Source organism: Carya illinoinensis, chromosome 11 (assembly GCF_018687715.1).
Source record: "Carya illinoinensis cultivar Pawnee chromosome 11, C.illinoinensisPawnee_v1, whole genome shotgun sequence".
Lineage (NCBI taxonomy): Eukaryota > Viridiplantae > Streptophyta > Magnoliopsida > Fagales > Juglandaceae > Carya > Carya illinoinensis.
Genome location: NC_056762.1, coordinates 39658807 through 39792306, shown reverse-complemented (window position 1 = coordinate 39792306; position 133500 = coordinate 39658807). Strand labels below are relative to the sequence as shown.

Genomic DNA, 133500 nt, shown 5'->3' with positions numbered 1-133500 from the left:
AGACAAGAGAATTGTATAATCTCTATTCTCTTAATAGTTAGTTTTCATATCCTTTTTAGTTTGAAAAAATATAGTTGCAAGCACAATGATGCGTTAATTTGTGCACCAACTTGATATGATTGATCAAAAAGTAGATTTTATTGAAAATAATATTAATTTAAATTTTAAGTATAAATGAATCAATATTGATATGCAAATTAATACGCGACTTTATTTGTATATAGTAAAACTTTTTTAATTTTTGCTCGCATGATTCCTAATTTTTATCTATCGAAACAATTGGTTTTATCTAACAGTGAAAACTCTGAAAGCAATATCCAGCAAATTAAAGATCTATTGGAATATCAGCGAAAATTTTTGCCAGGATAGGAATGTCAACCTGACAAGTAAAACAACCGACGGTCCAACTCGTAATGTCTCGTGCAACTGTAATAGCACTGTTTGCAGCATCACAGGAATGTATGACCTTTCTATTTCTTTTTCCCGCATTTTCTTTAATAAATATGCAGCTGCATATGCCAACATCAGATTTATCATGGACTTTTTTTTTTTTTTTAAATAAGCAGCAAGAAAATATTTATATTTAGTATTGAAAACTAGTAGTTGTAGTATACATATGCAGCAACAATATATATATATATATATATATATATATATAATTGTGCAAAAACATGGATGACCTCATGATACTTTTTGTTTTCTAACAAACACTCAAGTCCTATAATCAAAATTTGGTTAAAGTAGTCTAAGGGCTGAGGACGGAGGAGGGGAGAGGTGCGAGGCGAAAAGAGATGAGGGAGGAGGGGAGAGGTGCAGGTTTTTAGATTTGGGGTAGGTGATGGGTAGTAGCAATCATCATCCTCGAATTGATTAGAGGTGTAGAGGTGAGTCATGAGTACTACATGTTGCAAGCCCTTTTTTTTTTTTTTTTTTTTCATAAGAGCCAGTAGCCACCCACAAAGCAGCCCTGTCCCAAGTTTATTAAAAAAAAAACCTCACTTATGGCGGAGGAATACCGTGGTAACAAAAAAAAAACACTTGGGGGTATACAATATAGCATTAAAACAAACCCAAAACCAAGTGTTGAAAAAAAACCAAACCAACCAATAAAACCAAAAAACCTGAAATAAAACCAAAAAACAAACCTGCACAAACCAACACAAAATAGAAACTGGTGCATTTATAAAACACCTGATAAAAACCTATAAGCGAATCGCTGGGATGCCAAGTTTATCAACTTTTAGGATCCCTTTGAGCAAATGAGGCACTTCATGATACGAATTCCACGTACCATTTTTCAGATCCGAAGCCATACGAGCCATAAAATCAGCTCCCGCATTGCCTTCTCGATAAATATGTTTTACCTTAAACTCCAAAGTATCAAGCATCGATTTAATCTTTTCCCAGTAGTCTTCAAGATACCATATACCACACCTCCCTTTTTCTAACCAATGAACCACCAGCAACGAATCTAGTTCTACCTCCACTCTTCGAATGCCTAGGTCCTTACAGTATTGGAGACCATAAAAAAGAGCAATAAGCTCAGCTTCATTATTAGAGCCATGACCCAGATATTTTGCGAAGGCCCAAGTAAGATTCCCCTTCTCATCTCGAATAGTACCCCCTGCACCCATACGTCCTGGATTTCCCAACGAACTCCCATCCACATTTAATTTGAACCAACCCACGGCTGGTTTCACCCATCGCACAAAATGAATTTCCTTTCTCTTCCCAGGTTTCAAAGGAATAGAAAAAAAATTTAACACTTTTTCATCTCCATCATTCATCTTTCTACTTGCACGTAGGCGGACTCCCACCCATGCAACTGCCGCCTTGATGGAACTCCAGAGGGAAATCACAGCAACTCTTTTACCTTCCATACGTGCTTTACATCTCCACACCCAAAGAGACCAAGTCACAATAATAGGAATAAGAGCAATCAAAGTACCTTTTTGATTCGATTGAGTCGCACGCCGAAACCATACTTCCACGGTTGCTCTCCATGATCTCCGAGGGTCATATGGAATCCCCAGCTGTAGGGAGGCATACCTCCATATAGCGCCAGCAATCTTCCCAGTTGCAAGAACATGATCCTGATCTTCCACACACCCCTGTGTACAACATTCACACTTAGAAGCCAAAGGAATGCCCAAAGAGCTAATTCTACTATCAACAGAAAGGCTAGAATTAAAAGCCTTCCAAATAGTAACTGAATATTTTTTTGGAAGCGCTGAGTGCCAAATCCAGGAAGCCCATTCAGATTTCGGTGCACGAACACGAACACAATCCCAAGCCGATTTTGATGAAAAAACTCCATTCAGATTTGGCTTCCAAATCAATAAATCCCCACCCTCTTTTTGTTCCCCTAGGCAATTTAGAATTTCTTCCATTTTGACTTCCCCCACCAAATGATATAACAACTCCACATCCCATCCATGTTGAAGCCTACATTCCCTTACTCTTAGCAGGGGATATTCAATAATCTCACAAGAATTAAAGAGAGCTCCCGATTTTAGCCAAGGATCTCTCCAAAAAGACATATCACCATTCCGAACTCGCCACCAAGAGTTACCCAAAACCTTGGGGACCATACCCAAAATGTTCTTCAAAAATAAGGTTCCTCTCCGTTGGTCTACCAACGTCACATGCTGATTCTTTACATACTTTTGCTTGAAAAAATTAACCCATAATGAGTCACCTGTCAACAAATTCCAGGCAAGCTTCATAAACAAAGAATCTTGAACTTCCTTTAGTTTCCGAAGACCCAAACCCCCTTCTCGAATCGGAGAACAAATCTTTTCCCAAGCCACCCACTTACGCTTCTGCTTTCCATTCCAAGAACCCCAGAAGAAATTACTCATAATACGATTTAAAGTTGTCATGACAGCCTTAGGAGTATGCAAAACAGATAATAAATGAATAGGCATACTAGCAAGAACATGCCGTAATAAAAGAAGGCGGGTTCCCGAGGATAAAAAACGATTCTGCCATCCTTCCAATTTCTGTCTAATGCAACACAAGAAATCATCAAAATACGAAAGTTTCATCCGACCTGCCATTATAGGAACACCCAAATACTTTACCGGGAAAAACCCTTCAGAGAAAGATGTCAACATTAAAGAGCTCCTTTTCCGACCCATAGTCGCATGTTTAGAGAAAAATATACAAGATTTTTCCTTACTCACTATTTGACCAGACCATTCTTCGTATGTCACAAAAGTATCCCTGACTTCTTGAAGAGAAGATCTACCACCATTCACAAATAACACAATATCATCAGCATATAAAAGATGAGAAACAAGAGGTGTACCTCGGGGATGCGAGAACGGAACAATATTCCCATTAGTGAACTTGTGCTTTATAAGTCTGGAAAGTACCTCCTCAACGAGGATAAACAAATAAGGCGAAAGAGGATCACCTTGACGCAGTCCACGCCCACTAGAGAAAAAACCCTTAACCGAACCATTCATAACCACCGAGAACCAAGGAGTTGAAATACAAGTTCTGATCAAACTACAAAACCGCCCAGAAAACCCAAACGACGCCAAAACATGAATTAAGAAGTCCCAATCTATACTGTCGTATGCCTTGGCCATGTCTATTTTAATAACAGTATTACCTCCTCTAACCTTCTTATTAAGCATGTGTATCATTTCTTGAGCCAAAGAAATATTTTCAAAGATACTTCTCCCAAGAAGAAAAGCGCCTTGTTCCGGAGAGATAATTTTATTAAGAATAGGGGATAATCTGCAAACCAGGATTTTGGAAAACACTTTGTACACCACTGAACATAAGCTTATAGGACGGAACTTATCAAAACCAGTAGGCTTCTGCATTTTCGGAATTAGAGCAATATAAGACGCTGAATAGAATCTCGGCATAGAATTGCCCACGAAGAAATCCCGAACCGCTGCCACTACATCATCCTCAACAATATCCCAGCAAGCTCTATAGAAACCAGAACCAAAGCCATCTGGGCCCGGACTACTGTCAACCGGAATGGAAAACATAGCCTCTTTTACTTCTAGGATCGAAGGGAGTTGAAGAAGATTATCATTTTCCTCCTCAAGAATAGACTTTTGTACCAAATATGATAAATCAGGAAGCTCTCTACGAGCCCGAGCCTGTAGAAACAAATTAAAATAATCCACAGCCCCTGAATGAATATCTTCCGGGGAGTACAAACACGTCCCATCAGGACACCTCATTTCCTGCACTATGGGCTTTTTTAAAGAAGCAAAGGTTTTAAAAAACTGAGCTGAAGCCTCACCTTTTTCCATCCACCTAAGCTTCACCTGTTGTGAGAGCCTAGTTTCTTCTCTTTGCATCCACATCTCAAGATCTTCCTTGGTCACTAGAAGATCCCACTCCACATTTTCTGAAAAACCCACTTGAAGTTGATTTTCTAGCTGTTCAATTTTATTTTCCAAAGCCTGGATAGTCGTCTCAGTATGCCCAAAGATATGTCGATTCCAATCCTTCAAAACTATTTTCAACTTCTTCAACTTTTTAGAAAAACCGATAAGCCCCATAGTATCACCCGCTGTGGACCAATTTTCCTTAACCACATTCAAAAAATTGCTATGAGACACCCACATTTGTTGAAATTTAAAGGAGGAAGGCCCATAACAAGTACCCAGATTCTTAAAAACAAGAGACAAAGGTGTATGATCGGAAGTTGAGCGAGCCATATATTTACAGCAAGCATTAGGAAAAACATCCGCAGCCACGACATTCATTAAGCATCTGTCTAATTTCGACCAACTCCGAGCTAAACCCCTCTGGCCATTACACCAAGAGAATTTACTGCCAACAGTTTTCATTTCAATGAAACCATAATTCTCAATAAACTCATTAAACTCATCAATGGCAGTTCTCAGTCTTGGTCTACCACCACAGTGTTCCTCCTCCCCTCGAATAGTATTAAAATCACCTAGGCAGAACCAAGGTTCATCTTGGACCGCGTCTAATTGTAGCACTCTCCAGAGTTCTCTTCTTTCTACATGATTACACTTTGCATACACCACAGAAACAACAAAATTTCGATTTTCCATACACAAAGAGATAGTCACATGCTGGGCACTATAACTAACAACCGATATATGCAACTCTTCTTTCCATAATAACCAGAGTTTACCACCAATGCATAAATTAGAAAAACAGCTATCAAATTTCAAAAAATGTTTCAATGCAACCATTCTTTGATCATCAGCAAAAGGCTCAGCTAACATAAGAAAATTCAAGTTCAACTTTTTTACCAATTTACACAACCTCCTCCGAGACGATTTGAGGCCCCGGATATTCCAGAACATCGGGTTGCAAATCATAAATTCATGCGAATGGGTTTGCTAGGAACCCGTGTTGAACTTCGAAGCAAACGTCCCCCTTTAGCCAAGATCTTCCCATTTTTTTTTTTATCATTATCCGATAGGTAGATTTTTTTTTTGCCAAGGTGCTCCCCATACTCTTTCTCTGGCTCAGACCCACAAACATCTTTACCATTGATATCCAAAGATTCCAACTCCTCATTTACCGAATTCCCAAAATTCTGATTCTCCTGTAACTTCTCTACTAGCCCATTATCCTCTTCCTCCTCTTCATTCCAATCCTCAATCACCACAGCATCAAAGTTTGAATTCCTCACGGGTTGATCACTAAGTTCGTTACTAACCTCCAGCGTAGACCTTTCCAACCCAATCAGATTAGTCTCAACATTTTCAATATCCACAGAATCACCATTCAGATTTTTTCCTGGGATATTCTCACTCTCCACCTGTTCTTGCCTCGACAGTATCATATCTATACTACCAGTCCGCCCCTTTACATTACTCCCAACAGTCCCTAATATCCCAGTACCAGCCCCTACATTCCCGGACACGTGAGTATCCCCTACTGCCTTTTCGAAATCACTAGACTGAGTTTCCGTGTTCCTCTGCTCACTAGGCAACTGCATCGTATCCTGAATCCCTGTAACAATTTCCGTGCTCTGTTTTTCAGCTAAATCCCCTGCTGTTTGCGTCTCACCAGCCGAAAACACTGCTTTGCCACTTTCCTCCAAAATAATACCATGACTCCCCACCGGCAAACCACTTGGCCCAGCCTCCCCCGTATCCTCAATATTTATCAACACAGCATTCATACCCATCTCTACGTGATTCTTTCCTTTCCCTTCTGGTTTCAAAGGCTTCCACACTTTAATCATTTTTTCACCAAACTTACGGTCCAAACTTGACCCATCCTTCCATTTGCATAGCTTCAAGTTGTGTCCCTGCATTTTACATCTATTACAATAAGCAGGCAAAGTCTCATACTCAATGTCAATGTACCAACTACATTTTTGCTGCGGAGTGCCTATCCAGATGCCGTGAATAGGTGGTTTTCCAGCATCAATTTCCAAACATACTCTCGCTCCATCAGTTTTTGTAGCACATCTGGTAGCATTATCTCGGCGTAGGAACCGACCAACTGGGGCAACAATATTTCTCAAACAAGATTCATGATAAAAATTAGGGGGCAAACCAGGTAAAAATACCCAGACCGGAACTGATGCAGGTTCCGAATTCTCTTCAAAATCCGGTTTCCAATGAAATCCACGGTAGGGCACTCCTTCAATATCAGTTGCTTCCCTGGACAAAGCCTTCACAAAATCCCCTTCCTTAGAGAATCGGACGAAAACATTACGGGCCCTTCTCATTGCCGAAACAACTGGTTGAGCATCCAACCCCCATCTATTCCGTATGAAAGCCCGAATCACATCTAGAGAGGGTCTCTGCTTGAGGAATTTAAGAACCATAGAGAACCGGAAAGGGGCAGCCGATCGATCAATCTCCTCCTTTGAAAACATCACACAATATTCCCCATCAATTAATTTCGCCGGACGAAAAGGAATGTCCACCTCCGGCAGAGGTTGGGGGGTCTGAGCCACCAGATCAGCGAGGGTCCTCTGCCGCCCAGGCATCACCGATGACCCCGGTGGAGCCACGGCAGTAGCCATGGGCGAACTAGCACTCCAAAAACCTAACGTCAAAGCCCGAGAGAAAAAAGGGTAAAAGGGTCAAGGTCATAAAGTATACATGTTGCAAGCCCTAGTTTCTAAAGAAACAGAGAATGCAGGAGGCCAGAAGAGTTTCCCTATTCTGGAAATCTATAGAGCTCAGAGCTCAGAGTGATAGAGACTGCATGAGTACTGTGTCCTTTGATCACGGATTCATGAGCTTTATCTCTGAATCGTCGTCGTCGTCATATGTGAATCCGTGAGCTTTCGGAACCAAATGATTTGGAACAATAGTGCTTCCCTCAAGCATGCATGCTTACCACTGATCGAAGACGTGATGGTCAGTAGTTAGTAAAGAATAAGAAAGATTTAGCACTAAAGAACACTAAGGAACTTCCAAAGTATAGCTACAGATAGCAACGAAAAGAGAACTTATAGCACATCATCTAAGATCTTAATGATACAAACTTCAACATCACCGTTAAGGAACACTAAGGTATAACTTTGGAAAATTGTAGGAATTATGTGTTTAGTTTTTGTGATGGTAGGAGAAAACATTTTCCCTTGATTGACATGGATAGTTAACTACTGTGAGCAATGACTTATAGAAATGACTTACTGCATTCATAGGAGAACATTATATTGATCATGATGATCATAACCAACATCTTTCTTCTTGTAGTTTGAGCCTAACCTTGGATCAACCAGATTCCAGGAATTAAGCTAACTAGGAGAAGGTTATAGAATTCTGTACCCTAACTTCATTAAGTATGAGGACATGTGGCCTTTTCAACTTGAGAAATTAACTAAGACACAGTCATAAATAAATGCAAAGATTACATTTTCTCCCACCAATTACCATTCCATCTATGATATAATATATATATAATATCTCAAACAGTCAAAATTGTCTCTAAGCTCCCCAATTTGAAGAATAAGTTTTAATATGCACCCTTTAAGATCTAACCATTTAAATGAGAGGGAAAAAAAAAAGAACTATGCAACATGATCTTAATGGTCGAAGAATCCTAATGGATGAAGCAAATCACAGCTTGTGTTTCAAATTGAGGGTAAGTGACACTGATACTTTTGAGATCATATTGCATATTAAAGGCGTTGTAGTTTGGACTAGGGAGCATAATGATGTTCATGTGGGCCCAACGGCATAAGGCCCCCTAGCTAACAGTAATCAAAACAAAATATAAAAAAAAGAGAAGGAGGAAGTGAGAGTGGCGGGCACCTCTCGTCAGTCAATAAAATCATTTTTGTCCGTACTCATGACTTTTCGTTCGCTGTTTTATTTTTGGATGGAGCCACCGGCGGTGACTCTAGCATCTTCTTTTATTTTTGAAAAATATTACTATCAAATAGAATTCTTATCCAAATTCTCTTCCGAAAATTCTTTTAAAATTTTTTAATTTTTATTTTTATTTAGTGATTAAATAAAAATTTTGAAATGAATATGTGATTTTTTATACTTTTAAAAAATATTTAAATAATTTAAAAAAAAATAAAAAGAAAAATTTAACGAATACGTAGAAGATTTCCACCTGTACATAGTAGGCTCCTTTATTTTTCTATCCTCTCCTTCTTTGTTGAAGGATGTCAGGTTTGCCCTACTAAACTTCTCTAAACTTATTTTAATTTATTTTATTTAATTATTATAATTTTTATAACTTTTAACATAAAAAATAATACATAATTTAATTTTTTTTAATTTTAAAATAATAATAATATTAAAATATAATATGCTAATAATATTTTATTTAACTTTTAATATTCATATCAACTCAACATCTAAACGAATCCCACTATTCTAATAATAAAAAAAAAATGTAATACGTGGAGGTTGGGTAAATAGTAAGAAGTGGTGTATCTTTTTTCAAATCTTAAACCCACATATGGTGGCCGATTACCCTTTTTTTATTTTCTTATTTAATTGTTAAGTAAATAATTTTTAATGAATTTCTTATTTTTATTATTTTTTTGAAATTTTTAATAGATTTTAAAAAATATTTGAAAAAAAATTAAAATAAAAAGAAAAGATAAAAGCTCAATTGCTTATGTGGTGGAAGTTTGAGTAGCAATTATTGTGGTGAGGAAGTGGACAGAGTGGCGGGCGCTTCTCGTCAGGCAATAAAATCATTTTTTAAGTCCGTACTTATGACTTTTCGTGTGTTTTGAATTTTTCTCTAATTTCCTTCCTCGTTAAATGATCTCTGGTTCTACTTATCTTCAAGCCCCTCGTCGACTTCTCTCGCTCTCTGTCTCTCTCTCTGGTCTTTGTTAGTGTGGTTGCTATTCTTGGCCTGTTCTCTCTTATATATTGGAACTTAGCAGTTAGCAGTAGCAATACTTTGAGTTTGTAGGGAGAAGAAAATGGGGTTCTTGAGCTCAGATCATAAGGTTGTCTATGTTCTTGTTCTTGGCATCTTGGTCTTGAATTCCTTCACTACTGAGTTTGGAACGAACGCTCAACCCTTGCCACAAAATGAAGGTACGTACCTTTATTTTCGAAATTTAGACATTTGGGTGGCTGTTTACAATTTCTTGCTACAACTGGTTCTCTCTCTCTATTCGCTTTATTTGTGCGGCAATTTTGTTTCCAGAGCTGCCGAGTTGATTTTTAATTTGTTTATTTTCAATTTTCAAGATATTCATAATTTTTTTTCCTAAGTTTGTTTGTTTTTTTTTTTTTAATTTTAATTTAAGAAACTATGTAAACTCGTATAATTATTATAAATTTTTAATATTTTTATCTAAAATATAATAAATAATTTAATTTTTTTAAATCTTAAAATAAAATTAATATTAACGAATTATATTAACAAGGGATGTTTTGTGAAGCTGGTTCTATACAGTATTTGTGTTCGATTTGTTCCGTGAATGTCTGTTTTTTTTTTTTTCAATCTTTGAAGGAAACTATGGGTTTGTGATTTAATTGTAGCGTCATCCCCATCCCCAATCTGGGGATAAAACATTATAAAAAATTCACAATTGATTTTGACGTAAAATGAAGACGAGAGAGTCATCTTCTTTCCCTAGCCATGGAAGATGATGGAGCTACTGTAGTGTATGGCGGAGGGCCCACTTGGTAGTCTGTACTTTATGAGATTTGAGATATCAACCTTTTACTTATCCTTAGTTACGTGCATGAAATTTTCACGAGGGCCCACCGTCTCTTTCTTTCCTCTGTCCCCTTCATTTTTTTAATGATAAAATGATAATGTTTATCCGACCACCTAATTTTTTTTAGTGATTAAAAAATATTTTTAAGTGATATTATAATTTTTTCTAAAAAAATATTTTTAAAATATTTGACCAGTATTTCTTTTCACATTTTTTTGTTCTAGAAATGTTAGTTATAATCTCATATTACACATTTTATATATTTTAAAATTAATTTTTATTATTTTAATTTTATTTTATTTTTATTAAATCAATTAAATTATTCTACTTATCATCTAAACGTCATATATATATTATATAAAAAATAAAAAAATAAAATAAAATAAAATAAATATAGTTTATAACGCGTGAGATGACAAGGAGAATGAAAAGTTGTTCTGAAAAAGAAAATATGTAGCAGAAACTTTCCAAAGTCATTTCCGCGTTTAGCATATATATATATATATATATATATAGTAACAGGAAATTAAAAACGGGGTAGGTTGGTGAACCGACACGTCATTAAAAAGCATAGATCGAACTCTAGATGGTGGTTTTGAACTTGGTTGGTTTGACTTGGTATTAATTATATATTCATTATTCTCTATTTACTATTATTACTATTGCAATGTAAACTGCTACGGCTGGTTTCATTATATCTGAATTTTGTTGACATTTTATCTCTTTTTACTATTTGGGCTTCATGCCGTTTGATAAATGAGAAATGCTTTAATGATAACTTATTAGCAAAGAAATATGTGATAAATTCAAGATGTACAAAAATTAGCTTATCATACAAATTTATTTGCTTTTGAGGACAAGAGAATTGTATAATCTCTCTTCTCTTAATTGTTGCTTTTCATATCCTTTTCAGCTTTTGCTTGCATGATTCCTAATTTTTATCTATCGTGCATGTATTTGGATAAACAATTGGTTTTATCTAACAGTGAAAGCTCTGGAAGCAATATCCATCAAATTAAAGAACTTCAATTGGCGTAGCAGCGAAGATTTTTGCCAGTTTAGGAATGTCAACCTGACAAGTACAACAACCGACTCTCCAACTCGTAATGTCTCATGCGACTGTAATAGCACTGTGTGCAGCATCACAGGAATGTATGACCTTTCTATTTCTTTTTTCCGCATTTTCTTTGATAAACATGCATCTTCATGTTTGCCAACATCAGATTTATCATGAAATTTTTTATTTTTATTTTTTAATGGGCAGCAAGAAAATATTTATCTTTAGTATTGAAAACTAGTAGTTGCAGTATACATATGCAGCAACAATATATATATATATATAAATGTACATGATACTTTTTGTTTTCTGACAAAAACTCGGAAGTCCTTTAATCAAAATTTGGTTAAAGTAGTCTCTGAGTGTACTAATTCTTGGAACTGGTATAAGATTACTATATATATATATATATATCTCAGTTCTTTTTATGCTTTCATCCATCTTTTGTTCGTGTGACAGTCAACTGAAGAGTCTCAATTTAAGTGGAGTTCTACCGGCTGAATTTGGAGAATTGACTAATCTGCGAATACTGTAAGAGGAAAATACCTGCTTTTCTGGATTAAAGAAGTCAACTCACCTCATTACATCATCAGTTTGCTCAATTTTCTACTCAGATTCTTGGTTACGGAATACTTGTAAAATGTTTTTTTTTTTTTGTTGTGTGTTGTTTTGTTTGGGGGGGGGGGGGGGGGGGGGGGGGGGGGGGGGGGGGGGGGGGGGGTTTGGCGCCCATGCATTCCTTGATAGACCCTTCTGTTTTAAGATTATAGTATTTCAAATAGAATTTGAATTGGTTTTCTTAGAACTTGTAAAGACCACTACCATCATTTATTGTAAAAGAAACAACCAATACGGTAAGGAAAATACTATATATTATATCCTCATCTCACATTTTATCACTGTATTGACATGTCATTGCCCATCAATTTTTGAATCTATTATTTTAGAAAATGAGGACTAATTTGATGGTGGATCAACAATGCCGCATTAACACAATGCGGTAGGAGTGTAGTATAGGATAAGACCAAAACAAGGTTATTAGAAAAATCATAATATATTTCCGAGTTTGGTTGCCAAGCATGTACCATGCAAGCCATGCCAGGTTAACAACAAAGAGTACTTTCTTTTTTGGCATAAAAATTCACTTATTAATACAATCATCAAAGGAACATGTCCCCTTTCTTTGAACCGATTTGGATGGAAAATTGGCACCCATTTGTATAATGACCTTGAAGACTGAGTGAAGTTTCCTTTGTTAAACAGCGATCTCACTCGCAATTATATCAGCGGATCAATTCCCACAAGTTTTGCTCAGCTCCCTCTTGTCAATTTGTAAGTACTATTTTGCATTTGTATCTATGATGGCCTTCATTATTTGCCATGATGGTATTGGCCAAAAGGCCAGCAGGTTGGTTATTCTGTAATGGTTGGTAATCTGCAGGTCCCTTTTGGGAAATCGGATAAGTGAAGTTCCTCCGAAAATTGGTGACATTAGTTCACTCGAGGAGCTGTAAGTCATGAATTAGAGTTGTTTGTTTGCTAATTGAAAAAAAAAGTCATGAATTACAATCTTATTCCTTGGTGAAAGAAGGATGATATACCACCCGGATTACAGTTGAAGTGGCATTTTACAGGGTCTTGGAAGATAATCTGCTTGAAGGACCACTTCCTGAAAGCCTCGGAAATTTGAGCAACTTGAGAAGACTGTAAGACTTAGAACAATCTGTTTTTGTTAATTCAAAAGTACTTGCTCCTTATTTTCTGCGTTGACCAAAATAAAAGCCCATAGTTGCCATTTTCATATGTCAGGCTTGAATTGTTTCTGTCTGCATAGTTATGGTCCATCTACTTTTATGATCATGCTTCTTGGATAATCTGGACTGTTAAAGCATTGATTTAAGTAGTACGTTTGAGAAGTGGATTATTACGATCTTGCATTGTTACTAAGTGACATATGGTTGTGTAATAGATGGAATTAAGCTTACGATTAGTCCTAGCACCCCAGCATCTACTCCAATGTCCTTGACAGGGATTTGATCTCCAGATTACGAACACGTTGGCCTGATGGATGGTAAAGGAGTTGTATGGATACTGGGTCCCATATTCATTGTGTGTTGGCTGGAACTAGACTTTATAAATAAATAAAGGGAGTTTCTATTGTCATTCTTTTGGGACATGCACATCCATGACTAACATGTCATATTCATGTTAAACCAGCACCTCACTTGTATTGCACCACTTCTTGTTGCCGTATTGCTTCGAGGAAAAGTATGACCTAATGTTTCATTATCTTGCAGCCTTCTTTCTGGAAACAATTTTACTGGTGCAATACCGGAAACATTTGGCAATTTAAAGAATTTATCTGATTTGTAAGTTGTGCCATTCTATAAAACTTTATTTGGAGATGCAGCTTTTAGAATTCAGAAATTCTTCAAACTTGAGTGACTGCCTGCAGTAGGATAGATGGGAGCAGAATATCAGGGAAGATACCCGATTTTGTTGGGAATTGGATCAATCTTACAAGACTGTGAGTCTTGTACTTCCATTCCTTTTTATCTGCCATCTTTCAGTTTTTGGAGTCATAAAATTTCAGTATTTTTTCTGTCCTATCTAAGGATTGTTTTTGGCAGTTATATGCAAGGCACGGACATGGAAGGCCCCATTCCTCCTAGCATATCCCAGTTGACAAACTTAGAAGAATTGTGAGCACATGTTTCCTGGACATTAATTGAGTAGAAATGTGAATTAATCTGAAGGATGGTACATTTGATTTGTACTAATATGTCCCGTTTGTCAGGATGATATCTGATTTGAAAGGATCAAGTATTGGATTCCCTGATTTGAAGAATTTGAAAAAATTGAAATATCTGTAAGTTATATATAAATGCTCAATCTTTTAAGCAAACATTAATCGTATAATAATAAGTTGTACCTTTTGTTTTTGTTTTGTTTCTTAAATTTATTGAGCTGTTTCTCTTTTTTCTGTGCTCTCAGGGTGCTTAGGAAGTGCTTAATCAATTATTCATTCCCAGATTATTTCGGAGAGTTGACAAAATTGAAGAGATTGTAAGTTGCTTAAAATGGACTAATTATAAAGATATTTGGATTTTGAAGTTATTTTTCTTTGTCCTGGGTGAATACATCTTTCTTCTGGACTTCTGCGAATATAATGCATCTAATATTTTAAACTCTTAGGGGTTGGCCAAGTGGTAAGGTCTTGGCCTTGGAAATTATCCTCCCCAAGTCAAAGGTTTGAATCATTGGATGCAAACAATTTATATAGTTCACGTTTCATCAGTAAAAAGATGATAATTTATCATTGTTGAAAAGCCAATTATTTACCCAATTCTTGTGTAAAAAAGATGTTGTGTCTACAGTCTTTGGGTTCCATGTCATTACAAAATAAAAAACTAACTTCAAAAAAAGTCATCTGTGATGAACCAAATTTGACAAAATTATACAGAATATTGTTTGTTTTTATTAATTTGATATGAATTGAAATAATTATAAAATTATACCATTAATTTTTTATTGTATGTATTGTTTGGGTGTGTATACAATACCATTCACTGCAACCGCTCTAAGATCAGACGTGTAAGCTGCGATGTTTAATTCCATGAAAAACTTGAAAGTACAATACTTATGCATTGTAAAAAAAATGGATTCTCATTCGGACAATGTACAACATATATATTAGTCCTTCAATCTTTTGAAACTGGTGGTAGTTTTCTCTCTTTCATATATTTTAAATTTATTTTTATTTTTTCTTGTTCATTATCTGATAGGCTTGATATATCAGCCTATAAGATATAAGTCACATGGTGTACTATGGCCTTTTTTTCTCTGAAGCTTTAGGGAGGATTATGCAATATCACTTACTAACTTGAGCTGATGGCTTTATTCATCTAAGAAACTTAGAAATTGCTTTATGTAGGATAGAGTTTTGATTGATCCGTTAGAACAAAATTTTGGAAAATAAATTATGTTAAACAAATTGGCTTCCACTATTAGTATGTAAATCATTGAAACAAATAATTATATATATGTTCATAGGAGTTTTTTTCCCCTCGTAGAGACCTGAGCTTCAACAATATCAGTGGCCAAATTCCAGTGGAAAGCTTGGATCTAGATTTTATGTAAGCTGATAATCATCGGAACTAAATATTAGTTTATTTATGCAAATATTTCATGTTTAATTTGGTTCTCAAATTGTCTCCTCTGCAACAATGACCATTCACTTGGCAAGAAATGAGATGACATGTATTTTATATATGTAGGTTCTTAAACAACAACTCATTAAGTGGGCAAGTACCTAAGTGGGTATTGAACAGCAAAAATAACTTGTAAGTCTACTTTAAGTTGAGTATCTTCATTTCATTTGGCTGTGAAATTTTCTATACACAAGTGATTTTTGTGTTCTGGATTGTGAGACTCATTATTAAATTGTGACATATTATTTGTTTTTCATTCTTTCTTAGGTAAGAAGTGTAACAATGTTATGATGATATCGTAGGTGTTGATATAAAAATAATATGTTGGCATATTTTTATGACAAAGCTTAGGTTGTAAATATGTTGGGTAGAGCCTAGGTTGCAATTGGAACAAAAAGTGTTGGCATGTTAAATTAGTCTTAACTTTTGATCCTGGCATCTTATTGAGGTGATCTTGGTGGCATTGGAAAGCTAACTAAATTCTTTATTGATTCATAGTTTACAAGGATCTTCAAGTTCTAATGTTTACTAGGTCAAAATAGCTCGACCTTGAGCTAACTGAAAAACTATATAGAGAGTTTGCTTGGCAGTTGCCTGACCTTTTCTTCAGAGAACATTGTGGGAAACAACATTCACTTAGATTCAGAGTCTCTAAATGACCTAAAGAAACTCTAACTATACACTGATCATTATGCACGACTTCTAGGGTAGAGAGAGGCCACAACACCTCCTATATTGTCTTCCTCGAGAGAAAACTACATGAAACATATCGAATCATCAAGATTCTCTCTCATTGTTTATTATTTTCATACTAAACCACAAAAAAGCCTACAGCCACTGAAGTTCCAGTTTGAAGCAAAAGAGGTTCTTTCGTCAAAATTATTCATATAGAAAAAGGTTACAGGTTTTAGAGCCACAAAGTTAGGGTGGCAAACGGGTCGTTTGGTGGGGTTGCAAGTTGGGTCTTTTGGAGCTACAAGGGTTTGTACGTAGGAACAGTTTGTAACAAAACTTTTCTATAGTAGATACCTTCGGGTTTGGTTTTAGATTTGGAAAATACTAGTGGAGTCCCTTAATCTAACCGCTCAATCTTACCACTCATGCATTTTAATTTTTTTAATTAATTTTTTTACTTAATGATTAAGGAAGTGATTATTAGTAAAATTGTATATTTTTTAAATTTTTTTAATGATTAAAAATGTTAAAAAATCTTTACAAAATAAAAATAAAAAAAGAAACCTTCATTTGTGCTAGTGGGCCGCGCCTAGCACTGCTAGCGGTACACCCAGCGGCAAGTGCTGGGCGGCCCACTAGCACCATCCTTTAGATTTTGAAGAGGTTTTTCAAATGAGTCTCACTTTGTTACCAAACTCTCAGTGTTGATTGTTTTATTGCTTTCTTAGATTTTGGTTTTGATGTCTAGGGATTTGGTTTCAGATTTTGCTTAGATATTATTTGATAGGACGATTTTGCTTAGATATTTAGATCTGTAGTTATTGAATATTGGTCTGATTTGTCGATTAAATTTCCAATGCACCTGATTTTTCAACAGGGATATATCTTACAACAATTTTTCAGGGTCACCAACCATTTCTTGTTCTGACGAGTCATTTGTGTAAGTTTTTTTAGCATTAATGACTTCTGAATGCAAATATATTCCCGTTGAAGAGATACGAAAATGAATTCAATATTAATCTTCTGTTGTATAAATGGTAATTTGTGTGTACACATGATTGATATATTCATCCCTCTTGCATTTAAATTATCCATATCATCATACAGGAATATGGTTTCCAGTCATTCATCTCCTGGGGACAACTCGTAAGTTCTTTGCTTTTTAAGACACATTTATTTTGCGCATTCAAAACGGATTTATTTGACTGAACCTAAAATTTCAACTTCTAGAAGCAGTTGGTGTTTGAAGAAAGGCCTTCCCTGTCCAAGAAAAGCACAAAGTACGCATAGATACATATAAAGATTGTTCATTTTAAGAACTGCACTTAGAAGTCTATTTATTGGAGACACCTATGGAAGTATTAGATGAAATGGTTATTATGATATCTGCAGATTATGAATTGTTTATTAATTGTGGAGGGGAGAGGATCACATTCGAGGGGAAGGAGTATGAAGAGGATTCCAATAGTGGTGGCTTCTCGCAATTTAGTTCTCATTCTGAAAAATGGGCTTACAGTAATACAGGGGTTTTCACGGGTAAACAAGAGACTAGTTTCCTTGCGAAGAGTACTACTAGCCCAGACTTGTACCGAACAGCCCGACTTTCCCCACTATCACTCAAGTACTACGGTCTTTGTTTGCGAAAGGGAAGCTACAAAGTAAAGCTCTACTTTGCTGAGATAATGTTTTCTGATGATCAGACATTTAGCAGCCTGGGGAGGCGCATATTTGATGTCTCAATTCAAGTAAGTTGATAAAAGTTTTGTAAGATCAGGAGACAGTATGTTATGTGATAACTGTCAATGTTTTGTTTGGGTTTAAAACAGAATGGATGTAATTTTTTGTTGAATTTTATGAGGTTTGACTTTGAATTTTTTTTTTTTTTATCAGGGGAATATAGTTTTGAAGGATTTTAATATTATGGATGAAGCTAAAGTTGCTGGTAACGGCACCATCAAGGAATTTGATGTTTCTGTTGAAAGTAGCACTCTGGAAATTCATTTGTACTGGGCAGGGAAAGGAACTACTGCCATTCCTTACAGAGCTGTCTATGGTCCTCTTATTTCTGCCATTTCAGTGAAAGCAAGTAAGGTTTTTGCCATGACTTAGGATCTCTATCAACTTTGCGTAGAACTTCTCATGTAAACATCCCTCTCTTCTCGTAGACTTTGATGTTTCACGTGGTCTATCTGCCGGAGCTATTGCTGGCATTGTACTTGCGTCGTGTGTGCTCCTTGTACTGGCTTTGGCAGCTCTCCGAACGAAGGGTTATCTGGGGGGGAAAGACCGTGAAGATAATGGTGAGTTAATTCCACAAATACACGCACACATAAAAAGTATTGTCTAGCCACCCACTGATGGATAATTTTAGCTAGAAGCTGAACAATTGTGCCACACCACACCCCACCCCCCCCCCCCCCCCCCGGGCGTTCTCTCTCTGATACACCACACACCTGCAAATGCACAACTATGCATAAACACGAAGTGGATTTAAGATGGTGGTCCTCTCTTTCTCTATCTTCGGCATTTTTATGCCATTATTGGCTAGTAATAGGTCCATACCCTTCAGAAATTCATAATGGCTGGCATTGTCACTGTTAATAAATGCTGAGATTTCTAATTCTCATTTGAACTTATATGTTGTATTTATTGGCTGTTTTATGTGTTTGTTGATGTGATACCTGGAGAAGATACTGAAGTGCAAGACCTAAATGCAGAATGGACTGCATTTTGGTTTAATCAGCCTTTAACATCCCAATTGGAGGACAAAGTGATCTTCATTTTTATGGATGTGTTTATGTCTGTGTCTCATTGTGTATACCGGCAGAGACACATTCCATCACATTCTTTATTCTTTCTTTTCTGTTTCCTTCCATCTCTTATTGTGGAAGTTCTCTGAATTCTTTTCTTCTTACAGAACTACGTGGACTAGATCTACAAACAGGTCATTTTACCTTGAGACAAATTAAAGCTGCCACCAGTAACTTTGACCCAGCAAATAAGATAGGTGAAGGAGGTTTTGGGCCAGTTTACAAGGTAATTATGAATGACCACCTGCAACAATTTTAGCCATAGAAAAAACATATCTGAAAATACTTTTCTGAAATTGCTTTGCTTGGTCTTAGGGTGAACTATCAGATGGTGCTATAATCGCTGTTAAGCAGCTATCCTCCAAATCAAAGCAAGGGAGCCGTGAATTTGTCACTGAGATAGGCATGATATCTGCAGTACTGCACCCAAATCTTGTGAGGCTCTACGGATGCTGTATCGAAGGAAACCAGTTGTTACTAATATATGAATACATGGAAAACAATAGTCTTGCCCGTGCACTTTTTGGTAAATCCTTCAGTGACAACCATTTTTTGCGTATTTCAATAGTTTGACTTATAACTGAAAACTCTCTTGGTTTTCAATTTAGGTCGCGAGGAGCACAAGCTACACTTGGATTGGCCTACAAGGAAGAAAATATGCTTGGGAATAGCCAGGGGGTTAGCTTATCTTCATGAGGAATCGAGATTGAAAATAGTTCACAGAGACATAAAGGCGACAAATGTTCTCCTTGATAAGGATCTAAATGCCAAGATATCTGACTTTGGTTTAGCTAAGCTTGATGAAGAAGAGAACACACATATCAGCACAAGAATTGCTGGAACAATGTGAGTCCCATCTCTCTCTACCTCTTCCTCTTCATTTAGCTTCTCTAAACATGATTTGTTTATTGTATAAAAGATCTTATGCTAGGGTACGGAAAAAAAAAGGAGTAATGATTTTACACATCATTTAGAAAATATGTTAGACGCCCTTGTAATGGGTATTAGAAGCCTCTCTTGGCTGGATTTCATTTTACCTAATGGCATAACTCCTCACTGTCCTAGTGCTTTATGCTTTTCTTCAGAGGTTATATGGCTCCAGAATACGCAATGAGGGGTTACTTGACGGACAAAGCAGATGTTTACAGCTTTGGAGTGGTTGCCTTGGAGATTGTTAGTGGGAAGAGCAACACAAGTTACAGGCCAAAGGACGAGTTCGTTTTTCTTCTGGACTGGGTAATATATCTCTTAGTATATACTTCTTACTGATATATTTAGTTTACCATGATTAAGGTTGCATTGGACAGAAGTAAAATTATCTCAACTTACTATGGTAGCATGTGTATATTGTAAACGTATGAAAAAAGGGTTCTTATTTATATTATTTCTGGAAATGCTAAAGTAATTCTCATGATTGTATATTATTTCTTGAAATGCTAAAGTGATTCTGAACGCTCAAGTAATTCACAAACGTATGGTCTATTTCTGTATTCAGCAAAAAAAAAAAAAAAAATAGAACACGAAATATTTTGCGAACTCAAAGCTCCTCTTTCTGCGCACGTGTGCTTGGTGTTGACATGCGCTCCTCCTTCATGCATGCCATCTAGTTTTTGTTGGCAACTTGCAAGTATGCATGAGATCATGAATAATTCTGTGTTGTTTTTTACATGAAACTGAAGGCCTACGTTCTACAAGAGCAAGGAAACCTTCTTGACCTAGTGGATCCAAGTCTTGGGTCAAGCTACTCCTCTGAAGAGGCAATGAGAATGCTCAACTTGGCTCTCTTATGCACCAACCCCTCTCCAACTCTCAGACCATCAATGTCTTCCGTAATAAGTATGCTTGACGGAAAAATTGCAGTTCAGGCACCAATAATCAAGCGCAGTGAAACAAACCCCGATGCAAGGTTCAGAGCCTTTGAGAAGCGATCTCAAGATAGCCAAACTCATATGTCTTCATCATCTCAAGCCAGTCGCAGTCACATGCAGAGAGGCATATCAATGGAGGATGGACCTTGGATTGATTCCTCCATCTCTCTCCCCAGTAAGGACGACACCCGAGACCATTCTTCATCGAGCAAGCTTCTCAAAGATCTTTACGATGTTAATTTGAGTGATTAATATTGAGGTAGAGGAAAATAAGAAAGATTATCACATTCTTACTTGGTCTTTCTTTAGAATATTCTATTGACTTGTGATGCCAGGACAGCAGTTGAAAGAATGTTGTTAGTTATTTACCAGATTCTAGTGGCTGCCTGTGGCCACTCGGGCGGTATGGATTTCCGGCCACCCCTTGGGATGGTTCTAGTTTTTATTTGTTTTATTTTTAATTTTAAAGATTTTATCGAAAAAAAAATCGTGTAGTTGAGATTTTTATTATATGGTTATATCTAATATTCTTGCATCAGCCTTTTATTATAGGGTGTAGTTTTATATTGCATCCTACTCCCTTTTCCAATCAATTTGAATGGGTATTGTAATCTCAATATACATTTACTTTGTAGGAAAACTATTAGATACTCTTGAAATACAGATGGTGTGATACTTCGATCTTAGCACAATATGTCATGTAATTAAAATAGTTTATGTTAGCACCGACTTTAATTGATGTGGCATACAATAATAATTACTTCATTTTTATATATATATTTTTTAAGTCAAGTTATCTAGAACTAGGCCTACATATATATAATCGATAGAAAATATTACTTACACATGATGTCAAAAAGATTATCTAGATCAAATTCCCGACTTTAAGTTAAATTAACAAGAGATACATGAACACCAAGTGTCATACAAACCACAATTAGTAAAATGACTATCTTTCCCACCTTGACTTATAGCCATGGTTATGTCTCAAGCAAGCTATCCGGCTAGGTTTCATGTACCTCAAGTTGCATTTGTGAACATAATATAATAGTTAAAAATCAAACCAACATACTCACAAAATGTAGAACATTTAGAGAGTATGACCAAGTTAAACAAGATAGTTTACAATTTCTTGAGTCTCAATCACTAAAATGCCTAACTCAGTGACACTAAAGTCTAACACCACGATAGTGTTTTGAGGTGGCTAACAATACATAAGCAAGATCTTAGATCAAAGTAACCCATAGAGCATATAATTTTTCCTAGCATTAAAAACACAATATAATTTGTCCTCGCATTAAAAACTCGTATGTAACTTGAACAGGAACACTTTGTTGTGTCCCAACATCTGTTTGCCCAAATAAATTCCTACACGTTACAAGAACTTCGCCTTCTCTTCCATGCGGCTACAAAGCAAAAACAAATATATAAATATATATCATTATTCTTAACAAACAATTACATAATATGAAACTAAAATATTTAGAACGAAGCATTGAGTTTACCTGTTTATGTTTTCCTTTCTGAGGAGGCTTCTTAATTGTGGGTTTCACTCTCTCAATCATTGATTTTTTTCTGAGAGATAGTGGTCTGCATTTTCCTCTCACTACAAGGGGACTCAATACTTTCTTCAAATTCCCAACTGTCGTTGTATTGGTAGTTGTAACTGCAACCTTCAAATAAGTTTGATGGGGCAGCTTGTTGGTGCGGTAGCCTAAGTTCATTGCATCTAACTTAGCTAGCATATCCTTAGTATGCTCATCACATATTGTTGCATTTGTGGCTACTTCGTAGCATCTCTTGATGATACGTGAATATCTGCTCATTTCAAGTCTCTCATCAACTATGTCATAACTACTTCGTATAAGAGTGTATATCTTTTTTATGTCTTTCATCCATCGATCTAAACACCATCTCCAACTTCGACTCCTCAATGATATCAACCTCCTCAATATGCACAGTATTTTGTGTCGATGATTGATCGTCATCTTTGGATTCAACAATATCATGAGCAGAGGGCATAGACATACATTTTCTAGTAGAGTCAGGTGTGGCATTTTGAATTTCATCTATATGGCTTGAACTTGCGGAGTGTAAACCAATCGAAGGGTTAACTAATGAGTGAAATGAGGGTAGCAGATTTCCCTGCAGTTTACACCCAAAAAATATTTTAAATCAATTACAAACATGGTTACAAATAAGTGCACTACTTAACGAATAAATTTATCACCTGACTAATCCATGTAGATGGGTTGGCATCAAGATACTCCACAAATGGTTGCAACCACACATGTGGCATTGGTGGATGGCAACCATGCATATAGTTTGAGGAATTCAGATAAAATGGTATTGATATCACCTAATATATAAAACAGTAATGATTATAAAACAAAGATATACTAATATAGCCTCAAGTCACTTGATTTAGTTCTTTGCTCCTTTTTTACATGTGAAAGCAGAAGAATTAAATTTAGAAAACTAGCAATACAAAGTATTGACATTATTAGAACAATCAAATGAACTTAATTTAATATTCACTTCACCTAGGTTGCTAGATTGGTTGATGGATTTGCAATAGCAGACGTTGACCCAAGTGGATAGAATGGTCTTGGTATCATCTACGGAACAAAACCAATCATAATAATGAACAAAAACTAAATTTTAACTTTGATCAATGAATACCTGGGTTGATGGATTTGTTGTTGGATCTGCGGTAAGAGGTGTTATAGGAGATGCATGCTCCTTCCATTTCTCCATCTAGAGAATATTTTAGAACATTAAAAATCATCTTATACAAATTTATTCAAAGACCATAAAGTAATTACTTGATTATCAAATTCTTTGGCAAAGCTGGTGACTTGTAAATTGTTTATCAAATTGCATTGAATCCTCCTTACTTGGCTATAATTATGAATAATAATTATTAAAAAAATATATCTTTATTCAGATTGTAATTCCCGGAAGAAAAATGCTAGTATGTTAGTGTATTAGTATAATTTTTTTAATATTTAAATATATTTAAAAATATGAAAAAGAAAAGAATAAAAAAATAAGGAGAAATTTGTGCTAGCAGGCATGCCTATCGGTCAAAGTTGTGCGGCACAATAGTACTACTCTTCTCGAAAGGAAAATGATTTGGGTCTCAAATTCAGGATCCAAAAAGTGTCCCGAATTATTTATTTATTGCATAGTGATTAAGTAAATTTTTTTTAGTGATGTTATGATTTTTGTTTTTAAAAATATAATAAAAATGAATTAAAAAAATACACTAATTCAGTGGGTATTCGGGAGAATTCCTTCGGTAAGCCTAGGAGCACTCTTCTCGAAATATCACATATATAGGAACTCTGTCATGTTCTAGTCAGCTTTTATTAATATCAATATTGGCATGAAAAATTAAAACTAAGAACCCTACTCGGGTTATAGGTTGAGTTAAAATGACATCATTTTAACTCAATGGGAAACACTCAAACACATCATATCAATATTTATTCCTTGTCTCACAAACACTCAATGGGAAACAAATGGATTAGCCTAATTACTTCATCTTGCATCAATACATAAACATACATAATATAGACAATCCATGCTACAATTTTTGGTATAAAGAATAAATAACCAAGTATTAAATAGAGAAATGGCTCTAACTAAAAATATAGTGAGATAAAGTTGAGTAGCTTCTCCTTTTTGGGGTTTTAAGATGCTAAAAACTAGCAATTAACATATTCAAAGCTTTTAGATTTGCAACAAGTGTAAGAACACTTTTCATTTTAATTATTGGTGGATTCTAAAAGACGTCCACTACTGGATTGGAAGCTGCACTAAGATAGATCTGTTTGGTTGTAAACAAAAATGAATAACACTTTGTGAATAGGGTAAAGGAAAACATATCTCATTTATCTTCAAGAGAAAATGGTAAAACCATTTATTTATAGTAAAAAAAGGACAAATAATTAACCTACTAAGAATAAACGAATCTTACTGTAAAGACCAAAATATACATAACACCTCATTCATGTCCCTTTCTAGTAAACTATTTACAATAGAATCAGTGGTGATCAAGTGTGAGCTATGAGGGTAGCTTCTGCAATTCAGGTCTGTTGATGTTGCCATGAGTGGTTTGATCATCATGATTCTGCAGCTTCAATACATTTGGACTTTGTTGTGCATGCTGCTCTAATAGTGTGTATAGCTGGAGAGGTGCGTCGAGCCCTACCTGAAATTTGAAGGCTGAGAACAGAGGAGGGGAGAGGTGCGATGTGAAAGGAGATGAGGGAGGAGGGGAGAGGTACGGATTTTTAGATTTGGGGTAGTAGATGGGTAGTAGCGATCATTACCCTCAAATTGATTAGAGGTGTAGAGGTGAGTCATGAGTATTGCATGTTGCAAGCCCTAGTTTCTAAAGAAACAGAGACTGCGGGAGGCTAGAGGAGTTTCCCTATTCTGAAAATCTACAGAGTTCAGAGTGACAGAGACTGCATGAGTATTGTGTGCTTTGATCACGGATTCACGAGCTTTATCTCTGAATCGTCGTCGTTGTCATCTGTGAATCTGTGAGCTTCCGAAACCAAATGATTTGGAACAATAGCACTTCCCTCAAGCATGCATGCTTACCACCAATTGAAGATGTGATAGTAGGCCTAACTGTTGGAGAAACATTACTGCATGCATAGGAGAGCCACATACGTACATTTTATTGATCATGATGATCATAAACAACATCTTTCTTCTTGTAGTTTGAGCCTAACCTTGGATCAACCAGATTACAGGAATTAAGATAGCTAGGAGAAGGTTATAGAATTCTATACCCTAACTTCATTAAGTATGAGGACATGTGGCTTTTTCAACTTGAGAAATTAATTAAGACATGGTCATAAGTTTCCTAAGCAAGTCAACAACATACTCGATGCTAGGAATTTGTATAATCCAAGAAAGAGGCTCCAAAGAAGAAATAAATAAATGCAAAGATTACATTTTCCCCACCAATTACCATTCCATCTATGATATAATATATATATATATATATATATAATATCCCGAACAGTCAAAATTGTCTCTAAGCCCCCCAATTTGAAGAATAAGTTTTAATATGCACCCTTTAAAATCTGACCATTTAAATAAAAAATAAAAAATATATAAAGAAGGCGTCAAGTTTGAGACTTTGAATATGATCAACATGCCCAAGAAGGACAGAGTGTTAAATTTGGCCAAATTACCTTCTTGGGCATTAAATCTGGCCAAATTAACTGTAAATTTTCAATTTTTTTTTCACGAATTGCAGCTCAAAAATAATATACTCCAAGAATTTAAGAAATTTTGTACTTTCTTTCCTCTCTTACACTTTCTTACCTAGAAACCAAACAAAGAAAAGGTAAAAGAAAAACCTTACGGTTGCCCTTTTTTTTTTCTCTTCTCGCATTCCCAAGCAAGCAAATAGATGAGAAAAAACAACCAAAGTGACTCCAATAATGAACAACTAAAATTCCAAAAATCTTCCTTTCTTTATTAAAAAATCTCAGCAACCAACGAATACTGAAAATGGGCAGGGAGTGAAATTACAGGCATTGCCACAGCCTTTGAGAAGAGTTTCTGTTGAGCTAACTGCCAACGGTACAAAAAAGAGGTTCCTTTATGACAAGAATGATCATTATTTACTACGAAAAAAAATCTATTCTAATAATCTTTATAAATAATTTGTCATATGATTTTTTTTTTTTTTTTTTTTTTTCATTTTGTAATGATGTCTATGCCCATATATATCAACAGCAATGAATCTATCCCACCCACCCAAAAATAGTTTCTGACATTATTTGTTTTATCCAAACATAAGTTAAAAAGGAAATGATAGTTGTGGGAACATTTTCAAATATGAACATTTTGTGCAAAATTAAATATAAGGGATTTCTTTGTCTACATTAAAAAAAATTGATCAAAGATTTAGTGCATGGTAAGTGATGACTTTTATTTATTCAAAGAAGGTCAAGTTCAATTAGGATATTTACTGCTATTCTTATTTTTTATTATACATTGATCATCAGGCTCACAATTGATGATCAGATATTACCCTCATGCCATATTAATGGCATTTTCTGTCTCACTTTCTGTATCTGATATTATATCTATCTCTCTTTCTCTTCTGTCACACAATTAAAATGGAACAAAATGTCATGGGCACGCTAATTATTCACACCCAAAATCCCAGAATTATTCTAAGGGAGAAAGTGTATATATATCCCAGAAACAAAAACAAAAAAAAAAAAAAAATCAGAACCATCGATCATGATCCCCATCTTTTTAATGAATTTCCGATTCGTAACCAATCAAAAGGATTCTGTAGAAAGAAGTTAGAACCAACAAAATAATAATAATAATAATAATAATAATAATAATATCCTTGGAGGCCTATTTTGTATTTAAGCCCAATATAAAAGCTCTCTGTCAACCAGCCTAAACTGAAGAGCCCAAGGCGCAACAGGAATCTACACGCTACCTAACTTGGGAATAAGCGAATTTCATGTATGTACGTAATTGTTTCGGTTACTTAGAGATGATCTAAGTTGATAAACACGGCTCAAGATAAACGTCATGTGATGGTAATCTCATATAGTGCTAATCTAATCCAACATGAAATCTCTATATATACCAGGTAACCCCAAAGACGATTCATCTTTGAATTCTGAATTACTTGAGTGATACATTTAACTGATTTAAGCATTGGAGTGTTCTCAAGTGTATCACGCCGGATTCATCTTAACATTGCAGGTGAACGGTTGCATTTGTGGTGGTGGGAAACATCCTTAAAATTGGCATCGTTTGTAGAATATTGGATTTGGTCTCTTGTTATAAACCAACGTGGTTCTCACATGACGACTATAACCCGTTCCTTAGCAAACCAAGAGATTGATACATTGCCAACAGCTATGGAAGCACGACTAGCAGCAATTGAAAAAAAAAAAAAACTAAAGAAGGTGTTAGAGGCCATGGAAATCCTAGAGAAAAAAAAAAAAAAAACAACGATTTGCAGCAAAAGAATGGTGAATCTAACGACACCACCATACCTAGTCACAACGACGCTGTACTCAGTCACAGTGAGCAAGGTAAGGGGGAGGCGTAGTGCAATGCAGATTAAAGCTTAGGAAGGGTGGAAAAGAAAAAGATGCATGATGAGTTGAAAAACTGGAGGGAAAGTATGAAGAGATGGCAATGAGGATGAGGGGATCTTTCTGGTGGAATGCTTGTTAAACCAAACTTACCTGCCATATAGCGAACAGATTATGGCCATGCCGCTCCCGCCAAAGTTCAAGGTACTCCAGATAAACATGTATAATGGGTCCAAATATATAGTAGAGCATCTGGAGAATTTTAAAGCCCACATCACGCTCCATGGTTTTCCATGAGAGATCGCATGTCGAGCTTTTCCTTTAACCCTAAGGGGAACAGTGAGAGGGTGGTTTAGGACCCTCAAGCCAAGGTCAATAAACAGTTTTGAAGAGTTGGCTAAACAATTTCTAACTCAGTTTATGCCAAGCAAGAGGCATCGGCGCCTACCTGCTAACAGTAAAGCAAAAAGAAGATGAGAACTTGAAGACCTACCTTACCCGCTTCAACAAAGAGAGGTTAACCACAGACGACCAGGATAAAAAGATTATCCTCGCCGTCCTACTAGATGGGATATGGCCACAAAGTCCCTTTATGGTAGAGCTAGCCATAAAGAATCCTTCCACCCTTAGGGAGTTCATGAATAAGGCGGATGACTGTGTTAACGCTAAAGATACATTGTACGCTCTGGTGGATTCTCGGAAAGAGGACACAACAAGGTTGAACAGAGGAGTGGGCAGGTTGACAAAAAAGCTGGTGTAAGTCGGCAAGAAATGAGGAAAGAAAGGCAGCCAGACCACAATTACATATTAATGCATAGTAATTTAAACGTACGAGAAGAAGAAAAGGAGAGCAAGGAACAGCATCAACTTAAGACAGGCAGTTGCTGCTGCAAGTACCACCAGACAGAGTTGCACTAGACTGAGGACTGTACGACCATGAAGATAAGAGTAACTGAACTGGCGGGAATGAGAGAATTGGAATGAATGGTTGCAGAACGCTCAAAACCTAGAAGGCACTAGGAATCCAGGCATGGTATTAGGAGGAGTAGTAGTACTGAGCAACGGCTTCAGCACCAAGCTTATGTTCACCAAATGATAGGGACAGGGTGCCCCCAAAGGGCGATAGGATTAGGGCGCCCATAGGAAAAATTCAGACAATAGCAAGGAGCTTTGCTGGATTAGGCGTGTCCACATCTAGCAGGAAGGCGTATGCACGAAGGGCATGATATGAAAAGATATATGTAACAGATAGAGCCTCTAAGCACCAAAAGCTTAGTAACCAGATGACAATATCTTTCGGGAAAGAGGACCGGGAAGGAGTACTGTATCCACACGATGATGCTTTGGTGGTCACCCTTGTGATAGCAAACTATACGACCAGGCTGGTACAACAACGGAAGCTCTGCAGATATACTATTCTGGGAAGCGTTCGCCAAAATGGGTATCAACGCCAATAAAATAAGGCCATCCCCAACGCCACTAAATGGTTTCTTTGGAGATACAATACAGCCCGTTGGGGCTATCACCCTCCTAGTAACCGCTGGAACTTGTACGAGGACGGCCACCACCATGACCGACTTCTTGGTGGTCAAAGCTCCATCTTCCTTTAACACAATATTGGGAAGACCAACGCTCAACCATCTCAGGGCTGTGACGTCCACATACCACCTCAAGATGAAGTTTCCAACTGATAAAGGGGTGGGAGAGTCACGAGACAAACAAGCTCTAGCACGAGAATGTTATGTGCAAGAATTAAGAAGTGGCCGAAGATAAGTTTGTGTCATAGCAGAGCAAAACAAAGCACTAGCACCGCCCCTTCCACCGCCTTTGGCAGTGACTTTAGAAAAGGGCATGGGAGTCAGGGACGAGCAAAGTCAGCAGCATGTCGAGGCCAACAAACCATTGGAACTTGTGACATTATATCCAGACCATCCCGAAACTACCACAAGTATTGAGACCCAAGTCCACTAGAGGACAGAGAAGCCTTGAAGTAGCTGCTAATAGAGCACACAGATGTGTTTGCATGGAGTCACAAAGAGATGTCTGGCATAGATAACAACATCATTGAACACCGCTTGTGCGTGGATCCCACCCACAAGATAGTGCACCAAAGAAAAAGGTCGTTCAGTGTGGAGAAGTATGCTGCCATTAATAAGGAAGTAAAGAGACTATTCGCTGCTGGGTTCATCAAGGAAGCTCATTACCCAAAGTGGCTATCCAACGTTGTCTTGGTAAAAAAGGCGAATGGAAAGTGGAGAATGTGCGTGGACTTCACAGACCTGAATAAAGCTTGCCCAAAGGATAGTTTTCCTTTATCGTGCATCAATGTTATCATAGATGCAACAACTGGACACCGTATGCTGAGCTTCATGGACGCCTACTCAGGTTACAACCAGATACGAATGCACGTAGCAGATGAGGAGAAAACCTCGTTCATAACGGATCAGGGATTGTATTGCTACCAGGTTATGCCATTTGGATTGAAGAATGCAGGAACAACTTACCAAAGGTTGGTTAATCGCATGTTTAAGGAGTAGATTGGGAAGGCTACGGAGGTGTACATAGACAACTTGTTGGTAAAGAGTAAGGAACTTGCCAAGCACCTTGATGACTTACTGGTGGCGTTTGGGATCTTACGCCTTTATAGAATGAGAATAAACCCTGCAAAATGTGCTTTCGGAGTTGAGTCAGGAAAGTTCTTGGGAACATCGTATCTGAAAAAGGAATTGAGACCTCTCCAGAGAAGATAGAAGCCATACTCAACATGAAACTACTAAGAAATCTGAATGAAACTCAACGGTTGGCGGGCAGGGTAGCCACCTTAAGTAGATTCATAACCAGGTCAACAGACAAATGCCTTCCCTTTTTCCTAGTACTATGCAAGATGCACCCCTGGAACGAAGAGTGTGATGAGGCTTTCAAAAAGTTGAAGCAACACCTGGCCAGCCTGCCACTCCTAAAACAGCCAGAGAAAGGAGATATACTTTGTGCATACCTAGCAGTTTCCCCACATGCAGTGCCCTCTGTCCTAGTAAAAGATGAGGGGGCCACCCAACATTCTGTGTATTACATAAGTCGAGCTCTCAGAGGAGCAGAAGTGAGGTACCCCCGAGTTGAGATGTTAGATTTCACCTCAGTAATGACAGCCAGAAGACTCCGCCCATATTTTCAAACCCACACAATAAGGGTGCTTACGAAGAGCCCGTTAGCAAAAACCTTAAAAAAACCTGACAGCTCAGGAAGATTGGTAGAGTGGTCAATTAAAATAAGTGAGATCGATTTAGAATATATGCCAAGAAAGGCGGTTAAGGGACAAGTGCTGACAGACTTTGTGGCAGAGTTTTTGGGTTTTTCCCAAGAAAACACAATAACTCTAGGGCTGAGCACCGACTTTTTGGAGTCGGTATTGTCATCCTCCGACTCCGACTCCGACTTCTATAGGTTTCAACTCCAACTTCGACTTGTCGAAGCAGAGTCGGAGTTAGGCTTTTTTATTGGACTTTTTTCCTTAATCCATTTGATATTTTAATTTTACAATTTTGGACTCTAATCGGATTTGGGCTTCCATATCATTTTTTTTTTAAATATAATTTCTAATTTCTAATTTATTTAACCAAATTTGTAAAAAGAAATCATTCATACAAGGATCCTTCATCCTTAGATCCTTAGAACTTGATACACACATTAAAATCTTGGACACTGTAAAATAAAACAAAATTCAAACTTGCAACAAGAAATTTTCCAGCTATGATACACACATTAAAAATATATAACCAAAATTACAAATTAAAATCATTTATACAACATTACAAATTAAAAAACTAAAATTACAAACTAATTATCCATCATCATCTATCCTCCCAAATTATCCAACCAACTCATGGCTCATCATCCATCAAGTTCTAATTCCATCAACAAGTTACAACTTACAACAAAAGAACCAATACAAATTGCCACAAATTTCATTCCAACTTGTGCCTGAAGAAAAAAGAACAAAATTAGTATTACATGCTATAAATTATTATAGAATCATAGATTGATTACTATAATCTATACATTACTACCACATGGTATATTAGGTACATTAGTATTACATGTTATTATAGTAAAAGTGTATTATTTTAGGTACATTTGTTCATACTAGTATTTAACTCACTATATAAGTTATAGTTATATAAAATATATATGATTAATGTATAAAGAATATAGATATTTTTATAATAATAATTAACTCATGCTAGTATATATATTAATGAGTTTAACTAACTATATAAGATATAGTTATGTAAAATCTACATAATCAATACTTTAATTATTATACATTAGTATTACATGTTATTATAAATTTATTATTTATATATTAGTGTTTATCCATTGGTGTTACATGTTATTATGCATTTTAGTATTTATACATTATTATTACATGTTATTATATTTATACGATTAATATATAGAAAAATACATATATTTTTATTAAATATGTACAATATCGAAGTGAAGTCGGTGCGGAGTCAGAGTCGGAGTCGGAGCCAGAGCATCGGAGTCGGAGTCGGAGCGGATTGGAGTCAGTTCACTTTCACCTCCACCTCTGACTCCGACTTTCCTTGGGAAAAAAAACTCTGACTCCGACTCCAACTTGTCGGAATCGGAGCGGAGTCGGGTCGGATTTTTAGATTTTTGCTTAACCCTAAGTAACTCCAATAGGAAAGCCATGGGTACTTTTCATAGATGGCTTATTCTGCCAGGTGGGCGGGGGCCTGGTAATGCATTTGCTGAGTCCCGACGGTAAAGAGCAACACTATATGGCAACGTTAACATTCCAGTTAATCAACAATGAAGTCGAATATGAAGCACTCATGGCAGGACTTTCTATAGCCGCCAAGATAGGGGCAACCGAGGTAGAGGCAAAATCTAACTCGCAGGTGGTTGTAAATCAAGTGATGAGCCTATACGCTACAAAATGGGAGAAAATGAAAAAGTATCTAGCACGAGTTTGGGAGGCATGCGACCTCTTCTTGTGTTTCAATATAACTCAGATACCAAAGGCGGATAACGAAGTGGCGGATAAGTTGGCGTGTACAGCATCAGGAATGAAGAAGGTGCCTCTCCCATGGCAAGTTGAAAGGAGAATCATTGAGGTCCTGGCCATTGGGAAAGAAGTGGGCGTCGTAGGCTCCAATATCCCAGAGTGGGCAAATAGTGTGGTCGATACCTAGATGAAGGAAAGTTACCAAAGAAAAAAGAGGAGGCAAGAAGGGTAAGGAGAAAGGCGGCAAGGTTCACGCTCATCGATGGAATCTTTTATAAGAGGGGTTTCTCAACCCTGTTACTGAGGTGTATTTCCCTACAAGAGGCGCGGTATGTCTTAGCAAAAATACATGAAAGAATATGCAGAAACCATTCTGGTGGAAATACCTTAGCCAAGAAGGCAGTAAGGGCAGGGTACTATTGGTCCAAAGCATTAAGGGATGCTCGAAAATTCACTAAGAGGTATGTCAAGTGCCAGACGTATGCATCAGTACCGCACGCCTCTCTAGAGGGGTTAACATCTATGACAGTACCATGGCCTTTTGCCCAATGAGGCGTGAATCTGGTTGGACCTTTCCCACCAAGAAGTGGCGGAGTAAAGTTTATGATTGTCACTGTAGATTACTTCACGAAGTGGATGGAGGCAGAACCACGAGCAAGCGTGACAAGCAAGACCGATACAAGGTTTTGTGGACAAACGTTGTTTGCATATTTGAAATCCCGCAAAGCATAGTGTTAGGCAATGAATGCCAGTTTGACTCCGACCATTATAGAGAATGGTGTGCGGAGTTAAAGATTAAGGTGAAGTACTCCTCACCAGGCCACCCACAAGCGAATGAGCAAGCAGAAGCAATAAACAAGACATTACTCTCAATTCTGAAAAAGAGGCTCGTAGAGAAAAAGGAAGAGTGGGCGGACGAGCTGCCAGGGGTACTTTGGGTGTATAGAACATCAGTAAAAACTCCAACAAGGAAATCATCATTCACATTGGAGTATGGGTGCAAGGCGGTTCCCCCAATCGAAGCAGGGCTCCCAAGTTATCGAACGAGCCACTTTTTAGCTGCCTAAAGTGATAAGAAAATAGAGGAGTACCTTGATTTAGTGAAAAAAGAAAGAGAAATAGCGAAAGCCAGAATGTTGCTAGAAAAATCTGAAGCCGAGCAATACTTCAACAAAAGGGTAATACCTAGGACTTTTAAGGTAGGAGATCTGGTCTTGAAGAAAAGCGGGGTGACTACCCAAGATGAAAGGAAGATGGGGCCCTGGTGGGAAGGGCCTTAATTGGTGGTAGCGAATAACAGACCTAGGTCGTACTGTTTGAAAGACAGCCAAGGTAAGGAACTGCCACACTCGTAGAATGCAAAGCACTAAAGGAAATTTTATCAATAGCATTTATAGTGGTTCCATTTACATTGATTTCATTTTTGCATGTTGACGTTATTACATTTATATATTCATGTTTGCGGTAACATTTACATCTGCTTATCACAACTTAAATCCTATCACACTCTATTTCATTGATTATTTCCTAATAGAAATAAGTACACGCAGGCGGGCCTCTGTGCAAAACCTGGGGGGTGCGGCATGAAAAGGGGCACAGAGGTCACTAGACCATGCCACCCTTAAACACCTATGAAAAGCCTTAACAGCTTGCGGTGCCATGAAAAAGGTGCACAGAGGTCACTAGACCACGCCACCCTTAAACACCTATGACAAGTTTAGCAGCTTGCGGTGCCATGAAAAAGGTGCATGGAGGTCACTAGACAACACCACCCTTAAACACCTATGACAAGTGTTAGCAACTTGCAGTGCCATGAAAATGGGAGCAGAGGTCACTAGACCACACTACCCTTAAAGTGACCTCTGCTCCCCTTAAACACCTATGATAAGTTTTAGCAGCTTGCGGTGCCATGAAAAGGGGTGCGGAGGTCACTAGACCACATCACCATTAAACACCTATGACAAGCCTTAGCAGCTTGCAGTGTCATGAAAAGGGGCACGGAGGTCACTAGATGACGCTACCTTTAAGCATCTTTGACAAACCTTAACAGTTTGCGGTACCATGAAAAAGGGTGCGGAGGTCACTCGACCACGCGACCCCTAAATACCTATCTCGAGCCTCAGTAGGTTGTAAGACATAGGGCCAAAAGCAAGTAATCCAAATAAAATAGAAGGCCAAAAGTGAGCAATCCAAATAAAACAGAAGGACAAGGGCCAAAGACGTGTAGTAGAAAAATCAACAGATATTCATCATCATAAGCTTTAGGGTAAACCAAAGTTTATTATTAACAAAAGTGTCAGTATAAAAAGTACAAAGTACAAAGAGTAAGTATAACATGTACAAAATACGAGAACATTCAAGAAACAAGAAGAAGGGGCAAGGAAGCTAAAGGGCGGCGGCGTCATTCCTAGCGGGTGGCGGTAGTGGTGGTATGCCAATGAAAGCGTTAGGCATCTCTTCCCGCCCAAAGGTATCGACTCGGCAACGAGAGCCGCGAGGTCTATGGCAGGGTCAGTTAAGAGGCAGGACCTAAGCCTCAAGATGGCAGCTCCATAGTTGAAAGCAAAGGCACGATCCCTGGTAGCAAGGGTGAGGGCTAATTGGCCACATAGGCGGGCAATCTCAGCCTGAGCAGCAACTAGCTCATTCTTTTTCTTGGTCAGTTGTTGGTCCTTGGCAAAGAAAGTTAGATTTGACTTCCTAAGCTCCTCGTCCGAGTTCTTGCAGTTGTCCTTATATTGTTGGTAGCATTCCTTAAGTTCTGCCAAGGCCCCCTACTCCTCAAAAAGGTTAAGGGTGGTAAGGCGGGTCTTCTCCACGACGGCTGCTAACTCTTGAGCTAGCCCTTGACTGCATTCCTGCGAACAGGTCAATTCCTCGTGGGTTGAGTCCAACTCCCTGCTACAGGCGAGAAGCTCAAAATTAAGGTGGGCCAAGTCAGACTTGAAGCCTTTCTGTGAGTCAGAAAGTTGGGACTTTGTAGAGTCCCTTTTTGACTAAAGAAGCCTAAGGGAGAAGTCATCCCTAATCTTCGCCTCTTGGGCACGGCGTATAGCATCAATAAAGCTCAAGGACTTCACTTTCGAGAATCTCCATATCGTCGTGCAAGGAGTAGGAGTAGCCCTCTGATTGCTCTAACAGTATCTCCAACTCCTTTTTCTTCTCTGCCAAAATTTTCAGCTCCGACCGGTCCACCCGCCACTTCTCAAAGGCGAGCTTGGCAACATAGCACAACTTTCGTAGCTCTTTGACCTCCTCTTCCAGACGGGCTCAATCCGCCATAATCCACTCCACCAGATCATTAATGCCCTACAAAAAAAAAAAAAAAAAAAAAAAAAAAAAAGAGACTCTCAAGTAAGAAATTACATAAGAGCATATAAAGAAGGAAAGCAAGTCGCTTGCTGATGATACCTCAAAAAGCCAGTCCTTTAGATGGCTGGCCATCGAGGACGTGGCCTTAGCTTGGGCATTGGCAAAAGAAGAGGAGGCACTGCCACTGGCCTCTATGCCAAAGATCTCCTTAGGGCTAGGAACACCCCCTGGCAAGGAAATCTTGTCAAGCCTTGGTGTTGAATCCGCCACTCCTTCTGGGGGATCTCTAAGGCTTGCAGATGGAAGAGAGGTCCTGGTGTAGGCCAAGTCAGCCTCAATTAGGCAGGTGTATTTTCCCAACGAACCACCCAAGCCCTCAAGAAGGAGGGATTCAGTATCTCCACCAAAGGATGGAGTGAGGAGAGGAGGAAGGGAGAGGCACTTGCTATTGCCGGTCTACAAAGGAGTATTGCCTACAATGACCGACACGGTCTCTGGGAAGGGCGAGCTGGCACCCACCTCTTCGTGGACTTCCTCGTGGCCAGGGGACGTGCCCCTAACCGCACCACCCGGGTCTTCAGCATCTCCCAAGTCTTCTGTATGGGCAAAAGCTTTGTTCGCCCCGTCAATTGAAAGGACACTTGTTGTCCCTTTGTGAACATCTCCAATCGAGGAAGGGATGAGACCCCCCGTCACAAGTGGACGAACTTCTTCGCCCACGGCAGGGTCCAAGTTGAGGGCAGCCACAACTTTTGCATCCAGCTTGCCCTCCCCTACCGGATCTTCAAAAATGGAGAATTCAAATATGGGGCTAGATGCCAAGGTGCGTGCTTGTTAGGGGGCTTAAGCTGGAAGGTGGCAACTAGATCTGAGAGGGCCAAGCTAGCCAAGCCCTCAACGTCTTCCAGACCAATAGAATGTAGCTGCATGGGAGAATGGCCAGGCATAGGGAGCGCAGCAGTAACTGATGGGGTAGGCGCCTGGACATGGTCACCCTCTGAGGATGCCAGAATTTTCTTTTGCTTAGGCACAGGGGGAGAGGCGTCCTCAGCACAAGCCCTTTTCTTCTATCTTTTCTCTTCTTTTTCTTTCTCCTTCCTCTCTTTCTTCTCTCTCTTTTCTTTCTTCTCCTCCTTCTCTTTCTTGCTCATTTTCTCCTTTTTCACTTCGCCTTTTTCCTTTTTGGAGTAGCAGTAACTCGTGGGATAGGCGCCTTGTCATGGTCACCCTCTAAGGGCGCCAGAATTTTCTTTTGCTTGGGCGTAGGGGAAGAGGCCTCCTCAGTACGAGCCCTTTTCTTCTACATTTTCTCTTCTTTTTCTTTCTCCTTCCTCTCTTTCTTCTCTCTCTTTTCTTTCTTCTCCTCATTCTCTTTCTTGCTCGTTTTCTCCTTTTTCGCTTCACCTTCTTCCTTTTTGGACTGCCTCTTCTTTTCCTGCACAGCTTGACCATCTTTCTTACCTGTCTCTAAGGGTTTATCAAATTTAAAAGGAGGAATTGTGGCTAAAATCAAGAACGAGCACCTCTGAATATGGGAGCAATTGGGGGACATCAAGAACCGATCGATATGGGCGAGCATCAGCAAGGAATCGGTCCAAAGATGGTTGGGGTGAGCTTGAGCCCAGGAGCATACAGTTTCAATTTGGGCCAACTCTCGAATTGATAAAAGCTTCATGTTCGCCCACAAACTCTTCTCGTCAGGAAGGGTGCCCCAGATCGCCCTAAATGGAAAATCTCTTAAAGGTGCTTCAAGGGCGGGAAACTCTCAACCCTGGCCAGTGATGAAAAAAAACATGCTCGTCCAATTTTTGGCATTTGAGTGCCGAATTTCAAATCAATCCAATGTATGCCCTTTATCTTTCTAGCAAAAGCTAGCAACATTGCCCTTGGTGGCTGGCCTTACAATGTAAAAGGACAGGAACTCCTAAGCAATCAAGTCGGGTTAAATATCCCCTAGGGGCTCCAAGACCATGCAAAAGACTATACAGGCGCAACGATAAGCCCTCAATGCGAAGGGATGGAGTTGAGCAAGCGCCAGACTGAGTAAATCCAAGATGTCACGAAGAGGGCGACAGAAGGGGAGTCTCAGCCCATGAGACAGAAGGGACGTGGTTAAAGTGACCTTGCCTATGAACCCGTCGTCGTCGCAGCATCCAGATGAAGGAACCTCTAGCACTACTTCTTCAGGGATGCGAAATTCATCCCAAATCGCTGGGAAATTTTTCTATCTGAGGGCTGAATGCCACCCATACCCATCAAAGATTGGGGCGTCTGATGCTTGGGAAGGTTGTGCAAAACTACCACCATATTCGGCCATGGAAACTTGAGGTAAAGAATGACAAGAAAACAAAGAAGACGGGATGGGCAAGTGCAAAGAAATAAGAACAGAGAGAAAGCATGGGCAAGAATGGCACAAGGAGGGGAAGTGAGTAAAGGGAAGAATAGAGGAGATTGGCAGAATGGTATTTAAAAGGGCTAATACGAAACGCCAGCAATAGGCATCATGACCTGACACTGGAACAAAAAAATAACCGTCACACGGAACCCTTATCGTCGCTACGTCAATAGTAAATCATGAGGGCTCTTCAATTTTTGAAAATGTGAAATGGCGCAAGAAGAGAAATGTGAAGGGACAGTAGGGTACTTAGCGGTTTGCAGATGGACTAGGGGCTTGAAATGGAAAGGGGGACCATAGCAAGGTTCACGCCTAGAGAGAGAATATATGTATACATAAAATAATGATAAAAATGTGTTTGTCAAATTTATCAACATCAATTCCCCATGCCATGGAGAGAAGGGAATTAGCGGGGTAACTGGAGGGCCTATTTTGTATTTAAGCCCAATATAAAAACTCTCTGTCAACCGGCCTAAACTGAAGAGCCCAAGCCCAACAGGGATCTACACGCTACACGCCGCTTAACTTGGAAATGAGCGAATTTCATGCATGTATATGATTGTTTCAATTACTTAGAGATGATCTAAGTTGATAAACACGACTCAAGATAGACGTCACGTAATGGTAATCTCAAATAGTGTTGATCTAATCTAACAAAAAATCTCTATATATACCAGGTAACCCCAAAGACGATCCATCTTTGGATTCTAAATTACTAGTGATACATTTTACTGACTTAAGCATCGGAGTGTTCTCAGGTGTATCACGTCGGAGTCTTCTTAACATTTGCAGGTGAACGGTTGCATTTGTGGTGGTGGGACACGTCTTTAACAATCCCTATATACGAAAGAATGTGAAGAGAGAGAGAGAGAGAGAGAGAGAGAGAGAGAGAGAGAGAGAGAGAGAGAGAGATAATTTGCTTATGGTGGAGTGGTGGTGGTGGACGGTGGCTGGACCGTTGGGCGGGTGGCGAGTTGTGGAGGAGTTGCTTACCAGCTGGGTGTGTGTGGCTAGAGAGTTGCGTTGATTTCTGGCCGAAATCTCAGGGCCGAGGACGGAGAAGGGGAGAGGTGCAATGCGAAAGGAGATGAGGAAGAAGGGGAAAGGTGCGGGTTTTTAGATTTGGGGTAGTAAATGGGTAGTAGTGATCATTACCCTCGAATTGATTAGAGGTGTAGAGGTGAGTCGTGAGTACTGCATACTGCAAGCCCTAGTTTCTAAAGAAACAGAGACTGCAGGAGGCCAGAGGAGTTTCCCTATTCTAAAAATCTACAGAGCTCAGAGTGTCAGAGACTGCATGTGTATTGCATGCTTTGATCATGGATTCATGAGCTTTATCTCTAAATCATCGTCATCATTATTTATGAATCCATGAACTTCCAGAACCAAATGATTTGGAACAATAGCGCTTCCCTCAAGCATGCATGCTTAACACCGATCGAAGACGTGATGGTAGCCCTAACTGCTAGAGAAACATTATTGAATGCATAGGAGAGCCACCTACGTACATTATATTGATCATGATGATCATAACAAACATTTTTCTTCTTGTAGTTTGAGCCTAACCTTGGATCAACCAAATTACAGAATTAAGCTAGCTAGGAGAAGGTTATAGAATTCTATACCCTAACTTCATTAAGTATAAGGACATGTGGCTTCTTCAACTTGAGAAATTAATTAAGACACAGTCATAAGTTTCCTTAAAGAAGTCAACAACATGCTGCAGGCCAGGAATTTGTAGAACCCAAGAAAGAGGCTCCAAATAAGAAATAAATAAATGCAAAGATTACATTTTCCCCACCAATTACCAATTCCATCTACGATAATATATATATATATATATATATATATATATAATATCCCAAACAGTCAGAATTGTCTATAAGCCCCCCAATTTGAAGAATAAGTTTTAATATGCACCCTTTAAAATATGAATATTTAAATGAAAAAAAAAGTAATTTTATATATAATTATGAAGTATATAAATATTGAATAATTATTTTTTTAAAAAAATAAAGTTTATTTATTTTTATATAAAATTTATATTTTATTTATTTTTTAAAAATAATTACACGACGAGTATATAATTCCGGAATGTAAATAACTTTTCTCGTAATGTAAAGATGTTCACGTGGCCAACGGCTTAAGACCCATAATTGAGTCCTAAGTAGGAGTAATTTCTGTAGTAGGTACGATCATGGGCCGAACGGCCTAGGGGGGCGTCGCTTGCAGCGGATAGATTCGTACTATTTTTTTTTTTTTTTTTGGTGAAATTCATCAACTTAAGAAGCATTAAACTCGAACGTAACCAAAAAAAAAATTCCCAAAGAAGAGTCTGAAGAGAAGCGCCTCTCGTCGGTCAATAAAATCATTTTTTACTAATGACTTTTCGTGTGTTGTTTGAATTTTTCTCTCATTTCCTTCCTCGTTAAATGATCTCTGGTTCCACTCATCTTCAATCCCCTCGTCGACTTTTCTCTCTCTGTGGCCTTTGTTAGTGTGGTTGATATTCTTGTCCTGTTGTCTCTTATGCATTGGACCTTAGCAGTAGCAGTACTTTGAGTTTGTTGGGAGACGAAAATGGGGTTCTTGATCTCAGATCATAAGGTTGTCTATGTTCTTGTTCTTGGCATCTTGGTCTTGAATTCCTTCACTACTGAGTTTGGAACTAACGCTCAACCCTTGCCACAAAACGAAGGTACCTTTATTTTCGAAATTTAGACATTTGGGTGGCTGTTTACAATTTGTTGCTACAACTGCTCTCTCTGTTCGCTTTATTTGTGCGGCAACTTTGTTCCCAGAATTGCCGAGTTGGTTTTTAATTTCCTCATTTCCAACTTTCAAGGCAACGTTAATTTTAATGTTTTTTTTTTAAGCCGGTTCTATACAGTGTTTGTGTTCGATTTGTTCCGTGAATGTCGTGTTTTGTTTGTTCCAATCTTCAAAGGAAACTATAGGTTTGTGATTCAATTGTAGTGCCATCCCCATCCCCAGGATAGAAAACAAAATGGAAAGAACAATATTGGGATAAAACATTATACAAAATTCACAATTGATTTTGACGTAAAATGAAGACGAGAGAGAGAATGTCATCGACTCATCTTATTTCCCTGTCGGCCTGCCCATGAAGATGTAGGAGCCAGAGTAGGGGATGGCGGAGGGCCCACTTGGTAGTCTGTACTTTGTGAGATTCGAGATATCAACTTTTTACTAATTACGTACACGAAATTTTCACGAGGGCCCACCATCTGTTTCTTTCTCCTCATCCCTTCATCCCTTGTTGGTTCTTTCTTCCACGTCCTTCCTCTTGTTGAGTTTTTAGGTGGAATTTGAATAGTAAGTTGAATATTGATATGATATTTAAGTTAAGAGTTAAATAAAAGTGATTTTTTAAAAAATAAATAAATAAATAAATAAAAGTGAAATCATATCATACATTTTATATATTTTTAAATTATTTTTTATTAATTTTAATTTTAATTTATTCTTATTAAATTAATTAAATTGTTCTATTTATTATTTATATACTACATATTTATTATAAAAAAAATAAAAAAAATTTAAATAAAATATATGTGATATGTGGAGAAGATAAGTAGAATTATTTTAAATAAAAAATATTATTAAAATATTATTTTTAATATTATTATTATTTTAAAATTTAAAATAGTTGAATTATTTATTATATTTTATGTAAAAATTTAAAAAATTTAAACGGAACTAAAGATAAAAATATTTTAACATATTTGACACGTAAATAAATTATACAAGAGGAAAGAAAGGGAAATTGTAGCTTCTAATTTGGACTTTGATTTTTTCAAAATTTCACTGTCATTTTCCCTGCAATTAAAATGTGTAGTTCGCGGAGGACATGTGCATGTTATTTTAATATTTCTGTTCTCCTAATTTCATCCTATGCTATTTATGACAATTTATTTATGTGCGATCTGTTTCTTTGGACGTGAAAGATTTTATTTTTTTATTTTTTCCCACCTATGAAAACAGCATTTCTTGTCAAATGACTATTTTATTATTTAATATATCTTAATGCTCTCTTCTATGAGAGATAATGGGTTGAGTATTTTAATTAAATAGAATAGAATATAAAATAAATAGTTAAATATTTAAGATATCTATTAATAATAAATAAATTTTATTATTTAATTTATATTTTAAAATATTATTTGGAGTTGACTTTTTTTCTGGGTGCAAATTAGAAGCGGAAAATGAAAAGTTGTCCTGAAAAAGAAAATATGTAGCAGAAACTTTCCAAAGTCATTTCCGCGTTTAGCATATATATATATATATATATATATATATATATACTAGTAAAGCAGCACGTGCGATGCACGTGTGCTCAGTCGATATTTTTTTTAAGTGTAACAATTTAAAAATTTTTTAATTTAGCTATAAATAGACAGAATTTCATCTATATTTTAACAATTTTCTTCCTCTTCATAATAAACATTATATATATTGTTTGCAAAATATTCATTGTTATAATACAGCACTCTAATAAACATAACTACAACTATACACGAGTACCCTGTACTTATATATTACAATAGTCAAAAGTTTTAAAAGAAAAGTCTAGAAACTCATTCTGCTGTTTCTGGGACGTTATTAACAGATAATACAGTAAGTTTGTTTTGACGTAATCTCCCAGATTCATTCATCTGCGCGCCCAAGACTACGATCCACTCATTATTTTCAATGTTGTTTGCAATGTTTTCAATATAAGGCAGATGTTCTTATAACAATGAAAAAACATATAAAAAGATAATGTATCAAAATTTTTAAACGTATTTAAATGTATAAATTTAAAAATATATAAATTTGTAAACATATAAATATATTGTATAAATTTAAAAATATATAAATTTGTAAACATATAAATATATTGTATAGATTTCAAAAATAACAACGGGTATCAATGTGGTATCATCATACACATCTAAGTAAACTCGACACTTGACAGCAATAAATAAATTATCATTCGTTGATATCAGCAAATAAAATGTTCTAACTACCATATAAAAATTTTTAATTTCAAAATATAAGGAAAATGTTTACCTTGCCCATGCACTTGCTGCATTCTTGCAACTATAACATATGAAGTTTTCACCGAGGTCATAGCCAGTTGCTTTGTTGCAATTCTCGCATGATACGTAGTGGAATGACTGGTGAAAATCAACCATTCTAAATTTGCCTCTAACCAAATATGTGGACCTCTGCATTAAGACAAAATAACTATGTGCACTAATCAACATCTAAATAATACCGTATAGAAAGATTCGAAATTCACCCTTATTACATAAATCAAATCCAACAAACAATCAACATTTCAAATTGAAGCATATGCACAGTTCTGAAGCCACAGCACACAATTCACAAATTCCCATCCTCCATCTCCATTTCATTCCAACCAACCTCCAATCTCTATGTCCCAAAAACTTAGAATAAAATTAAACGATTCCAAAGAGTGAAAAAATGAATTGTATTCTTTAAAATAAGAAATTTGACTTTTAAAAAAAAAGAAAAATATACAGCCATTGCTGGAGCAGATATCAGTTTTTCTGCAATTTCAGATACTTTTATGATTGGATCAGTAGAACTACTTGAAGCTGATCCAAAACTATTTCCAATGATCTCTTCCAGCAATTTATCATTTTGTGCTGCCCTAAAAATTTGAATTAGTAAATAAAGTTAAACATCAATAGAAACAAAGAAAGATTTACAATGAAAAAAATAACATTAAATTTATAGTGTATTTAAATAAGTTATTTACCATGTACGTGATGCAACAGAAAATGAAAGAAGGGATTCAACAATAAAGACACTCGTCGGTTTTGATGACAGCGATAGGCCTATATTATAAACATGAATGAATAAATATACAAGTATAAGATGTACAATTAACAACAATGTTAATATTAACAGGAAGTACCATTATAAGAAGAAACTTTGATCCATGTTCCTAAAATAATCGGCTTTGCCAGAATAAGGTCAGAAATTTCGCGGCATTCATCAACGCTGGAAACGAGCATTGGTTGTGCAAAATATTTGGAGAGCAAGACACGTAAAATAGGTTTCCAGTCTCTCAAATAAAGAACAGAAGAAATAAATACATCTCATTCAGTATTCTGGAGAGACAGACACTGATGCCCCAAGAACATATGGAGCAAATGTGATTCCTGGTATATTTTGAAGACCACTATATTGTTAAGCTTTGTTAAGATTGATTGGATATGCATGATTAATTGCATATTTATATGGATCAATATTTATGTTCATAATAAGGATATGAAACTAACTGGTACAATCTTTCTTTTCAGGAATCGTAATCTTCTCTGAGGTGGAGGCAAATGATTCTAGAGTTTTGAATTCAGCACATATCATCATTGCTAGACAATCAATGCATCCATGTTGTGCTTTGGAAACTAAGGGGAGAAAATACTTACAGCCATTACTTGCATAGAGATAAGAGTAACCAGTAGAAAAACATGGAAAAAAAAAAAAAAAAGAGTAATCAGGCATGAAGTTTCATCCCCATTCAGTGAAGGCCATAGGAGCATGGTTTCTGGCGTCTTCCTAATTTTGAACACAAAAGATTATTACCATAAGGGAAGTGCAAACTGAAAACAAACAAACTTTTATCTTCAGTATATCCTGAGAGCTGCTACATGCTCTAACTCGATGCAAAGAATTGGAAATAGAACCTAACAAATCAAAAGGCAGAGTCAAAAAGTATTTGAACATTTCATTAAGTATACTGAAGTAACTGAGGTTATTCATGTGAATCAACCTGTTTAGAAGGAGAGCAGCAGCACTGTCATGATTGTTGATATCTTGATCCCCTGAAATTTTTCCAAATAACAAGCAAAGATTTTACAAGTGAACTGTAACTAAAAAATTTGTAAAATGAGAAGCTTCAACTGGGATTTAGAGAACATTCAAGGGGGACATGAATGAAATTATTAGATTTGAAATACCATCTGTTAAATACAATTAGTATTTCAGATTCATATTACGATTTTGTAAGAAGTGTGCATTATTAAAGGAGAAATAAAATAGAACACATAGAAGATCTACCAGAAGATAGAAATACAAATATAAATATTTGTAAAGCATTATTTTATTATCTCGAAGCAAAATTACAGAAATTTGAGGCTTTTCGCCTCAATCTTTAAACGCTCTTGCTCTTCAAAAATCTGCATGCCTTTCCTATCTAAAGGAGTAGTCACTCGAAAAGAAGATTTAAGCAAAGATTTTAAATCTCTATTATCTCGCTTTAGTGCTTCTATCTTCATGTTGGACTCCAGAAGAAGCCGCTGAAGAATAGAAATATTCTCGTGGAGTTTGTCAACCCCACCAGTCCTGGATTGTAGTCGCTGAGAATATGCGACAATGGTTGATGAGTATCGGGTGCCGAGACTCACAAGCTCGTAGATAATTTCATCATCTGACTTATTAGTCAGATCATTATTGGATTGCATTATAGCACCTACGGAAGAAGCTGAAACAACTGGTGAACGAGGTGCAGAATACCTCATATATTGGTAATGAGAAGATTGCTGAGCCATTACAAAATGAGAAAGCAGAAAGAGATTCTAGAGTAAGAATGCAGACTGATTTCAGAAAAGTGAAGAAGATGAGATGCGAAAAAAGATGAACTAAATAATTCTTTTATAGAGAAAATTATGACGAATCATCTCTCGTGAAGCATTTCTCTACAAGAGACAGGAGCGATGTAGTATCATAGCTGCGGCGCCTGACAGCTACAGAAGAGCAATGTAGTATCATAGATGTGGCACCTGACAACTACAGAAGAGCAATGTAGTGTCATAGCTATGCGGCGCCTGACAGCTACAGAAGACCTGTAAAAATCCTACGGATCAAAGTTGTCTGGTCTAAAACAGAGGGCCACCGCTTTTGTTAAAAAAAACAGAGAGAGAGAGAGAGAGACAGAGAGAAAGAGAGAGGTTAACGGCTTAATTTTGATGAATTCTCTACTAATTATGGTATTTACAAGAATATTTAAAGTATATCGCTTATGTTTTTCTAAGGCAATCGAGAGTTTGCCACTGAAAATCGAAGATCTTAGACATGGTACGGCTGAAAAAAACCCCAGGAGCTCGAATCTGCACCGTTTTCCACCAGAAAACCCTCCAAAAGAGAACAAAAAAGAGAAACCCAAAGAAGACAACGGCCAAAATCTCTTCGTACATAGCTTTAGGCCAGGAGTTCATGAGAGTAACAAAACTACCAGGACATCAAAACCCTATGAGATAGGGCAAAAAAAAGTAGAGAAAAGAAGTGAGAGGAAAGAGAAGGTGAGGAGCGAAATGGTAGAAGTCGGGGTGGGTCAATGGGGAATACTTTTATGAGTTTTGCTGTATACAAGCACAGTCGCGTACTAATCTGTGTACTAATACTGATTCATTCATACTTAAAATTTAAATTAACACTGTTTTCAATAAAATCTACTTTTTGATCAATCACATCACATTGGTGTACAGATTAGTACATAATTATGCTTGCAACTATATTTTTCCTACTTTTATTTTGTTAGAGGAATGTGGGAGGTTTGTGTACATGACAATACACACAACAGAAAGCCACATGCAATATATTTGTGCTGAGAAGTGGATTCTGTCCCACCAAACGAAAACCAGCCGTCCTTAAAACGGTTTTCGGTTTTTTTTTTTTTTTGTGAATTACGACTTGTTTGGATGCTCGACTAAGTCAGTCTTCGACCCGTTACATTGTTAGATTAACTGCTCTACTCGCAACACCATCAACATGATATAACATCATATTTAATACATTATGCTACCCGTTCATTATATTTTCTGAAATTGTCTATCTTTATTTTTTTAAATTAACAAATAGAATAGTACTTAACTGTATTTTTTTAGTTTTTTAATAGTAGTATATACAAACACTACAAGAAATATGTTATTTAGCCACGATTTTCCTCCCCATGACAACCGCTGGTGGGAAATAGATGGCTTATGCCACAACAAGTCAACAACGAAATGGGTATTTTGTTTAGTTTTTTAATAGTAGTATATTTCCTTCATATATATATATATATAAAAAAAAAAAAAAAAAAAAAAAAAAAAAAAACTCGTGGCCGGAGCAAAACATGTGATCACTTAAATAAGATGGCCTGGGGCATATGAAAAGTCTTATGGCTTTTTGTGGCGTTGGTTCAGTATTTATTTTTTTAGTTATTTACTTTTTTTTAAAATAATAATAATTAAGCCTTAGATTTGATAAATTCAATACGTTTGACACAGACAAAGCCAAAAATACTACTTCAGTATTTTATATTTTAATTCGTTTTTCTATTAGTTAATTAATTAATTTCAGAATCACAAAATGTAAAATTGGAATTCAGTGCAAACAGGCGAGACCCACCGATATTAATAAATAATTATTCTCTGAATTATTGCCTGGTCCCCGGCCCCGGCCTTGGCCCCTTTTTTTTTTTTTCACAGGCTCCAAAAACGTGCGAGAATAGCGTATCATTATTCCAACCCACGCAACATATTCCATGCACAATTGCACACGCATATCCACGTCCCCGTGAAATATTGTGGAGACTTTTGAGTCTTTCTGTTGACTTTATGGTATGGTGAGGCATCTAAGAAAATGTTTGTTCGTGGATAGAGGTGATGTCGATTACCCCCACTTTGCACTGTGTAAGTAACAATAGATAATACTATGAGGGAGCCTTTCTTTTCTAATGACGTCTCTCATATCGCTACCAATAGTATTTCGGTAGGGTCCGGCATGCATGTGCTTTTTTTGTTGTGGAAAAAAAGTTTAAAACCCTACTATTTAAGTTCAACAAGATATTTAGTAAGACAAAATAACAAATTATTTTGTTATATTTTGAGATTATTATATTATAGATATGTGATTATTATAGATTATACATATGAAATTTTTATTTATATATGAGATTTTGTCATCTATATACATATAAAATTATTATATTATAGATTATTAGATTATGAATATGAAAATAAATATGATTATCGCAAATTATCGAACATTAGAAAATAAATATGAAGATCAGCGTCTAATCTATCCATGTAATAATTATATATATGCATTAATAAGTATATATTATATGGCACAAGACATTGCATTGATCATCATAATCTTATATCTATACGTATATATATAATGTGAATCCGCTTAAAACAATATGTCATCTACATCTTTTCTCTCAATTTTGCCCTCAGTTTTATTTGGGAATTGCGATCCTTGTAGTTTTACTTTTATTTGCTGACAGACGTTTTGGTCTTTTTATATTTTAACCGCTTGATTTTTTTTCTCTATTTTATTTCCGATTTTGCTCCTTAGTATATATATGCTGAAAAAAAAAAAAAAACAAAAGTCTTGTGCTATATATGTGATATTGATCATAAGCTGGCTTCCCTAATAATAATAATAAATATAGTAGTATTAATTATATTAATATTAATGCAATTACAATATAAATAATTAGATAAATAACTAGCTTTTGAGTCTTTGACCGATCGATCGAGGGACCGGTGCAACTTTATACCAGCTCAGCATTATGGAAATTCAGGCCTTATATATAATATATAAAATTAAAGAAGTACAGTAGTACCAAATGAATCCACTAACCCATGACTCGATATCATTAAGCTTTGTTGATAATTTTTTTTTTATGCCCAACGTACCCTTAGTGATATTGCTATAACCCACACAATAATTAACAAAAAGAGGATTATTATAGAGTGAATCATCGATCATGTCAAGATCATTTAGTTTTGCACCATGATGACAAGAAATATTATATTAGAATATTATATAGATCAATGGTGTTGGCAGCTGGCTAGATGCCTAACAAACAAAATCAAAAGAAACATGCATATATAAGAGAAATACTATTTTGCCGTCTGAAGTCCACCACTTAAAATTCTTTTAATAATTTTATGAAGGTCTTGTCCTACGGAAATACACAAACATTGATTTTTGCACCAAGTTCAGATGAATTGTTTCTGTATGGGGCTCCACCAATGTTTGGTTAGATGTCAACTTGATCGTGACTCTGCTCTAATCATGGATCGACCTACTCCACTCAACTTGCCCACTTTCCATCCAAACCAAATACTATCATATATATCTTTCTTCATTGGGAAAAAGTTTTAAAGAGTTACTAAAAATTTCATAGAGATGAAGAAATTCACATATATATAAAAGCGATCCGAGGCTATCGTCATGGTGCACTTCTATGACTATAATCATCACTTGTTTCCGTGCATATATTCTGATTAGTAACATATACTTTAGGTACTAAATAGAGAGATCATGTTGAAAGTTTTATATATGCACAAAACTTTATAATTATCTCAATATTCAACCTAAGATAATCATTATAAGCACATGTAAAAGATCGATTCCCTTCCCTTCCTTTGTTTTGCACCAAAGTTGCCTCCACCATGAATAATACCTTGTTCACCAAATCTATATGAGTTTTGATCATATTAACCCAATCACTCTTGAAAAATGAATATGAAAAGAATATAATATATTACTAAAAATTTTATGTGTAGTTATTTTTACGTATTTTTTATATACTATATTAATGTGATTGACTGTATCATTTTTTTAATATAAAATAATTACTTTAATTAATCATATAAGTAAAATATGTAGAGAGTGATTATATGTAACTGAACTTATATATTATTTCGCAAACAAAAAACATTTATAAAAGATATAAAGATAAGGATTAATATAAGATATTATTAGTATGCATGGGACCCACCAAGCCGCATATAGCTCTGTGGGTGTCCACGTAGAACCCTTGGCAACAAGCTTAAATGAATTAGAAAGTCAAACAAATTGATGGATAAATTTAAAATTGCTGAGTTAATTATTATTAAAATAATTGTTTTCAAAGGAGTAGTTAGAATACATTATCGTGATTGATGATGATATGTGAAAGAATTGCCCAAAAATTCTCGTAGAAGCTTTAAAAAAAGCAGAATATAAGCTTTAGATAAAATATTATATAATGTATAATATATTATATATATATGGTTATTATATATATAAATAGATATTGAATCCACCAACTCCAGCGACTCTCACCCACCAACTCCCACTCCTGTCGGGAAAGAATCCAAAATTAATTGCCGTGCACATCCACTACGTTATTATTTTAGATAAAATATTATATAATATATATTATCATCATCTCACCCATTCCGTTATTATTTTAGATAAAATGTTATATAATATATATTATTATCATCTCATCCACTATGTTACTATTTTAGATGAAATATTATATAATATATATTATCATCTCATCCACTCAGTTACTATTTTAGATAAAATGTTATATAATATATATTATTATCATCTTACCCACTAAAAGTTTGATTAAATAGGATCCAGTTGGATAGATCTTATTAAGTAATCATTTTACTATTAATAATAATGGAGTAGGTATTGAGTCTCGATTCTCAATATTCAATTCAACACGGCAATCAGTTTTGGATTCTTTCCCGACAAGTAACCAACAAATTAATAGTTATAAAAAAATTTACGATATTTGAAAATAGGACTTCATCAATTAGCTTATCCGAGAGGCCTAATAGAGTACTTTGGACTATGTTTTTAGAGTGAATGTATTATTATTTCATATATATATGAAATTATTATTTAATTTTTCGTTTCAACTTTTCAAGAGAAACACAAATTTTATAAAATAACAATCGAGTTGGACTACTAAAACAACTAACTCAATAGGATCAAAAAATAAGGAAATATATATTGAAAAAAGGTCACAGTACTCTATATTATATAGATGCCCTTATATATATATATGTATTATTCATGTTTTATATTATTCATATTTTATGATAAAAGTACAAGTATTAAAATAAATAGAGTTTGTGTCAGTATATTTTTATGAGCTTGCGAATTAAGTACCAACTGTTGAATGGAAAAGTCCTCCATGGTGCAACCCAGCTCACTCCCGTATGATATGAGCTGAGACAGACAGAGAGAATGAGTAATTAATTAGAGACCCTTTCAGAGGCGCAAATCAAGGAATTAAGAAGCCAACGCAACATGAAAAAAGAAAGGAAATTAAAAAACAAAAAAAGAAAAAAGAAAAACAAACCAAAGCACTCCCAAGCCCCCATTCACACTCATGACTTCCCTCGTCTGTCATGTCTCTCTCTCATGTCTCGTCTCCTTTAACCTTTCTTCAATTGATCTTGAATTGTATTTTCTGAAAAACAAATGCGAGATCAAAGTTCAGACACTATGATTCCAGCATGTTTCAGCCAACCCTGCACGCTCTCGAGCAATACATCTCATGAAGTGCCTCAGAACCTCATAACCTGCATATTCCAAACTCAACTCTGTGGCTCTCCAACTTATCTCACAAAACAATACTCGCCATGCACAATGAAAAAAAAAAAAAAAAAAAACAGAATCTTGAACTGTGTTTGACAAAAATAAAACTTGTGCTTGAATCTGAAGCCACTGAGCTCGTCTCCAGAGAGCAGTCGCCGGAGGCAAAGCCTGAGACCCAAATTTCTGCTCCTAAAAATCAAACTTGCCCATCGTATCAAAATTACACAATCTTTATCATTCTTCAAGTAACAAAAAACACAAAAATGAAAGAAAATAGAAGAAGACTAAGAAGCAAGCAGTTGATGGAGATTCTGTGAAGATGAAGAAACGAAGAGAGAGAGAGAGAGAGAGAGAGAGAGAGAGAGAGAGAGAGAGAGAGAGAGAGAGAGAGAGGTTTGTGAGAAATGGGTGGGAGCTGAAGAAGAAGTAAAAAATATGATAAGTTTTAACTGTAAAAAGACATTAAAATCAAGTCGGCGAATCAAAACGACACCAAGGATAACAAACTGGACAATAAAATTAAGGGACAAAACTGGAAATAAAACAGGAAAAGCTAAATTAATTGGTGGAAATGGAAAAAGACCAAAATAACTGTCCGCAGAATAAAAGTAAAATACAAATCACTGTAATTGTCAAATAAAACTAAGGGCAAAACTAGAAATAAAAATATTAGACGAAAAGATTGTAGTTTAAGTTATTGGCACTTATTAATATAAAGATATAGTAACAGGAAATTAAAAACGGGGTAGGTTGGTGGACCGACACGTCATCAAAAAGCATAGATCGAGCTCCAGCTGCTGGTTTTGAATTTGGTCGGTTTGACTTGGTATTAATTATATATTCATTATTCTCTATTTACTATTGCTATGTAAACTGCTGCGGCTGGTTTCACTATATCTGAATTTTGTTGACATTATAAATGAGAAATGCTTTAATGATAACTTATTAGCAAAGAAATATGTAATAAATTCAGTATGTACAAAAAGTAGCTCATCATACAAATTTATTTGCTTTGGAGGACAACAGAATTGTATAATCTCTCTTCACTTAATTGTTGGTTTTCATATCCTTTTTAGTTTTTGCTTTGCATGATTCCTAATTTTTATCTATCGTATATGTATTTGGATAAACAATTGGTTTTGTCTAACAGTGAAAGCTCTGAAAGCAATATCCAGAAAATTAAAGAACTTAAATTGGAGTACTATCAGCGAAAATTTTTGCCAGGATAAGAATGTCAACACAACTACAACCGACGGTGGAACTCGTAATGTCACATGCGACTGTAATAGCACTGTTTGCAGCATCACAGGAATGCATGACCTTGCTATTTCTTTTTCTCACATTTTCTTTGATAAACATGCATCTGCATGTATGCCAACATCAGCTTTATCATGAACTTTTTTTGTCTTTTTTTTTTTTTATGGGCAGCAACAAAATATTTATCTTTAGTATTGAAAACTAGTAGTTGCAGTATACATATGCAGCAACAATATATATAAATATATATATATATATATATATATAAATGTACATGATACTTTTTGTTTTCTGACAAACACTCGAAGTCCTTTAATCAAAATTTGGTTAAAGTAGTCTTTGAGTGTACTAATTCTTGGAACTGGTATAAGATTATTATATATATATATCTCAGTTCTGTTTAGGCATTCATCCATCTTTTGTTCGTGTGACAGTCAACTGAAGAGTCTCAAATTAATTGGAGTTCTACCGGCTGAATTAGGAGACTTGACTAATCTGCGAATACTGTAAGAGGAAAATACCTGCTTTTCAAGATTAAAGAAGTCAACTCACCTCATTACATCATCAGTTTGCTCAATTTTCCACTCAGATTCTTGCTTACGGAATACTTGTAAAATGTTTGTTTTTTTTTTTTTTTTGTTTGGGGGGGGGGGGGGGGGGGGGGGGGGGCGATTGGCGTCCATGCATTCCTTGATAGACCTTTCTGTTCCATAGATTATAATATTTCAAATAGAATTTGAATTGGTTTTCTTAGAACTTGTAAAGACCACTAGCATCATTTATTGTAAAAGAAACAACCAATACGGTAAGGAAAATACTATATATTATTTCCTCATCTCACATTTTATCACTGTATTGACATGGCATTGCCCATCAATTTTTGAATCTATTATTTTAAAAAATAAGGACTAATCTGATGGTGGATCTACAATGCCGCATCAACACAATGTGATAAGAGTGTAGTATAGGATAAGACCAAAACTAGGTTAGTAGAAAGATCATAATATTTTTCCTAGTTCGGTTGGGCAAGCATGTACCATTTAAGCCATGCCATGTTAACAACAAAGAGTACTTTCTTTTTTGGCATAAAAATTCACTTATTAATACAAACAATCATCAAAGGAACCTGTCCCCTTTTTTTGAACCGATTTGGATGGAAGATTGGCACCCATTTGTATAATGACCTTGAAGACTAAGGGAAGTTTCCTTTGTTAAACAGCGATCTCACTCGCAATTATATCAATGGCTCGATTCCCACAAGTTTTGCTCAGCTTCCTCTTGTCATTTTGTAAGTACTATTTTGCATTTGTATCTGTGATGGCCTTCATTATTTTCCATGATGGTATTAGCCAAATGGTCAGCAGGTTGGTTAATCTGTAGTGGTTGGTAATCTGCAGGTCCCTTTTGGGAAATCAGATAAGTGAAGTTCCTCCGGAAATTGGTGACATTAGTTCACTCGAGGAGCTGTAAGTCATGAATTAGAGTTGTTTCTTTGCTAATTGAAAAAAAAGGTCATGAATTAGAATCTTATTCCTTGGTGAAAGAAGGATGTTATACCATCCGGATTACAGTTAAAGTGGCATTTTACAGGGTCTTGGAAGATAATCTGCTTGAAGGACCACTTCCTGAAAGCCTCGGAAATTTGAGCAACTTGAGAAGACTGTAAGACTTAGAACACTCTGTTTTTGTTAATTCAAAAGTACTTGCTCCTTATTTTCTGCATCGACTGAAATAAAAGCCCATAGTTGCCATTTTCATATGTCAAGTTTGAATTGTTTCTGTCTGCATAGTTATGGTCCATCTACTTTTATAATCATGCTTCTTGGATAATCTGGACTGCGAAAGCATTGATTTAAGTAGGACGTTTGAGAAGTGGATTATGACAATCTTGCATTGGTATAAGTGCCATATGGTTGTTTAATAGATGGAATTAAGCTTACAATTAGTCCTAGCACCCCAGCATGTACTCCAATGTCCTTGACAGGGATTTGATCTCCAGATAATGAACGTGTTGGCCTGATGGATGGTAAAGGAGTTGTATGGATACTGGGTCCCATATTAATTGTGTGTTGGCTTGAACTAGACTTTATAAATAAATAAAGGGAGTTTCTATTGTCATTCTTTTGGGACATGCACATCCATGACTAACATGTCATATTCATGTTAAATTAGCACCTCACTTGTATTGCACTACTTCTTGTTGCCGTATTGCTTCGAGGAAAAGTATGACCTAATGTTTCATTATCTTGCAGCATTCTTTCTGGAAACAATTTTACGGATGCAATACCGAAAACATTTGGCAATTTAAAGAATTTATCTGATTTGTAAGTTGTGCCATTCTATAAAACTTTATTTGGAGATGCAGCTTTTAGAATTCAGAAATTCTTCAAACTTGAGCTACTGCCTGCAGTAGGATAGATGGGAGCAGAATATCAGGGAAAATACCCGATTTTGTTGGGAATTGGATCAATCTTACAAGACTGTGAGTCTTGTACTTCCATTCCTTTTATCTACCATCTTTCCGTTCTTGGAGTCATAAAAGTTCAGTATTTTTTCTATCCTATCTGAGGATTTTTTTTGGCAGTGATATGCAAGGCACGTACATGGAAGGCCCCATTCCTTCTAACATATCCCAGTTGACAAACTTAGAAGAATTGTGAGCACATGTTCCTTTCCTGGACATTAATTGAGTAGAAATGTGAAATCTGAAGGATGGCACATTTGATTTGTAATGATCTTATCATGTTTGTCAGGAGGATATCTGATTTGAAAGGATCAAGTATTGGATTCCCTGATTTGCAGGATTTGAAAAAGTTGAAATTTCTGTAAGTTATATATAAATGCTCAATCTTTTTACCAAACATTAATCGTATCATAATAAGCTGTGCCTTTTGTTTTTATTTTGTTTCTTAAATTTATTGAGCTGTTTCTCTTATTTCTGTGCTCTCAAGGTGCTTAGGAATTGCTTAATCACTTCTTCAATCCCTGTTTATATTGGAGAATTGACAGAATTGAAGAGATTGTAAGTTGCTTAAAATGGACTAATTAGAAAGATGTTTGGATTTTGAAGTTATTTTTCTTTGTCTTCCTGGGTGAATACATTTTTCTTCTGGACTTCTGCGAATATAATGCATCTAATATTGTTAACTCTTAGGGTTGGCCCAAGTGGTAAGGTCAGGCCTTGGAAATTATCCTCCCCAATTCAAAGGTTTGAATCATTGGATGCAAACAATTTAGTTTCATCGGTAAAAAGATGATAATTTATCATTGTTGAAAAGCCAATTATTTACCCAATTCTTGTGATGTGGGCGCAATGCACAGTTACGGTATTTAACCAAGTAAAAAAGATGTGTCTACAGTCTTTGGGTTCCTTGTCATTACAAAATAAAAAACTAACTTCTTCAAAAAAAGTCATGTGTGATGAACCAAATTGACAAAATTATACAGACTATTGTTTGTTTGTACAAGTTTCCTTTGATTGTAGATACTATTTTTTATTAATTTGATATGAATTGAAAAAAATTTAAAAATTATAGAGACTATTGTTTCAACCAAGCTAATTAATTTTTTATTGTTCGTATTGTTGGGGTGTGTCCACAATACTGTTCACTGCAACTGCTCTTAGATCAGACGTGTAAGGTGCGATGTTTAATACCATGAAAAACTTGAAAGTACACCAATTAGTTTTAAGTAGGTGGATGGGCAGCTCGCGGTTCAACAAAAATACTTATGCATTGAAAAAAAAAAAAAAATGGATTCTCTGTTACGAGAAGATCATTTGGCCAATGTACAACATATATGTTTTTATTCAACGGAAATGTGCAATATGGCATTTAGATAGCTTGTATGGGATTTTCTTGGGGGGCTTTTTTTTTTTTTTTTTTTTTGGGGGGGGGGGGGGGGGGGGGGCGGGGGTGTTGGTTTAAGCACATAATATCACTCTTTTTATTTTTATTTTTATTGTTTCTACCATAGGATGAAGAAAATGGTTTCTTGCCTTTTATATTCTTGGTTTGTGCACTAGGTTTAGAATTTTCTCTCGTTCATACATTTTAAATTTATTTTTATTATTTCTTTTTCATTATTATGTTCTCCATAGATAGAACATGCTATGGTGATTGTATCATTTCAATTTGATAAAGCCCACTGCTTATACCCTTGCTTGATATATCAGCCTATAAGATATAAGTCACATGGTGTATGGCGTTTTTTTAGCTGAAGATTTAGGGAGGATTATGCAATATCACCTACTAACTTGTGGTGATGGCTTTATTCATCTAAGAAACTTAGAAACTGCCTTATGGAGGATAGAGTTTTGCTTGACCCGTTAGAACAAAATTTTGGAAAATAAATTATGTTAAACAAATTGGTTTCCACTATTAGTATGTAAATCATTGAAACAAATAATTATATATATGTTCGTACGAGTTTTTTTCCCCTTGTAGAGACCTGAGCTTCAATAATATCAGTGGCCGAATTCCAGATAAAATTGGAGCAGTGAAACTAGATTTTATGTAAGCTGATAATCATAGGAACTAAATATTAGTTTATTTATGCAAATATTTCATGTTTAATTTGGTTCTCAAATTGTCTCCTCTGCAACAATGACTATTCACTTGGCAAGAAATGAAATGGCATGTATTTTATGGATGTAGGTTCCTAACCAACAACTCATTAAGTGGGCAACTACCTAAGTGGGTATTGAACAGCAAAAATAACTTGTAAGTCACTTTAAGCTGAGTATATTCATTTCATTTGGCTGTGAAATTTTCTATACACTAGTGATTTCTTGCTGCTGCTACTTTTTTTTTTTTTTAATTTTTGTTTTCTGGATTGTGAGATTGTGAGACTCATTTGAAAAATTGTGACATTTTATTTGTTTTCATTCTTTCTTAGGTAAGAAGTGTAACAATGTTATGATGATACTGTAGGTGTTGATATAAAAATAATATGTTGGCATATTTTTAAGACAAAGCTTAGGTTGTAAATATGTTGGGTAGAGTCTAGGTTGCAAATGGAACAAAAAGTGTTGGCATATTAAATCAGCCTTAACTTTTGATCCTGGCATCTTATTGAGGTGATCTTGGTGGCATTGGAAAGCTAACTAAAGCCTTAACTTTAGTAGCTGAGCTACAGGCTTTGTGGCGGGCTATGAAACTATGTGCAGACTTGAACATGACAAAAGTGATCTTTGAAGGGGATGCTCTGAATGTGGTAAGGGCAGTAAATAATCCTGAATCAAGCTGGGAATGGCATGGTCAGATAGTTGAAGATATTAAAGAGGTGCTGAGAAATAGGACTAGTTGGAAGGTTATACATTCATATAGAGAAAGTAACTGTGTAGCTCATTTTCTTGCAAAAGTTTCTTTTACTGTAAATGAGGAAAGAGTATGGATTGAAGAGGGTCCTGAAGGTATACAGTTTTATGTACTGAAGGACAAAAATGTAGTTACAGAAGATGAATGAATACAAGATACTGATGTTTGTTTTCAAAAAAAAAAAAATTCTTTATTGATTCATAGTTTACAAGGATCTTCAAATTTGAATGCTTACTAGGTCCAAATAGCTCGACATTGAGCTAACAGAAAAACTAGACAGAGATATTGCTTTGCAGTTGCTCGACCTTTTCTTCAGAGAACATTGTGGGAAACAGCATTTCACTAAGATTCGGAGTCTCTAAATGACCTAAAGGAACCCTAACTATACATTTTTCATTATGCATGACTTCTAGGGTAGAGAGAGGCCACAACAGCTCCTATATTGTCTTCCTTGAGAGAAAACTCCTTGAAACACATCGAATCCTCAAGATACTCTCATGGATTATCATTTTCATACTAAACCACAGAAAAGCCTACAGCCACTGGAGTTCCAGTTTGAAGCGGAAGAGGTTCTTCCGTCAAGATTATTCATATAGAAAAAGGTTAGAGGTTTTAGAGCCACAAAGTTGGGGAGGCAAACGGGTCGTTTGGCGGGGTTGCAAGTTGGGTCTTTTGGAGCTACAAGGGTTTGTACGTAGGAACAGTTTGTAATAAAAGTTTTCTATAGTAGATACCTTTGGGTTTGGTTTTAGATTTTGAAGAGGTTTTTCAAATGAGTCTCCACTTTGTTACCAAAATCTCAGTTTTGATTGTTTTATAGCTTTCTTAGATTTTGGTTTTGATATCTAGGGGTTTGGTTTTAGATTTTGCTAAGATATTTTTTAATAGGTCGATTTTGCTTGGATATTTAGATCTGTAGTTATTGAATATTGGTCTGATTTGTCAATTAAATTTCCAATGCGCCTGATTTTTCAACAGGGATATATCTTACAACAATTTTTCAGGAACAACACACACTGATTGTGGATCCCAGTCACCTGTGTAAGTTTTTTTTAGCATTAATGACTTCTGAATGCAAAGATATTCCCATCAATGGTTTTTTCTTTAGAACTCTTTGTACATGGACCTTAGCGGTTGATTTCAATGGTTTGGGGCTACATGAGTTCCTTATATCCATTGTTCATACCTAGATGTGGTCACTAATCTTTGTATCAGGCTTTTGCCTTCTTTTGATAATATAATTTATTTTACTTATCAAAAAAAAAAAAAAAAGATATTCCCGTCAAAGAGATAAGAAAATGAATTCAATACTAATCTTCTGTTATATGAATGGTAGTTTGTGTGTACACATGACTGATATATTCATCCCTCTTGCATTTAAATTATCCATATCATCATACAGGAATATGGTTTCCAGTCATTCATCTCCTGGGGACAACTCGTAAGTTCTTTGCTTTTTAAGGCACATTTATTTTGCTTTCTCAATTTGCATTCAAACCAGATTTATTTGACCGAACTTAAAGTTTCAACTTCTATAAGCAGTTGGTGTTTGAAGAAAGGCCTCCCCTGTCCAAGAAAAGCACAAAGTACGCATGGATACACATAAGATTGTTTATTTTAAGAACTGCAATAAGAAATCTATTTATTGGAGACACCCATGGAAGTATTAGATGAAATGGTTATTATGATATCTGCAGATTATGAATTGTTTATTAATTGTGGAGGGCCGAGTATCAAATTCATGGGGAAGGAGTATGAAGATGATTCCAATAGGGGTGGCTTCTCGCAATTTAGTTCTCGTTCTGATAAATGGGCTTACAGTAGTACAGGGGTTTTCACGGGTAAACAAGAGACTAGATACCTCGCAAAGAGTTCAGGTTTTTTGAACGTGACTGGCCCAGAATTCTACCGAACAGCTCGACTTTCCCCACTATCACTTAAGTACTACGGTCTTTGTTTGCGAAAGGGAAGCTACAAAGTAAAGCTCTACTTTGCTGAGATAATGTTTTCTGATGATCAGACATTTAGCAGCCTGGGGAGGCGCATATTTGATGTCTCAATTCAAGTAAGTTGATAAAAGTTTCTTAAGATCTGGAGACAGTATGTTATGTGATAACTGTCAATGTTTTGTTTGGGTTTAAAAGAGAATGGATGTAATTTTTTGTTGAATTTTATGAGGTTTTAATTTGAATTTTTTCATCAGGGGACTTTAGTTTTGAAGGATTTTAATATTATGGATGAAGCTAAAGGTGCTGGTATAGGCATCATCAGGGAATTTGATGTTTCTGTTGAAGGTAGCACTCTGGAAATTCATTTGTACTGGGCAGGGAAAGGAACTACTGCCATTCCTGAAAGGCCTGTCTATGGTCCTCTTATTTCTGCCATTTCAGTGGAAGCAAGTAAGTTTTTTGGCCATGACTTAGGATCTCTATCATTTTTACGAGGAACTTCTCATGTAAACATCATTCTCTTCTTGTAGACTTTGATGTTTCACGTGGTCTATCTGCCGGAGCTATTGCTGGCATTGTTCTTGCATCATGTGTGCTCCTTGTACTGGCTTTGGCAACTCTCCGAATGAGGGGTTATCTTGGGGGGAAAGACCTTGAAAATAATGGTAAGTTAATTGCACAAATACACTCACGCACAAAAAGTATTGTGTAGCCACCCACTGATGTATAATTTTAGCTAGAAGCTGAACTATTGCCATCCCCCCCCCCCTTTCTCTCTCTCTGATACACACACACCTGCACATGCACAGCTATGCATAAACACTAAGGGAGAGAAAATGGATTTAAGATGGCGGTCCTCTCTTTCTCTAGCTTCGGCATTTTTATGCCATTATTGGCTAGTAAAAGGTCCATACCCTTCAGAAATTCGTAATGGCTGGCATTGTCACTGTTAATAAATGCTGAGATTTCTAATTCTCATTTGAACTTATATGTTGTATTTATTGACTGTTTTATGTGTTTGTTGATGCGATACCTGGAGAAGATACTGAAGTGCAAGACCAAAATGTAGAATGGACTGCATTTTGGTTTAATCAGCCTTTAACATCCCAACTGGAGGACAAAGCGATCCTCATTTTTTATGGATGTGTTTATGTCTGCGTTTCATTGTGTGTACTGGTAGAGACACATTCCATCACATTCTTTATTTTTTCTTTTCTGTTTCCTTCCTTCTCTTATTGTGGAAGTTCTCTGAATTCTTTTCTTCTTACAGAACTACGTGGACTAGATCTACAAATAGGTCATTTTACCTTGAGACAAATTAAAGCTGCCACCAGTAACTTTGACCCTGCAAATAAGATAGGTGAAGGAGGTTTTGGGCCAGTTTACAAGGTAATTATGAATGACCAACTGCAACAATTTTAGCCATAAGAAAAACATATCTGAAAATACTTTTTTGAAATTGCTTTGCTTGGTCTTAGGGTGAACTATCAGATGGTGCTCTAATCGCTGTTAAGCAGCTATCCTCCAAATCAAAGCAAGGGAGCCGTGAATTTGTCACCGAGATAGGCATGATATCTGCACTACTGCACCCAAATCTTGTGAGGCTCTATGGATGCTGTATCAAAGGAAACCAGTTGTTACTAATATATGAGTACATGGAAAACAATAGTCTTGCCCGTGCACTCTTTGGTAAATCCTTCAGTGACAACCATTTTTTGCGTATTTCAATAGTTTGACTTATAACTGAAACTCTCTTGGTTTGCAATTTAGGTCGCGAGGAGCACAAGCTACACTTGGATTGGCCTACAAGGAAGAAAATATGCTTGGGAATAGCCAGGGGATTAGCTTATCTTCATGAGGAATCAAGATTGAAAATAGTTCACAGAGACATAAAGGCAACAAATGTTCTCCTTGATAAGGATCTAAATGCCAAGATATCTGACTTTGGTTTGGCTAAACTTGATGAAGAAGAGAACACACATATCAGCACTAGAATTGCTGGAACAATGTGAGTCCCATCTCTCTCTACATCTTCCTCTTCATTGAGCTTCTCTAAACACAATTTGTTTATTGTATAAAAGATCTTTTGCTAGGGTACTGAAAAAATAGGAGTGATGATTTTACACATCATTTAGAAAATATGCTAGACGCCATTGTAATGGATATTAGAAGCATCTCTGGGTTGGATTTCATTTTACCTAATGGCATAACTCCTCACTGTCCTAGTGCTTCATGCTTTTCTTCAGAGGTTATATGGCTCCAGAATACGCAATGAGGGGTTACTTGACTGACAAAGCAGATGTTTACAGCTTTGGAGTAGTTGCCTTGGAGATTGTTAGCGGGAAGAGCAACACAAGTTACAGGCCAAAGGACGAGTTCGTTTTTCTGCTGGACTGGGTAATATATCTCTTAGTATATACTTCTTACTTCTTACTGATATATTTAGTTTACCATGATTAAGGTTGCTTTGGACACATAAATAAAATTATCTCAACTTACTATGGTAGCATGTGTATATTGTAATCGTGTATATAAACTCGTGACAGAAAATTGATTTTTGTTTTTTTATAAACTTTTTAAACAATGAAAAAAGGGTTCTTATTTATATTATTACTGGAAATGCTAAAGTAATTCTCATGATTTATATTATTTTTTGAAATGCTAAAGTGATTCTGAACACTCAAGTAATTCACTAACGTATGGTCTATTTCTGTATTCACTCAAAAAAAAAAAAAAAAAAACGTAGAACACGAAATTTTTTGCGAACTCAAACCTTCTCTTTCTGCGCACGTGTGCTTGGTGTCGACATGCTCCTTCATGCATGCCATCTAGTTTTTGTTGGCAAGTATTCATGAGATAATGAATAATTCTGTGTGTTTTGTTTTTTACATGTAACTGAAGGCCTATGTCCTACAAGAGCAAGGAAACCTTCTAGACCTAGTGGATCCAAGTCTTGGGTCAAGCTACTCCACTGAAGAGGCAACGAGAATGCTCAACTTGGCTCTCTTATGCACCAACCCCTCTCCAACTCTCAGACCGTCAATGTCTTCTGTAATAAGTATGCTTGACGGAAAAATTGCAATTCAGGCACCAATAATCAAGCGCAGTGAAACAAACCCCGATGCAAGGTTCAGAGCCTTTGAGAAGCGATTCCAAGACAGCCAAACTCATATCTCTTCATCGTCTCAAGACAGTCGCAGTCACATGCGAAGAGGCATATCAATGGAGGATGGACCTTGGATTGATTCCTCCATCTGTCTCCCCAGTAAGGACGACACCCGACACCATTCTTCATCGAGCAAGCTTCTCAAAGATCTTTACGATGTTAATTTGAGTGATTAATATTGAGGAAGAGGAAAATAAGAAAGATTATCACATTCTTTCTTGGTCTTTCTTTAGAATATTCTATTGACTTATGATGTCAGGACAACAGTTGAAAGATGACTGTTAGTTATTTACCAGATTCTAGTGGCTGTCTGTGGCCACTCGGGCGGTATGGATTTCCAGCCACCCGTTGGGATGGTTATAGTTTTTATTTGTTTTATTTTTAATTTTAGTTGTAGGAAAACTATTAGGTACTCTATAAATATAGATGAAGTGATACTTCGATCCTATAACATGTTATGTAATTAAAATAGTTTATGTTAGCACCGATTTTAATTGACAAGGCATACAATAGGAGAATAAGAGTACCGCTTGTCCATCTTTTGGGAGTACTTAATAATTACTTTTTTTATTTTTTTAAGTCAAGTTATCTAAAACTAGGCATACATATTTTCTTTTTCTTTTATAAGTAAAATAAATATTATTGATTTGAATGAAATAAGCATAGGCGTGTCTAGGCATACATATAATCAATAGAAAATATTGCCTGGGCATGATGCCAAAAAGATTATCTAGATCAAATTCCCGACTCTTAGGTAAAATTACCACAAAAATAAAAATAAAAAATATAATTTGAATCTTAATTCTACAACTCGAATAATGTTTGGTACAAGCATCAAATTGATAAGTCACATACAAGCCCTTTGTAAACAAAGTAGATCTTACTAGTAAAAAATAATTTTTTTTACACTTTTTAAATAGGATCCACTTTTTTACAAAGGCTTGTAGGAGACTTTATCTATATTTGAGGCATATACAAATCATTTCTCATGAAGGAAATCATTTTAAATTCTGTTTTTTCTGTTTTTAAATAACCAAAAGTGTAAAATTCTACAAAAAAACTAAAACCCAAATAGTCAAGAAAAAGAGAAGAAATTATATTAAAAAGTTCCAAATACAAAAAAAGGAGAGGTAGATCAATGTAATCGCATTAGTTAACATTCAAATATTCACATATTTGCTAAGCTTGAGACTACATACACTTTTGTACCATTACAATTAAAGTTCAACACCGCAATTTATCTGAACAGAGAAGGAAGGCCGACCGACCCGGGAAAGAGGGGTATCCACTCTCACAACTATCCCAGAATTCCCAACATTTCCATTCCACTTTGACCTGCCAAGCTGCACAGGGCGTTCGCCACAAGAAAGGTAAAAAATGAATTCATAACATAGTAAATGTCCAAGATGCATAACGTTCATAGAGAAGTAAAAACTGACAGGCTATCATTGAAAGGATTTGCATTTAGCCAAGAATCAAAGCAATGATTCCATCAAGATACAAATGGTAGTCTATGGTAAATGTGACAAAATCACCAAGCAGGAACAACTGTTGCTACAGTAACTGCAGTAATCATCTTTCTTTTTTCGGTGTTGGGTGGGGGATAAATACAAATAGATGATACACAGGGAGTATACAAAAGAAAAATAATATGATGTTAATTAAAGTATGTAGAAGAATTGGAAGTGAGGTCTATAGCCTAAGTTCGTCCTAAGATCAGCAACTAAAAGAGAACTTATAGCACAACAGTATATGATCTTAATGGTACAAACTTCAACATCACCGTTAAGGAACACTAATGTAAAACTTCGGAAAATCGAAGGAATTATGCGTTTAGTTTTTGTGATGGTAGGAGGAAACCTATTCCCTTGATTGACATGGATAGCTAACTACTGTGAGCAATGACTTACAGAAATAGACGCAAATGCAGAGGGATGTGTCATAAATGCACATCCGAATATCAGGCTCAGTTGCTCCTTCACCGTATGAATAAGCTCTGCCCGCAACCCAGGATTGCTTCCCCCAAAAGTGGGGCATAAACTGACCATCATAAAATTTAACAAGAAATACATGAACACCAAGTGTCATCCAATTTGAGAGACAACAGAGATACAAAATAGAAGCAAGCATGCTACAGGTTGATACTGCAAAAACTGGCTGTATATATAATCAGGGTGCGGTGAGAAAGCAAAAATGGAAAAGATAAATATGTAACCAGAAGTCATAATCATTACAGCAATGTTAGACAGCAAACAATGGCATGGCTGATTTAGATTCTTAATGTAGCTTGCAACAAAATGGTGGCTTTTTTACCCCAAATTGCTTGCATTGCAACTTAATCTTGACAGCAGTATTCATGTGAAACAGCTACAGGTCCTGGCAGAAGCATGATCCTCTGGGTTACTTGAAAGGGCAGATGAGCAAATTACACCAACCTACCCCCAGGTGCAAGGAAATAGCAGGAACTTACCTCCTAATCTTATAAACATACTGTCTCTCAAGACTACTAATAATCGACAGTGTTAAAGAATTTGACAAAACATATTAACCTATATCTTTTTTTTCTGATAAGTTATTAAACATGTATCTAAAAACTATTTTCTTACCTTTGTTTCCCCTTCACTTTTTTCAAAAATATTTTAAGTTCTTCCCTAAGACTATCCTATTTCAAGGATTTTCAGATGACTGACATCAATTTAGATGCAAACCTAACCTAAGGGTTCATTTGTATCTTCTTAAAGTTTCAAGCTAAAATTGACTATTGGGGGTGTTAGTATCACTCGATTGAAGTTCAACGGTGTTTATGCATTTAGCCTAATATTAACATACCTTTCCTACTAGAAATTAAAAAGATGCAAGGCAGATAATCTAACCTGAATTGGATAGTCGGTCTCACCATGAGACCGGATCTCTTCCAAGCCAAGGCTTGTGCAAGACTAAATGTAAACGACTTGTCAGGCCATTGTACCATCGGTGTGATGCATGTTCCCCATTTATTCTGAAAACGCATTCCAAAAGTAAATCGTAGGTCCAATTCATATGGCACCAACTTAGACTTACCAGAAACCGATAGGGAGAAAAATATCATACTAGCATCCATTTTATATTCAATGAGACCAGAAATTTACTACGATTATTTTCTGTAGCTTGTTATGAGTTGGCAATCTCACCTTGCAAGAAAAGCTGAATCTCATTTCTCCTGGATATTGACCCTGAGCCTGTAGAAGGCCTCCACAAATTGGTAGGAAAGCACTTGTAGTAAGTCCCTCACCAGATACATATGTCAACTGCCCATTTGGAAACTGTAGATCTACAAATGACTAGATAGAGAAAATTGTGTCAGAATTTTCACCTCAAGAAGCTAGCAATGGTACATTTTGCTTGAACTCTACACTTATTATTGTAATATATCATGAGAAAACTGCCACACCTAATCAAGACAGCTTTCAAAAGAAAACAAGATTGATTTTCAAACAAGTCGAGGACTTCATTCACATCTTCATTGGTAAATCAGTACTTGGTACATCAAATTTCAGTGGGTCTCCAAGAAATTCAGAAGTCACTAAATCATTTCTGATGAACATTCTTACGCAAAAGAATAAAAATAAAATAATCTAATTAATATTTCAGGCATTGGAATTCCCATAAAATTGCCCAGCGCACTTTCCATGTGAACACTCAAGTGACTGCCATGGACTTCAGTATGGTATGAAGAGATGGTCTGCTTATTTTTTTAGTTTATATACTTGGACTCTTTGAACTGCTGAACTTCAGTTAAATGCTCATACTTCTTTATTATTCAATTCTAAAATCTAGAAAAAATTGTTTCCAAAGCAAAAGACGCCTGGTTTGGATAGCAAAATACTTTCATCTCATCTCATCTCAATATCCAAACACCACAAATACAAACATTTTTCAATTTCAAATCTTCAATTTTTTTATCTAATCATTACCTAATCATTATAACTTTCCCAAACTTCCAACTAAAACACATAAAACAATTCAACTTTTTTAAATCTCAAAACAAAACTAATATTATAACAATATTTTAACTTTATAATATTTTTATTCAACTTTTTCTCTCTCTTTTCCCAAAACCCCATAAACATCTTAACTCAAACAATTTCACTACTATTCACAAAACATTTCACTACGATTCATAGATCATCTCATCTCATCCCACTATCCAAACCAGGCAAGTTATCTTCATTGGAACTCTAAAACACAATTGTGCAAGGCAATTCAGAAAATGGACCATCCAAGTTCTACGAACAACTTGTGTACTTGGGCTATGCCTATTTACTTGGAATAAAATTCTCTTATTAACTATTAAAAATAAATTTCTACGAGCAAATGGAAGCACCATTGATAAATGAACTCAAACATACAATTCTGCTTGAATTTTACGTCCAAAACCTAGCTCTGAGTAGGAGAACGTCAAAAATAAAATTTCAAACATTAATTACAATGTTCTCATAGAAGTTTAACTTACACAAGCTAAGGGATTGATGCAGAGCATTGACATTATTAGCCACCTCCTATGCTTCGACCACACAGCTGGACAAAGTGAGTGTATACCATTCTGAGAATTAAACAAGCAAATAAATGAGTATAAACTAAGAAAGAACAAAGCTGGAGAAGAATCAAGATGCAACACCATCATTATGGCAAATTAAGCTGCAATAATCCCACTACAATAACATTCGTAGGGAAGGGCTACATAATCGTAGAGGAAAAAGGAATCTGTTGGATCCATTAACATCATATGTTCTTTTATTTGGTCACTTCTATTCAGAGCGCAGAGCAGTGCAACCCAAGTACACCAAATGTATACAAAAGGAAATACACAACTATAGGAATTTAAAAAAATAAAAAAGGAACATAATTCCATGAAAACTGAAAAGGTAGAGAAGTGAAAACTATTGTATGCCCTCATCCAAACGTAAATATTACTGAACATAATGGCTCTAAATTTTAATACCGGCCTCCTGCAATCTTCAAACGTCCAACCATTGCCTTCCCCTGAATGCACCAGATCAAGCATAAAAGGACCATCCTTTAAAACTCAAATTGCCATGACTATTAATGGAACTTCGCCAACAAGCTATCAAATCCACCACCTATTGGAGCATGCAATCCCAAATATTCGGAATACCGAAGAACAAAAATCCCAAGCCACCTGACAGTGCCTTTCTCGAGGCCTTATTCTTCCAAATATTCTCCTACAGAAAAGGGGGACCATCTTGGGGGAAAAGTGTGTTGAGTGTTACATAACTTATGCCAAGTTAGTGTTACAAATGTATTGAGTTCACACAAGTGCATTGAAAAAATCATTTTAAAGGACTTATTTCTAGTTGAGAATGCCAGTTGACTATACACATGTATATAAAGATCACCAAACTTGTTGCTTATTTAGGTATTTGCCTTCTGATGCAGTTACTTTTGCCCTGTTTATGTCGATTCAGAGAGAGAGAGAGAGAGAGAGTAGGGTAGAAAGCATTGGGAAGCATTTAAATCATTGGAAGATATTCAAATGCTGCCAACTCAAGATATATTTGGAGGCTGTTTCTTGTAAAACCACCATGAAAACAGCATTTTACAGTGAAGCCCATTCAATCTTGTTTAATTAGGCTCAGATAAAGTAATTGGTATTTGGTGCATTAAACAAAAAGTAGGATAGCTAAAGTTGATCATACCTTCCTATCATAGCCGTACCACAGCAAATGCTGCTTTGACAAATGGACTGGCAATAGAAGCGTTGTATCACGTACAAATAGCACTGGTCCAAGCTGGACAAGGAAGAGAGACGAATTTTCATTTCCAGATGTAGAACTGCCCTGTGATGCCTCTACCCTCCATAAATCTCCCCTTGCAACCAAAGAACTTTCTACATCTTGTGTTCTGCTATCATAAGTTGATGTAATATTTATGATCCCCTGCATCAAATAAAATCAAACCATTCACAAACAAATGAATATATATTAAAAAACTGATGACCATCATATTAAAATAAATAATCTGCATGCATTCCTCTTGCTATTTGTATCTGGTAGAAAAGCTTATAAACGAGACTACCATGACAAACAGACAAACTTTTTAAAATGAAAGAGGTTGTCATAGAACAAAACAATAGCCATGAGATGTCCTGATGTACGATTATTGGGATAGAAAAATTATATAGTGCATTATTTTCATTACAATAAATGGGAGGTCCAGTAAAAACAGTAGGCTTAAGAGTGACATGCACTACAACTAAATCGTTTTACATTATAAGTGCAAGGGACGCAACCCGAGTACAGAACATGTATGCAAGAAGAAAGCACCCAACAACATTGAAAGATAATGAAAAATAACACAATGCACCATTAAAAGCACATAATCAGCGACTTTCTTCCTCACCAAAATCAACCTGAGAACTGCTTGATCTACCTAACTTGATTGCCTCCATGATATCCACTACTTCGCTGTCAGTTTACAGATATACCATCTATATATTTACAGGTTAAAATTAGAGATTGAAAAATGCCACAAAACTCCTCATCCCACAACCTTAGCCGTTCATCTATACAATACTTCACCAGACGTTCATAAATTGAGGATGAATTTGTGTAATTAGCTTAAAAAATCTAACCTGCGGTCTACCCAAAAGTCCGGCCGACCTTAGATTAAACCCAGCAACTTCATCATCCACTAACCCATTAGCACCGCTATCATTTTCCGCAAACTCAAAATCTCTCAATCTCTCCTTCAACAAATCCGAATCCCCTTGCGTAGTCACACTCAATTCACTCCTCAGCCTACTCCCACCCACTTCCGCCATCACCCGCTCCGCTGCATTCTCCTCCTGTCGAAACGGGAGAGGCAGCCTCCTGAAAAGCTGCTGGACCAGCCCACTCAAGCAAGCCCCGAAGTCCGCCCCGGCCTGCCCAATCCTATTCCCAATATCGAAAACCGCCAATACTCCATCAATGCCCGAACTATCGGTTGCCAATCCGAAATCTCTTCTCCCAAAATGCTGACTCGGGAATTCGAGGTCGAAGAGCGTTGATTTCTGAGGGTAGGGCCATGGAAATGAGGAGGAGCTCATGTGGGACTGAATCAACCCGGTGAAGCCCTGAGCGAGCCGGTCCGCCAAGTCCTGACCGTGTCGCTGCACCTCCTCCCATGCCTCAAAGGACCTCTCCACCGACATTTGCTGCAGAATTTGAACCTTATCCTTAGCTAAAGTTGATTTATTCCCCTTTAGCAGAATTTTAAGGAGATCAAGTTTCCCTGTTTTCGATCCAGTCGCTGGTTCAATTTTCGGAAAAATAAGTAAAAGGCTTGAGTTTTCGAACTGGGAAGAGCGAACAATCAGAGTTTCCGAGTGATAGAGTTCACATGAACTGACTTTAGGGATTCAAGCTCCGAAGAACGACTTTTGAGGTTTCGATTTTTAGAAGCACTGAAACCAAAGATGCGGATTTTCGAATCCAGGAAGAGACATCACGGGCACTGGGCAAACTCGGAAAGACCCGTTTTAGTGCCCGATGTTTGTAAATTGGGGCTTAGGGATTTTTTTCTGACACAATAATACGCGCATCATAGAAAGATACAGTACAAATTAGGTGTACTCTGTTCGTTGGATATCGTTCCGATTCGATTTATGAATATTTTTTTCTTTTTTCATAAAAAAATTAATAAAAAAAATAAATTAAATTAATAAAATTAAAAAAAATACTAGTCTTACCACTAATTTCTACTAATGGATTCTACCGCTATGTTTTTTTTTTATTTTTTTATTATTATTTTTTTAACTTAATGATTAAGTAAGAGTTGTTTAATAATATTATGATTTTTTCTATTTTTTTAAAAATATTTAAATATATTAAAAAAATACATGTAAATAAATACAAAAAAAAATAAAAAATTTTAAACCATTAGCTGGGACTCCCAACGTAGCACTGTCCTAAAATTAAAATTAAATAATCTTTTTTAACATTTTATATTTGGTTAATAAATATTAAATAATTTTATTATACATATATGATGAATAGTGATTTTTTTATAAAAATTATATAATTATTATATAAAATAATATATTATATTTAAATATTTAGTATTTTTTTATCAAAATTATATAATTATTATATAAAAAGAATATTTAAATGAATATATATATATATATTCGGTTTGTCTCGATCTAATCTGGTCAGTTTTTCTGATCAGAACAGATAGCCTTACAGTCCTAAGTAGAATCGAAGATACCTGAGAGATGATAATTGCCAACTCTTTAGAACTCTTTATGCAATAATATTTTAAGATGAGAGTATTTTTATAAAATAATATTATTTATTTATTACATTAAACACCTGAAGGCCGTATTAACATCCAAGTTAAAATTTTGGGCCATTTGACGGTATTTTTGGACTCTATCCAGAAAAATAAAATAAAATTGCATCAACAGGTTAGCGTTTTTTATGAAATCAAATCTCTCTCAAAACAAACGTTCGCATGATCCAACAAAAATTGACCCAAGTAAGGATATAATCAGTACGGTTGGATTTGATTTTGTATAAATTTTGAAACCAAACATATACCGATTTTATATTTTCAAAAATCAATCCCAAACTTATTACCTCCTAAATCAATACTTTCAATTTTACCTGTTTCAGTTCTATTTGATTTGATTTTTCAGTTTTAATCAAGTACCTATATAATTATATATATTATATATATAAATTATATATATATTTAAAATTAAAATTTTATGTTATAAATTATAATATAATATTATTTCATATATAATTATATATAGTATGTATAAAAATTTCATATATAATTATATATATTATGTATAAAAATTATATATACATATATAAAATATTTTATATAATATTAAAAATTAATTTATATATATATATACTTTATAAACCAATCCGGTCCAGTGTCTAAAAGGCATGAATCAAAATTGGAAGAGATTTAATCGTTTTTAAAATGTAGAAACCGATCCCGGACCGGACCAATTTAAAATCAAGCCAACCGGTCCAGTTCGGTTCAAACCGATTCTTCGATTTTCTAGTTTAAACTTTCACCCATAGATCCAATACAAAGAAGACACCACACTCAACATATGATTGCAGTGTGAGTGAACGAATAAAGTTTTGGATAAAAAAATAATAATAATTTTATTTCTCGGGATTAGAGTATGGGTAACAAATCGTTTTTTAGGATCGTCTTCGTGTCGTATCAAGTTATGAATATTTGACTATATAGGTCAATCTGAACTCAACCCATTAAGCTAAAAGTGTCAAACTTCAAAACCTAATCCAATCCATTTAGATAACATGTCGTGTCGTGTCGTGTTACCGATGTTAACCCGTTTAATAATTAATTATAAATATGTTAACACGACATAACTCATTTAAACACATTTGTTTTATATAAATGGGTTGAATTAAAACGCATAATTCATTTGACATGATTAACATAATTTCACATAAAATTTAAAATTTTTAATATACTAAACTTATAATTTGTAAAACTATTGTAACTAGATTGTATTTAGTTGTTGAATTAAATTCAACTCATCTCAAATCAATTATTGATAAGATATACTACTTTTTCAACTTCTTAAAAAAAATTAAATTTATCTTAACCTATTTATACATTTCAACTTAAAAAATTAAACTTATCTACCTATAAAATACTATTATTTACCATTTAAATCTACCTATCTCAATATCAAAACTGGAGAGACCTTTATAGCCCCCTTCATGGGACACTAGCCCAGTCTGGAGGCCTAACTCAATGGATAGCGGGAACGAGGTCGTTGAGTGGGTATTGGAGGCCAACACAACTCTATCTGGTAATCACCAAGTATATCATAATAGATAAACAATTTAGGGGTTTGGAATAAACCCTACGTCTCCAGGATGAGTATCATGTCAAACGAGTAAGGTGATAAGGGCAACGAGAAGATCAGACACAAGGGGGTAATCATCATTGATATTTATCTATAATTTTTTGAACCTGTATATACAGTAAGAAGGCGACGAGTGCAGGTAAATACTCATAAAACCATAATCACAGTGGTTACTTATTATAGGTATCACTGACTTATTATGCATCCAAGGCGACTCGGACACGTCGGACCATAATCTCTATTCGTTACACGTAAGAGGACTTTTGACAGACCGTAGAACACGTCCTTTAACGCAGCTTAGCTACAAAGAGTATAATGTAAACCAAACAATTTGACCCACTCGAAAATGTGATCGGTCGTGAGTTAGATTCAGACGTCAGCAGATTATTAGCTCATTATCTTGCAGAATGGACCGTGCGTATTTGCAATTGCGGATGCACAGATATTGACAAGAGGCCGTCTCTTTTTCTGGGTATTTTCCTTTTGGTTTTTAACCATGTACTTTTTCACCAAGAAAAACGCAGGTAGAATGCCAGCCGCTTGAGCAATTCGACAGCGGGTTTGCGAGGTCTGGTATCAACAAGATTCCTGTTGCCACTTCATCCTAAGAAGATTAACAAAACGGATCAGAGATTCAGAATAGCCTGCTCCTGTACTCTCTCTCTCTCTCTCTCTGGAGAAGCGATCATCGTCAATGGAGGGTTACGTTCAATACCCTAAAATCGAACTCGAAGATTGCCAACCCAAAGTTTTTTCTCGGCTGGTAACCCATTCTCTCTTGGTTTCTTTCTTTTCTCATACCTTGATATATAACCTTTTCTTTTCCCTTTTGAAATTAATTTATGATACCATTGATTGAAAAATTGATCGGAGTTTCCTGGATTCTGGCAATTAGGTTTCCAAGGAAGTCGAGGAATGCAGAGAAAAGAACAATTTGATACGAACGGGTGCTTTTGAACAAGATGAAAGAACACGGCTGGGAAATTGTGGAAGCGAAGCGCCTAAAGGGGCCGGTGGCCAAAATGATATGCAAGATGTTTCAGGTGCTGTCCATACGAAACAGGGTAAGTTTTTTTATTATGACACACCGCTTTCTGAAGAAACTGGGACTTGGATACCTGTCTCTGCTCCACGCATTTCTGACAGTGAGCATGAAGAATGGAATGGAGGTTCATGCATGAATGGGGGATATATCCCTGACGAGGAACTGGGATGGAATCGGTTTGATGGAGCAGATAAGGAGCTAACCATGTGGGATGTGGTTACTGAGATGTTAGTTGTGGCTCGAGGGAAATTTTTTGCCATTGCTTCAGGTGGTGTCCATGGATGTAAGATTTCTCGGCCGTCGGAGCATATGCTTGAGCAAGCTTGGAAAGAGATGGCTCAAACTCTAACAGAGGCTAATTTTGGTAACATGAAGGAAATTCTTGAAGCAGAGCCTCCACAGTGGCTGGCTGACAGCTCTGCCTCTTCTTGCATGCTGTGTAATGTGCGGTTTCATCCTATCATGCGCTCCAGGCACCACTGTCGTTTTTGTGGAGGGATATTCTGTAACTCGTGCTCTAAAGGAAGGTGCTTGTTGCCCACAAAGTTTCGTACTGGGAATCCAGAACGTGTCTGCGATGTATGCTTTGTGCGGCTTGAGTCTGTCCAATCATACTTGATTGACCGAATTAGTCGGGCTGCTCAGTTGCCAACCCATGATCTGACAGACCTCAGTACTTTGAGATCATGGCTAAATTTTCCATGGGGCCAATCTATGGAATATGAGATTTTTAAGGCCACAAACACCATTGAGGGTTATAACAAGGTAGAACTTAGTTCCTTGGGTAATGTCCTCGATTCCGATAGATTGATGCTTTGAACTTGAGCCAATTATTCAACAGCACACAGAAACAGAAATAAAAATTCAAAAAAAAAAAAAAAAAGAAGATTTTTAGGGAGCTCCCAACACTACGAGTTCAAACGGTTAATGCTTTGTATTTCATTTTAGTATTTATTTTTGACAACTTATGTAGTTCTATGCATGTATATATATATATATTTTTTTTTTGTAGAGGTATTCGACCCATGTCCCTGCTTTCATTCTCTAAGTAGGTTTTGCAGACCTTGAGGATTTCAAAGTTCAAATGGCCTCGGTTCTTTGTGTTGATCATTACCTCTACGCATGGTCGCCCTTTTTTAATACATAAGCAATAAAGAGAAGCCTATTGATTACGTTATCAAACATTTTCTATAGAATGCTAATTGAGTTTTTAAGTTCTTGCATCATCACATGGTTCATGACATACGTGAATAGCATCCATCCACACTTATTAAAGAAAAATAACTTACTGGAATGGCATTGCTCAGGTTGGCACTCTGACACCTGAAAAGTCCATACCGGATGCCATTTGGAAACAAGCAAGAGGCCTAGCAATCCTTACTGTTGCGAAGGTTGGTGTAGTGGTGACCTACAACATTGGAACTGGGCTAGTTATTGCTCGTAGGGAAGATGGATCTTGGTCTCCACCATCTGCCATTTCTTCCTGGGGTGTTGGTTGGGGAGCTCAGGTAGAAATGCTCTATCCATCAAATTTGACTGCTAATCTCCTAGTATTTCTTGGGATCTGCTTGATAAACAATGTAAGTCATTAATATTGACATATAAGACAAGTATGCAAAACCTAGTCAGAGATCGCAAATATTTCAAGAGGGGTTGATTTGTGTGAGCACAGTCAGCACCCCTGATGACATAGATGGCCTCTCAAAGTTTGTCATGACACAGAATAGCCTCTCAATTAGCCTGTCACAGCCCAAAAAATAGTTGGCACCAGCCCAAATTCACGACAAGTTGACAGCCAACTAAGTGTCATTCATCAGTGTTGGCTCAGTTAGGGGGGCTAAGGACATTTATCAGTTCAGGGAGTCAATAGACCCTCTAACACCCATCGGTTTGACTGCCAGTAACAACTAGCAACCAACCCACCTTTATTCATAATAGAAGCCTCAAGGGCTGGTATAGAATGCTTATCTCAGAAGTGGAGGAAGTCAAAGCATGATTTCCTTGAATGAAAACGGCCCAAGATCCTGGTGTTAGTAAGGCCTCATTTAGGATATGCATGTGTAACGTACGATAATAGTGTTAATGCGACCTTTGGGAATCTGGTGTTAGACAAGTGGGAGTCTGTGCATATCACATACTCCCCACCCTTCAGTTTTCATCCTTTTATGACATTTCTGTTTGTAGGATAATTCTTGAAGGTGTTGGCAAGTAGTTAAGGGCCGGTTCTTTCTATTCTTCCCTCTTCTCTTTGATCTTGGTAAACAAATCTGACTGCTTTATGAACTTGGAAGTGTTAATGTTTTGTTCTTGTCTAAACGCATCTAAACGTATAGTTTATCGGTCACATCGTGCTTCAGTTCCCTTTTTCTTGTGCTGGTATTTAGGAGTCTTTAGGCTACGTGTGGAGCTTTTCCATGTGCTTAGAAAAATGATCATTTCTGAAGGTTTTGGCACCTGTAATGTGGTATAGTACTGTGTTAAGACTTCTTTTCCTACATTGTTATCATGCTGACTTCTTTGGAGTGCCCATATCAAAATTTGTTGAACTTTGGCGTCTTGATTTTCAAGTTGTGGATGTGATAATTTAGTCTTCCATTAGTGCTTTTGCATGAAGTTTTATATATTTCTTAAAATCATTTGTATCAAATATTGGGCAGTGAGAAAGAGAGAGACAGATGGGGTTGGTTACTGGAATTCTCTCTCTATCCCTCTCTCTGCACTTTCCATGTACACATGCATCTAACCTGTTTTTGCCTCTACTTGATTCCATTTCATGAAACTTAGTTTTCTGTCTCAATATCAAACAGGCTGGAGGAGAAGTGACGGATTTCATCATTGTATTGAGAAATAAAAGTGCTGTCCAAACATTTAGTGGGAATGTGCATTTCTCAGTTGGAGCAGGTCTGAGTGCAGCTGCTGGCAGCATTGGACGGGCTGCTGAAGCTGATGTACGTGCTGGTGATGGTGGATATGCTGCTTGCTATACATATAGCTGTAGTAAAGGTGATTTTATTTTATTTTATCAGTGCAAGGTTTTACCCGTTCTCCTTCCTTTAAGATAAAATGACAATTTGATCATCAATGGATTCCAGTCAACAGGGATGCACAGTAAATCTTGCTGGCACCTCCTTAAATTAAAAAATTGAAAGAAAAAATTCGTTAAGTTAATTTAAGCTGCATTATGGTTTTTATTGAGGTGCCATCTACATTTGAAGATTTTGAAAAGAATTTGGAGCAATATTGTCGCCCATGTTGTTGGTCTCATGATGGTTTAACGGTTTCCCTTGGGTGGGTGTGGTAGTTCTTATGCATGTAGCATACATATTAGCTCTTGGCTTGTAACAAAGAATTTGATATGTCCATTTTTGCGAATAAACTTCCAAATAATAAGTGAAATCTGCCCTTCATTTGTGATGTTCTGGAAGCTGCAGCTAATCTAGGCTGTGCAGATGAGGGTTTTAAGGGGCATCAAATGAGAAATGCACAGCCTAGATTAGCTGCAGCTTCTGTACTCATTCATGCATGGACTGATGAGTTCATGGATCTGACTTTACAGGTGCATTTATTGGGTGCTCACTTGAAGGTAGTATAGTCACGACCCGATCGCAAGAAAACTCTAGATTTTATGGTAACCCATCCATCAGTGCAGAAGATATACTTCTTGGGTCATTGCCTACACCTCCTGCTGCTGCTGTTCTTTATCAAGCACTTTCCAATCTATTTGAGAAGTTCGAAAGGTAATCCTCTACTTTTGGGTTCACTATTTCCTCCCAATGTAACTAGGGAGGCTCAGACCATGTATAGCTAACTTCTTATCATCCTCCCATTTTCATAAGCTATCATTTGATGCACATGAAGCTATTGGTTCCCAATTGTTGTACAGCTAAAAGAAATGTGGAAAGTGTGATTAAACCACCAAATCAGGTACAATGTGTTGAACACGCAGGAAAGCACTGCCTGTACATAATTTCTAAGGTCTTTATGGAACTTTGTCAATTATGTCAATACCTCAACCTTTATTTTTATCCACTTACTCGGCCACAACTTGCTTCGTATCTCTCCCTTTACATTAAAAAAAAAAAAAATGGCATAAAAAAATTAAAAATCTTCTATTAAAGCTTTTTAAGCATGTCAAATGGACATAAAGGATAAATAGGAGAGTATTGAGACGATGAGATGTTCTTTGGCATTCCTCTAACAGTCCTCGGCAATGCCTTCATGGCTCTGTTGTTGCATTGACAGTTTTAGCACCACATGCCTCTTTGCTGGGGATAAATTATAAGTGAAATACAGAACCAAAGAGTCGGGTGAAAAGAAAAGATTGGCGATGTCTAGTTTACTTGGAACGTGGGAAAAGACCTCCATCAAAGCACAAAGACGGCCAAGTATTTAAGCCGACTCCATGGGCAAAAGTTTTGCTAATGTGTTGTGCAGCCAAGCACTTGTTAAGAAATAATCCGAGGTATAAATCTGCCAAAGCTAAAACACATGGTAAAAGCAGAAAAATACAAGCATTGTTGGGGTCCAAACAAAAGGGAAATATGGAAAGGAAATGCGGGGGTACAAACACAAGACAAAGGCTCTTAACCATTTTCAGCTTTTTAGCTTTGTAGCGACCAATTGGCAAAGTCATACATCTTTCATTATAATTGCTACAAATAGTTGAAAATGATCGTTGAGCCAATTTCTAAAAGAGGTCTAGGCTCTGAACCCAGTTGGAGGCCAGGTTTAGTAATTACAGGTTGAAACTTTGAAACCACAAAACGGAAGGGCGAGTGGTCCTACGCTCTTGCCGATTTGCTCACATCTTAAGGCCTTGGTCAAAAGAATGTATAATGGGCACTCAAAAGTGATAATAATTAACAACCCTGTGGCCGTTACCTGGAATGTTGTGGTTTGGCCCACATCTATTTTCTTTGCCAAAAAATGTTTCCTTCTTTACTGACAAATTTTATTGACCAGAATAGCAACTAAGCATCTCTCACCGATAAACAGTAGCAAATAAAGATGGACTGAAATAATAGACTGAAAAGGAAATGGACTGTACAGCATGCAGAGCACATCATAATGTCAAAGAATATATAAAGAGGACAAGATAGAAGTCTTCTCTATCCAAATTTTCACATAAAGGTCTGCCAGTGCATGCAGAGTACATTATAATGTGAAAGAATGTAAATGACAAGATAACAGTCTTTTCTATCTAAATTTTCACAACAGGTTTGACCATTTAGTCACAAGTAAGAGGTGTTTAGTCATTGAGCATTGCTTCCAATGGCAAACCAAATTAATGGCAGCTCATCCATACATGTATATCAGTCCTTTCAATAGAATTAGTTGAAACAGAGAACCTCCACGTCAAAGTGTTGTAAAAGCACTCCCACACTTGAAGAACTGCTATATATAACTTACAAACCAATAAATCTGCGAAGCAAGGAAAGAAAAGTAAAAAAAGACCTACTGCTCGTGTTCACCTCGATCTTGTTTTTTTTTTCTCCTCCTTCAATAGATCATTCAATAGATCAGAGTTTATACAAAGCAACCACAGATTGTTTCACTTGTGCAATCATCTACCTGCAATATAACATGGCTCAAGAAAGTAAAGAGCAATCCACATGATCCAATTGATTTACATTATCACATGTTCACATCACCACACCTGGTCTTTGAGCCCCCCAGAGTGAGCTCTAGATCATCGGATCCACATTCTTCATGAATCCTCTCTCCTTCCCATGGCTTCACTAGCCCTGTTGTGTTGCTTCCGAATGCAAACTCATCTGAAATCACTTCAGACATGGGAATGTCAGCAGTGTGGTCAGAGCCGGCTGCTATGGCAGGTGAGCATGTACCACTTTGTCCAGGAGTCCACATGCGAGATCCACTACCAGCTAAAGCATCTTCCTTGAAGCCAAATGGGTTTGAAGAGACAAGGCTGAATGTTGGAGAAGTTGGCCCACCCTGAGGCATTCGAATTCCAGCAAACCATTCTGGATCAGGAATAATTTGACGTCCAGGGCTTGGCGGAGTAGAAGATGGAAGGAAGGAGTAATGCTGCCCACCCCAGCCTGGACGGGCAGACTGGTCGTCCCAATCAGTTTTGAAACGTGGTGTACGAGCAGTTGGGGAGCTCAATGGAGGGGTGACAGGAGCACTAATTGAACCGCTATGGATGTAGAGATGGGGGAACTTGGAAGAGGAGGCTGAAGATGATGCAGATGAGAGATTTTTGAGCCATGGGATCAGCGAACTGCCATCAGCATTCGGATTAGCGGCATAGGAGGAGGAGGCTGGGCTTGGGAAAGAAGAGGAGCCTGGGCTTGGGTTGTATGAAACACAGGGACTTGGTTGATAAGATGAGCATGGGCTTGCTGCTGCAGATCCACCAATCACTTCCATGCGATCAACAGGCTTGCATCCCTAAATGTATTTGAAAATGATTGGTAGCAGTAAGGCATAAAAAATAGCTGATGGATAAACCCACAAATTTGATTGGCATTTCACATCAAGTAACGACAAATTTAACCACACAATGTAAATCTTATAATGATATGACTCGTACACCATTACCAAGTAAAACAAAATACATGTATTCCAAAAAATTACTCATCGCCGAACAAAGATGCCACCTTGAGCATTAAAACTTCTGTTGCATGTCCCATGACTAGTCCCTATTCCACCATTTGTAATGTCCAATTCCAATTTACCCAGCTTATCATATTTCGGGCTCTCCACACTAATTCTATCCATGTCTTCTAAAGCATACGACCTTTCATTCTTTTGTATCTTCAACATATTCAATTGGCCAACTCACTGTATTATGTGCCAATTACTACACCCTTAGTATTGCAAAGAATCCCGATTTCCAATATCAAGCTTCCCATCTCATCTGCTCTTGTAAACTACCATGCATTTACATCCAAGTCATTGTCTAACTATGGATACCTCTTTTTTTTATCAGATCAGTAAACAAGGATTTTATTGATGATATAAATAGGCATAGCGCAAGTACATGGGACATATAAAAGAGGGATATCTGAGTGGGAGTCTCCAGCGATACAAGAAAATCATGGCCATTCAAGCCATTGGAAATCTGTTACAATGAATAAAAAAAACCATAGATATGTCCTTCCTCCTTAATAGCTATTCTAAATATTCTGATTTACAATATATGAATTGAGTCTCACAAAAGTACAGTCTCAGTACAACTATTTCCTCAGCCCCACTTAACTTGTCAGGTTAAGTCTACAAAACAGGTCATTCTAATCCATCTGGTACCATTACTCTGTCATACTAAGATTTAATCACTACAGTGGTTATTGATAACGAGAAAAGTAACAAATCAGCTCAAGATCATCCTATTTCCATTTTTGGAATTGTGTTGATATAAAAACCCAAAAAGGTCTCTACAAGTGATCAATACTGCCATAAGAATTACATAAAAGAGGTCTAAAATAAACGGACAGCAAGTAGCCAATAATTACTGTCAATTGCTCAGTATTTAAGCGGCTACCAAAACAGGTCATATGATTGTAAAGTCTCTCCCTCCCTCCCTCATAGTGCGAATGATTCAAGTTACGTTCTCATTTGCAGGAACAGAACTACATTCCCAGCAGGTAACAACCTCATTGTCCCTTGCAAAATAATAAGAATTAAGAAAGCATATGCTAGCCGTTGTCGTACTTCATGAAGGTGTGGCAGTCAAACAAGTAATTGAATACAATTTGGCGACATGCTAGTCCCCTAACCTCATTTATAAATAATTCCATCATCCTTCCCTAAGCTACACTCCTTTTTTTACTGAAGAAGTGGACTGACAAGTTAAATTTAATTCGTAATTCTTATGCACTAGTATTTTGCATATTTCATATCAGAAAGGAGTGTGAGGAGGACATTTTGGATCATGAAGGGACTGAATAAATTAAACCAAAAGCGCAAACGATCCCAGGGATTAAGCCAGTTACCAAACCTGTTCTAGCACGAGCCAAAAGGGCTTTGATACCCAAACAGAACACCATCACAGATTAGGATTCTCTATAGTTTTCCTGTCTCGAAAACTTTCTACAATTCGGAAATAGCTAGACAGCATGCTAACTCTACAATTTAATGTCGGGGTCTACGTTGCTCATGGACAGCATTTAAATATTTAACTATTATGGGTCCACTTTCATTTCTACCAATGCTTAGGATAAAAAAAAAAAATTGTCCTGCCAATGTTTAAGATAAAAAAGATTGGTGGAATTCTCAACTGTCAAGAAGAAATTCATTCCTAACTTCAATACAGGAGGCTTTATTGATTAAACAAGAAGAAATGATCTTAAGTAAATGAAACTGCTAAAACTACAAAAACAGAAACTAATAACTATCACGGGAAGTCTAGGTAAAAAGCAAGTCCAAGGTAGAATACTGAGTACATACTGCAAAAGGGTCCACTTCTGAAAACCACTCGAAAATAAAATACCATGAAAACCTAAAGAGTATATTCGTCTCCTCGAGATCTATGCAGTTCCAGAGTCTGAGAATATAGTCATCAAAAGACTAAAGAAACGGAGAGAATCTATGGCGCTTCACGCGGAAAAGTAATTACAAAGAAAAAAAGAGAGAAAAAAGAAATACTCCCCCGCCTACTGCTAACATGCGCCTACTGACCCTGTCAGTCTCCCAGGTAAAGTGGGTCACTGACACAAGCGCAGTTTAGTAAAACCCGCTACGGCCGCTATCTTTGCTAAAGTGCGCTCGAGGATTGAAGCGCGTATTAGCCAAAAAAAAACAAGAGACACGGGTCTGTTTGGACGGGTTCGTGTGGCCGTGTCTGTTAATACCACAGCCCAGCAAGGCTAGGCGACACGCCTGGTATGCTAAAGTCTTTTGCTACATGAGCCACATATGCGGCGCACGGTAGCAAGAACCCAACGAATCAACAAATGTTTTCTCATCCCAATCTCGGTTGACCGATGGCAGTGCATGTTAGCCCAAATCACGAGAGAAAAAAATAAAAATTAAGTTACCTTACGGTAGGTGGTGCCGTCGGGTTCGACGGTCCAACCGGCCTCGTTGCAGAGGGCCTTGAGAACCTCGTTGTTATCGCAGTGTTTAGGGAGCTTATAGTTGCCATACATTCTCAGCCCGGCGAAGATCTTCGCCGCTATAGCCCTCCGCCGCCTCTCCCTCCTCTTGTTGTTCTCCCTCTCCTTCCACGTCGGCTGTCGACTCCCCGACGTCATCCCTCCCTCTCTCTGCTTTAACAATGAACGTGAAAACCGAAGAAATATTAAGCTCAGAAGCAATTATCAGTGTAACTGCTTCCCAAACAGATCAAGGAAGCCCGCTTGAACAAGCAGAACGTGTAACCGCTTTTCGTTTCTGGTTTGAAAAAGCAGAACGAACTTTGACCTTTCACCTCTCAGCTCGAAATACACATCGCGACCACACCGTTTGGGATGGAATGATCAGTACTAACCTGACCTAACAAACAGAGAGAATTGATAGAGGAAAACCGATTTTAAGCTCCGAGCTGATGAATCAGCGTGAAGCGAGTGGAGAAATGAAGAATCTGGGGGGGAAGGCAACGGTTTGGAATGAATTTTCAGCTGGGAGCTAGCTCTGAGAGCAAGAATTGAAGACGGAGACTAGTTGTTGCATTTCTTTCGGTTTTAGGCTTTGGTTCATTGATCCGATCGGATCTGAGTGAGAAAGCGTCGGAGCTGGATGGGTTAAGACCGGGAATCGGCTCGGTCGAAGGGCGGAACAGCCGGAGAACAGCTGGCGGAATTGGAAGCGGTTCGAAACCCGGAACAAAATCAACATATGAAAATATTGCGATGAATTTGTGTGTGAAAATGAGAAGAGAAAAGCGGGGGAGGGGTTGTGTGTGTCCATACTGTCATGGACTCATGGTGGGCTAAATACGTTGACTGGTCTCAACTGGCCATAATCTTCATTCAATTTACAAATTTTGCCACTAATGAGTAGTTATTTTTTTCTAATTAAGTTATTAACACATGCGCTCTTTTATTCTTTATTTTATTGTTGTGGGAAAATTCATACTGTTGACAATAAAAATCTACAATTCGTGGCGTGATTGACATCATCCTCAGCTCCTAAAACGAAGGTTTAGAATTCGAATTCCACTTTCCAAATGTATAAAAATTAAAATTAAAATTAAAAAACTCCTAAAAATGTCTTAGGACATGAAGCAAAATAAGCAATCATAGTTTAAAGCGAAAACTTTTTATATTAAAAATATAATTCGGATCATTACAAACATCTTGCTTTTTTTTATCATTTATTTTATATTACATAAACAATAATGTGAGTAACAACAACAAACAACGGATATTTTAGCATGATTTTGTAACTTGCATTTATGCAACTAATTATACGAGATTTGACGTCAAATGTGCAATAATAATATTTTGAAATTCATTAGCAAGCTAAGAGAAATGCTTCAGCTAATAAAGAAGTCTTATAAAATTAATTTTATAAATTGACGTAATTTGATGTGATATATTAGATTTACTTTGTAATAAAAATAACTTTATAATCTAACATACCACATTAAATTATTTCAATTTATGGGTTTGTTTTTATATAATCTTTTTGTAAATATGACATTTTTCACAAGCTACACAGTACAAAAACAAATGTTGGTGCATACAAAACTCTTGAACATTTAGAGTTGTGGGCGTTTTTTCCAAATAAATTTAAGGTATAATCATATAAGAGATTTTTAGAATGTTATTGCCTCAGCCATGAAATATATTTTCTTATTAAAAACGCAATTTATGAAACAAATATATGAATAAATGTGGCAAGTATTAGACTAATGAAAATAATTCATCTCATTTAATTATTATAATTTTTTTAAATTTTTACATAAAATATAATAAATAATTTAATTTTTTCAAATGTTAAAATAAAATAATATTAAAAAATAATATTTTATTTAATTTTTAATTTTTATTTCATCTCAATTAACTGTCTAAACGGTAACTTAATAGTTTCTCTTTGAGCACATTGGAACGTAACCTTTCAATATGTTAAAAACCGAAAAATAAATTAAAAAAAAATGTAAGCTCGGAAAGTAATTATTGTCTACAGGGGCGAACTTGGCATTACAAGTTTACAACGAACTAACAAAACAAACCCACATGGTGACGGAGTCAGACGGACTCCTTGCCTCGTTCCGATAACCGTCTCTCTCTGCTGACCAAGCAGAACTCTTCCACGACACGTGGCAGGAACTCGGTGCTCGGTTACATAACCGCCTGTCTGCTTCTGTCCAATGAAAGGAAAGAAACGTTGTACGTGTCAGAGTAGGGCGCACGTGTAAAGGGTGGATGAACGCGACTGTGTCAATGTGTGCGCGTGGGCAAGTTGTGGGTAAGGGCTACTGGCACTTTCACGTGACCATAACCGTGGCATAACCTAATGGGTCCCACGGAACAATCTTAGACACAGCCATTTTCTTTTCTTTTTTCTTTTTGGTCAATTTTATTTTTATTTTCTTAATGCTTATTTTTGGTCAATTGGTGTCTTAGGTATCTGGTAATTCAAATCCTTACAATTTATTTATCTGAAATAAAATATAAAATATAAAAAATAAAAATGAAGCCACGTTATGTCAAGCATGACCGACAGGCACTGAAAATGATGAAAGAGAACATCTCATGTTAAATTCAATTATTTTCAAAATAAATAAAAGTCATTAAATATTTTATAAAAAACTAAATTTATAAACTGATACAAAATATTTTATAAAAGAAACAATTTTACAATTTAACTTACGATATTTAACTATTAATTTACGAGAATTATTATTTTGCTAGGTGACTCAATAGTTGATTAATTTTATAAAATATTTTCGTTTATTATCTTTATCAACAACCAATAATAATGAAGTATTTCTTTTTTGGTAAGTAGACATGCAAATGATATTAACACAAGAAAGATGAGGCGACCCTTTGTTAGGCATTAAGAACACTTTTTCCTATCCATAAGTGTTTTAATCAAAATTTTAAATACTGATTCGATGACCGTTTAAGCTAAGGTACTGAAAAGAAATATTTCGATACCAATATCATTTCAAAATAATTTATATATGAATAAATTAATTATATATGTATAAATTATATTTCAAAACATCCATGCAAGTTTTAAAAAGTTAAAACACAAAAATCTTCAGATGTGAGAATTTGAATGAAAATTATGAAAAAAAACTAAGATTTTTACATTAATTACAAAAATAACACAACCATGCTGGTATTGACTGAAACACACTGAAATGACTTATATTTAACCAGATACGAAACACCTACTTCTCCCATGCCAATTACTGTTCTGGCACAATAAATTCCAACCGGTATGGTATTCAAAACATTGGTTTGAATTGTCTTCCTACTCACCATGGAAATAAAAATCAATCTTCTGATCTTCGGTTTGCGGTTTCTTTTACTTAAAGTAAATAGTATATATTTAACACAAAACATAAGACATTTTGATCGATCTGGTAGACCAAAATACTCCCCTGTTTTATGCTGAACAAGAATGATGATCCTGATCTTTTCCGTGATGATTATTTGGTGGAGTGGGGACCGCATGGGTTGGTATATGGAGGGGTCACATGCAATCCGATATGCAGAAACTTTTCACGGTATAGATAGGATCCGAAAAGAGTAATTTTACGGTCCACCAAATCATTTGTGTTCAGAACCAAACAAGGAGGACTATGAAACAAGATGCACAAAAAAAGATAAAAAAAAATTGGGTCAGTTAAGTAGCAGCATAATAATCTGCCTTGCCATTTTCATACCATTCTTTCTCTTATACTATATCCACATGCAAATTAGCAAATTAGGATTAAAGAAAACATTTAGCTAAAGCAAATAAAGAGATTAAAGCCAATAGCCCCATGTTGAATCTGATTTTAACTTCAGAGAAAAGAGGGGGTGTTCAAAATTCATTGAGAAATTAGCAAAAAGAAAAGAAGGAGCAAGGCAATGACAATGTGATTTTGAAGGGGTGATGCAGGACGAAGTAATTGAGGAGGAGAAATCTATAATCCTAATTTAACTTCTGCCTAATCCTAATTCTAATTTACCTGTAACAAATTCTAATTCTATTTGGAATCTTCAAGCACAAAATAACAACTGTTTGATATAAAACATAACATTAATAGCCTGATTTTACTAAAAAACTTCTCTAGCATCAAGGGGCTGTTACCTGGAACAACATGCAGGTCCTGAAAGAATGCCAGTATGCTTTCATGAGATACTCTGACTTAGCTTCAAAACCTCCTTCAGCAATTTACTGACAGAAACCTTTATTTCATTGGGCACTGCCAGCTCTGGGGGCACCGACTCCAAAGCATACAAGGTGATAACCCTCATAACAACAGCCAAATTTAAATTCTTGGTGTCACCTTTCCACACACTTTGATTCACAAACTTGCACGATTGCTTTAGGACGCATTTAGTGCAAACCTGAGTGTGAGCAGAAAATATTAAAACAAAAGCAACATTATAATCTTTACCTTGAATCCCAAGGTGAACAACATGAGAGGCTATAAAAAGTAACGGGCAATTGGCTCACTGTGTTTTCTTGAATTTCAAAAACTTTTCTGAGTCTTTTAGCAGCAAAAATATTCTTTCTTGCAAGGGAAGGGCAACCAAAGAGGGCAACCTTTTTCAAGTCACTTCCTGACAACCATCTGTATGAATACAAAATCCAAGTTTATCAATATGCCAGACTTGATTGCCATCCATATAAACTCAAATAAACTGTATCGGATATAGATATCACATCACTTTGGGTAAATACGAGAAAAGGTGCTGATGCAGCCAGCAAAAAGCTCTTAGAAAAACAAATATCAAAGTAATTCGAAGATATGATCCAGTTTTGATGTGGGATCTCCTTGGTTAGGAACACGTAGGTTGGACTATCTGGAGTTCATCTTTTATTCTTCCAATTCAATTCATAATCACAATCTCAGGGTCAAACAACATGAAGATTGCTGCAAACTAACTATGTCAAACAACATTGTGTATGATTTACATTATAATTAATTCAGCATGATTCATAAGGCAACGGTATTATGGCACTGTTGTGATCAGGTTCTTGTGACTTGGGTCCACTAAAGATCCAAAGCCTTCATTTTTAGTTCCAAATAACAATTCTTTAGGAAAAGATAAACCTATTGAAGAATATATCTGAAAAATATTCATATAAATGTCAGTCTATTTAGTCCCGAAGCTCTTGCGCACCAAATTAAGAGATGATCATACCCCCTCAAAGAAAACAAGCGGCTATGACAAAAGTGTAGTTTAGCAGACCTACATTCTCTCTTTCAATTGAAAACTCGGTAAATGAGAATTATCTAACCCTCCACCAAATATCTTTCACATTTCAAAGTCGGAAGCACCTTGACTTCATGATTGAAGCCTAAAGGCTTCTATAGCCATTCAACACTTCCAAAACACCACCAACAAGGATAGGTATGATTAAAAACTACAGGAGTCAACTCTTGCAATCCAACCAGGTTACTAGGATTAATATTGCCTGGGTGATGCCTAGGAGGGTGGTAGATCTTCTGGCTTGTTGTAGAGGAATTCAGGGTAATCACCAACTTTCTGCTATTTGGAATGTGGCTCCCCCATGCCTTATGCGGTGTATTTGGCTTGAGAGGAACAGTCGTTGTTTTGAAGATTGAGAATGCTCGATGGGAGGGATTAGAGATTCTTTCTTCCATACATTATTGCTTTGGGCATTGGTTATTGGCATGATGGAATTAACTTGAAGTTTATGTAAATTTGTTAGTATCGAAGTGGAAGATGGTTCTCATACCAGATTTGGTCTGAATGTTGTCAAGAACCGTCTCCAGATGAGTTTTATCAGAAGTTTCAATGATTGTGGGAAGATGAGTTCGGCTCTATAACTTTGTTTTCTAAAGTCGCTTTTCGAGTGGCTATCACGTAATTCCCTTCCCGATGTTTCTTTTTTTTCTTTTTCTTTTTCTTTTTCTGTGTGTTTTCTCTAGTTTACTAACTGTAATGTAATGAGAAGGAACAATCTGTACATGGGTATTGATGTTAATGCAATGAAATGGAAGGATGTTTTATTTCCAAAAAAAAAAATGTATAATTGGATTACGTCTCTTGCATTTCTAGTAAACTTCTTTTTACTTATCAACATATAGTACACAACCCACACGGCCACACGCAAAGATATTGAAAACACGATCATGTTAAGCTCAGAACATTAATTGAGAAGAGCTCTCTATGTAAAATACAACAACCATAATGCACGAAAACCTCACGTTCTTCTTAATTTTCGTTGTATTATAATAATCATATAGATCAATTTTCAAACCAATATCAATGGAGACTTATATAAACAGTTAGAGCCAGTAAAACGTATAAAGGAAAGCTTTCTTACTTCGCAATTTCTTGATTGTCCTTGCCAAACTTCTCAGCAGCAAACTTTATAAAATCCCGGCCATACCTACTCTCAAAACAACCAAATTCCAACTTATTCCCTCGCATAAAATTTGCGTTGTTAAAGTACCCTTCCTTGTACAAATGATTCACAAACACTTCCATATCCGGTGAAAGCTCTTTATAAACCTCCGGCTCTTCCTTTATCCTCTCCGCGTGCCTTTCAATATAGCTCTCTTGATTCGTAAACACTGCATACAAACTCTTGCGCTTACTTTTCTTCGATTCCTTCTTTTTCAAATCATCTTTACAACTAGATTTCGCTTTCAACCTTCTCACCTCTCTCTCCAGTTCCCTCAATCTGCTCTTCAGCTCCTTGTTTTCTTCTTCACTTTCACTCTCGCTGCTTTCAGCATTTTCGCCCAATCTCTCACTCACGGCTTCTTTGAATATCACATCCAATGGTTTCTTGTTTTCTTTCTGATCATTATCTTCTGCTGGTTCAATCCCGTCTTCGAATCGGGGTGAATATGTTTTGGAACTGTAAAATAGTGAGGAACATAAGAGAGATTTGTGTAAGAATGAATTGATTACTTGAGAACGGTGAAGAGGGTTTTGGGGTTTGAAGAGGGTGTGGAAGTGGTGGGAAATAAGGGTTTTGAAGAGAGACATGGCCAAGGGCATGAAAGTATGTTTGAAAATTGAGCGTATTGGGGGTTTAGTGCAATGGGTTGGCGGTTAAAGAGGAAGCCATGGGAGCAACTGAGGTTTAAGGAATGCCATTTTAAGCCGGGTTGGGCAATCGTTTGAGGCCTTCTGGGCCGCTTCAGATTCGGTCGTGGCCCAATAAACTTTTGAATAACGCTACTCGAGGGTTCCGATGTTTAATTTTAGAAAAAAGATATTTGAAGTCGTGAATTGTGAATTGTATTACTGTTAATAATTTACTTATAAATAAAATGTGAGATTTACATAAAAAAAATTAATTTTTTAATAATAAATTTTATGTTTTTTCAAATCGATTATATGACATTTATGTACTTCACGATTTTATGCAAAATTACTCTTAAGGGTAAATAAATAAAAAATATAAAAAACATATAAAAATACCATAAAACTAAGTCGAAACCCATCCTTGAGCTGCACCATCTGTGGGTGTAGGACAAATTCATTTAAAATTAAATCTTCTTGCAAAATACTTCATGTCTTAACTTTTATGCACACATCTCAAAAATAACAAGTGTTATGGCAATAAAAAGATTACATAAAAATAATCTTACAAGTTAACTTAATTTCATGTGATTTATTAGATCTACTTTATAATAAAAGTAATTTTAAAATTCAATAAATTACATCGAGTCACGTCAATTTATGAGATTACTTTTATATAATCTCTTTATAGTTAAAGTATTTTTCCTCAAAAATTACAAGAGAGGTGAAAAAAAAAAAAAACTCATTGCTCATTGGATGGATGTTTCTCTCGTTTAATAAGATCAAACTGAACATCAATAGTGCCTCAAAGGGCAATATGAGATTTGCCTGCTGTGATGGTGTTATTAAGGACCATTTTGGGAAAGTAACTCTGCTTATGGTTTCTCTTGCTTCTTGGGTCTTGGTAAACGTATTTTTATTGAAATTTCAGCTTTGAAACATGACTTGTTGCCATGCTACCAACTTGATATACATGATCTAAAATGGCAAGTTGATTCCTTATTGGTGATAAATTGGTTCCATCAAGGAAAACAGCCACCATGGCCCCTTTTTTTGAGCTTTTGCATGATATTCTCTCGTTCTACAATGTTTATATTCTTTGACGTGTGCCATGTTTTAAAGAGAAAAATGGTGTAGTAGATAGATTTGCAAACCTAAGGACTATTGGATATAGTGCATTTTTAATTCAGCTTCTCAACTTCCAAAGTATCTTTATGGTATCTTCTTGATCGACAAACCTAAATTGATATTTTTTAAAATTAAATGACTTATTTTATTTCGGTTTTATTTATTTTTATTTTTTACACTAAATGTGTGATAACAAAGTCTCAATTCAACTAATCTCGAGAGTGCACAAATTTTCGGTAAGAAGATTTCTGTAAGTACACATCAAGTAATTTAAGGAAAAACTTCTATAATCTGAAGACCTTTAGAAACTATTTACATATAAGAGAATTCAAACTGTAAATTTGGAGGGAGCATACCATCATGACCAGCGCCTATATTACTTGAGACAACTCCTAGTGATTTATTTTTTCAATTTTATAATGTGTCCGGTCTAACTTTTGTTTAGATTAGCTTGAATACTCGTACAGATAGTTTAGTTTACAATTTTTCTTGAAATTTTTGTAATCTCCAAACAATTTTTTTAAATGATATTCTTGATCAAAAGTCAAGGTAATCGATAAAACTAGAACGTACCGTTGTACTTCTTTTAAAAATGCTATCTCTTCAAAATTCCTCAAATAAAAAAAAAAATGAGGGTCGAATTATAATAATACAAGTCAAAATGGATATAAAATATATATTGACAAATGACTCAATAATTTTTGACTTGTCCATATAATGGCCATTAACGTTTGAAAGACAATGCTCGAAATTAAGAATTTTGCTACGTATAAATAAAGTCGTGTAATACTAATTCTTTCATATTTAAAATTTAAATTAGTATTATTTTTAATAAAATTTACTTTTTGACAAATTACATTAGATTAGTACACATATTAATACACAGTTATGTTTATAACTAAATTTTTCCTGAAATTAATTCGATTAATGTGTATACGCTAAGCAGGGACAAAAAGTCAAAATCCCAGTCATCGAGTTTGGGGGAAAATACATTTGACTTAATTTTCATATCATATAAATGCACGTGATTTTTCAATTAACGGGTATAGCTATGATGCAGAAGAATAATGATACATCTATAATTTATTTTTAAATAATTAATTAAATCATAATATTCCATTAAAATAAAATTTCTTATTATAAAATTACTTTTTATTTTATATAGAGTTGTAAATTGATGGTAAAATAGTTCTAAGGATATTGAGTAACAGTATAACTAGCTTTGTATGCGAGATGGATCATACTAACGAGTGTACCGCTAGCACAAACGTGGAGATTTTTTTTTATTATTTTTTAAAAATATTTCTTTAACATTCTTAATTATTAAGAAAATTAAAAAAAAAATACACAATTTTACTAATAATCACTCATTTAATATTAAATAAAAAAAAATTAAAATTCATGAACGATGTATTAGATTGAACAGTACATTTAAAGAGCTCCACTACCATTTCTCATGCGAGATATAGGACCACGGCATCAATGGTAAGAGTCTCGCAATTTTCAGAGTGGAATGAAATATATCATGAGGCCGGCTATTTTGAAAAGTCAAAAGCATAAATCCATATATTTTGGTCTTTCATTTGAAAAACACAAACAAAATCAAAACTTTACAACAATAATTTATATATTTCAAAGGCATACGCATCTCTCGTAGTTTGATTGAAAAAAGTGGGATGGGCTCATAAAAAAATTTATTTATTTTATTACAAAGCTTCATTTTGTTCGAACTACACCGTATGAAACTCGGATAACAATGATTATAAAAGATATTTAATTTATAATTTTAGAAATTTATTTAAGCTTAGGATATGAGAAGGGTAGAATACATGGTGGAAGGTCCAATTCAATAGGTGCCAGGCATTTAGTTTTGGCTCCCGCCACTTCTCATTCTAATTTGGTGATAATCCCTTCTTAAATCAACTTTAGAGACCCAACTAATATATCCAACATGTCTTCTAACCTAGGGGTTGGATCTCCAGTTCTACCTTTCAAGAATCAGAAGATGAGAGGACTAAGGCTAGATGATGGTGTCATTCTCTATATGATTGAAAAATCGTCATATTTGATCTCTCTTTATTTTTCCTTCTAATTTGTTGCCTTCATCTAATAAAAAGTTGAATTAACCTAGGTTTGCAAAACTTATGTTGCAGGTGAGTCACCACTTCAACAAGGGAGTTCAACAGGAGAGTGGTGAGGTAGACTCCTTCACTCAATATCTGTAAAAGAGTTTTGTATGAGAAATGATTCCCACCCTCCCCCTGGCGGGGGTCTGGCATCAGATTATGCTTGCAAACTAGGTCTTATAGAATATATTTAGTGGCTTAATTGTGTTAGTCATGACATAAAAGAGGTAATTCGTTGAGTTTGTCTTTTGCTCGGAGAGGTGGGTTTGACTCCCCCGCTCATGACTATTCTTAGAGCACTAGTAATGGTTTATTCATCTTCATTTTTGAAGTCAAATTTGAATAAACTTACCACAATTTCATCTACATTGGTTTATTTATCTTTATAATTTTAAATAACTATGAACAGTTGTTATTCATGTTTGAAAATGTCCTTTTCCTTCTTCAAATATTATTTTATTGTTTTTTCTCTCTCCTCCCAACTCTCTCTTTTCTCTTTTTTTCTCTCTTTTCTTTTTTCTCTTCTCTCTCTTTATTATTTTATTATTATTTGATCAAAAAATACATAATCCAATGTAGGATTTTTTCTTCATATTCAAAATCAATTTTCAAAATATGTAATTTTACATATGAAGATAAAGAAACTATTACCAATGCTCTTAAGAGTTTGTACTCAATTGGCCAATCAAGTAAATTAACCAAAGAACAGGACTCTAAATAGTTCAAATCTTTTTACAATATAAGGCTAAAAATTATTAGCAAAGAATGAGGACTCTAGATAATTTAATCCGTTTGATAAATGAGATGAGAAGAAAAATTATTACAACTAATCACAATTTTATTTTCAAATATAAAACACTTTTCAGTTTTAAATTTTTAATTTTTCTTTATAATAATTACAACTTTTTTAAATTTTATAAAATTCAAAAATATACAATTGTTTTCAAATTTCAAAAACATAAAATATTAAAAAAATTATATTCAAATTATTTTTTAAATTATAATATTTTTACTTAATTTTTTTTTCTCTAAAATCTAATATTAACTAAAATTACTTTATTATTATTTACCGAATTACGAGATACTACAAATCCCAAACGATATAAAAGATTCTCTTATGTTATAGTTTACGCGGCGAGATTCTCACGTGAAGTAATCCAAACAGGGAAGTTTATGCGTGAAGCACGGACTTGGCCAATTCCAAACCTCATTCCTTACGCCGAGCGATGGACACCTGTAGATTTCCGTGCCAAAATAATTCAGCAAACCTAGTCAGCGAGTCCCCACGCTCGGTGGTTGTGGGCCAATCCACCAGTTCCATTTCTGGAAGTTTCCCCGCCGTAGGTTGTCCTTCGTTACCCATTACGTCATACGACGTAAAACCACCGGCCAATCGTGGCCCACCCTCCCACCCCCTCTGTCCTCGTGTGTCTTAGACTCTTATATCTATTCCCATTCCACGTCACTCTTCCTTCGTCTTTCCGCTATCTTCCCAACTCTTTTTACACGCCTTTTTCGATCGTTTTCTAAACCATGCCAAACGACGCCGTCTCCCGCTCCTCTTCCTCCCACTCATCTTCCTCCTCCTCCGCCTCCGACATGCCGAACGACGCTGTCTCTGCCCTCGCCTCCAACTCCTCCTCCTCTGCATCCCCCTCCCGCTACTCAGATATCTGGAACTATCTCTGGGTCCCTCTGTTCATTTCCTACACCAAGGAGCTCAGTCTCGCCAAGGCCGAGCCCACGATTCTTCTCCCGAATCAAATCGTCCCTGAATCCCCCAGGTGTGTCGGCCCCAGCCCCAAGCTTAACTACCGGCCGGTGATCGGCATTCTCAGCCACCCCGGAGACGGCGCATCCGGACGCCTCAGCAATGCGACCAACGCTTCCTACATAGCCGCTTCGTACGTGAAATTCGTTGAATCGGCCGGAGCTCGTGTCATTCCTCTTATCTATAACGAGCCTCCCGAGATTCTTTTCGAGGTAAAATATTTGTTTCTTTTTCCCCTCTCGGAATTTGGGATGTTTGGGTACGGTGAGAATTGCAGCAACTTGCTAGGTTTTGCCTGGGGAGTATTTCTTATTACTTGTTCTGACTTGTAAGTCGAGTGCGGTCTATATATATATATATATATGTATATATATTTGGAGTTGGTGATTTCTTTTGTGTTCATGCTCCATACTTTCAGTAGGAACTTGACTCTTTACAGTTTTCTTCATAATTAAAAACATCAAAAGAAAAAACATCAAACGCTCACAATTCGGGACGAGAGCGATGACAAGCGTGGTTGGAATTGGGCGTGTGACCGGTACTATTCTCTCTGATATTCCTGAATCAAAGCCTCCACGTGCTCTATATCCTTTGCACAGTGCTCCTTTAATTGCGCAAATTAGTACGTAAGACCAAGATATAGTTGCTTCTCCTATTTCATGTAAATGCCATGAAGAATCCAATTACATTACATGTCCAGTTAGTTCTGTGCATGCTGGGGTTTGTTGCATGCTTCGTGAGAAGATTGCCCGGGTTCGTCTGAATTACATAGGATAATTTGCTCTTACAGTATTGCTAACGTCGACTATCTCTGAGATTCATGACATGACCCTAAAATGACTTATTTGGCACTTGAGTTAGCCGTCCTCTCCAATGATGTGATGTCAAACTAAATACATACAGTGCATTGCAGAAGCTAGATATGGTCAATGGAGTGCTCTTCACAGGAGGCTGGGCTAAAACTGGTTTGTACTATAAAGTTGTTGAGAGAATTTTTAAGGTAATTATCATTTTTCTCCAAATTGTTGAATGAATAATATACAGAGTGGTTTGTACTATCTAGTAGTCTCTGCACACCCTAAATTGGCATTGGTAGCTTTTAACAATCTGAAATGTGTTGGGTTCTAGTAGATGAAAAAATAAAAATTACTTGTGCTGCATGATCAATGCTCGATGAAGAAAGCTCTTTATTTTCCACGTAAATTTGATTGAGTGTATTCGCTATAGTTTGGACCTTTCAACTCTCAAGCCTCATACAGTTCAGTTGTCTCCTCCACTCCAATGTTCCTTCTGTCTCTCACTACTTTTATATGATTACTTATTTGAGAAGATATATGATACTACTACTCGATTGCTTCAGCATCTCCTAATCATGCAAAGTAATTCCAAACCTAGGTTTTCTCCCCTAGATTGATTCGTTGGTTTCCCTTCTTGATTGGATTTGGAGGTGATTTTCTTTTTTTTTTTGGTTTCTGGTATTTGCTTTTAATCCGTGGTCTGGTTCAATTTATGTGTCTTTTTTGCATTGCTTTGAATCTGTGGTGGAACTGTTGCAGATAGATATGTGGATTTGAGGCAATATCATAACATTTCTCCTTTTCTTTTGCCTCGGTTTGTGTGTACCGACTGATTCATGCAGAAATCTGATCTGTTTTATTTGATTTGTTCTGCTGTTATTGCTTTGAACAGGAGTTATGAAAAAAAAAACATTTATGTTGTTGTCATCAAGTCTGTTTTTGAGTCGTGTGCACAATTGAATTTCTGATATTCTTTAAAGGAGCCTGTAATTAATATGACAACTTGTCATGGGATTACTTTGTTCTCGGACACTCGGTGCCAATAAAAAAAAAAAAACTTGTCATGGGATTATTTGGAGCCAGATTCATATGGAAAAATAATGGAAATGAAAATAAGAAGCGTTTTGTGACTTGTACATCAACTTTTACTTTTATCTAATGATAAAATCACTTCCCAAAGCAGGTATCAATGATTAATCAGAAATGTCAGTAATTCCAAGAAAAAAAGTATTGGAAGCAGGATATGCTAGAGGAGTATTGTATATATATGTTGCCAACCACTACACAAGAAAGTCAAACTTTGGCTTTCTAAGTTTTGAAAGAAAATATTGAAAAGTTGTTTTAATTCCTCAATTTGGTCGATAAAGGAAATTGTACCTGGATTGCACCTTTTTACTTTTTAATGAAGTTTTCTTAGTTATATAAAAAAAATACTTATAAAAAAAATCAAACTGGTCAATAAGGAAACATAAATAAAGCAATTTTTTCTCTATATCTTTTTTGGTTCCATTGAGGTGCATAACTAGTAGGGGCACTAAACTACCCCCAAAGGCCTTCTCAGCAGGATATGTTTAATACAATAATATCCCGAACAATACACCTTGTTAGGTTTTCCAATTTCATCTCATGTCTTCTCCTTTTTCCATTCTTGAGCTGGTAACTGTGGTTGGTTCATTAGCCATTTAATCTGTATTTGGAAACTCTCTCTTTTTTTTGGTAAGTAATGTATGTGAAAACTTAGATTTGCATTGCTTGAAGAATTATCCACCAGCAGAATATGCTTTGCAATAGAGAGCATGCTAAGATGGCCCATTTATATATGGATCTATAGATTCTAAACATTTTTTTTATTCGTATCTATACATTCTAAACATATCAAGAAAATAAAAGTATGTGTGACTTGTAACTGGTACTTATGGATTTCGCTTACCTATCTATTATTGCTTGATGCAGAAAATTTTAAAGAAGAATGATGCTGGTGACCATTTTCCACTATACGCTATTTGCTTGGGTTTTGAGTTATTAACAATGATCATAAGCAAGGTAGTCTATCTTTATCCTAATTTGTATATATTTTACAAAATGGTTTCTGGTTCTGAACTCATTGTCCCGTTGTTTCACATTTTTACCCCTTTAAAATACTTCCAAATTGAATTTCAGTGTCAGAATAGTCAATATTGTTTCTTCCTGTAGTTGATTCAATTAAACTGTTGACAGGAGAAGAATATTGTTCTTATGGAATACCTCTTTGTATTATCAAATGTTTAGCCTCACATGACTAGACTGAGTATACTCATGTTTCTTCCTGTAGTCGATTCAATTAAACTGTTGACGGCAGGAGAATATTGTTCTTACGGAATACTTCTAGTTATTTTCAAATGTTTAGATTTACATCAGTAGACTGAGTAATACTCATTATATTTCCTACTTTATGGCCTATATTGGTTGATAGGATTGGGGCTGTTTTCCTTTCTTTCTTTTCTTTTCTTTTTTTTTTTTTTTTTTTTTTTTTTTATAAATGAAAATCAAGACTTAATTATCTTTCATTGAATGCATAGATGATCATTGGTATGCATTTACAATGAAGATATAAAATGTTTTTAATTCCCAAACATTTTCTGATTTAATGTCGTGCGAAGCTGGTTGAATTTTTTCCTTTTTTATAATTTAATGCCAGACTTTTTTTTCTTAATAATAGGACCAGAATATTCTTGAATCATTTAATGCAACAGACCAGGCGTCTACCCTTCAGTTTATGGAAAACACACAAATTGAAGGAACTGTGTTTCAAAGGTATACAAGTTTTCAATTATATCTGTACATTGATTTTGATGCAATTGAAATTGATAATGAATCTGTGTTTTTGTCGTAGCCTCTCCAAACAGGTACATGCTCTGTGTTATTGTTGTATATGATGATAGTGAATTGTTCTTAATTTACAACCAACCGTTGAAAAAAAAAAAGGCAATGTTTGGGATACATCTTCTGTGGCTGTGAAGGGAAGAATTAAGGTTAAGCCTAATACTTGGATTGTCTGAATATGGAAACCCATATTGGAACCTACTTTGTTTGTCCGAAGATGGAAGTCCATGCTGGAACATCTGTGTGTACTTTGCTGGCTGGGGAACTAGAGTGGGTGGATTCTTTGTTTGGCATTTTGTATGTTGATCCTTCTGGGGAATAGGAGAATAGAGTGTTCTGGAGATTGGCTGGTATTGGGAAACTTGATTTGCTATACTTAAATGACTTTGAGAGGGTATCTGGGTTAGTTTTGGAAGAGTATTTGGTGGGCTAGGGTTCCTGGGAAAGTTTCATTTTTCAGTTGAGTAGTGCCCTCGGGAAAGATTCTCATGGTGGATGGTTTTTGAGAGAAAAGACAACTGTAGAATGGTGATGCATGTGGAGACCAAGCAGACAGAGTAGAGAATGTCTTGCTACAATGTATAGTAGCTAGGGATTTGTGGCTTTTAGTGTTTTCCCTTATCAGGAATTGTTGGGTGATACCAAAAATGTCTTAAAAGAGATGTTTACTTGTTTAAAAGGAGGTAACGCAATTTCAGCAGGCCTTAAAGTGGATTGTAGGGTATGAATGTTGTTAACTATGTTTTTATGATTGTTGAATGACTGGATGACTGCTAATACATATTCTTTTTCTGAATTTTCTTACTATTCTGAACAGTGAACTTTATATAATAATGTTAGGAAATTTATTTCATAGACATTGTGTTCTTGCTTCTTCTGTTCTTTTTTTAAAAAAAATTGTCTCAAATTGTGTGTAAACTTCACAGAAGTTTGATGTTGATGTTGAAGTTTCTTTAATGGTCTATCATCTTCACAAGCACTAATTGGTATCTTTTGATTGCTCAGTAATAACAAAGTTATCAAAACATAAAAAGTCTATTGTGATATATCATTGCAACTTGATGTGTACATTCTTTTGCAGATTTCCTCCTGACTTGCTTAAAAAGTTGAGTACAGATTGTCTTGTCATGCAAAACCATCACGTAAGTTCTAATTCATAGATGACTCAATAATATTTTCACTTTATACTGAATTCTATTGCTTCTTGTAATTTCCCCATGAGTGTCTTGATCTATATCTTGTTTCATTAATATTAAAATTTCTTTTAGTAATTTTATATATTAGCTTGACAAAGTCTGATATGATTTGGGAATCTGTAATAGCGGTCCTCTGATCCAGTCTTGAAAGTTGTGTTTGGACTTGGGGATTTATTGAAGGGATTTGGTTTTTGACCATAAACCAAATATGTTTTAGTGAGGCACTACATATAAAATTCTGTAGGAGTGATGAAATACACCTATGAGGTAGAAGGTGTTCTTTTGACTTTGTTTCCCAAATGATTTAGTTGGAGTACAACCTATTAAACAATAAAATGATTTTGTTGGAGTACAACCTATCCAAAAAAAAAAAATTGATTTAGTTGAGTACAACCTATAAAAAATGATTTAGTTGGGAGTACAACCTAAAAAAAAAAAATGATTTAGTTGGAGTATAACCTTCCTCTTGTCTTTAAATTTCTGCTCCTCTGCTTGGAACCATTCAAACAAAAAATGACGTTTTGTTTGTTCTTTTGTGTTTTTCATCTATTTTTGTTTCCTTTTGTCTACTATTACAGTTGTATGCTTTTGGATCCATTTTGGTTATATCTAGTCTTGCCTGTGTTTTGAAAGCAATATGCATGTATATATGTATATTTATATATATATATATTCTAAATTGATCTTTTTTCTTAATGGGACAGTATGGAATCTCACCTGAAAGGTTTGAGGATAACCAAAATCTAGCCAGCTTTTTTAAGATCTTGACCACTAGTGCAGATGAAGATAATAAGGTAATGAATACAGCCATACTGTTTTTATATTATACGGATTTGACTCTTCATATTATTATATCCTCTCGGAATATTTTGAATTTAGTGGTGATGTTTATATCAGGTTTATATCTCCACAGTACACGCACACAGCTATCCTGTGACTGCCTTCCAATGGCATCCAGAGGTAATTCTTATATCGTGCTTCCAATAGTCTTCTGACACGTGATCATTCACTTAACCCTATGATTATGAAAATTTGATTGACGAAACTGGCTCCCTGTTGACGCTTTTCATTCACGAATTTTCTCAAATCTTCCATTATGAAAGATTTTTTGGATATCACTCATGCATCATCTTGGTAAGTAGAAAACATATACTTGGCATTTCACTAAGAAGCTTTAGGGCTTGACTAAATTGAGTAACACATGTTTCATACATAAGATGGCTGATTACATACACCGTGCAGAAAAATGCTTTTGAATGGGGCTTATCAATGATTCCGCACTCAGAGGATGCAGTTCAGGTGACGCAACATGTTGCAAACCATTTGGTCAGGTTAGACCTTGGGACTTGAGAGAGTGAAAAGTTCATCTAGTTCATTCTGCGGGTTTAGGCTGTGCTGTCAACTTTTCCGACACATTCACTTTAGTTTTAACGGTTTCCAAGTAGGGAAATCTAGTTGTTTTGGCTGTATGCATTGTATGTGGTTGTTTTGTAGAGTCTTTTTACCCTGTTAAACCCCAGAACTCTGTAATGCGCCCACATTACAATGATGGAGTAAATTATTAGCTTTTCACCGATGGGATATGGGTCCTAGAAAAATGCCCTGCTTACCCTAACTCTACACTTTTGACGCCAGACAAATGATGCAAACCCAAATTGATATGGGACATCTAAGTCCAGATTTGTACAGATTGATATGGGGAATCTATGCCACCTTGAGGGAAAATAAGTAATATTTCCCTTAGTCCAAGGAAGATATTAAGCTTTTCCTTTCATATTTATACAGATTCATCTTCTTAAGGTCATACTTCAATGAGGAAGAGGAAGAAGATATGTGAGGGAGATATGTATTGGATAGCAGAGGGCGCTGACTGAATTTCTAATCAGTTGGTTATAGATAAAATGTATACTGTACCTGATACAAGTTGAATATGAATACAATGAGGTTTTTTTTTTAAAAAAAAAAGGTAGTATTTCAATAATCAACATAGAATCTGGATCTAGATACCTCATATCAATTTGGGTTTGCATCAACTTCTGCATGAATGTGGTGTTGCAGTTGTAATGGTTTCTCGAGTTACACTTCCTTTAAACGATATATATTGATACGACCGCCATCTTGATTTACCGATTTCTTGATTATAACACTAAATCAGAGCCCCGCTTACGGTGCTAACAAATCACTCTTCTAGGAAAAGAAAACATACTCGTATTTCTTTACAAATGTTTGTTCTCAACTGAGCTTGTATTGTTTTCTGCAGTGAGGCAAGGAAGTCATTGAACCGACCACCTGCTCGACGTGTGCTCGACAATCTTATTTACAATTACAGTCCCACTTATTGTGGGAAGGCGGGGTAAGCCGAAATTGCCTGTTGCACTGCATTATATTACTTGCATGTCTATTTACTGATTGAATTTTGCATTTTGATGTCTATGACTGTAGGAAGGGATATGATGAAGTTTATATCTTTACCTAATTTCCAAACCAAATTCCGAAGGTCTTCCTTCCGATATTTGCTGTGTACATGGTAATTATTCCCGGACTCTCATTTTTTAGGAGTTGGAAATGTGAACATTCATCATGATCATCGTTTCTATAATACTGAAGACAAATTCTCCATGCTTAGCATCGTGTAAGCATACTCTGCTTTCCATGTTGCAAGTTCGATCATATATATGCATCGTGTTATCATCAAGACCTAACATTTGAGGATTTGTTCTCTTTTTTGTTTTTTTATGTTTTTCCCTTATTCCTATTCTTTTTTCAAATGACAAAAAACTAGCTAAATGTAAAAAGACTTGAGATATAATCAATAGGGTTTTGCTACACAACTTCCCAACACCCCACCTTTTTTTTTAATTTTTATTATTTTATTTTTTATTAAATATTTAATATATAAATAATGAATAAAATAATTAAATTAATTTAAAAAAGATAAATTAAAAAAAAATATTAAAAAATTAAAAAAGGGTGGGATGTTGGGGTGTTGGGAGGTTGGGGTGTTGGGAGGTTGTGTAGATTTTTTCTAATTAATAATTCCGAGTTTCCCAATGGATTAGCTAAAAACAAACTATCATGAAAAGAGAGTAAATCCAAAAAGAAAAAAGAAAGAGTGAGATATGAAGAATGCAAAATAAATGATAAATGGATGAAAAATAAAATAAAGTATGTGTAAAAAATCCACTCAAAAATAGGACGAAAAAATAAACAAAATATGGGAAAGAAGCCTATTGGGCCGGGAATCAAACCGGCTTGGGCCAGAACGTGTTCGGTAGGACGAGAAAAAAAAAAAAAGGGAAAGAAGAACTGTTCGGCCAGGAATCAAACCGGCTTGGGCTCGTAGCAAGTTACTCATTTGCTCGAATGTGGATTCTTTACATGCTCATGCTTTAATCTTTATAAATGTCACCGAACTTCTTCACCGATGATAAGGGGTAGGTACTCTATAATCGACATATCTTATTCATGATGATTGAAGAATTAGTCAATCATTATCAAATGGTATTTATAAGTTAAATCATAGAACTCGATCAAGATGCATACACCTATATTATTACATACACGATTAATATAATATGGATTAACTCCTAATTATTTACCTTTTTTTTTTAATTCTTTTTTTAATCCTATCTTCTGATCTTGGACTTATTATTATTAATTTTATAAATTAACAACTAGGTATTTTCCGAAGTAATATGATGATCTCCTAAGAAAAGAGAGTCCGGAGAAATTAATTTGTTGGACTATGAAAAATCCCCAAACCGAAAAGGCACGCGTGAGTCAATCCTAAAAGTAAGCATTAAATTCAATTCAATCCGGCCTAAACGAAGAATTTCAAAGTTTATACAATTTCTTTGGCCCAAGAAATTGTGCCACATTTTTTTATATTAAATTCATGAATTCCTTGATATAAAATTAGAGCTGCAGTCGTGATTATACAGGCGCTATGCAATCAATTTAGAAAAAGTAAATAAATACGAAATTTACATGAAAAAAATTAATGATAAATTTAATTCTTTTTTAAAATGACTGCACAACACTTTCCTATTTACGACTATACATAACCTTACTCTATATTTCACCGCTAGCTTATTGATGTGATGAATGTTTCTATGCATTTTTTTTTTTTAAAGAGTTAGTTTATATATAGTCTTCATTTCTCATGCAAATCTATACAATTATCTTTAAAAATAATTTTAAAATTACAATAATATTTTTTTTTAAAAAAATAATACTTCTTTTTCCTTTTATTTTTAGGACTGCAAATAAAATTTATCTAAAAAAGTGAGTAGAAGTATAAAAAAATAATTTATAAATACATGTCTTTGGAACTGCCTGAAAAGTTGAAAACAATATGGTCTAGCGGTGCATTCATACTGTCCCCTCCGCAAATCACTCTCAATTTACTTTTCGGGACTACTGTCCCCTCCGCCTCGGCCGGCTCTGAGTCTACCTTCCCTCACCTAATTTACTCAAATTCAATGATCTACGTATATGCGGCATTTTTCTCTCCCATTAGTTGAAAGTTTGCGAACGTATATATATATATATATATATTTTTTTTTTTTATAGCTAAAAAAATATATATATATATATATATATAATGTAGACTCAAACATTCATTATATATATATATATATATATATTATATTATATATAAGAAATGATACTGTAAGATCCGCATATTTTCTTTAAAAAAATATATATATGAGCCCAAGTTAAAATTTCAGTATATGCCGCTTTGAAGTTTTTAATATTTGATTTATTTATCAAAAATAAGAGGAAAATGTTACCAATTTTTGTTGCATGTATTAATTTGTACAAACACGTACGTTGATTTGAATTAAGTACTCATGCAACAATATCAATAATATATATATACATGTGTGTGTAGTGTGTGTCATCTTAGAAGTCGTTTGGATTGAGAAACTATCTCATATGATTATTATAATTTTTTTAAATTTTTACACAATATAGAATCAATTTCAAATCTCAAAACAATAATACTATTAAAAAAATAATATTCTAATAATATTTTATTAAACTTTTATCTAAAACCATTTTATTTCATCTTACCATCCAAACAACTCATAAGTGTGGAATGTACGATTCCATGCTTTTCCTTCAATTCTCTTTTCAGATGGGAAAAAAAGAAAAAAAATTCATGTGTCATCAGCAAATAATATGTCAAACATTTACCGAAAGATAGTATATGTTGCAGCCTACCATGTTTTCGCATGGTTAATTACCATGGTATCCGGAGAAATCATTGCAATAAAAGAAGAGATGAACAGTACTTTCACTAATTAGGAAAACAAATTGTCAATGCTTACCGAATTAATTAGGATAATTTTTGAAATTCGTACGCCCAGTGATCTTGATGTTTTGCTTACACACCATCCCTCCGGTACTTAGAACTGCATGCATGCATTCTGCTGCCTCTATATAATATCCATCACTGCCCTCCCTTCTTTGCATCCATCACAGCGGCCCTCAATTCTTTGAATTATCTGATCTCTATCTCTGTGTTTAAGGATGCAAGGTCTAATATTCATTCTTCTTTCCATCCTCTTGACTCCTTCTCTTAGTTCCTGGGCCAGGGTTCTTCTTTCTCCAGCTGCAGGAAATACTTTCAATGTGATTCAGTATGGTGCTGTTGGAAATGGCCAAACTGACGATTCACAAGTAGGAAAATCTCGTTCAATATATATTTCGCTTTATTTTCTTTTTAATTTCTCTAAACTAATGCATGTGGCCTGCGATCCCATGAACAGAGTGATAATCTATGACTATTTTTTTTTCTTAATTTACATGATAGAGTTTTCTAAAAGCATGGGAGGACGCGTGTGGAGCATCTGAAGGCACCCCAACCCTCGAAATACCAAACGGAATGACATTCATGCTGAGCCCTGTTGCTTTCAAAGGCCCCTGCAAAGCCAACAGCGTCCATGTTCTGGTAATATTCTCTATATATATAGTAATATGTGCATGCGTTTATTGCATGTCATGTCATTTACTTTGGTGGTTTTATCATTAATGCTGTTATCATTTATATTGATGAATGTCTACTCTTGCAGCTTCAAGGAACGATTGTTGCACCAAGCAGAGATGCATGGAATGGCAAGAATGAGTGGATTCAATTCGCAGAAATAAATGGCCTAATGATCGATGGGGGTGGACAAATTGATGGTCAGGGCTCTTCTTGGTGGCAAGATTGCAACTCGAATTGCGAGCGGCCAACGGTAAGAATAATTATATATGCTTGTCATGTATTATATATCATGATCAATGTATCTAATAGTACTGATAAAATCCATTTTTCTGGATTTGGGCAGATATTAAAAACTCATTTTTTTTTTCTTGCCCTTAGAAAAATGTTGAATTTCCTCTTGCAATACTTCAAAATTAAGGAGATCATATGTTTCTCAGTTTCTGGCTAATCATATATATATATATATAATGATGCAGGCTCTTCACATCAACGATTGTCAGGCCTCCAGGCTAACTGGAATAAAGCATCTGAATAGCGCTAAAAACCATATAAGCATTAGTGGCTGCAGTGACTTCTACATATCTGATCTCGAAATCACTGCCCCTGGCGAAAGCCCAAACACTGATGGAATTGACATCTCTCACTCTAGCGCCATTACTATTGAAAAATCCATAATAGGAACCGGTATATATATAAATACTCATAGATGATCGATCTGTAATACTTCAGTACTACTGCTTTATGTTGTGCTGAATGCTCTAATTGTCGTTTGATTTTCTTTTTTGTTTCAACTACTTAAATATATATGTAGGTGATGACTGTATTGCTATTAATGGCGGCACGTCTAATATCAAAATCACCCAAGTTACTTGCGGTCCGGGCCACGGGATAAGGTTTGTCGACAATGGTTTATTATATATGTATACAACGTCGTACGTTACAATTAATATGTCTGTGTATATATCTTATGTATATTAATTTCTGTGTGTGTATATATATATTAATGCAGCATTGGAAGCCTTGGAGAAGATGGAAAATACGATACAGTAGAAGACGTATACGTGGGAGGCTGTACTTTCAAGGGGTGTCAAAATGGTGCAAGAATCAAGACGTGGGATGTGAGGATCAAAATGGCTATAAATATTAATTAATATATTAAATGTTACACTATTTTTTTCCTTTTCCATTTTTTTTTTCTAATAAAAAATTTAACGAGCTACTGAAATATTTCTAGGGTGGAGCTGGATATGCAAGGAAGATCACTTTCGAAGACATCACCCTTGAAGATAGCCGACACCCTATCATCATTGACCAGTTTTACAGCAGTCACGATGGTACTCAAGGCCCCAGTAAGGTACTGAAAAATGTACATACACCAGTTCTTGTTTTTGCTCTGCAATATTGTTCTTCAAATGCAAGTTGCTTAATTTTCTGAAACCATTCGAATGGATGTCTATGATCGATTATCTGTACTATGATCCATGCATTCATGTAGGGGTCGAGCGTAGCAGTGAGTGACGTGACTTACCGTAATGTGCATGGGACTTCAGCAGATGATGAAGCCATAATTTTCAATTGCGCGGAGGAAAGCTGCAAAAACATTGTATTGGATCAAATAGACATAACGTTGTCTGACCCAGGAAAGGATGCTCAGGCTGTCTGCAAGAATGCCGAAGGGACAGCTACTTCTACTGTTCCTTCTGTGACTTGCCTTTCAAATTGACCATCTCATGTTCTCATGATCGTCATGGCCATTCCCGGATGTTGCTCTGTTTTTCTCAGGGGCCATGCTAGAAGTTATATGCATGTGCAAGCAGCCTTGCGAGTACGTAGAAATAGTATATACAAATAAGGTTTTTAGAAGAGTTTTTCATTCAGAAAAAAATTGTAATGAGTGACGGATCGTTCGATGCATGGGCATTAAACAATTCCGGACGATCCAGTACCCTGGCTAGCTAATATCATGCACTTCATGCACTTCTCAGATCAGGATATTCTCAAGTGGCGTTTTCGATTGTTAAATTAGTACAGTATATATACGTTGAGGTCTATTTTCTGTTTCAAGGAGGTGCTATATTTGATATGATGAGAACTATTTTAGCCACAAAGATATAATAACACAAGTAATTCTACAAATTAATGATATAGTTTGATATGGTTTATCAGATTATAAAATTATTTTTATTGTAAAATAAATTCGATGAATCACATAAAATCACGAAAGTTTGTTTGTGGGATTATTTTTTGTATAATCCATTTGTGACTATAACACTTATTTTTTATGAAAAGCCAATCTGTTGTTCTCCAAAGTCTAGCGACCACCATGAGCCCCACCATAGGATTCCCAAGCCGTCGATCCTTCAAACGGGCGAAGAATTTTTGTTGAACAAAGTGGCGTGTGAGTCACACGCACGGGTCAAAGTGCAAGTGAGTTCCATGCGCTGTTGTATAGGGAAACTCCTGTTGCCGCCACACTCAGCATTTCTAGGACCAAGGCCCTCAATTTCTTCAGATTTGACCGTCAGCTGCACTTCTAGGGTGTTTCATGAAACACGCACCACCATAATCTATTTGCTTTTGTATTTTTTTCCTGTAAGATCGAAAATACGGATCTACAATTTTTTAAATTGTAATTCGTTATTTTCATATCTATCTTTTTTATTTTTGTTATTTGTTTTTGTTTTGGTAAAAAAAAAAAGAATTAATCTCTTGGACATTTTGTCCATAGAGTGAAATTAGTTCTCTCCTCTTATGGAGGGTGAAGTTTGGAAACTCTCTTCTCCTCAGGAGAGTGAGAGATGAAATCTCTGCTTTATGCAGAGTGTTATATTTTAGACGGTTATCTGTACGTAAAAAGTTATAAAAATTAAGACCATATCAATTACAAAAAAATTTATGTATTGGGGTTGCCCTAATTGTGAGTAGTAGCCTTCTATTTATATCATGACACAGATGTAATTTCACTTTCATAAACGAATGAAGTCTATTTATAAAAAAAAAAAGATTTTAATCCTGTATGGATGGATTTATTATATTATATAATTATTCACGCCTAATCTCACGCATATATAACAAATATATAATTAATCAAGGAACAAAATTTAAAATGAAAAATAACATTTATTTCGTAAGAGAAAAACGTGTATTAATTAATTAAATAAAAAAAAATAACAAATTGTATGCAATTAATTAACAGCCATTATAATATATATAAGTGTGGGCCTTACTTAAATAAGTGTGGGCCTGCCTCATAAACCCAGCCCCTTTTGCTTGGGCTTAGAACTGCAAGAGAGTGATAAGTGTCGTAAATGCATGATAGGAGGAGGAAGAGTAGCACGTACGTAGGCATGTCGGTGCTTTAACAAATTATTTTATATAAAAGTCATTTTTATATACACCTAACTTCTTAATAATTTATATCACCTATGACAAGTATTATTAACGTTAGCCAGGGAATTTAATTAAATGCTTATGCTTGTCTAAAAGTTTTTTAGGATGTTTTTATTATCAAGATTTTCTAGCATTAAATGCTAATTAACATACATGTATATATATATATATATATATATATATAGGTACACACACATATGAGTTCGTCTATGTAAAATGCTAGTAAACGCATGCAATCCCTAAATTGGGGAATGAAAACAGAATTTTTCCAATACAGAAACTCTATATGACGTTTGAGTCTAAAATACATTGTCACAGATCTTCAACTAATTGCAATGTCTCTCTTTTATAGTTGATTATAGATCATCATAATTCATTTTCATTTGATCAAGAGTACTATTCATTTAAGAAATTCCATTTTCTCAACATATATATATATATATATATATATGTTTTGTGGTTTATTTATTTTGATATTTGAGATCCATGGTTGTTTAGCCAGTGTTGAATATTTTGATTTGGTATAAATAGGCATAATTAAAATATGAGTTTTGCTATATACACCCACTTTTACAAATTTTTTTTACGTTTCACTAATATGATTGGTCAAATTAATTAATTTATATTAAAAGAGTAATGCTATATATAGTAATTTTTATGTATTTTCGATCTATACATTTCATTGATGTAATTGGCTGCATTAATTTCTTTTAATACTCACTAATCACATCAGTAGAGTGCACAAAAAAATATACAAAAATGACTGAACATAAAATTTTTGATATAGGATATATGTGCTATGCATATATATATATATATATATATATACACACACACTCATACACCAATTAAACATGAAAACGTGCTGTCAAAGCTAGGGATATGAATTAGTATATATGCAAGGATGGATGGTAAATTGTCACTCTCCCAATCCCAATACATACATATATATATATATATATATATATACAGATATGATATACCAGCAATATGTAATTCTTAAGCGTTTCATATATAATCAAATAAAATTGATCTAGAGGTAAGATAATTAAACCCAATAACAAATTGAGAAAAAATAAAAAGAAAAAGGTGTAAATACTCTAATTTTCATAATCTTTAATTAATGATCGAGAAATAATATCTTGATATAAAATTTAAAATAAAAAATAAAATATTATGATTAATGAATAATTAATGGGCCAGAAAACTATTGTTTTCCAATGGAATGCAGTGAAAGGCGGCTCTCATCCAACGCGTAATTTAGAGAGAGAGAGAGAGAGAGATCTGTAATGAATGTGAAGAGCTTTGATGTTAATTATGCTATTTGCGCTTATTTAATTATGAACATTTGCTTCATATGCTCTGTGTGTCTCCTATCGGAGTTTAATTGGAATCTGGTGGTAGAAATCAAATCTATATGCGTTTTGAGAAACGGGATTTTTTGCTCAAGTATGAGTTTGTGAATATATACGGATCATGTGATTGTTTGTTTTTCTGCAGAATGCGTTGGATCTGGTAACCTAACCTTTGGTTGATTTTGATGAATGATGTGCTGATTTATATTCTAACATGTTTCATTCTCTAGTTTTGGGTCTGCTTAATTAGTTGCTTAGAAAGATAGGAAGCAAAAGAAAAATTGAAACTTATATGTTTGTGGTTTAGTTTCTTAAAAACTAATGAGAAACAATTTATTTGTGGTAAGTGATCTTTGGGTGGAACATACGTGAAAATACGATGCTTAATGTTCTTTTCCTTCATTTTGTTAGCAAGCAAATGGAGATGGGCGGTCTTCTTACTATTGCAATGAGACCTCCCCTTTATTTCCTTTTCTTTTAGAATGGAAGCTTTGCTATTCATTATGGGGCCTATTTCCATGTATCTATCTTGTTTGTTCATTTTTTTAAAAATATTTATTTAAATCGTGACAAAGACCTTAGTCTGTTGCAACATTTTTTTATGTAGACACTGTTCTGAGATGACTCAATAATATTTTCACTTTATGCTGAATTCTATTGCTTCTTGTAATTTCCCCACGAGTGTCTTGATCTATATCTTGTTTCATTAATTTTTAAATTTCTTTTAGTAATTTTATATGTAAGCTTGACAAAGTCTGATATGATTTGGGAATCTGTAATAGCGATCCTCTGATCCAGTCTTGAAATTTGTGTTTGGACTTGGGGGTTTATTGAAGGGATTTGGTTTTTGACCATAAACCAAATATTTTTTACTGAGGCACTACATATAAAATTCTGTAGGAGTGATGAAATACACATATGAGATGGAAGGTGCTCTTTTGACGTTGTTTCCCAAATGACTTAGTTGGGGTACAACCTATTAAAAAAAATGATTTAGTTGGAGTACAACCTATACAAAAAAAAAAAAAAAAAAAAGGAAAATTGATTTAGTTGAGTACTACCTATAAAAAATGATTTAGTTGGGACTACAACCTACAAAAGAAAAAAAAATGATTTAGTTGGAGTATAACCTTCCTCTTGTCTTTAAATTTCTGCTCTTCTCTGCTTGGAACCATTCAAACATTTTATATTGATCTGCTAAAGCCGTTTTTTCTCAAACTTTAAATTCTAATGAAACCATTGCCTGGTCCATTGTCCTTGGACCAAATGACATGTTCTCTTCTGTTAATAAGGTGTGGAGGGTGAGGAGATGGGTTCAAACCTCTATACGTGTGAATGAGCTATGTTTTCAATTGAGGATTTTTTTTTTTTTTGGTTTTTTTGGTTTTTTTTTGGGGGGGGGGGGGGGGCGTTGTTTGTTCTTTTGTGTTTTTCATCAATTTTTGTTCTATTGTTACAGTTGTATGCTTTTGGATCCTTTGGTCTAAATTGATCTATTTTCTTAATGGGACAGTATGGAATTTCACCTGAAAGGTTTGAGGATAACCAAAATCTAACCAGCTTCTTTAAGATCTTGACCACTAGTGCAGATGAAGATAATAAGGTAGTGAATACAGCCATACTGTTTTTATATTATACTGATTTGACTCTGCATATTATTATATCCCCTCGGAGTATTATCAGGTTTATATCTCCACAGTACACACACACAGCTATCTTGTGACTGCCTTCCAATGGCATCTAGAGGTAAGTCTTATATTGTGCTTCCAATAGTCTTGTTACATGTGATCAATCGCTTAACTCCATAATTATGAAAATTTGATCGATGGAACTGGCTCCCTGTTGACGCTTTGCATTCACGAATTTTCTCAAATCATCCATTATGAAAGATTTTTTTGGACATCACTCATGCATCATCTTGGTAAGTAGAAAACATATACTTGACATTTCACTAAGAAGCTTTAGGGCTTGACTAAATTGAGTAACACATATGTTCCATACATAAAATGGCTAATTATATACACCGTGCAGAAAAATACTTTTGAATGGGGCTTATTAATGATCCTGCAATCAGAGGATGCAGTTCAGGTGACTCAACATGTTGCAAACCATTTGGTCAGGTTGGGCCTTGGGACTTGAGGGAGTGAAAAGTTCATCTAGTTCATTCTGCAGTGTACATGGTAATTCTTTCCGGACTCTCCTTTTTTACAAATGTTTGTTCTCAACTGAGCTTGTATTGTTTTCTGCAGTGAGGCAAGGAAGTCATTGAACCGACCACCTGCTCAACGTGTGCTCGACAATCTTATTTACAATTACAGTCCCACCTATTGTGGGAAGGCGGGGTAAGCCGGAATTGCCTGTTGCATTGCATTATATTACTTGTATGTCTATTTACTGATTGAATTTTGCATTTTGATGTCTATGACTGTAGGAAGGGATACGATGAAGTTTATATCTTTACCTAATTTCCAAACCAAATTCCGAAGGTCTTCCTTCCGATATTTGCAGTGTACATGGTAATTGTTCCCAGACTCTCTTTTTTTAGGAGTTGGAAATGTGAACATTCATCATGATCATCGTTTCTATAATACTGAACACAAATTTTCCATGCTTAGCATCGTGTAAGCATACTCTGCTTTCCATGTTGCAAGTTCGATCATATATATGCATCGTGTTATCATCAAGACCTAACATTTGAGGATTTGTTCTTTATTTATTTATTTATGTTTTTCCCTTGTACCTATTCTTTTTTCAAATGACAAAAAACCATCTGGGCTCTTAACATCGAAATGTAAAAAGATTTGAGATATAATTAATAATTCTGAGTTTTCCTGTGGATTAGCTAAAAACAAAATATCATGAAAAGAGAGTAAACCCAAAAAGAAAAAAAGAAAAAGTGAGATATGAAGAATGCAAAATAAATGATGAATGGATGAAAAATAAAATAAAGTAAGTGTAAAAAATCCCCTAAAAAATAGGACGAAAAAATAAACAAAATATGGGAAAGAAGCCTATTGGGCCGGGAATCAAACCGGCTTGGGCCAGAACGTGTTCGGCAGGATGAGGAAAAAAAAAGGGGAAGAAGAAGATTGTAAGGCCAGGAATCAAACCGGCTTGGGCTCGTAGCAAGTAACTCATTTGCTCGAATGTGGATTCTTTACATGCTTTTGCTTTATAAATGTCACCGAACTTCTTCACCGATGAAAAGGGGAAGAATTAGTCACGCGTGAATCAATCCTAAAATTAAGCATTAAATTCAATTCAAAGTTTATACAATTTCTTTGGCCCAAGAAATTGTGCCACATTTTTTATATTAAATTCATGAATTCCTTGATGTAATATCATAGCTGCTGTCGTGATTGTACAAGTGTTGTGCAATTATTTTGAAAAGAAAGTAAATAAATACGGGACTTGCAAGAAAAAAAAATTTTAATATTGAATTTCACTTTTTTAAAATGACTGCATAACTCTTTCCTATTCCACGACTGTATATAATATTACTATATATTTCACCGCTAGCTTATTGATGAGATGAATGTTTCTATGTGTTTTTATTTGTTTTTATCTTCATACTTTTTAAAAAAGAGTTAGTCTATATACAGTCTCCATTTCTCATGCAAGTCCATACAGTTATGTTTAAAAAAAATTTAAAATTACAATAATATCTGTTTTAAAATAATGTTTTTTCCTCTTTTATTCTCACTCAGGACTACAAATAAAATTTCTCTAAAAAAGTGGATAGAAGTATAAAAAAATAATTTATAAATACATGTCTTTGGAAGTGCCTGAAAAGTTGAAAACCATATGGTCTAGTGGTGCATTCATACTGTCCCCTCCGCAAATCCCTCTTAATTTACTTTTCGGTAATACATATGGTCTACCTTCCCACCTAATTTACTCAAACGGATTCAATGATCTACGTATCTGCGGCATTTTTCTCTCCCAATAGTTGAAAGTTTGCGAACGTATATAATATATATATACATATATATATGTAGACTCGAAATTGCATTATATATATATATATATTATATATTATATATAAAAAATAATATTTACAGTGATAGAGTGTAACACGATAAGATCCGCATATTTTCTTTCAAAAGATATATATATGAGACCAAGTTAAAATTTCAGTACGTACATGCCGCTTTGAAGTTTTTAATATTTGATTTATTTATCAAAATAAGGGGAAAATGTTACCAATTTTTGTCGCATGTATTAATTTGTACAAACACGTACGTTGATTTGAATTAAGTACTCATGCAACAATATCAATAATATATATATATATATATATGTATGTGCGTGTACATGCTGTGTGTCATCTTAGGAATTGTTTGGATTGAGAAACTATTTTATCTGATTATTACAATTTTTTTAAATTTTTACATAAAATATAATAAATAATTCAATATTTTCCTTCAATTCTCTTTTCAGATGGGAAAAAGGAAAAAGATTTCATGTGTGAACAGCAAATAATATGTTAAACATTTACCGAAAAATAGTATATGTTGCAGCCTAAAAAATTAGCCATGTTTTCGCATGGTTAATTACCATGGTATACGGAGAAATCATTGCAACAAAATAAGTGATGAACAGTAATGTCACTAATTAGGAAAACAAATTGTCAATGCTTACCGAATTAATTAGGATAATTTTTGAAATTCATACGCCCAATGATCTTGATGTTTTGCTTACACACAATCCCTCGAGTACTTAGAACTGCATGCATGCATGCTGCTGCCTCTATATAATATCCATCACTGCCCTCCCTTCTTTGCATCCATCACAGCAGCCCTCTCTTCTTTGAATTATCTGATCTCTATTTCTGTGTTTAAGGATGCAAGGTCTAATATTCATTCTTCTTTCCATCCTTTTGATTCCTTCTCTTAGTTCCTGTGCTAGGGTTCTTCTTTCTCCAGCTGCAGGAGATACTTTCAATGTGATTCATTATGGTGCTGTTGGAAATGGCCAGACTGACGATTCACAAGTAGGAAAATCTCGTTCAATATATATTTCTCTTTATTTTCCTTTTAATTTCTCTAAACTAATCCCATGAACAGAGTGATAATCTATGACTATTTTTTTTTTTCTTAATTTACATGATAGAGTTTTCTAAAAGCATGGGAGGACGTGTGTGGAGCATCTGAAGGCACCCCAACACTCGAAATACCAAACGGAATGACATTCATGCTGAGCCCTGTTGCTTTCGAAGGCCCCTGCAAAGCCAACAGCGTCCATGTTCTGGTAATATTCTCTATATATATAGTAATATTTGCATGTCATGTCATTTACTCTGGTGGTTTTATCATTAATGCTGTTATCATTTATATTGATGAATGTCTGTACTCTTGCAGCTTCAAGGAACGATTGTTGCACCAAGCAGAGATGCATGGAATGGCAAGAATGAGTGGATTCAATTCGCAGAAATAAATGGCCTAATGATCGATGGGGGTGGACAAATTGATGGTCAGGGTTCTTCTTGGTGGCAAGATTGCAAGTCGAATTGCGAGCGGCCAACGGTAAGAATAATTATATATGCTTGTCATGTATTATATATCATGATCAATGAATCTAATAGTACTGATAAAATCCATTTTTCTGGATTTGGGCAGATATTAAAAACTCATCTTTTTTTTCTTGCCCTTAGAAAAATGTTGAATTTCCTCTTGCAATACTTCAAAATTGAGGAGATCATATGTTTCTCAGTTTCTGGCTAATCATATATATATATATATATATAATGATGCAGGCTCTTCACATCAACGATTGTCATGCCTCCAGGCTAACTGGAATAAAGCATCTGAATAGCGCTAAAAACCATATAAGCATTAGTGGCTGCAGTGACTTCTACATATCTGATCTCGAAATCACTGCCCCTGGCGAAAGCCCAAACACTGATGGAATTGACATCTCTCGCTCTAGCGCCATTACTATTGAAAAATCCATAATAGGAACCGGTATATATATAAATACTCATAGATGATCGATCTGTAATACTTCAGTACTACTGCTTTATGTTGTGCTGAATTCTCTAATTGTCGTTTGATTTGCTTTTTTGTTCCAACTACTTAAATATATATGTAGGTGATGACTGTATTGCTATTAATGGCGGCACGTCTAATATCAAAATCACCCAAGTTACTTGCGGTCCGGGCCACGGTATAAGGTTTGTCGACAATGGTTTATTATATATGTATACAACGTCGTACGTTACAATTAATATGTCTGTGTATATATCTGATGTATATTAATTTCTGTGTGTGTGTATATATATTAATGCAGCGTTGGAAGCCTTGGAGAAGATGGAAAATACGATACAGTAGAAGACGTATACGTGGGAGGTTGTACTTTCAAGGGGTGTCAAAATGGTGCAAGAATCAAGACGTGGGCTGTGAGGATCAAAATGGCTATTAATTAATATATTAAATGTTACACTATTTTTTTCCTTTTCCATTTTTTTTTTTCTTTTAAAAAATTTAACGAGCTACTGAAATATTTCTAGGGTGGAGCTGGATATGCAAGGAAGATTACTTTCGAAGACATCACCCTTGAAGATAGCCGACACCCTATCATCATTGACCAGTTTTACAGCAGTCACGATGGTACTCAAGGCCCCAGTAAGGTACTGAAAAATGTACATACACCAGTTCTTGTTTCTGCTCTGCAATATTGTTCTTCAAATGCAAGTTGCTTAATTATCTGAAACCATTCGAATGGATGTCTATGATCGATGATCTGTACTATGATCCATGCATTCATGTAGGGGTCGAACGTAGCAGTGAGTGACGTGACTTACCGTAATGTGCATGGGACTTCAGCAGATGATGAAGCCATAATTTTCAATTGCGCGGAGGAAAGCTGCAAAAACATTGTATTGGATCAAATAGACATAACGTTGTCTGTCCCAGGAAAGGATGCTCAGGCTGTCTGCAAGAATGCCGAAGGGACAGCTACTTCTACTGTTCCTTCTGTGACTTGCCTTTCAAATTGACCATCTTCATGTTCTCATGATCGTCATGGCCATTTCCGGATGTTGCTCTGTTTTTCTTTTTTAATCTTTCCGGGGCGTTATGTTTGATAATCTTGATCTCAGGAGCCATGCTAGAAGTTATATATGCATGTACAAGCAGCCTTGCGAGTACGTAGTAATAGTATACAAATAAGGTTTTTACAAGAGTTTTTCATTCAGAAAAAATTGTAATGAGTGATCAGGGATCGTTGGATGCATGGGCATTAAACAATTCCGGACGATCCAGTACCCTGGCTAGCTAATATCATATTGTACTTCATGCACTTCTCAGATAAGGATATTCTCAAGTGGCGTTTTCGATTATTAAACTAGTACAGTATATATACGTTGAGGTCTATTTTCTGTTTCAAGGAGGTGCTATATTTAATATGAAGAGAACTATTTTAGCCACAAAGATATAATAACACAAGTAATTCTATGAACTCATGATGTAGTTTGATATGGTTTGTCAAATTATAAAATTATTTTTATTATAAAACAAATTCGACGAATCACATGAAATCACAAACGTCACTTTGTAGTATTATTTTTTGTATGATCCATTTGTGGCTATAGCACTCATTTTCAATGAAAAGCCAATCTACTGTTCTTGAAAGCATAGCGACCATCACGTGCCCCATCGCAAGATTCCCAAGCAGCTGATCCTTCAAATGGGCAAAGAATTTTTGTTAAACAAAGTTGCGTGTGAGTCACACACACGGGTCAAAGTGCTCATTGAACCCACGCGCCGCCGTATAGGGAAGCTCCTACTGCCGCCAAACTCAGCATTTCTAGGACTAAAGCCTTCGATTTCTTCAAACACGACTGTCATCTGCACTTCTAGGATGGTGCGTGTCTTTCACGCACTATCATAGTTTATTTGCTTTTGTATTTTTTTATAAGACCGAAAATATGGATCTGTAATTCATCATTTTCACACCTATCTTTTTTATTTTTGTTATTTGCTTTCGTTTATGTATTAAAAAAAAAGAAAAAAAGAAATAGTCTCTTGGACATTTTGTCCATAGGGTAAAATTAGTTCTCTCCTCCTATGGAGGGTGAGGGATGTAATCTCTGTTTTGGGCAAAGTGTTGTCTTTTAGACAGTTGTCTGTAGAGAGTTATAGAAATTAAGACCATACCAGTTATAAATAAATTTGTGTATTGGGAATTCCCCAATTGTGAATAGTTGTCGTCTAATTATATCAGGTCACAGATGTAACTTCACTTTCGTGAATGAATAAAGTCTATATATATATATATAAAGATTTTAATCCTATATGGATGGATTTATTATATTATATAATTATTCATTTCTAATCTAACGCATATATAACAAATATATATAATTAGTCAAGGAACAAAATTTAAAATGAAAAATAACATTTATTTCGCAAGAGAAAAACGTGTAGTAATTAATTAATTAAATAAAAAATAACAAATTGTATGCAATTAATTAACAGCCATTATCATATAAATATATATATATATATATATATATAAGTGTGGGCCTTACTTAAATAGGTGTGGGCCTGCCTCATTAACCCAGCACCTTTTGCTTGGGTTTAGTACTATTATTTTTGTATGCTTCTTCCGAGCTCCATCACCTAACTTGTTAATAATTTAGATCACCATGGACAAGCATTATTAATGTTGGCAACTCTCAAAGAGGAATTTCTTGCTTGCGTGTTTTGATATATATCAAGATTTTCTAGCATTATTTTAATATATCAAGATTTTCTAGCATTATTTTAAATTATGATATAAAATGCTAATTAACATACACACACACACACATATGAGTTCGTCTATGTAAAATGCTAGTAAACGCATGCAATCCCGAAATTGGGAATGAAATAGAATTTCCAATACAGAAACTCTATATGACGTTTGAGTCTAAAATACATTATCACAGATCTTCAACTAATTGCAATGTCTCTCTTTTATAGTTGATTATAGATGATCATAATTCCTTTTCATTTGAAGAGTACGACTCATTTAAGAAATTCCATTTTCTCAACATATATTGTGGTTGATTTATTTTGATATTTGAGATCCATGGTTATTTAGCTAATGTTGAATATTTTGATTTGGTATAAATAGGCATAATTAAAATACGAGTTTTGTTATATACACTTACTTTTACGTATTTTTGTGCGTTTAACTAATATAATTGATCAAATCAATTAATTTATATTAAAAGACTAATGCTACATATAATCATTTTTTATGTATTTTCTACACATTCCACTGATGTGATTGACTGCATTAATTTTTTTTAATACTCAACTAATCACATCAATAGAGTACGTAAAAGAGTACACAAAAATAACTGTACATAAAATTTTTGATATAAGATATATGTGCTATGCATATATATATATACATACACACACACACACACATTCACACACACCAATTAAACATGAAAACGTGCTGTCAAAGCTAGGGATATGAATTAGTATATATGCATGGATGGATAGTAAATTGTCACTCTCCCCATCCCAATACATATATATATATATATATACAGATATGATATACCAGCAATATAAAATTCTTAAACGTTTCATATATAATCAAATAAAATTGATCTATAGGTAAGATAATTAAACCCAATAACAAATTGAGAAAAAAGAAAAAGAAAAAGGTGTAAATGCTGTAATTTTCATTATCTTTAATTAATGATCGAGAAATAATATCTTAACATAAAATTTAAAATAAAAAATAAAATATTACGATTAATGAATAATTGATGGGCTAGAAAACTATCGTTTTCCAATGGAGTGCAATGATAAAGGTGGCTCATCCAATGCGTAATTTAGAGAGAGAGAGAGAGAGAGAGAGAGAGAGAGAGAGAGAGAGAGAGAGAGAGAGAGATCTATATTGAATGTCAAGAGCTTTGATGTTAAATATGCTATTTGTGCATATTTAATTACAGACATTTGCTTCATATGCTTTGTGTGTCTCCTATGGGAGTTTAATTGGGATCTATATGCGTTTTGAGAAATAGGATTCTTTGCTCAAGTATGAGTTTGTGAATATACACGGATCATGTGATTGTTTGTTTTTCTACAGAATGTGTTGGATCTGGTAACCTAACCTTTGGTTGATTTTGATGAATGATGTGCTGATTTATATTCTAACATGTTTCGTTCTCTAGTTTTGGGTCTGCTTAGTTGCTTAGAAAGATAGGAAGCAAAAGAAAAATTGAAAATTACATGTTTGTGGTTTAGTTTTTGGGGTGTAACGGGTTCAGTTTGGTCTGGTTTTAGACAAAATTTAGAACCGAATCAGTATGTACCGGTTTTGCATTTTTTAAAACCGATTACGCATCGGTTACCCTCCTAAACCGGTATTCCGGTTTTACCGGTTTCTGATCCGGTTCAGTCCGGTTTTATCGGTTTTAATGTATTATATTATATATTATATAATATATATAATATAGTATATTATAGTATATAATAGTATTATGATAATATATTGTGGTATATTAGAATTGTATTATAGACTATAATGATATATTATAATATATAATATAATGATATATTATAGTATATTATAATATATAGTGATATAGTATTAGTATAACTATTAATATGCACTATATACTATTAGTATAACTATTAATACAATAAGCAAAATGATATAAGATTTTAAAATTTAATATTATATTAATTAATAATTTATGATATAATACAAAACTATTTTATATATTATATATAATATAAAAAATTAAAAAATATATATATATAAATCGGTCCGGTCCGGTTTTAGAAAAAGAAAAATTGAAACCAGACCGATTTTGACCGGTTTTTAGAAAACTAAAACTGGTACCGGATCGAACCAACCTCGGGACCGGACCAATGCCACAGGTTTGGTCCGGTTCGGTCTGGTTTACCGGTTTATCGATTTTTTTTTTACACCCCTATCTAGTGAGAAACAATTTTTTTTTGTGGTAAGTGATCTTTGGGTGGAACATTCGTGAAAATACTATGCTTAATGTTCTTTTCCTTCATTTTGTTAGCAAGCAAATGGAGATGGGCGGTCTTCTTACTATTACCATGAGACCTCTCCTTTATTTCCTTTTCTTTTAGAATGGAAGCTTTGGTATTCATTATGGGGCCTATTTCCATGTATCTATCTTGTTTGTTCATTTTTTAAAAAATACTTATTTAAATCGTGACAAAGACCTTAGTCTGTTGCAATATTTTTTTATGTAGACACCGTTCTGAGATGGCTACTTATACCCCAAAGAGCATCCTGTTCATTGCATCCCATATCCTGTTCATTGCATCCCATGTTGCCAACCGGCTCATCCGTAATTACCCTGACTACAAGATCGTTGTACTCGACAAGCTTGATTACTGCTCGAATCTAAACAACCTCCTCCCCTCTAAATCATCTCCTAGTATCAAGTTTGTAAAGGGCGACATTGGCAGTGTTGACCGTGTCAACTACCTTCTCATCATCGAGTCTATTGACACTATAATGCACTTTGCAGCCCAGACCCATGTTGACAACTCATTTGGTAACAACTTTGAGTTTACCAAGAATAATATTTATGGTACGCATGTGCTTTTGGAAACCTGCAAGGTCACTGGCTGGATCAGGAGGTTCATCCATGTGAGTATAAACGAAGTCCATGGCGAGACAGACGAGGATGTTGTTGTGGGAAACCATGAGGCTTCTCAACTCCTACAAACAAACCCATACTCTACAACAAAATCTAGCAGAAATGTTTGTCATGGCATATGGTAGATCGTACGGTTTACCTGTGATAACGACACGTGGGAACAATGTTTATGGGCCCAATCAAAATATGCTTTGCAATAAAGAGCATGCTAAGATCCCCCATTTATGTATGAATCTATACATTCTAAACATATTTTTTAGGTATCTATAATTCTGTGGATACTAGGGTTTGTTGCATGCTTCGTGAGAAAATTGCTCAGGTTCGTCTGAATTACATAGGATAATTTGCTCTTACAGTATTGCTAACGTCGACTATCTCTGATATTTATGACAAGACCCTAAAATGACTTGTTTGGCACTTGAGTTATCTGTCCTCTCCAATGATGTTATGTCACACTAAATACATAATGTGCATTGCAGAAGCTAGATATGGTCAATGGAGTGCTCTTCACAGGAGGCTGGGCCAAAACTGGTTTGTACTATGAAGTTGTTGAGGGGATATTTAAGGTAATTATGAATTTTCTCCAAATTTTCAAGTGAATAATATATAGAGTGGTTTGTACCATCTAGTAGTCTCTGCACACCTAAAATTGGCATCGGTAGCATTTAACAATCTGAAATGTGCTGGGTTCTAGTAGATGAAAAAATAAAAATTACTTGTGTTGCATGATCAATGCTCGATGAGGAAAGCTCTTTATTTTCCATGTAAATTTGATTGAGTGCATTCGCTATAGTTTGGACCTTTCAACTCTCAAGCCTCATATAGTTCAGTTGTCTCCTCCGCTCCAATGTTCCTTCTGTCTCTCACTACTTTTATATGATTACTTCTTTGAGAAGATCTTTGATACCACTACTCAATTGCTTCAGCATCTCCTAATCGCTTAGAGTAATTCCAAACCTAGGTTTTCTCCCCTAGATTGACTCATTGGTTTCCCTTCTTGATTGAATTTGGAGGTGATTTTTTATTTTATTTTTGTTTTCGGTATTTGCTTTTAATCTGTGGTCTGTTTCAATTTATGTGTCTTTGTGCATTGCTTTAAATCTGTGGTGGAACTGTTGCAGATGGATATGTGGATTTGAGGCAATATCGTAACATTTCTCCTTTTCTTTTTGTAACACCCCGTTCTCGTAAGATAGAGACGTTACTAAATACATAACAAAATGCCTGGTAACGAGACTCATTATTCTAAAATACCTCATTTATTGAAAAAAAAAAAACTTAATTGAAAGGACATAAATAGTCTTGAAACTTGAAACTGAAAATAAAGTAAACATGGGCTAGTCTTAAAAAAGACTTGTTATCGAAATGATGTAAAAGAAAGCCTAATCCTTGTGTAAAAGACACTTATTCCTCTCTAAGTCTTTATACTAGAACTACTCTTGGCCATCCGACTCTGCATCATCATAATCAACATCTGTGGCAATCAACATAGAAGAAAACAGAAAGACAAGCAACAAACAAAATGAGTTGAATACTCAGTAAATAGCACATCATACCGTAAAATATTATTTAGCTTAGCATAAACTTGATTTTTAAAGCCTCATCATAACTTTCATATAACATTCATAAATTCTCTTAACATGCTATACATCATTAGCATGAGCGGAAACATACAAAATCATGGCAAACAAGAAACGTGAATGCATGAGTAACTTGTTTATCTTGAATTTTACTTATTACATGGTGAACCACGCTTGAGTACATGGCAACACATAACTTGTCATGTAGTGAAATACGCTTGAGTCTGTGTTTCACTTAACTTGCATAACATGGAGTGAAACACGCTCGAGTCCGTGTTTCACTTAACTTGCATGGCATGGAGTAAAACACACTTGAGTCCGTGTTTTACTTATCTTGTATAACATGGAGTGAAATACGCTTGGATCCGTGTTTCACCTAACTTGTATAACATGGAGTAAAACACGCTTGGATTCGTGTTTTACTTAGCTTGCATGACATGGAGTGAGACACGCTTGAGTCCGTATTTCACTTAATTTGTAGTAACCACACTTGAGTCTGTGGTACCATCTTAGCATAACTTGTGGTAAACACGCTTGAATCTGTGTTACCTTAAAATATTTATCTTTCTTAATGCATGAAACTTTCTTGGACTTCGTGGACTTTTCTAGCATGGCACATTCTTGAATATAGCATATTCTTATATATGGCATGGCATAAAATGATATATTCTTATACATGGCATTTCTTGTACATGGCGTAGCATAACATGTGGTGATCTAACATGATTTAAACACTTTATGACATTTGATGGCATACATGGTCTAAGTACTACATGAATGTAACATACATGATCTAAGTATGTACACAGACATGGCATACATGATCTGATTATTTTATTACATGACATACTTGGCTTAAATTACGACATAGACATTACATGGCATGCATGACTTTTTAGTAATATTTAGTTCATCAAGCAACAAAATCATACAGACAAGTATCATGTTATGATCCATCAAAGATCAGGAAAGAAATCTAAGTTGACTTGGCTCTTAGCATAGCGTAGATAACCATCATAAGCACATCGTATTTTCATACATAACAATAATATTTATACTACACATGCATATATATATATGATCGTACTATTTACCTCTTAGCGTTGTTTCCTGATTTTCAACATGTAGCGTGTTACCTATATGAGATGCTAATCGTCACTAATATTTCTAGGAAAATATATCATAGCATTCTAAGTGCTAAGAATCATGCCATAAAATAATTCAACAATTAATCCGCTATACTAAAATTAATATATATAATATTATTTAAAACCAATAAAATATCCCTTGGTTTTATATTTAAAAAAATATAACATAATAAAATTTACACACTCCGATCTAACTAGTCCATGAGAAAAAAGACTAAAATAATAGGTTCCATAAAATTCAATAGAATAAAGTTTAAGATTTTCTTTAAATCCCCTAAATACACTTTATAAAAATAAGTTGTAAAACTTGGTCTGGCTTAAAATCTCAGCCCAGCCCCTAATTAATGAAGCAGCCCGTTTAAAGTTATAAATCAGTTTCTGTAAAAACACAACCTGCCCAATGTAATCCTCAAACCCACACACAATTTTAATCCACAAACTCTATTACGGTAGTTACTAAAATAAATAAAGCCCACCCAAATAAAGACAAATCCAGAAACAACTTAACCCAGCCCCTAAATAAACTCATCTTAATAAAAGGCATTACGGGAGGGTGGAAAATAGAGGAATAAAGAAATTCGTAGCACAAGGGCAGCACCAAGCAAACGGAAAACAGATTCGTATGTTACACTTTTGCCTCGGTTTGTTTGTAGGAAGTGACCAACCTGACTCTACTTTGAATTGATGACAATGAAACTGACCTGTCAATTTTAGGGTGGGGGTATGCTTCAATTTGGCTTATTGGGGATTCCACAGTCTAAGTTTGTTCGGGCAAGAATTTTCTCCCCATAACCAACCGACTGATTCATGTAGAAATCTGATCTGTTTCTATTAGATTTGTTCTGCTGTTATTGCTTTGAACATGAGTTGTAAAAAAAAATATTTATGTTGTCATCAAGTCTGTTTTTGAGTCGTTTGCATGATTGAATTTCTTATATTCTTTAAAGGAGCCTGTAATTAATATGACAACTTGTCATGAGATTACTTTGTTCTCGGACACTTGGTGCCAATAAAAATTTGTCATGGAGTTATTTGTAGTCGGATTCATATGGCAAAATAATGGAAATGAAAATAAGAAGCGTTTTGTGACTTGTACATCAACTTTTACTTTTATCTAATGATAAAATCACTTCCCAAAGCAGGAATCAATGATTCATCAGAAATGTTAGTAATTCTAACAAAAAAAGTATTGGAAGCAGGATATGCTAGAGGAGTATTGTATATATATATGCTGCCAATCACTACACAAGAAAGTCAAACTTTGGCTTTCTAAGTTTTGAAAGAAAATATCGAAAAGTTGTTTTATTCCTCAATTTGGTTGATAAAGGAAATTGTACTTGGATTTCACCTTTTCACTTTTTAATGAAGTTTTCTTAGTTATAATAAAAAATACTTATAAAAAAAATAAAAAATAAAAAGGTTTGGTCAATAAGGAAACACAAAGAAAGCAATTTTTTTATCTATAGACTATATCTTTTTTGGTTCCATTGAGGTGCATAACTAGTAGGGGCACTATACTACCCCTAAAGGCCTTCTCAGCAGGATTTGGTTAATACAATAATGTCCTGAACAATACACATTGTTAGGTTTTCCAATTTCATCTCATGTCTTCTCCTTTTTTCATTCTTGAGCTGGTAGCTGTGGTTGGTTCATTAGCCATTTAATCTGTATGTGGAAGCTCGATCTCTCTTTTTTTCGGTAAGTAATGTATGTGAAAACTTAGATTTGCATTGCTTGAAGAATTATCCACCAGTAGAATATGCTTTTGCAATAAAGAGCATGCTAAGATGCCCCATTTATGTATGAATCTATACATCCTAAACATTTTTTTTATAAGTATCTATACATTCTAAACATATCAAGAAAATAAAAGTATGTGTGACTTGGAACTGGTACTTATGGATTTTGCTTGCAATAACCTATCTATTATTGCTTGATGCAGAAAATTTTAAAGAAGAATGATGCTGGTGACCATTTTCCACTATATGCTATTTGCTTAGGTTTTGAGTTATTAACAATGATCATAAGCAAGGTAGTCTATCTTTCTCCTAATTTGTATATATTTTACAAAATGGTTTCTGGTTCTCAACTCATTGTCCTATTGTTTCACATTTTTACCCCTTTAAAATACTTCCAAATTGAATTTCAGTGTTAGAATAGTCAATATTGTTTTTTCTTGTAGTTGATTCAATTAAACTATTGACAGGAGAAGAATATTGTTCTTATGGAATACCTCTTTGTATTATCAAATGTTTAGCCTCACATGACTAGATTGAGTATACTCATGTTTCTTCATGTAGTCGATTCAATTAAACTGTTGAAGGTAGGAGAATATTGTTCTTACGGAGTACTTCTAGGTATTTTCAAATGTTTAGCGTTACATCAGTAGACTAGGTAATACTCATTATATTTCCTACTTTACGGCCTATATTGGTTTATAGGATTGGGGCTGTTATCCCTTTTTTTCTTTTTTAATGCAAAATCAAGACTTAATTATCTTTCATTGAATGCACAGATGATCATTGGTATGCATTTACAATGAAGATATAAAATGTTTTTAATTCCCGGCCAAACGTTTTCTGATTTAATGTCGTGCGAAGCTGGTTGAATTTTACATAATCCTTTTCAAAGGGCCTTTTCATAATTTAATGACAGACTTGTTTTTCTTGATAATAGGACCAGAATATTCTCGAATCATTTAATGCAACAAACCAGGCGTCTACCCTTCAGTTTATGGAAAACACACAAATTGAAGGAACTGTGTTTCAAAGGTATACAAGTTTTCAATTATATCTGCACATTGATTTTGATGCAATTGAAATTAATAGTGAATCTGTGTTTTTGTCGTAGCCTCTCCAAAACAGGTACATGCTCTGTGCTATTGTTGTATATGATGATGGTGAATTGTTCTTAATTTACAACCAAACATTGAAAAAAAAAAGTCGATGTTTGGGATACATCTTCTGTGGTTGTGAAGGGAAGAATTAAGCTTACGCCTAATACTTGAATTGTCTGAATATGGAAATCTATATTGGAACCTATTTTGTTTGTTCGAAGATGGAAGTCCATGCTGGAACATCTGTGTGCTTTACTGGCTGGGGAACTAGAGTGGGTGTATTCTTTGTTTGGTATTTTGTATGTTGATCCTTCCGGGGCATAGGAGAATAGAGTGTTCTGGAGATTGGCTGGTATTGGGAAACTTGATTTGTGATACTTAAATGACTTTGAGAGGGTAATCTGGGGTGGTTTTGGAAGAGTATTTGGTGTGCTAGGGTTCCTGGGAAAGTTTCATTTTTCACTTGAGTAGTGCCCTTGGGAAAAATTCTCATGGTGGATGACTTTTGAAAGAAAAGACAACTGTAGATTGGTGATGCATGCGGAGACACTAAACAGAATGGAGTTTTCCCGGCGACATCAAATCGCCAGCAAAACCATAAAAATCCCCGCTATATACCTATGCCAGCGCTTACAAAATTGTTGGACGTTCACCGGTACTATTCCTCCACTTCAGATATACCACGACGGAAACAAAAAATCGCTGTGAAAAGCTTACTCTTTGGCAACGATTTTTCAATCGCTGCCATATCGTTTGAAAATCGTAAAGTCATTTGCCAGCGATTACAAAATCGCTGCTATATGATTTGGCAGCGGTCTAGACCTAGTAGCTAGAGTAGAGAAGGTCTTGCTACAATGTATAGTAGCTAGGGATTTGTGGCTTTTAGTGTTTTCCCTTATTGGGGATTGTTGGGTGATGCCAAAAATGTCTTAAAAGAGATGGTTTTTAAAAGGAGGTAACACAATTTCAACAGGCCTTAAAGTGGATTGTAGGGTATGACTGTTGTTGTTAACTCTATGTTTTTATGATTGTTGTATGACTGGATGATTACTAAATACAAATTCTTTTTCTGGATTTTCGTACTATTCTGAACAGTGAACTTTATATAATAATGTTAGGAAATGTATTTCATACACTTGCATTCTTGCTTCGTTCGTTCTTTTTTTAAAAATATTGTCTCAATTTGCGTGTAAACTTCACAGAAGTTTGATGTTGATGTTGAAGTTTCTATAATGGTCTATGTTCTTCACTAGCACTAATTGGTATCTTTTAATTGCTCGGTAATAACAAAGTTATCAAAACATAAAAAGTCTATAGTGATATAACATTGCAACTTGATGTGTACGTTCTTTTGCAGATTTGCTCCAGACTTGCTTAAAAAGTTGAGTACAGATTGTCTTGTCATGCAAAACCATCACGTAAGTTCTAATTCATAGATGGCTCAATAATATTTTCACTTTATGCTGAATTCTATTGCTTCTTGTAATTTCCCCATGATTGTCTTGATCTATATCTTGTTTCATTAATTTTTAAATTTCTTTTAGTAATTTTATATGTAAGCTTGATAAAGTCTGATATGATTTGGGAATCTGTAATAGCGATCCTTTGATCCAGTCTTGAAATTTGTATTTGGACTTGGGGATTTATTGAAGGGATTTGGTTTTTGACCATAAACCAAATATTTTTTAGTGAGGCACTAGATATAAAATTCTATAGGCCGGAGTGATGAAATACACATATGAGGTGGAAGGTGCTCTTAATTTGACGTTGTTTCCCAAATGATTTAGTTGGGGTACAACCTATTAAAAAAAAAATGATTTAGTTGGGGTACAACCTATTAAAAAAAAAATGATTTAGTTGGAGTACAACCTATCCAAAAAAGAAAAAGAAAATTGATTTAGTTGAGTACAACCTATCCAAAAAAAAAAAAAAATGATTTAGTAGAGGAGCAATGCTACGTACAATTCCTATTTAGGGATTGTAATATAGATATAGACAATTTTATTTTCAAAACTTTTTAAAATTACTAAAATATCTATCTTAAAATGAAATTTTTTCTCCTTTAATAAAGGGCCTACATATTGGGGACTGCAAATAGAATTTCTCTTAGTTGAGTACTACCTATAAAAAATAATTTAGTTGGGACAACAACCTACAAAAAAAAAAAAAAAAAAAAGATTTAGTTGGAGTATAACCTTCCTCTTGTCTTTAAATTTATGCTCTTCGCTGCTTGGAACCATTCAAACATTTTATATTGATCTGCTAGAGCCGTTTTTTATCAAACTTTAAATTCTAACGAATCCATTGCCTGGTCCATTGTCCTTGGACCGAATGACATGTTCTCTTCTGTAAACAAGGTGTGGAGGGTGAGGAGATGGGCTCAAACCTCTATACTTGTGAATGAGCTATGTTTTCAATTGAGGATTTTTTTTTTTTGGTTTTTTTGGTTTTTTTTTTTTGGGGGGGGGGCAGCGGGGGGCGTTGTTTTTCTTTTGTGTTTTTCATCTATTTTTGTTCTATTATTACAGTTGTATGCTTTTGGATCCTTTGGTCTAAATTGATCTATTTTCTTAATGGGACAGTATGGAATTTCACCTGAAAGGTTTGAGGATAACCAAAATTTAACCAGCTTTTTTAAGATCTTGACCACTAGTGCAGATGAAGATAATAAGGTAGTGAATACAGCCATACTGTTTTTATATTATACTGATTTGACTCTCCATATTATTATATCCCCTCGGAGTATTATCAGGTTTATATCTCCACAGTACACGCACACAGCTATCCTATGACTGCCTTCCAATGGCATCCAGAGGTAATTCTTATATTGTACTTTCAATAGTCTTGTTATTTGTGATCAATCACTCAACTCCGTGATTATGAAAATTTGATCGATGGAATTGGCTCCCTGTTGACGCTTTTCATTCACGAATTTTCTCAAATCTTCCATCATGAAAGATTTTTTTGGATATCACTCATGCATCATCTTGGTAAGTAGAAAACATATACTTGGCCTTTCACTAAGAAGCTTTAGGGCTTGACTAAATTGAGTAACACATGTTCCATACATAAAATGGCTAATTACATACATCGTGCAGAAAAATGCTTTTGAATGGGGCTTATCAATGATCCTGCAATCAGAGGATGCAGTTCAGGTGACGCGGCATGTTGCAAACCATTTCGTCAGGTTAGGCCTTGGGACTTGAGGGAGTGAAAAGTTCATCTAGTTCATTCTGCAGTGTACATGGTAATTCTTTCCGGACTCTCCTTTTTTACAAATGTTTGTTCTCAACTGAGCTTGTATTGTTTTCTGCAGTGAGGCAAGGAAGTCATTGAACCGACCACCTGCTCAACGTGTGCTCGACAATCTTATTTACAATTACAGTCCCACTTATTGTGGGAAGGCGGGGTAAGCCGAAATTGCCTGTTGCACTGCATTATATTACTTGCATGTCTATTTACTGATTGAATTTTGTATTTTAATGTCTATGACTGTAGGAAGGGATACGATGAAGTTTATATCTTTACCTAATTTCCAAACCAAATTCCAAAGGTCTTCCTTCCGATATTTGTTGTGTATATGGTAATTATTCCCGGACTCTCTTTTTTTAGGAGTTGGAAATGTAAACATTCATCCATCATGATCATTGTTTCTATAATACTGAAGACAAATTCTCCATGCTTAGCATCGTGTAAGCATACTCTACTTTCCATGTTGCAAGTTCGATCATGTATATATCGTGTTATCATCAAGACCTAACATTTGAGGATTTGTTCTTTTTATTTATTTATTTATGTTTTTCCCTTGTTCTTATTCTTTTTTCAAATCACAAAAAACTACCTGGGATCTTAACGTTGAAATGTAAAAAAACTTGAGATATAATTAATAATTCTGAGTTTTCCTATGGATTAGCTAAAAACAAAATATCATGAAATGAGAGTAAACCCAAAAAGAAAAAAAGAAAGAGTGAGATATGAAGAATGCAAAATAAATGATGAATGGATGAAAAATAAACAAAATATGGGAAAGAATGCTATTGGGCCGGGAATCAAACCGGCTTGGGCCAGAACGTGTTCGGCAGGAAAATAAAAAAAAAAGGGAAAGAAGAAGATTGTAAGGCCAGGAATCAAACCGGCTTGGGCTCGTAGCAAGGTACTCATTTGCTCGAATGTGGATTCTTTACATGCTTTTGCTTTATAAATGTCACCGAACTTCTTCACCGATGATAAGGGGAAGAATTAGTCAATCATTATCAATAGTATTTATAATTTAAATCATAGAACCAATATTATTACATACAACGATTAATATAATATGGATTAACTCCTAATTATTTACCCTTTTTTTAATTCTTTTTTTAATCCTATTATTATTAATTTTATAAATTAACAACTAGGTATTTTATTATTATTAATTTTATAAATTAACAACTAGGTATTTTTTGAAGTAATATGATGATCTCCTAAGATCTGGTATGGGATTTTGATGAAATTAGAGGTTCGGATAAATTAATTTGTTGGATAATGAAAAATCCCTAAACCGAAAAGGCACGCGTGAATCAATCCTCAAATTAAGCATTAAATTCAATTCAAAGTTTATACAATTTCTTTGGCCCAAGAAATTGTGCCACATTTTTTATATTAAATTCATGAATTCCTTGATGTAAAATCATAGCTGCTGTCGTGATTATATAAGCGTTGTGCAATCATTTTAAAAAAAGTAAATAAATACAGGACTTGTAAGAAAATAAATAAATTTTTAATAGTGAATTTTACTTTTTTAAAATGACTCCATAACTCTTTTATATTCCACAATTGTATATAATATTACTTTATATTTCACCGCTAGCTTATTGATGAGATGAATGTTTCTATGCGTTTTTTTTTTTTTAATTTTC

At 35.3% G+C, this 133500-nt stretch overlaps 11 protein-coding genes across 23 annotated transcripts; 8 read left to right on the top strand and 3 right to left on the bottom strand.

Moving 5' to 3' along the window:
* Positions 1 to 9162: 9162 nt before the first annotated feature.
* LOC122281092 (probable LRR receptor-like serine/threonine-protein kinase At1g53430) lies at positions 9163 to 21279 on the top strand. Of its 5 annotated transcripts, none has more exons than XM_043092358.1 (24): positions 9164 to 9491; positions 11110 to 11275; positions 11640 to 11711; positions 12444 to 12512; positions 12622 to 12690; positions 12815 to 12886; positions 13478 to 13549; positions 13636 to 13707; positions 13811 to 13882; positions 13978 to 14049; positions 14175 to 14246; positions 15254 to 15316; positions 15458 to 15523; positions 16944 to 17006; positions 17174 to 17212; positions 17303 to 17346; positions 17459 to 17811; positions 17957 to 18152; positions 18232 to 18366; positions 18984 to 19102; positions 19192 to 19402; positions 19485 to 19722; positions 19962 to 20112; positions 20556 to 21279. In XM_043092358.1, the coding sequence occupies exons 1-24, from the start codon at positions 9374 to 9376 to the stop codon at positions 20994 to 20996; spliced, it is 3045 nt and encodes a 1014-aa protein (XP_042948292.1). In that variant the 5' UTR covers positions 9164 to 9373; the 3' UTR covers positions 20997 to 21279. The 5 variants fall into 5 exon arrangements, with proteins under 5 accessions (XP_042948294.1, XP_042948292.1, XP_042948291.1 ...); XM_043092357.1 differs by having other exon boundaries at positions 17300 to 17346; XM_043092356.1 differs by having other exon boundaries at positions 17297 to 17346.
* A 34384-nt stretch (positions 21280 to 55663) lies between these two features.
* On the top strand, positions 55664 to 64137 carry LOC122281096 (probable LRR receptor-like serine/threonine-protein kinase At1g53430). The gene is made up of 18 exons (XM_043092364.1): positions 55664 to 55735; positions 55838 to 55909; positions 56007 to 56078; positions 56204 to 56275; positions 56408 to 56461; positions 57699 to 57767; positions 57909 to 57974; positions 59550 to 59612; positions 59974 to 60012; positions 60114 to 60157; positions 60269 to 60636; positions 60775 to 60970; positions 61051 to 61185; positions 61791 to 61909; positions 61999 to 62209; positions 62291 to 62528; positions 62767 to 62917; positions 63422 to 64137. The coding sequence occupies exons 2-18, from the start codon at positions 55842 to 55844 to the stop codon at positions 63860 to 63862; spliced, it is 2406 nt and encodes an 801-aa protein (XP_042948298.1). The 5' UTR covers positions 55664 to 55735; positions 55838 to 55841; the 3' UTR covers positions 63863 to 64137.
* Positions 64138 to 64817: 680 nt separating this feature from the next.
* Positions 64818 to 71269, bottom strand: LOC122281881. Of its 2 annotated transcripts, XM_043093728.1 has the most exons (7): positions 70318 to 71268; positions 69383 to 69622; positions 68179 to 68268; positions 66857 to 67006; positions 66560 to 66684; positions 65597 to 65726; positions 64818 to 65029 (listed from the first exon to the last, which is right to left on the bottom strand). In XM_043093728.1, exons 1-7 carry the CDS (start codon positions 70876 to 70878, stop codon positions 64904 to 64906), a joined length of 1422 nt encoding a protein of 473 aa, XP_042949662.1. In that variant the 5' UTR covers positions 70879 to 71268; the 3' UTR covers positions 64818 to 64903. The 2 variants fall into 2 exon arrangements, with proteins under 2 accessions (XP_042949662.1, XP_042949663.1); XM_043093729.1 differs by lacking the exon at positions 65597 to 65726 and having other exon boundaries at positions 70318 to 71269.
* A 2662-nt stretch (positions 71270 to 73931) lies between these two features.
* LOC122280540 lies at positions 73932 to 78664 on the top strand. Of its 3 annotated transcripts, none has more exons than XM_043091487.1 (5): positions 73932 to 74353; positions 74486 to 75400; positions 75943 to 76215; positions 77443 to 77638; positions 78192 to 78664. In XM_043091487.1, exons 1-5 carry the CDS (start codon positions 74285 to 74287, stop codon positions 78374 to 78376), a joined length of 1638 nt encoding a protein of 545 aa, XP_042947421.1. In that variant the 5' UTR covers positions 73932 to 74284; the 3' UTR covers positions 78377 to 78664. The 3 variants fall into 3 exon arrangements, with proteins under 3 accessions (XP_042947421.1, XP_042947423.1, XP_042947422.1); XM_043091488.1 differs by having other exon boundaries at positions 73935 to 74353; positions 75943 to 76143; XM_043091489.1 differs by lacking the exon at positions 75943 to 76215 and having other exon boundaries at positions 73933 to 74353.
* A 1088-nt stretch (positions 78665 to 79752) lies between these two features.
* LOC122280541 (BES1/BZR1 homolog protein 4-like) lies at positions 79753 to 84517 on the bottom strand. Of its 2 annotated transcripts, XM_043091491.1 has the most exons (3): positions 83638 to 84516; positions 80292 to 81049; positions 79753 to 80206 (listed from the first exon to the last, which is right to left on the bottom strand). In XM_043091491.1, exons 1-3 carry the CDS (start codon positions 83851 to 83853, stop codon positions 80203 to 80205), a joined length of 978 nt encoding a protein of 325 aa, XP_042947425.1. In that variant the 5' UTR covers positions 83854 to 84516; the 3' UTR covers positions 79753 to 80202. The 2 variants fall into 2 exon arrangements, with proteins under 2 accessions (XP_042947425.1, XP_042947424.1); XM_043091490.1 differs by having other exon boundaries at positions 79753 to 81049; positions 83638 to 84517.
* Positions 84518 to 85666: 1149 nt separating this feature from the next.
* LOC122280631 lies at positions 85667 to 90804 on the bottom strand. 2 transcript variants are annotated; one of them, XM_043091608.1, is made up of 4 exons: positions 90062 to 90804; positions 88220 to 88337; positions 87851 to 88110; positions 85667 to 85906 (listed from the first exon to the last, which is right to left on the bottom strand). In XM_043091608.1, exons 1-3 carry the CDS (start codon positions 90742 to 90744, stop codon positions 87892 to 87894), a joined length of 1020 nt encoding a protein of 339 aa, XP_042947542.1. In that variant the 5' UTR covers positions 90745 to 90804; the 3' UTR covers positions 85667 to 85906; positions 87851 to 87891. The 2 variants fall into 2 exon arrangements, with proteins under 2 accessions (XP_042947542.1, XP_042947543.1); XM_043091609.1 differs by lacking the exon at positions 85667 to 85906 and adding an exon at positions 86814 to 87354.
* Positions 90805 to 95491: 4687 nt separating this feature from the next.
* LOC122281519 (gamma-glutamyl hydrolase 2-like) lies at positions 95492 to 114091 on the top strand. Of its 3 annotated transcripts, none has more exons than XM_043093059.1 (10): positions 95492 to 96008; positions 96710 to 96796; positions 98547 to 98636; positions 99292 to 99386; positions 100537 to 100597; positions 101356 to 101445; positions 101549 to 101611; positions 101894 to 101982; positions 102912 to 103004; positions 113820 to 114091. In XM_043093059.1, the coding sequence occupies exons 1-10, from the start codon at positions 95559 to 95561 to the stop codon at positions 113851 to 113853; spliced, it is 1152 nt and encodes a 383-aa protein (XP_042948993.1). In that variant the 5' UTR covers positions 95492 to 95558; the 3' UTR covers positions 113854 to 114091. The 3 variants fall into 3 exon arrangements, with proteins under 3 accessions (XP_042948993.1, XP_042948992.1, XP_042948994.1); XM_043093058.1 differs by lacking the exon at positions 113820 to 114091 and adding an exon at positions 103094 to 103365; XM_043093060.1 differs by lacking the exons at positions 101356 to 101445; positions 101549 to 101611; positions 101894 to 101982; positions 102912 to 103004; positions 113820 to 114091 and adding an exon at positions 112902 to 113126.
* LOC122281516 (probable polygalacturonase At3g15720) lies at positions 106109 to 118774 on the top strand. Of its 2 annotated transcripts, XM_043093055.1 has the most exons (9): positions 106109 to 106336; positions 106470 to 106607; positions 106729 to 106893; positions 107120 to 107327; positions 107455 to 107536; positions 107653 to 107761; positions 107878 to 107997; positions 108139 to 108367; positions 118387 to 118774. In XM_043093055.1, exons 1-8 carry the CDS (start codon positions 106187 to 106189, stop codon positions 108364 to 108366), a joined length of 1200 nt encoding a protein of 399 aa, XP_042948989.1. In that variant the 5' UTR covers positions 106109 to 106186; the 3' UTR covers position 108367; positions 118387 to 118774. The 2 variants fall into 2 exon arrangements, with proteins under 2 accessions (XP_042948989.1, XP_042948987.1); XM_043093053.1 differs by lacking the exon at positions 118387 to 118774 and having other exon boundaries at positions 108139 to 108747.
* Positions 116178 to 118774, top strand: LOC122281518 (probable polygalacturonase At3g15720). The gene is made up of 8 exons (XM_043093057.1): positions 116178 to 116381; positions 116501 to 116638; positions 116749 to 116913; positions 117144 to 117351; positions 117479 to 117560; positions 117677 to 117785; positions 117897 to 118016; positions 118158 to 118774. Exons 1-8 carry the CDS (start codon positions 116232 to 116234, stop codon positions 118383 to 118385), a joined length of 1200 nt encoding a protein of 399 aa, XP_042948991.1. The 5' UTR covers positions 116178 to 116231; the 3' UTR covers positions 118386 to 118774.
* A 3864-nt stretch (positions 118775 to 122638) lies between these two features.
* On the top strand, positions 122639 to 124177 carry LOC122282489 (trifunctional UDP-glucose 4,6-dehydratase/UDP-4-keto-6-deoxy-D-glucose 3,5-epimerase/UDP-4-keto-L-rhamnose-reductase RHM3-like). Its single transcript, XM_043094438.1, has 4 exons — positions 122639 to 123152; positions 123299 to 123357; positions 123518 to 123604; positions 124160 to 124177. Exons 1-4 carry the CDS (start codon positions 122639 to 122641, stop codon positions 124175 to 124177), a joined length of 678 nt encoding a protein of 225 aa, XP_042950372.1.
* Positions 124178 to 127613: 3436 nt separating this feature from the next.
* Positions 127614 to 132134, top strand: LOC122281520 (gamma-glutamyl hydrolase 2-like). The gene is made up of 8 exons (XM_043093061.1): positions 127614 to 127798; positions 128443 to 128537; positions 129960 to 130020; positions 131185 to 131274; positions 131355 to 131417; positions 131701 to 131789; positions 131919 to 132011; positions 132101 to 132134. The coding sequence occupies exons 1-8, from the start codon at positions 127703 to 127705 to the stop codon at positions 132132 to 132134; spliced, it is 621 nt and encodes a 206-aa protein (XP_042948995.1). The 5' UTR covers positions 127614 to 127702.
* Positions 132135 to 133500: the final 1366 nt, after the last annotated feature.

Excerpts from the sequence above, each read along its gene's own strand:
- LOC122281516 (XM_043093055.1), top strand. The coding sequence starts at position 106,187 with ATGCAAGGTCTAATATTCATTCTTCTTTCCATCCTCTTGACTCCTTCT. Across the intron at positions 106,337-106,469 it reads GCCAAACTGACGATTCACAA|AGTTTTCTAAAAGCATGGGA; the intron begins GTAGGAAAATCT and ends TTTACATGATAG. Across the intron at positions 107,328-107,454 it reads AAAATCCATAATAGGAACCG|GTGATGACTGTATTGCTATT; the intron begins GTATATATATAA and ends ATATATATGTAG.
- LOC122281518 (XM_043093057.1), top strand. The coding sequence starts at position 116,232 with ATGCAAGGTCTAATATTCATTCTTCTTTCCATCCTTTTGATTCCTTCT. Across the intron at positions 117,561-117,676 it reads GGTCCGGGCCACGGTATAAG|CGTTGGAAGCCTTGGAGAAG; the intron begins GTTTGTCGACAA and ends ATATTAATGCAG. Across the intron at positions 118,017-118,157 it reads GTACTCAAGGCCCCAGTAAG|GGGTCGAACGTAGCAGTGAG; the intron begins GTACTGAAAAAT and ends GCATTCATGTAG.
- LOC122282489 (XM_043094438.1), top strand. The coding sequence starts at position 122,639 with ATGGCTACTTATACCCCAAAGAGCATCCTGTTCATTGCATCCCATATC. Across the intron at positions 123,153-123,298 it reads TAGCAGAAATGTTTGTCATG|GTATCTATAATTCTGTGGAT; the intron begins GCATATGGTAGA and ends CATATTTTTTAG. Across the intron at positions 123,358-123,517 it reads TTCGTGAGAAAATTGCTCAG|AAGCTAGATATGGTCAATGG; the intron begins GTTCGTCTGAAT and ends TGTGCATTGCAG.
- LOC122280541 (XM_043091490.1), bottom strand. The coding sequence starts at position 83,853 with ATGACGTCGGGGAGTCGACAGCCGACGTGGAAGGAGAGGGAGAACAAC. Across the intron at positions 81,050-83,637 it reads ACGGCACCACCTACCGTAAG|GGATGCAAGCCTGTTGATCG; the intron begins GTAACTTAATTT and ends AAATACATTTAG.
- LOC122281092 (XM_043092356.1), top strand. The coding sequence starts at position 9,374 with ATGGGGTTCTTGAGCTCAGATCATAAGGTTGTCTATGTTCTTGTTCTT. Across the intron at positions 15,524-16,943 it reads TTGAACAGCAAAAATAACTT|GGATATATCTTACAACAATT; the intron begins GTAAGTCTACTT and ends ATTTTTCAACAG. Across the intron at positions 19,103-19,191 it reads GTTTTGGGCCAGTTTACAAG|GGTGAACTATCAGATGGTGC; the intron begins GTAATTATGAAT and ends GCTTGGTCTTAG.
- LOC122281881 (XM_043093728.1), bottom strand. The coding sequence starts at position 70,878 with ATGTCGGTGGAGAGGTCCTTTGAGGCATGGGAGGAGGTGCAGCGACAC. Across the intron at positions 69,623-70,317 it reads GACTTTTGGGTAGACCGCAG|GGGATCATAAATATTACATC; the intron begins GTTAGATTTTTT and ends TATTTGATGCAG. Across the intron at positions 65,030-65,596 it reads CTGCATTTGCGTCTATTTCT|CTTGGCAGGTCAAAGTGGAA; the intron begins GTAAGTCATTGC and ends CGCCCTGTGCAG.
- LOC122281096 (XM_043092364.1), top strand. The coding sequence starts at position 55,842 with ATGCAAGGCACGTACATGGAAGGCCCCATTCCTTCTAACATATCCCAG. Across the intron at positions 59,613-59,973 it reads TGTGGATCCCAGTCACCTGT|GAATATGGTTTCCAGTCATT; the intron begins GTAAGTTTTTTT and ends ATCATCATACAG. Across the intron at positions 62,529-62,766 it reads ACTAGAATTGCTGGAACAAT|AGGTTATATGGCTCCAGAAT; the intron begins GTGAGTCCCATC and ends GCTTTTCTTCAG.
- LOC122280540 (XM_043091487.1), top strand. The coding sequence starts at position 74,285 with ATGGAGGGTTACGTTCAATACCCTAAAATCGAACTCGAAGATTGCCAA. Across the intron at positions 74,354-74,485 it reads CCAAAGTTTTTTCTCGGCTG|GTTTCCAAGGAAGTCGAGGA; the intron begins GTAACCCATTCT and ends TCTGGCAATTAG. Across the intron at positions 77,639-78,191 it reads TACATATAGCTGTAGTAAAG|GTGCATTTATTGGGTGCTCA; the intron begins GTGATTTTATTT and ends CTGACTTTACAG.
- LOC122281520 (XM_043093061.1), top strand. The coding sequence starts at position 127,703 with ATGCAGAAAATTTTAAAGAAGAATGATGCTGGTGACCATTTTCCACTA. Across the intron at positions 130,021-131,184 it reads TTGTCATGCAAAACCATCAC|TATGGAATTTCACCTGAAAG; the intron begins GTAAGTTCTAAT and ends TTAATGGGACAG. Across the intron at positions 131,418-131,700 it reads CCTTCCAATGGCATCCAGAG|AAAAATGCTTTTGAATGGGG; the intron begins GTAATTCTTATA and ends TACATCGTGCAG.
- LOC122281519 (XM_043093059.1), top strand. The coding sequence starts at position 95,559 with ATGCCAAACGACGCCGTCTCCCGCTCCTCTTCCTCCCACTCATCTTCC. Across the intron at positions 96,797-98,546 it reads TTGTTGAGAGAATTTTTAAG|AAAATTTTAAAGAAGAATGA; the intron begins GTAATTATCATT and ends TGCTTGATGCAG. Across the intron at positions 98,637-99,291 it reads TAACAATGATCATAAGCAAG|GACCAGAATATTCTTGAATC; the intron begins GTAGTCTATCTT and ends TCTTAATAATAG.
- LOC122280631 (XM_043091608.1), bottom strand. The coding sequence starts at position 90,744 with ATGCCCTTGGCCATGTCTCTCTTCAAAACCCTTATTTCCCACCACTTC. Across the intron at positions 88,338-90,061 it reads GACAATCAAGAAATTGCGAA|ATGGTTGTCAGGAAGTGACT; the intron begins GTAAGAAAGCTT and ends GTATTCATACAG. Across the intron at positions 88,111-88,219 it reads TTGAAATTCAAGAAAACACA|GTTTGCACTAAATGCGTCCT; the intron begins GTGAGCCAATTG and ends GCTCACACTCAG.